The following is a 144,179-nucleotide window of genomic DNA, read 5'->3' on the forward strand; positions in this document are numbered from 1 at the left end:
GATGTTATGCAACACGTATTTTTCTGTTTTGCCTTTCTAGGCATTCCAAAAGCTCTAAAAACTGATAACGCTCCTGCCTACATTTCTAAGGCTTTTAAAGACTTTTGTGAAAAATTTAATATTTCCCATTCTATGGGAATCCCCTATAATCCTCAGGGTCATGCAATAGTGGAAAGAGCCCATCATACTTTAAAAGTTCAAATTACAAATTTACAGCAAGGGGAATTCAAATACACTTCTCCACATCACATCTTCAACACACACTATTTGTATTAAATAATTTGAATACTGATTCACAAGGTAATACTGCCATGATGAGGCATTGGAATCCCGATATTAATAAACCTAAACATAGGGTGAAATGGAAGGATCTGCTCACTCGTCAATGGAAAGGACCTGATATTTTCTAACCAGCGGCTGAGGGTATGCTTGTGTATTTCCACAGGACGCTGACTCGCCGTTGTGGGTGCCTGACCGTCTCATCAGACATGTCGGGCCCTCCGACCCCGCCTTACCACTTCCCAGTCAGGCACAAGGCACCACAGCCGGAGACGTCAGCTAATGAATCACCATCAGCTAAAGAACCGCTGCTGCAGCAGATACAAAAGCTCACCATTGGAGAGAGACCAATTCTTTGTCTTCCGCGTCCGCACCCAAGACCTCGCAAGACACAAGCCATCTCTACAAGAACTTCGAATCCACCAACGTGGGGTCAGAATAAACGCTTGCTGATGACGCCGATAAAGTGGTAACAGACCAGGGAGCTACCTTAACACCTGGAAATCTTTTTGTTGCTATGCTTGCTATATTGGCCTGCCAGGTAACTAGGGGAAATGCTTTGGATAAATCTTATTGGACATATCTCCCTGATCCACTGATTTTACAAACTGTAGCCTGGGATAATGAGGGTATACCAGTGTCTACTACTATGCCCAGGTTAATGGGAGGAGCCATAAGCTCCTATCCATATAATAAATTTAAAACAAATAATAATTTTACATTTCATGGAAAATCAGGGTTCCATACTATATGTTTTATATTTCCATCAATTAATAACTCTGTAGCCTCTCGTAAGGATGGATGTATACCGGTTTTTCTTAAAGGACAGCTTACTGCTTCTCCTTTGAGTCAATCTAATAAGAGACTTCTTTGGTCTTTGATTTACCTAGCACCTGGAGAAGATCCAACTTATAATCAACCTTCCTCTCATCTTTAAAATTTCTTCCTTGTAATCCTCCTTATGGTATCCATACAGAAGTACAATCATCTATATTACAATCTCCGGAAGACCAATTGGATAGTAACTGGGACGCTGTAGATACCAATACCAGATTTCCTACATGGAATTATTGTATATATTCTTCAAGAATTGATATTCCCATAGAGGATACCACAAAAATGTGCATGATTGGAGTAATCCTGATCCATGTAAGGATTAGAGATCTTATTTACAACATCATGCACATTATGATTGGAATAATACACTCATTCCTGCTTCTATGCTTGTTAATAGATGGCACACTGGAGGATGTGTGCCTCCTATACTAACTATGGCTCAAGAGAGTATGTATTATGCACAGACCCAGCTTTGGAAAGCTATTGCTGCACCACCACCAGTTATTCTTCATAGACCTAAAAATATGGGCATTTATTCTATGCAGGCTTGTGTGTCAGCACCTTATGTATTCTTGGTAGCCCCAAAATATGTGGATCTAAATATTTATTATAATACTTCTGATTCTACTTTTTGGACACATTGCTATGATTGTATTTCGACAAGTTGTATAAATCCCTCTATGAATGTACAAGTTTTAATGATTCTTAAACGACCGCCATACATTATGTTGCCTGTAAAATTATCCTCTGCCTCGTATGATGATTATGGCTTACAAGTTCTGCATGAAACTGAACTTTTATTACATTCAAAGAGACTTGTTGCAGCTTTAATTCTAGCAATATCTACATTTATAGCTGTAATAGCATCACTTTCTCTTTCAATAAGTTCCTTAGCTCAACATGTACATACAGCTCAACATGTAAATGAGCTTTCAAAAAATGTATCTTTAGCTTTGGCTACTCAGGAAGTTATAGACAGAAAGTTAGAAGCAAAGGTGGATGCCTTAGAAGAAGCAATTTTACACATAGGGCATGAATTAACAGCGCTCAAAGTAAGATTAGCTTTGAGGTGTCATAAAAAATATAGATGGATTTGTGTTACTCCTCTAAAAGTGAATGAATCATTATATTCTTGGGAATAAATTCGTACTCATATTATGGGAGTTTGGAACCAAACAGATGCTAGTTTAGACCCTACTAAATTACATCAAGAGATTCATGACATAGGAAATACAAACTTAGGTTTATCTCCGGCAGAGTCTGCTCAGAAATTTTTTGAAAGTATTAAGTCATTTGTGTCACATAAAACCTTATTCTCAATGCTCATTAATGGAGGAATCATGGCAGTTGTTGTACTAATTCTGATATTTTTACTTCCAGTCATCATTAGAATAATTATTAAAAGCATCAAACAACTTTCCGTGGAGCTACATACTGCACTTTTAAAAAATAAAAAAGGGGGTGATGTCGGAAGCCATCCTGGAGGCATTGCACCATGACAAAGTCATGAGCAACGGAAGGCACTGCAAGGCAGTGCCGTGTCAGTAAGGTGGACTACAGCTCCGTTGTTATGTTTTATGATAATCACTTTACATACAGGGGCAATTTTGGGGGGATGTTGCTCCAGGTGAAAAAAAATTCCTCTAGGACTCCCCCTCCTGAAACTATCATAGGATGGGAAGTACCCACTAAAGCCCTGTGTAAATGGTAAAGAATTAAGAGCCTGGAGCTAAGGGGATGTTTTTGTGAAAAACACCCTCTAGTATGGAGTTATGGCCATGGGCTGGAGTTCCTGATGATGACATAGGAAATTTATGGTTCTATTATAAAGGAAAATTAATTATAGAAAAACAAATGACTAGAGCAGAATTCGTTGCCCGGATAGGGAGAAAACGCTGTCTCAGTTGAAGGAAACAACGAGAAAGAGCATGCAGGTACATTGTAAATATTTTCCTGGAACCATTGTAAAAGGATGCACATGCAAGAAGAAAAATAGGAACAAGTAGCTCCAAATTTTACAATTGAAATAATCATAGAACTGCTTGGCTTGGTTACTAAGAAACAACCTGTGATTAATGGGAACTTGGGGAAATATTTTAATAGGACATCTAGAAACTAGGGGATGTTTGTTTTAAAAAATCTTTATAGAATATTTTCAGGTTTGATTGTGCTAAGATTGTTTGGCCACGTACCTGGTAATGTAATCAACTACGATATATAAACCTGTGATTGTAAACAATAGAGGAAGAATGAAGAATAAAGACATGAGAAAGAGAAATATGCAATGCTGATACTTTAAGAAGTGTAATAGAATTATTTCCTTTGCCGACGCTATCCATCCCTCGGGTATCCCGAGACTCACTAGAGCTGGACTCTGGCAATATAGGGCCTTTATTATGTTGTGGAATCTTCCTTCGATGTCTACTGTGTGGAGGGTTTTTATCATAACCTGGTGTTGAATTTTTTCAAAAGCTTTCTCTGCTTCTATTGAGATGATCACATGTGTTTTCTCTTTCAATTTTTTAATATGGTGTATCACATTGATTGATTTGCATATATTGAAGAATCCTTTTATTCCTGCAATAAACCCCACTTGATCATGGTGTATTTTCCTTTTAATGTGCTGTTGGCTTCTGTTTGCTACTATTTTGTTGAGGATTTTTGCATCTATATTCATCAGTGATATTGACCTGCAGTTTTCTTTTTTTGTGATATCTTTGTCTGGTTGTGGTATCAGTGATGATGTCTCCATGGAATTAGTTTTGGACTTTTCCTCCCTCTGCCATATTTTGGAAGAGTTTGAGAAAGACAGATGTTAAACTCTTTAAGCCAGAAAGGACTGGCAGGACATCTTAAGTGATGAAGGAGAAAAACCTGCAACTAAGATTAATTTTTTTTGAATATGTGAGATCACACCATGTTTGTTTTTATATGCCTGACTTACTTCTTAAGTACTTCTCACTTCGTCGTACTTCTGCTCAACATCTCTTACTATTAGAGATGTTGACTTAACATAGTGCCCTCAAGGTGCACCCATTTTGTTACAAAAGGCAGCATTTTCCTTCTACTATGCCTGAATATATTTTTATTGTGACACATTTTTTTCCTGCCACACAAAATACTTTTCTGTGCCACATTTTCTTTTTCCATCTATTCCGCCTAAGTGTGTTGTTTTCCTGTTATGGCATTTGAGAATGATGGTGCAGTGTACATGGGATGCAGGTATCTTTATGACTCGGTGATTTTCCTTCCTCTATAAAAATATCCAAAGATTTTTTCTGGATGATTTAGTAGTTCTACTTTTTTAGCTTTTTGAGGAATCTTCCAACTGTTTTCTAGAGCAGCTACACCAATCAGCATTCCCAACAAGAATGTAGGAGGGTTCTCTTTTGTCATGCCTGCTATCGTCTCTTTTTTTTTTATAATAGACAATCTAATAGATATGAGGTGATATTCCACTACAGAGGTTTTGCATTTTCCTAATGTATGTTTGTTATTAGCTGCTTATCTCGTATGTGTTTCTAATATTTTCTGCAATTCTGTAGATTGCCTGTTAATTCTGTTGATTGTTTCCTTTATTATATAGGAATGTTTCAGTTCAATTTCACTTCACTTAACTTTTGATTTTGTTGCCTGCTCTACTGCTGTCATAGCCAAGAAATTATTGCCAAGGCCAATCTTGAGAAGTTTGTTCCTTATCTTTTCTCAATGGATTTGAAACATTTTGGTCTTATCTTTAAAGCAATTTCCCCAACATTTCTGAGATACAATTGACATATAACGTTGGCAGTTTTAAGGTACACAGCATGATGGTTAGATGTACATCTATGCTGTGAAATAATGAGATAATAATGTTAGTTAATACTTCTATCACCTCACATGGTTACCAAATTTGTGTGTGTGCTGTAAGAACATTTAAGATCTACTTTCCCAGTAACTTTTAAACATGCAATAACGTATTGGTAACTAACTCACTATCCTGTAATTTAGATCCCAAGAAGTTACACATTTTATAACATGAAATTTATGCTCTTTGACTATCATCTCCCTATTTCTCCGAACCTCACACCTATTAAATACGTATACACTCTTTTTTTTGAAGACCTCAGACATTTAGATTTCATAAATAAGTGGGATCACACAGTTTGTCTTTATGTCTCTGATTGTTTCACTAAGAATAATGCCTGCAAGTTGATTATATGTGGTCACAAATTGCAGGAATTTCATTATATGACTGTATAATATCCACTGTCATAATATATACATTTCTTAATCCATTTAATCATTGATAAACGGTTAGTGACTATGCCTGGCATATTTTAGATAAATATTTACACAGTGAACATGGGAGTGCAAATATCTCTGTAAGTTAACTGATTTCATTTCTTTCAATTATGTATATTCAGAAATGGAATTGCTAGGTTATATGGTGGTATTATTTTTAGAATTTTGAGGAACATCCATATTATTTTCCATAGTGGTTGTACTAAGTTACATTACCACCAAAAGTCTGTAAGTGTTCCCTGTTTTCTACATGCTTGACTACACTTTTATGTCTTTTCTTTTTCATAATAACCACTATGAAATGCGTGAGTTGCTATCTCATTGTGGTTTTATTTTGCATTTCTCTTACTATTAAAGAGGTTGAGCAAATGTTCATGTGTCAGTTGGTCATTTGTACGTCTCCTATGGGGGGAATATATCTGCTAAGATCTTCAGCCCACCTTTTAATTAGATTATTCAACTTTTCTAAAAAAAACTAAGTCTTTTTTATGTTTCAACATTAGTCCTGTAGCTGGCATGTTGTTGGAAAATATTTTCTCCCATTCCATAGGAGAATTCCTATGCCTCCTGTTCCATTGCCTCTTCACTCTGTTCAAGTTTCTTTTTGTGCAGAGGCTTTTAAATTTGATGTTTTCACACATGTTGAATTTTATTTTTGTTCCTTCTACTTTTGGTATCATATACAAAAGAATCATTGCTGACACAAATGCCTTGGAGATTTTTTTCTGTTTAATTCTAAGGATTTTGTGATTTCTGTTCACGTTGTGTTAATTTTTGAGTCATCTAAGATGGGTGTTCAATTTTATTCTTTTCCATGTGGATATCCAGCTTTTCCAACACTACTTAGTGTAAAGTCTATTTTTACTCCATTGTTTATTCTTGTCTTCTTTGTCATGTATTAGTTGACTGGACATGGCTGAGTTTATTTCTGGGCTCTCAGTCCTATTCTATTGGTATTTTGTCTGTTTTTATTCTAATTTCACATTATTTTGGTTACCGTAACTTTGTATAATAGTTTGAAACCAGAAAGTGAGTTGCACCCAGCTTTGTTTATTTTGCTGAAAATTGCCTTGTCTATTTTCAGTGTCCTTTGTTGTTTCGTACAATTTTTAGGATTATTATTCTATTTCTGGGAAAATTGCCATTGAAATGTTGATTGGGATTCCATTGAAACTATAGATAGCTTGAGGTAGCGTGAACATTTTAACAGTATTCATTCTTTCAATTTAGAAATATGGGATACTTTTCTATTTACATATATCTTCTTCAGTTTTTGTAAATGTTATATTTTTAGGTGTACAGATGGTTTTGTCTCCTTGCTTAAATGTATTCCTAACATTTTATTGTTTTAGGTGCTGTGGTAAATGGAAGTGTTTTTTTTTTTTTTTTTTTTCTGTCAGGTATGTTCTTGTTAGTGTATAGAAATGCAACTAATTTTGTATTCTTATTTCAAATCCAACAAAATTACTGATTTCATGTATTAGTTCTAACAGTTTCATGGGGTTTTGGTGGAGTCTTTAGGATTTCCTGCATACAGAATATGTCATCTTCAAACAGAGACATTTTAAATTCTTCCTTTCCACTTTGGATCCCTTTCATTTCTTTTCCGTGCCTAATGGTTCTGGCTAGGGATTCTACTATTATGTTGAAGAGAAGTGGTGATAGTGAGCATTTTTTATTTGTTCCTGTCTTAGAGGAAAAGTTTTCCGCTTTTCATCTTGAATATGATGTTAGCTGTGGGCTTGATAATATATGATCTTTATTACATTTAAAATGTTTCTTCTCTCCCCAGGTAGTTGAAAGCTTTAATCAAGAAAATTTAGAAAATTCTTTCAAACATTTCTTCTGCATGCTATTCGTGTCGTAAATTAAAATTTTTGATTTAAAAATGTTAACTGCCCTTGCATCACCAGGAATTATTTCACCTTAGCATGTTGAACATTTTAGTGTGTTTTAGAATTTGGTTTGCTAGAATTTTGTTGAGAATTTTTGCATCTATATGTACAAGGATATTAGCTTGTAAGTTCTGTGCTTTTTGTTTTGTTTTGTTTTGTGTTCCCTTCTATTTCCTTATGTGGCTTTGTTAATCAAGAAAATCCTGGTTTTATAAAATGAGTTTGGAAATGTTTCCTCTTTTGTAGTTATTTGGGAGAGTTTGGGAAGGACTGGCAATAAATCTTCATTAAATGTTCAGTAGAATTCACCAGTGAAACTAACTGATCCTGGGGTTCTATTTGTTCGGAGAGTTTTGAATAGTGCTTCAATTTCCTAAGTCATTATTTGTATGATCAAGATATTTTTTGTTTGTTTGTTTTTTGCTTCTTCATGATTGTCTTGCTATGTTTTATATAGGAGTTTTTGGAGATTTATCCATTTTTGTAACCCAGTTTTTTAGCATTCTTTATAACTATTTGTATGCTATGGTGTCAGCTGCAATTTCTCCTCTTTCAGTTAAAGTTTTATTTATTAAGCTCTTTTTTTCTCTTTGTTAGTCTTGCTAAATCTTGTCAATTTTAAGATCCTTTCCAAATTCCAACACTTGGATTCAGTTCTTCCTAATTATCTGATATTTGTTTTATTCATTTCCATTTGAATCTTTCTTATTTTTTTCCTTTTATTCCTGGTGCTTAATTTGTTCATTTTTCCTAGTCCTTCATGTATATGCACAAGTGGTTTATTTTAGATTATTCTTTTCTCTTTTAGAAGAATCTATGATTGCTAAAATTATTTCATCCATTGACTGATTTTTCTATATTCCAAACGTTTTGGTATGTTGTCATTTTCGTTTATCTGAAGGTAGTTTCAGATTACCCTTTTGACTTCTTCCTTGACCCATATATATTTCCAGTGTGTGTTGTATAAGTTTACATATAAGGGATTTTTCTTTTTCTCTTGTTATTGATTTCTAGCTTCATAACATTATGATCAAAAAAGATGCTTAATGTGACTCTGATCTTCTTAAATTTGTTAACGCTTGCTTTATGTTTCAAGACAGTGTCCATTCTGGGAAATGCTCCTTCAGCACTTAAGCAGAATATGAATTTTGGTACTGTTGAATGGAAGTTTTCTATAAGTTTATTAGGTACATTCTGTTTCTTTATTAATTTTCTAAGGTAGAAAGTGGGATAATACAGTCACTTACTATTATTTGTTTTATTGTTGATTTATCCTCTCAGATCTTTTTTTTTTTTTGTGGGGGGGTGTGGGTATACGGGTCTCTCACTGTTGTGGTATCTCCCGCTGCAGAGCACAGGCTCCGGACGTGCAGGCTCAGCGGCCATGGCTCACGGGCCCAGCCGCTCCACGGCATGTGGGTTCTTCCCAGACCGGGGCATGAAGGCATGCCCCCTGCACGGCAGGTGGACTCTCAAGCACTGCGCCACCAGGGAAGCCCTCTATCAGATCTCTTAATAGTTGATTTAAATATATGTTTAATCCCGCAACGTTCAGTACATATATATTTACAATTATTATTTTCTCTTGATAAATTGATCCATTATCATTGTATACTGACCTTATTTATCACTTGTGACCTACTTTGACTGAAAGTCTGTATTACCTGAGATTGGGAGATCAAGTCCTGCACCTGTTTGGAAACTGTTTGGACTATCAATTTCTATTCCCTCACCTTCAGCTTATGTGTGTCCTTAATGATAAAATGGTTCTTTTAGACAGCATATTGTTTTTTTATCATTTATATGGCAATATAATTGTTTTACACTGTTGTGTTAGTTTCTGCTGTATAGTAAAGTGAATCAGCTATAGGTATATTCCCATATCCACTCCCTCTTGCATCTCCCTCCCACCCTCCCTATCCCACCAAGCTAGGTGGTCACAAAGCACTGAACGTATCTCCCTGGGCTATGCAGCTGCTTTCCACTAGCTATCTATTTTACATTTCGTACTGTATATATGTACAGATGACTCTCTAACTTCGTGCCAGCTTACCCTTTCCACTCACTATATTCTCAAGTCAATTCTCTATATCAACATCTTTATTGCTGTCCTACACCTACATTCATCAGAATGTTTTTTTTTAATTCCATATATATATATATATTAGCAAAAAGTTTGTCTTTTGTTTCTTTCTGACTCATTTCACACAGTATGACAGACTCTAAGTCTATCCACCTAACTGCAAATAGCTCAATTTTTATTTCTATTTATGGCTCAGTGATATTCCATTGTATATATATGACACACCTTCTTTATCCATTCTTCTGTCAATTGATACTTAGGTGTTTACCTGTCCTGGCTATTGTAATTACACCTCTAATGAACTTTGTGGTCCATGACCCTTTTTGAATTATGCTTTTCTCAGGGTATATACAAAGAAGCGGGATTGTGGGGTCATATATTAGTTCAAGTTTTAGGTTCTTAATGACCTCCATATTGTTCACCATAGTGGCTGTGACAATTTACATTCCCACTAACAGTGCAAGAGGGTACTGTTTTCCATACACCACTCCAGAATTTAGAGTTTGTAGAATTTTGAAGTTGATGGCTATTCTGACTAGTGTGAGGTGACACCTCATTGTAGTTTGATTTATATTTCTTTAATGATTCATGATATTGAGCAACCTTCTATGTGTTTTATTGCAATCTGTGTATCATCTTTGGAGAAATGTCTATTTAGGTCTTCTGCCCACTTTTGGATTGTTGTTTGTATTTTTTGGTTTAGAGCTGCATGAGCTGCTGGTAAATTTTGAAGATTAATCGTTTGTCAGTTGCTTCATTTGCAAATATTTTCTGATTCTGAGGGTTGTCATTTGGTCTTGTTTGTGGTTCCCTTTGTTGTGAAAAATGTTTTAAGTTTCATTAGTTCCCATTTGTTTAATTTTGTTTTTATTTCCATTTCTTTAGGAAGTGGGTCAAAAAGAATCTTGCCGTGATTTATGTCATAGAGTGTTCTGCCTATGTGTTCCTCTAAGTGTATGATAGTGTGGAAACTTACTTTTAGGACTCTAATCCATTTGTGTTTATTTTTGTGTATGGTGTTAGGGAGTGTTCTGATTTCATTCTTGTACATGTAGCTGTTCATTTTTCCCAGCACAACTTGTTGAATAGGATGTCTTATCTCCATTGTATATTCTTGCCACCTTTATCAAAAAGTAGGTGACCTTATGTTCATGGGTTTACCTCTGGGCTTTCTATCCTGTTCCGTTGATCTATATTTCGGTTTTTGTGCCAGTATCATACTATCTTGATTATTGTAGATTTGTAGTATAGTCTGAAGTCCTGGAGCCTGATTCATCCAGCTGTGTTTTTCTTTCTCAAGAGTTCTTTTGGTATTTAGTGTCTTTTTTTGTTTCCATACACACTGTGTAATTTTTTCTCCTAGTTCCCTGGAATATGCCATTGGTAATTTGATAATGATTGCATTGACTCTGTAGATTGCGTTAGGTCATATAGTCATTTTCACTATGTTGATTCCTACAACCCAAGAACATAATATATCTCTCCATCTCTTTGTATCCTCTTTCATTTATTTCATCAGCATCTTATAGGTTTCTGCATACAGGTCTTCTGTCTACCTTGGTATATTCGTTCCTATTCTATTTGTTGCAATGGTAAATGAGAGTGTTTCCTTAATTTCTCTTTCAGATTTTTCATCATTAGCCTATAGGAATCCCAGAGATTTCTGTGCATTAAAGTTGTATCCTGCTACTTTCCCAAAATCATTGATTAGCGCTAGGCATTTTCTGGTTACATCTTTAGGATTCTCTCTGTGTAGTATCAGGTCATCTGCAAAGAGTGACAACTTTAGAGTACCTCCCAGAACTTCTGCTGGCAGTGTCCTTGTCCATATGGTGAGCCACAACAGCCCCCCGCCTCTGCAGGAGACCCTCCAACATTAGCAGGGAAGTGTGGCCACGGCTGCCTTACCGGAGAGCGGGTCTTCCCTTGCCTTGCGAGCCCTGGGGTGGGGCTCATTTTACACCTGGTGTGGGGTTGGTGTGATCAGCTTCGCAGTCTGGAAGGCTTTAGGAGTTCACAGTATAAAAGACTTTCGAAGTAAAATGCAATCAATATTTCCAGCAATTCCCAAGAACTCTGAATCGGCTGTTGAATGGGAGGAAGCATTGAAATCCAAATGAGGTGAGCATGGTGGGTGAAGTCCAGAATGATTGATACGGGAAAAGCTGACTTTGGAGATGTCACAACAGCAAAGGGACTCGATGGATTTCTCCTCAGGAACACATGCAGATTGTTGAGTGAACCTGTGGGATGGATGGCATTCAGTGTCCTCATAGGAGGCCAACAGTCATTTCTGTGTGCTGTACTTTATTACACCTGATTTGGTTATGTTCATGTGGGGGGGGTGTTGGAGGGAGGGCAACGTTTTCCCAAAGTTAGGAAGACTATTTAAAAATATATGGGTACCTTCTCGATGTGAAGGAAATCCCAGGGGAAATACTTTTATGCCTGTAACAGTTGGAACCAAGTTTTTTACCTGAAAAAAAAATATAACGTATGATTAAAAATCTTTATAAACAGACTCCTAACAGCAGTAGTACCTCTAAGTCTAATTAAATAAGTTTCAGCAGCCTTTCTTGTCCGTATGTGGCTGTCAGAACTCGGAGGACTTGCTCCTGTTAGGCAGACTCCAAAGTGACGGGTTAATGGGTGAATCCTGTCCATCAGGCACTGGGTGTGGCTCTCTTGTCCTGAACACAGTCTTTGATTTGTATATGCCAGTCATTTACCTGACAGCCTCACCTTAGGCCTGTAAATTCTTAGACAAGAAGCCAGTAACAGATTATGATAACTTGAAAGGATAATCATGTGAAAATGATGATATTATGTGTATAAAATGTACTTTTTTGACAAGTTGGTTCTGGGTCCCTAAACACTGACTGACAGTTTATAGCTTTATTTCAGTTGTCAATATAAAAATAGTCCAATTATCACCTATCTTAACAAATATATATATATATATATATATATTTTTTTTTTTTTTTTTTTTTTTTTTTTTTGCTGTATGCGGGCCTCCCACTGTTGTGGCCTTTCCCGTTGCGGAGCACAGGCTCCGGACGCGCAGGCCCAGCGGCCATGGCTCACGGGCCCAGCCACTCCGCGGCATGTGGGATCTTCCCGGACCAGGGCACGAACCCGTGTCCCCTGCATCGGCAGGCGGACTCTCAACCACTGCGCCACCAGGGAAGCCCCTTAACAAATATTTTTAACCAAAAAGATACCTGAGAACTCAGTCTCAGGTAAATTAAATTTTAAGGAAAGTACTTTAACATGTCAGTATGACCAGAAAATTAACGTCTGGTTGAATATCATTGTGTATTTTCTTTATAATTGCTTAGGCTTTAATTAACAATCAGTTTTAAAAAGTACATTGAAATTTATCTGTTAAAATGAAACCCTTTAGTTTTAAGAAAAAAATTTAAATGAGATGTCAAGTGCCTAATGTAACATTTTTCTCTGGACTGTTACCCTATTAAAGCTGCTGTATTGTTAATTAAAAAAATAGTGTGACAACTTTAATTCTTCTTTTCCAATTTTGATTCCTTTTATTTCCTTGTCTTCTCGGATTGCTGTGGCTGAGACATCGAAAACTATGTTGAATAAGAGTTGAGAGGGTGGGCAACCTTGCCTTGTTCCTGATCTTAGTGAAAATAATTTCAGTTGTTCACCATTGAGAACGATGTTTGCTGTGGGTTTGTCATATAAGTCCTTTATTATGTGTAGGAATCTTCCCTCTATGCCTACTATGTGGAGGGTTTTTATCATAAACTGGTGTTGATTTTTTTCGAAAGCTTTCTCTGCATCTATTGAGATGATCATATGTGTTTTCTACTTCAATTTGTTAATATGGTGTATGACATTGGTTGCTTTGCATATATTGGAGAATCCTAGTATTCCTGGAATAAATCCCACTTGATCATGGTGTATTTTCCTTTTAATGTGCTGTTGGATTCCGTTTGCTACTATTTTGTTGAGAATTTTTGTATCTATATTCATCAGTAATATTGGCCTGCAGTTTTATTTATTCATTTATTTTTTTGATATTTTGTCTGCTTTTGGTATTAGTGATGGTGTCTCCATAGAATTAGTTTTTGATTTTTCCTCCCTCTGCTACATTTTGGAAGAGTTTTAGAAGGACAGGTGTTAAACACTCCAAGCCAGGAAGGACTGGCAGGACATCTTAAGTGATGAAGGAGAAAAACCTGCAAAGAAGATATATTTTTTTAAATATGTGAGATCACACCATGTTTGTTTTTATATGTCTGACTTACTTCTTAAGTGCTTCTTTCTTCGTCGTACTTCTTCTCAAAATCTCTTACTATTAGAGATGTTGATTTAACATAGTGCTCTCAAGGTGCAGCCATTTTGTTACAAAAGGCAGCATTTTCCTTCTACTATGCCTGAATATATTTTTATTGTGACACATTTTTTTCCGGCCACACAAAATACTTTTCTGTGCCACATTTTCTTTACCCATCTATTTAGCCTAAGTTTGTTGTTTCCTGTTATGGCATTTGAGAATGATGGTGCAGTGTACATGGGATGCAGGTGTCTTTATGATTTTGTGTGTTTCTTTCCTTTATAAAAATACCCAAAGTGTTTTTTCTGCATGATTTAGTAGTTCTAATTTTTAGCTTTTTGAGGAATCTTCAAACTGGTTTCTAGAGCGGCTATACCATTCAGCATTCCTAACAAGAATGTAGGAGGGTTCCCTTTTGTCATGCCTGCTATCTTCTCTTCTTTGATATTAGACAATCTAATAGATATTAGGTGATAATCCACTACAGAGGTTTAGCACTTTCCTAATATATGTTCGTCGTTAACCACTTATCAGGTACTTGTTTCTAATATTGTATGCTATTCTGTAGATTGCCTCTTAATTCTATTGATTGTTTCCTTTATTATATAGGAATGTTTCAGTTCAATTTCAATTCACTTAACTTTGGTTTTGTTGCCTGCTCTACTGCTGTCATAGCCAAGGAATTATTGCCAAGGCCAATCTCGAGAAGTTTGTTCCTTATCTTTTCTCAATGGATTTGAAACTTTTTGGTCTTATCTTTAAAGCAATTTCCCCTACACTTTTGAGATATAATTGACATATAACGTTGGTAGTTTTATGGTACACAGCATGATGATGAGATTTACATCTATGCTGTGAAATAATATGATAATAATGTTAGTTAATACTTCTATCACCTCACATAGTTACCAATTGTGTGTGTGTGCTGTAAGAAAACTGAAGATATACATTCCCAGTAACTTTTAAACATGCAATAAAGTATTGGTAACTAAGCCACTATCCTTTAACTTAGATCCCAAGAATTTACACATTTTATAACAGGAAATTTGTGCTCTTTGACAATGATCTCCCTGTTTCTCCCCACCTCACACCTATTAAATATATATAAACTCTCTTTGTGATGAACTCACCATTTAGATTTCATAAATAAGTGGGACCACACAGTTTGTCTTAATGTCTGATTGTTTCACTAAGCATAATGCCTGCAAGTTGATTTCATGTGGTCACAAATTGCGGGAATTTCTTTATATGACTGTATAATACCCATTGTGGTAACATATACATTTCTTAAGCCTTTTTATCATTGATAAACAGTTAGTGACAATGCCTTGCACATTTTAGATAAATATTTATACAGTGAACATGGGAGTGCAAATATCTCTGTAAGTTAACTGATTTCATTTCCTTCAAATATGTGTATTCAGAAATGGAATTGCTAGGTTATATGGTGGTATTATTTTTAGTATTTTGAGGAACATCCGTATCATTTTCCATAGTGGTTGTACTAAGATACATTCCCACCAAAAGTCTGTAAGTGTTCCCTGTGTTTTACATGTTTGACTACACTTTTCTCTCTTTTCCTTTTCATAAAAACCACCAGGAAATGTGTGAGTTGATATCTCATTGTGGTTTTATTTTGCATTTCTCTTACTATTACAGATATTGAGCCAATATTCATGTGTTGCTTGGTCATTTGTATGTCTCCTGTGTGGGGAATATATCTGCTAACATCTTCAGTCCGCGTTTTAATTAGATTTTTCGCTTTTTTTTAACTGAGAGTGTTTATGTTTCTACATTCTCCTGTAGCTTGCATGCTGTTGGCAAATATTTTCTCCCATTTCACAGGACAATTCCTATGTCTCCTGTTCAGTGCCTCTTCACTCTGTTCAAGTTTCTTTTAGTGCAGAGGCTTTTAAATTTAATGTTGTCACACATGTTGAATTTTCTTTTAGTTCCTTCTACTTTTGGTATCATACCCAAAAGAATCATTGCTGAGACAAATGTCTTGGAGATTTTTTTTCTGTTTAATTCTAGGGATTCTGTGATTTCTGCTCATGTTGTGTTAATTTTTGAATTGTCTAAGATGCATGTTCAATTTTATTGTTTTCCATGTGGATATCCAGTTTTTCCAACACCACTCACTGTAAAGCCTATTTTTACTCCATTATTTATTCTTGTCATCCTTGTCAAATGTTAGTTGACTGGACATGGCTGAGTTTATTTCTGTGCTCTCAGTCCTATTCTATTTGTCTATTGTCTGTTTTTATGCTAGTCTCACACTATTTTGATTTCTGTAACTTTGTATTATGGTTTGAAACCACGAAGTGAGTTTCATCCAGCTTTGTTTATCTTGCTGAAAATTGCTTTGTCTATTTTCAGGGTCCTTTCTTGTTTTGTACAATTTTTAGGACTCTTATTCTATTCTAGGAAAATTGCCATTGAAAAGTTGATTGGGATTCCATTGAAACTATAGACAGCTTGAGGTAGCATGAACATTTTAACAGTATACATTCTTTCAATTCAGAAACATGGGATAAGTTTCTATTCACTTGTTTCTTCTTCAGTTTTTGTGAATATCATATTTTTAGGTGTACAAATGTTTTTGTCTTCTTGCTTAAATGTATTCCTAAGATTTTATTGTTTTTGGTGCTGCTGTAAATGGAAGTGTTTTCTTTATTTTTCTGTCAGCTATTTTCTAGTTAGTGTATAGAAATGCAGCTAATTTTGTATTTTTATTTCATATCCAACAACATTACTGAATTCATTTATTAGTTCTAACAGTTTCACGGGGTTTTTTGTGGAGTCTTTAGGATTTCCTGCATACGTAATATGTCATCTTCAAACAGAGACATTTCTAATTCTTCCATTCCACTTTTGATCCCTTTTATTTCTTTTGCTTGCCTAAAGGTTCTGACTAGTGTTTCTAGTATTATGTTGAATAAGGGTGGTGAGAGTGGGCATTTTTTATTTGTTCCTGTCTTAGAGGAATGATTTTCAGCTTTACACCATGAATATGATGTTAGCTGGGACCTTGATAATATATGACCTTTATTACATTTAAAATGTTTCTTCTCTCCCCAGGTAGTTGAAAGCTTTAATCAAGAAAATTTAGAAAATTCTTTCAAACATATCTTCTGCATGCTATTCGTGTCATAAATTAAATTTATTGATTTAAAAACATTAACTGCCCTTGCACCCCCAGGAATTATCCCACCTTATCACGTTGAACATTTTATTGTGCTATTGAATTAGGTTTGCTAGAATTTTGTTGAGAATTTTTGCATCTATATATAAAAGGATATTAGCCTGTATGTTCTGTGGTTTTCGCTTGTTTGTTTGTATGTTTGTTTTGTTTTCTTTTGTATTGTGTTTCCCTTGTTATTTCCTTATCTGGCTTTGTTATTCAGGAAAATGTTGGTTATGTAAAATGAGTTTGGAAATGTTTCCTCTTTTGTAGTGATTTGGGAGAGTTTGGGAAGGACGGGCAATAAATCTTCATTAAATGTTCAGTAGAATTCACCAGTGAAACTAACTGATCCTGTGCTTCTCTTTGTTGGGAGAGTTTTGAATACTGCTTCAATTTCCTAAGTCATTATTTGTATGAGCAAGATTTTTTTTGTTTGTTTGTTTGTTTTTTGCTTCTTCATGGTTGTCTTGCTTCATTTTATATAGGAGTTGTTGGAGATTTATCCATTTGTGTGACCCGGTTTTTTATCATCCTTTATAATGATTTGTGTGCTATGATGTCAGTTGCAATTTCTCCTCTTTCAGTTAAAGTTTTATTTATTAAGCTCTTTTTTGCTCTTTGTTAGTCTAGCTAAAGCTTCTCAATTTTATTATCCTTTCCAAATGCCATCACTTGGATTCATTTTCTCCTAATTATCTGATATTCATTTTATTCATTTCCATTTGAATCTTTCTTACTTTTTCCTTTTATTCCTCGTGCTTAATTTGATCATTTTTCCTAATCCTTCAGGCATAAGTTTAAGTTGTTTATTTAAATCATTCCTTTCTCTTAATATAAGAATTTATGATTGCTAAAAATAATTCATTCTTTAGACTGATTTTTCTACGTTCCCAAAGTTTGGTTATATTGTAATTATTGTTTATCTGAAGGTAGTTTCAAGTTTCCCTTTTGAGTTCTTTCCTGACCCATAGGTTTTTCCAGTGTGTGCTGTATAATTCTACATATTAGTTTTTTTTCACTTTTTCTATTGTTATTGATTTCTATCTTCATAACATTATGATCAAAAATGTTGCTTAATGTGCTTTTGATCTTCTTAAATTTGTTAACGCTTGCTTTATATTCCACGACAGCATCTATCCTAGGGAATGCTCTATCTGAACTTAAGAATAATGTGGAATCTGATTCTGTTGGATGGAACTTCTATATAATTTTATTGGGTACATTCAGTGTCTTTATCAATATCCTAAGGTATAAAGTGAGACAATATAGTCCCTTACCATTATTAGTTTTACTGTTGTTTTCTCCTATCAGATCTGTTGATGGGTAATTTATATATTTGTTTAATCCTGCAACGTTCAGTACATATATATTTACAATTATTATAATCTCTTGATAAATTGATCTATTATCATTGTATACTGACCTTCTTTATCAATTGTGAACTATTTTGACTGAAAGTCTGTATTACCTGAGATTGGGGGAGTCAGTCCTGCTCTTGTTTGGAAACTGTTTGGACTATCAGTTTCTATTCCCTCTCCTTCAGCTTATGTGTGTCCTTAAAGTTAAAATTGCTCTTGTAGACAACATATTGTGTTTGTTAATCATTTATATGGTAATTTAATTGTTTTACAATGTTGTGTTAGCTTCTGTTGTATAACAAAATGAATCAGCTATAGGTATACATATATTCCCATAATCACTCCCTCTTGCATCTCCCTCCCACCCTCCCTATCCCACCAAGCTAGGTGGTCACAAAGCACTGAACGTATCTCCCTGTGCTATGCAGCTGCTTTCCACTAGCTATCTATTTTACATTTCGTAGTGTATATATGTACATACCACTCTCTCACTTCGTGCCAGCTTACCCTTTCCACTCCCCATGTTCTCAAGTCGATTCTCTACATCTGCATCTTTTTTCCTGTGCTGCTCCTACCTTCATCAGAAACTTTTTTTTAGATTCCATATATATGTGTTAGCAAAGTGTTTTTTCTTTTTCTCTTTCTGACTTCACACAGTATGACAGACTCTAAGTCTATCCACCTAACTGCAAATAGCTCAATTTAATTTCTCTTTATCTCTGAGTAATATTCCATTGTATATATATGCCACACCTTCTTTATTCATTCATGTGTCGATTGACACTTAGCTTTTTCCCTGTCCTGGCTATTGTAATTACACCTGTAATGAACTTTGTGGTCCATGACTTTTTGAATTATAGTTTTCTCAGGGTATATGCACAGTTGTGGGATTGTGGGGTCATATATTAGTTCTAGTTTTAGTTTCTTAATGACCACCATACTGTTCTCTATAGTGACTGTAACAATTTACATTCCCGTTAACAGTGCTGGAGGGTTTCCTATTCCCTACACTCTCTCAAGAATGTATAGTATATTGATTTTTTGATGACGGCTCCTCTGACTAGTGTGAGGTGATACCTCATTGTAGATTTGATTTATATTTCTATAATGATTCATGCTCAACATGAAAGGTTGAGCCAACTTTCATGTGTTTTATTGCAATCTGGGTATCATCTTTGGAGAAATGTCTATTTAGGTCTTCTGCCCATTTTTGGATGGTTTGTGTTTTTTGGTTTACAGCTGCATGAGCTGTGGGTAAATTTTGGAGATTAATCCTATTTCAGTTGCTTCATTTGCAAATATTTTCTCCCATTCTGAGGGTTGTTGTTTCGTGTTGTTTATAGTTTCCTTTCCTGTGAAAAATTTTTGTTTCACTATGTCCCATTACTTTAATTTTGTTTTTATTTCCATTTTTCTAGGAAGTGGGTCAAAAAGAATCTTGCTCTTATTTATGTCATAGAGTGTTCTGCCTATGTTTTCCTCTAAGTGTTTGATAGTGTCTCACCTTACATTTAGTCCTTTAATCGATTTGTGTTTATTTTTGTGTATGGCGTTAGGGAGCGTTCTAATTTCATTCTTGTACATGTAGCCATACAGTTTTCCCAGCACCACTTGTTGAAGAGGATGTCTTATCTCCATTGTATATTCTTCCCTCCTTTATCAAAAATAAGGTGACCATATATCTGTGGGTTTACCCCTGGGCTTTCTACTGTACTCCATTGATCTATATTTCTGTTTTTGTGCCAGTACCATACTGTCTTGATTACTGTAGCTTTTAGTATAGTCTGAAGTCCAGGAGCCCGATTCATCCAGCTCTGTTTTTCTTTCTCAAGATTGTTTTGGATATTCGGCATGTTTTTTTTTTGTTTTTTGTTTTTTGTGTTTTGTTTTTTTTTCCATACACACTGTGAATTTTTTTCTTCCAGTTCCCTCGAAAATGCCATTGGTATTTTGATAGGTATTGCATTGACTCTGTAGATTGCGTTATGTCATACAGTCATTTTCACTATGTTGATTCTTCAAACCCAAGAACATGGTATATATCTCCATCTCTTTGTATCCTCCTTCATTTCTTTCATCAGCATCTTATAGGTTTCTGCATACAGGTCTTTTGTCTACCTCGGTATGTTTCTTTCTATTCTATTTGTTGCAATGGTGAATGAGAGTGTTTCCTTAATTTCTCTTTCAGATTTTCCATCATTAGCCTGTTGGAATCCCAGAGATTTCTGTGCATTAATTTTGTATTGTGCTACTTTACCAAATTTATCGGTTAGCTCTATTCATCTTCTGGTAGCATCCTTAGGATACTCTATGTGTAGTATCAAGTCATCTGCAAAGAGTGACAGCTTTACTTCTTCTTTTCTGTTTTGGATTCCTTTTATTTCCTTTTCTTCTCTGATTGCTGTGTCTGAAACGCCCATATTTATGTGGAGAAAGAGCTGTGATGGTGGACAACCTTGTCTTGTTCCTGATCTTAATGAAAATACTTTCGGTTTTTCACCATTGAGGATGATGTTTGCTGTGGGTTTGTCATATATGGCCTTTATTATGTTGAGGAAACTCCCCTCTATGCTTACTATGTGGAGGGTTTTTATCATATATTGGGTTTGAATTTTCTCGAAAGTTTCCCTGCATCCATTGAGATGATCATATTGTTTTTCTCCTTCAATTGGTTAATATGAAGTATCACGTTGATTGATTTGCATATATTGAAGAATCCTTGTATTCCTGGAATAAACTCCACTTGATCATGGTGTATTATCCTTTTAATGTGCTGTTGGCTTCTGTTTGCTACCATTTTGTTGAGGATTTTTGCATCTATATTCATCAGTGATATTGGCCTGTAGTTTTCTTTTTTTTATTATATCTTTGCCTGGTTTTGGTATCAGGGTGATTGTGGCGCCATAGAATTAGTTTTGGAGTGTTCCTCCCTCTGCTATATTTTGGAAGAGATTGTGAAGGAGAGTTGTTAAACTCTCCAAGCCAGAAGGGACTGGCAGGATATATTTAAAGTGATGAAGGAGAAATACCTGCAACGAAGATTATTTTTTTTTTCCTATAAGTGAGATTACACCATTTTTGTTTTTATATGTCTGATTTACTTCTTAAGTACTTCTTACTTCTTATTTCATCATACTTCTTCTCAACATCTCTTACTATTAGAGATGTTGACTTAACATAGTGCCATTAAGGTGCACCCATTTTGTTACAAAAAGGCACCATTTCATTTCTAGTATTCCTGAATATATTTTTATTGTGCCACTTTTTTTTCCTGCCACACAAAATAACTTGCTGGGGCACATTTCCTTTATCCATCTATTCAGGCTAAGTGTGTAGTTATCCTGGTATGGCATTTGAGAATGATGGTGCAGTGTACATGGTATTCAGGTGTTTTTTAGAGTTGGCATTTTTCCTTCCATTTTATAAATAACCAAAGATTTTGTTCTTGATGATTTGGTAGTTCTAATTTTTGGTTTTATGAGGAACCTCCAAACTCTTTTCTAGAGTGGCTACACCAATCAGCATTCCCAACAAGAGTGTAAGGTGGTTCCCTTTTGTCATGCCTGCTGTCTTCTCTTTTTTGATAATAGCCAATCTAACAGATATGAGGTGATATCCCACTACTGAGGTTTTGCACTTTCCTTATGTATGTTGGATATTAGCCACTTCTAAGGTACGTATTTGTAAATATTTTATACTATTCTATAGATTGCCGGTTAATTCTGTTGATTGTTTCCTTTATTATGTAGGAATGTTTCAGGTCAATTTCACTTCACTTAACTTTTGATTTTGTTGCCTTCTCTCCTGCTGTCATTGTCAAGAAATTATTGCCAAGGCCAATCTTGAGAAGTTTGTTCCTTATCTTTACTCAAAGTCTTTGAAACATTTAGGTCCTATTTTAATACATTTTCCCCAACATTATTGAGATATAATTGACATATAACCTTGGTAATTATAAGGTACACAGCATGATGATTAGACTTACATCTATGTTGTGAAATAATGTGATAATAATGTTAGTTAATACTTCTATCACCTCACATAGTTACCATTTTTGTGTGTGTGCTGTAAGAACATTTAAGATCTACTTTCCTTGTAACCTTGAAATATGCAATAAAGTGTTGGTAACTAAGTTACTATGCTGTAACTTAGATCCCAAGAATCTACATATTTTATACCAGGACATTTGTACTCTTTGACTCTCATCTCCTTATTTTTCCCAAACCCACACCTATTAAATACATATCAACTCTCTGTTTTGATGACCTCTGCCATTTAGATTTAATAAATAAGTGGGACCACACAGTTTGTCTTTATGTCTCTGATTGTTTCACTAAGCATAATGCCCACAAGTTGATTTCATGTGGTCACAAATTGCAGGATTTTCTTTATATGGCTGTATAATATCCATTGTGGTAATATATACAGTTCTTAATCCGTTTATTCATTGATAAACAGTTAGTGTCTATGCCTTGCATATTTTGGTAAATATTAATACAGTGAACATGGGAGTTCAAATATCTCAGTAAAGTAACTGATTTCATTTCCTTCAAATATGTATATTCAGAAATGGAATTGCTAGGTTATATGGTGGTATTATTTTTAGTACTTTGAGGAACATCCTAATTATTTTATGTAGTGGTTGTACTAAGGTATATTCCCACCAACAGTCTGTAAGTTTTCCCAGTTTTCTACATGCTTGACTACACTTTTCTGTCTTTTCTTTTTCATAATAACCACTAGGAAATGTGTGAGTTGACATCTCTTTGGGGTTTTATTTTGCATTTCTCTTACTATTACAGATGTTGAGCAAATGTTCATGTGTCTCTTGGTCATTTGTAGGTCTCCTATGAAGGTAGTATATCTGCTAAAGTGTTCAGCCCACGTTTTAATTAGATTATTCAGCTTTTTTTTTAATTGAATCCTTTTATGTTTGGACATTAGTCCCGTAGCAGGCATGTTGTTGGCAAATCTTTTCTCCCATTCCATAGGAGAATTCTTATGCCTCCTGTTCAATGTCTCTTCACTCTGTTCAAGTTTCTTTTTGTGCAGAGGCTTTTAAATTTGATGTTGTCACACATGTTGAATTTTCCTTTTGTTCCTTCTACTTTTGGTATCATACCCAAAAGAATCATTGCTGAGACAAATGCCTTGGAGATTATTTTCTGTTTAATTCTAGGCATGTTGTGATTTCTGTTCATGTTGTGTTAATTTTTGAATCGTCTAAGATGGGTGTTCAATTTTATTCTTTTCTGTGTGGATATCCCGTTTTTCCAACACCACTCAGTGTAAAGTCTATTTTTACTCCATTGTTTATTCTTGTCGTCCTTGTCAAATGTTAGTTGACTGGACATGGCTGAGTTTATTTCTGGGCTGTCAGTCCTATTCTATTGGTCTATTGTCTTTTTTTCTGCTAATTTCACACTATTTCGATTACCATAACTTTGTATAATAGTTTGAAACCAGAAAGTGAGTTGCAACCAGCTTTGTTTATCTTGCTGAAAATTGTTTTGGCTATTTTCAGGTTCCTTTGTTGTTTTGTACAATTTTTAGGATTGTTATTCTATTTCTAGGAAAATTGCCATTGAAAATTTATTGGGTTTCAAATGAAACTATAGATGGCTTTAGGTAGCGTGAACATTTGTACAGTATTCATTCTTTCAATTCAGAAGCATGGGATAAGTTTCTATTCACTTGTGTCTTCTTCAGTTTTTGTAAATGTCATATTTTTAGGTGTACAGATGTTTTTGTCTCCTTGCTTAAATGTAGTCCTAACATTTTATTGTTTTTGGTACTGCCGTAAATGGAAGTGTTTTCTTTATTTTTGTGTCTGCTATTTTCTTGTTAGTGTATACACATGCAACTAATTTGGTATTTTTGTTTCACAGCCAACAACATTACTGAATTTGTTTATTAGTTCTAACGATTTCATGCGGTTTTTGGTGGAGACTTTAGGATTTCCTTCATACAGCATATTTTATCTTCCAACAGAAACATTTTTACTTCTTCCTTTCCACTTTTGATCCCTTTCTTTTCTTTTCTTGCTTAATGCTTCTGGCTAGGTATTCTAATATTATGTTGAATAGGAGTGGTGATAGTGGGCATTTTTTATTTGTTCCTGTCTGAGAGGAAAAGTTTTCAGCTCTTCACCATGAATATGATGTTAGCTGTGGGCTTGTTAATATATGACCTTTATTACATTTAAAATGTTTCTTCGCTACACAGTTAGTTGAGAGCTTTAATCAAGAAAGTCTAAAAAATACTTTCAAACATTTCTTCTGCATGCTGTTCCTGTGATTAATTAAAAGTATTGATTTTAATATTTTAACTACCCTTACATCCTTAGGAGTTATCCCACCTTATCATGTTGATCCTTTTAGTGTGCTATTGAATTTGGTTTGCTAGAATTTTCTTGAGAATTTTTCGATCAATATGTACAAGTATATTGGCCTGTAAGTTCTGCGTTTTTTGTTTGTTTTGTTTTGTGATTCCCTTGTTATATCTTTATCTGGCTTTGTTAATCAGATAAATGCTGGTTTTATAAAATGAGTTTGGAAATGTTTCCTCTTTTTTAGTTATTTGGTAGGGTTGGGAAGGCCTGGCAATAAATCTTCATTAAATGTTCAGTAGAATTCACCCATGAAATGATCTGATCCTCGACTTCTCTTTGTTTGGAGAGTTTTGAATACTGAATCAATTTTCTAATTCATCATTTGTATGATCAAGACATACTTTTTTTTTTGTCTTCTTCGTGATGGTCTTGCAACATGGTACATTAGAGTTAGTGGAGATTTATACATTTGTGTGACCCTGTTTTTTAGCTTTCTTTATTATTATTTGTATGCTATGGTGTCAGACACAATTTCTCCTCTTTCAATTAAAGTTTTATTTATTAAGTTCTTTTTTCTCTTCATTAGTCTAGCTAAAGATTTGTCAATTTTTTTATGCTTTACAAATACCAGCTTTTGGATTCAGTTTTTAAATAATTATATGATTATTGTTTATTCATTTCCATTTGAAAATTTCATATTTCTTCCTTTCATTCTTGGAAATTAATTTGTTCCTTTTCCCTAGGCCTTAATGTATAAGGATATGTCGTTTATTTAAGATCATTCTTTTCTCTTAATAAAAGAAGTTATGAATGCTAAAACTTCACTCTTTAGATTGATTATGCTACATCCCCAAAGTTTTGGTATGTTGTCATTTTTGTTTATGTGAAGGTAGTTTCAGATTTCCCTTTTGACTTCTTCCTTGACCCATAGATTTTTCCAGTGTGTGCTGTTTAATTTTACATATTAGGAATTTTTCACTTTTTCTCTTGTTACTGATTTCTAGCTTCATAACGTTATGATAAAACAGGATGCTCAAAGTGGTTTTGATCTTCTTAAATTTGTTAAGGCTTGCTTTATGTACCAAGGCAGTGACTATCAGGGGGAATGTTCCATCAGCACTTAAGAAGCATGTGGATTCTGGTTCTGATGAATGGAAGTTCTCTATAAGTTTATTAGGTACCTTCTGTGTCTTTATTAATTTTCTAAGGTAGAAAGTGGGATAATATAGTTCCTTAGTATTATTATTTTTACTGTTGTTTTCTCCTATCAGATCTCTTAATGGTTGATTTAAATATTTGTTTAATCATGCAACATTCAGTACATATATATTTACAATTATTATAACCTCTTGATAAATTGATCCATTATTATTTTATACTGACCTTATTTACTGTGACTGAAAGTCTGTATTAAATGAGATTGGGAGAGCCAGTCCTGCTCTTGTTTGGAAAGTGTTTGCACTATCAGTTTGTATTCCCACACCTTTAGCTTATGTGTGTCCTTAAAGTTAAAATGGCTCTTATAGACAGCATATTCCTTTTTTTTAACACCTATATCGGAGTATAATTGCTTTACAGTATTGCATTAAGTTCTGCTGTATATCAAAGTGAATCAGCTATAGATATACATATATTACCTTATCCACTCCCTATTGCATTTTCCTCACACCATCCCTATCTCACCCAGCTAGGTGGTCACAAAGCACTGAACTTATCTCCCTGTGTTATGCAGCTGCTTTCCACTAGCTATCCATTTTACATTTGGTAGTGTATGTACGTCTATATGACTATCTCACTTCGTGCCAGCTTATCCTTGCCCCTGCAAGTGTTATCAAGTCGATTCTCTACATCTACATCTTTATTCCTCTCCTGCCCCTACGTTCATCAGAACCTTTTTATTTTCTGATTTCGTACATAAGTCTTAGCAAAGTTTTTTCTTTTTTCTTTCTGATTTACTTCACGAAATATGGCAGACTCTAAGTCCATCCAACTAACCACAAAGAGCTCAAATTCATTTCTATTTATGTGTGAGTAATATTCCATTATATATATATATGCCACACATTCTTTATCCATTCTTCTGTCCATGGACACTTAAGTTGCTTCCATGTCCTGGCTATTGTAAATAGACCTGTAATGAACTTTGTGTTCCATGACTCCTTTAGAATTATGGTTTTCTCAGGGTATAAGCACAGTAGTGGGATTGCTGGGTCATATGCTATTTCTAGTAGTAGTTTCTTATGACCTCCATACTTTTCTCCGTAGTGACTGTAACAATTTACATTCCAAACAACAGTGCCAGAAATTTCCCTTTTCTTCACACCCTCTACAGAATTTATTGTTTGTACCGTTTTTGTTGATGGTCATTCTGACTAATGTGTGGTGATACCTCAGTGTAGATTTGATTTACATTTCTTTAATGATTCATGATATTGGGCAACCTTTCATGTGTTTTATGGCAATCTGTATATCATCCTTGGAGAACTGTATAGTTAGATCTTCTGCTCATTTTTGGATTGTTGTTTGTGTTTTTGGTTTGGAGCTGCATGACCTGTTGGTAAAATTTGGAGATTAATCATTTTTCAGTTGCTTCATTTGCAAATATGTTCTCCTATTCTCAGGGTTGACTTTTGGTCTTGTTTATGGTTTCCTTTGCTGTGCAAAAGCTTTTAAATTTCACTAGGTCCCATTTGTTTATTTTTGTTTTTACTTCCATTTCTCTAGGAGGTGGGTCAAAAAGAATCTTGCTGTGATTTATGTCATAGAGTGTTCTGCCTAAGTTTTCCTCTAATTGTTTGGTCATGTCTGACTTTACATTTAGGACTTTAATCCATTTGTGTTTATTTTTGCGTATGGTGTTAGTGAGTGTTTTAATTTCATTCTTGGACATGTATCCGTCCAGTTTTCCAAGCACCACTTGTTGAAGAGGATGTCTTATCTCCATTGTATATGCTTGCCTGCTTTGTCAAAAATAAGATGACTATATGTGAGTGGGTTTATCTCTGGGCTTTCTATACTGTTACATTGATGTATATTTCTGTTTTTCTGTCAGTACCATACTGTGTTGAGGACTGTAACTTTGTAGTATAGTCTGAAGTGCAGGAGCCTGATTCATCCATATCCGTTTTTCTTTCTCAAGTTTGTTTTCGTTATTCGGTGTCTTTTTATTTCCATACACATTGTGCAATATTTTCTTCTGATTCCCTGGAAAATGCGATTGATAGTTTGATAGGCATTGCATTGAATCTGTAGATTGATTTGGGTAATATAGTCATTTTTGCAATGTTGATTCTTCCAAGCCAAGGACATGACATATCTCTCCATCTGTATCACCTTTCATTTCTTTCATCAGCATCTTATAGTGTTCTGCATACAACTCTTTTCTCTCCCCGGGTATGTTTATTCCTATTCTTTTTGTTGCAATGGTAAATAAGAGTGTTTCATGAGTCAAGAGGAGTTCAAGTTGTCTAAAAGCCTACATGTCATTTGTAGAAAGGATCTAAACTTCAGGTATACCCTGAGGTATGTCTTTGCATCTATGGCCCATGGTGCCATTTAGGGGATGTCTATTCTGGAGGGGACCTATAGAGGTGGTGTTTAGGGACTGAGGGGAGGGATTTGGATGTCTCTTTGGGGGCATATCATTTTGCGCCAGGGCTTAGGAATATTTGGCAGATGGTCATTGGTGGCCATGTTTCGATAGCACATGGTATTTGCAATGTTCTCCAAAGGGAGGTGGATTTGGGTAAAATTGGAGATTTCTAATCAAGGCAGGATTTGAGGAATATTGTTTAAGTAAGGGTCCTAGTACAAGTGTTGGGATCTTGCCAGAATGACTTTTGTGACCCAAGTTCCATTATAGGGTCCTCCAAGCATTTGGTGATCTGTGTCAATAAGATTCGATTCATCGGAAATCACTTTTCTCGTAAAGATAGTCTTCAAGTCAGGCTAAGAAAGGATACTGGAGATAGTCAACTGGGATCTGGAGAGAAACAGGGTACCATTAGGACTTCATTTTCTATAGTTTTACTACCATTCATGAACATATGGCGCCCTTCTTGTCAGGAATGGAGAAAGAACAGTTGTGCTGCTGGGACACAGATATTATCATGCAAAATTACATGCATTGGTTATTCATGAGGGAAAGTATAGTCCCAATTTAGAGAGGCTCTATTTAGGACAGATGCACATCTATCATGAAGAGTATGGCCTTTGCTCATTCATGTACATAAACTATGTATAATTTTCCCTAACGGGTTACAGAGTTGTGAGCCTTGTGTCTAGCGAAGAAGTACATACTTCTGTATATGAGGAAGGGAAAGCCTTCTGGTCCAGTATGTCAGTTACCTGAAAAGTTTCTAAATGAAAAATCCAGCATTGTTCTCTCCCAGCTGTGTGATCACAGGCAATTTCTTTTCAGCATCCATTGGTGGTATGAAGGTGATGATAAGAAGAACAGCAAATACTTACATGGTCTTTACAGTGTGGTGAATGTAAGTCTTTATCAGGTGTCATAATACACCAGGTAATTTAATAGTATTCCAGCTACTAATGTTAATTAGGTAGGATGTACTCTGTGTCACACTCTTTTTTATGCCCTTTATTCATATTTAGTCATTTAAACTCTACCAATGGGGAAAGGTACAATCATTATCCTCATTTTATAGATGGCCCAGAGAAGTGAGGTCCCTGTCTTCAGGTCACACAGCTGATAATCATGGAAAGAATTACTGTAAGGGTCCAACACTTCTCTTGTGCCAACTGCGGGCTGGAACACGAAAGGATCATTGTTTCTTCCTCAGAAAGGACAGCTAATGAGTTATGTCAGAAGATGATAGTGTAAGGCCCTCCAAAAATTCTTTACATTACAAACCTACAAAGTTGTCAGACTCAACTTTTTCAGAACTCTGGAAATTGACAAAATTTCACAGGAACTAGGGAAGTATTTACGTGTTTAAAAATGACTGAATCTTGGTAAGATCAGCAAGCTCTAGAGACTTTAAGTGGTCACAATCCCATCCTCCTTTTTTCCAGCTTAATAATAGTACATATTGAAAGAGTATGCATTCCTTTTGCATCCGAGTAGCCACCAGAAGGAGAAGAACAAAGTGAGAATTCTTTCAGAACCTCATCTCCAAAGATTTATCATTATCTGATGTGACTGAGATGTTCCTTGGAATTCTGCATTTGCAAGACTGTCTATATTTGACATAATTTGGAGGTCACCCAGTGCAAATGTACTTTAACCTGGGGAGTTGTCAAAATAAGTATGGGGGCAGAAAGAACGTTTTAAGAATTAATGCCAAGAAACATCCCAAATTTGATGCAAAACATCATTATACAGATTCGCCCAGCTAAACAAACTCAAAGCAGGTTAAACTCAAAGAGATCCATAGCAACACATATCATAAACTACTGAAAGCCAAAAACCAAGAGAGAATTGTGAAAGCACGGTGTAGCAACCCATGACATGTAAGAGATTCTCAATTAAGCCACAAAAAAAAAAGACTACTCATCAGACAACATGCAGGGCAGAAAACACTTCGATTCATTCATAGTGCTAAAAGAAAAAAAAAAAACAAAAACTGTCAACCAAGAATTTTATATGCAGCAAGACCATCTTTTGAAACTGAGGACAGGATTAGGACAATTCCAGATAATCACAAAACGGAGAGGATGTATTGCTAACTATCTGCCCTACAAGATGAGATAATTCTTGGAGAGAGTCCAAACTAAAATGAAAGACACTTTGATGATAACTCAAATCCAGAGAAAGAAAGAACATCAGTAAAAGTAATTATATAGGTAAATATAGAGGATAATTTAAACGATTTTTTTGTTTTTATGATTGTAGTCTGAATAATAGTCCCCCAATATGCCCACATTTTAATCCCCAGGACATGTATGTTATTTTATGCAGAAAACTTTGCATATATGATTATATTAGAGTCTTCAGATGGGAAATTTTCTTGGGTTACCTTGGGTGGATCTAATCAAAATGCTTCTTATAAGAGGAATGAAGGAGATGTCGGTGACAGAGGACAAGTTAACGTGATGACAGAAGTACATAATGAACTGATGTATTTGAAGGTAGTAGAAGGGGTTACTAGACTAGGAATACTAGCAACCACTAAGCAAAAAAAAAAAAAAAAAAAAAAAAAGGGCAAGGAAATACATTCTCCCAGCAGAGCCTCCAGATGGACCCAATCCTGCCAACATATTGACTTTAGCCCAGTAAAATGGATTTGGGACTTGTAACATGTAGTATTTTAAGAGAACAATTTGTAAAGTTTTAAACAATTTAATTCCTGAAAATGTGTTAAAGCAACAATAGTAAACAAATGCAGTTACTTTTTTCTCTTACCTGATTTAAAGCATTACTCCACAGGAAAAAAAAATTAATTGGTGCTGATGTAAAAAGTGTATAAAGATGTAATTTATGATAAGAACAACACAAGAAAAAGGATAAACTAGATAAAAGAAAAAATTCATATTTTGAAATTAAGTTGGTATTAATGTGAACTTGGTTGTTAGAAACTGTCAGTTTACTTTATAACAACCTAACTCCAGAGCAACCACTAATAAAATGGCTCTAAAATGTATATAGTAAAAGAAATAACAAATAACCATAAAATTGGTACACTAGAAGATGTTCAATTAAAAAGCAGATTGTCAGTATGGATTTTTTAAAAACATGACCACCTATATGTTGTTAAAGAGACAAATCTTAGTGTGAAACAAATAGATTTTAAGTAAAATGTTGCAAAGATAAGTCTCATGCCAAGAAAACTCGAAAGAGAGTTATAGTGACTATACTAACAACAGACAAAACAGATTTTAAATAAAAAAATGAGACAAAGGACAGTATATATTACTGTATTATTATATTAGATTAATAATATATTATTGATAAAAGGGTAAATCTGTTGAAATACACAAGAATTATAAACAAATGCTCACCTAACAAAAAAGTTCCAGATACCTGAATCAAAAACTTACAAAATTTGAGAGAGAGATAAATAGGTTCAACAGCATATCCAAATGAATGACAAAACATATGATCACCAAGGGAAGAGAAGACCTAAACAAAACTATGATATAAACCGAGTGCACTTAACAGACATGTACACAACATTCCTCCCAAGAACAGAAGAATACAATTTCCTTTCACTTGAACTAGGAATGTTCTCCAGGATAGACTTCACGTTAGGCCATAAAACAAGTGTCAATAATTTAAATCACACCAAATTGTTCTCTGACCACAAAGGAAAGAATAATGGGCATCAGTAATAGGAGGAACATGTGAAAACTTGTAAATATGTGGAAATTAAACAATGCATTCCTAAGTAATAAAAGAGTCAAACAGTGTCCAAGAGATATTAGAAAATACTCTGAAGTGAATGAAAATGTAAACACAACGTACCAAAACATGGGATTCGGAAAAAACAGAGCACAGAGGAATATATATATATATATATATATATATATATATATATATATAATACATTATATACATTTGTATAGTTTTCTCCATGTCTCTTCTGCAGTTTATTAAGTATTTATTAAATATGGGTTTATAGTTTGATGAAATTGGGAAAATTTCTGCCCACATGTTTTTTGAAAATATTACTTTCGGAGCTCACTGCCATATCATTATCTCTTTCCAGAACTCCAATTACATGAGTATTAAGGCACTTGACTTGTTTGACTTTCCCCACACACACACACCTTTTGTATTTTGCATAGTTTCTTCTACTTTGTTAAACTTCCTAATTTTTTCTTGTGTGTTAATTTGTTAATCACATCTGTTATGTAAAATCACAGGTCAAGAACATTAAAACATCTATTATAAATATATTTCACATGTCAAAGAAATTCCCAAGAAAGGGGTGGGCCAAAAGAGTTTTTGAAGAAATAATGGACAAAAAATTTACAAATTTAATGAAAACTAAAGCCACAGATGTTGCTGGTAAGTTTCTGGTAAGTGTTGATGGATGGAAGGTAATTGTGAATGTTAGCGTTTTGGAGTTGTGTTTTGTGTTCCTTTAATATTTTTGAGTCTGTTCTAGAGAAATTATGTAGTTGCCATCTGATCCTTTCAGGCCTTACTTCTTTTTCTCTAGAGTGGCATTTAGGCATAGAATACCTGTGTTGTCTGAAGAAATCAGCATTGTGTTTTCGTTTTTGATTTTGTTTTATGATGTACGATACATTATTTTTATTTCTTAATTGAAGTATAGTTGATTTAAAAATTAGTTACTTTTTGCTTTACAGCAAAGTAACTCAGTTATCTATATATACATTCTTTTTCATATTCTATTCCATGATGGTTTATCTCAGGATACTGAATAGATTTCTGTGTGCTCTACAGTAGGACCCTGTTGTTTACCCATTCTATATATAATAGCTTATATCTGTTAACTCCAAACTCCCACTGTATGGGGGAGGGTGTTAGGTGAGGAAGAAGGTGGGAGGTTTTCATATTCCTGTTTTGATAGTGCTGTTGATCTTGGGAGGGAATGAATTGACAGATAACCCTTCATTCTTTTCATCCCCCAGGTCCCTACACCTTTAGTATCTGTGATACCTCCAATTTCTCTGACTACATCTGTGGAGGCATTGTCAGTCAAGTCAAAGTAACTAAGAGGATAAGCTTTGTGACTATGAGCAGGAGGGTGTGTTGTAGGGTTCCAGGCATCTCCACGATTTTACTTTTTTGGTTCTGATATCTTGTTCTTCACAGAAAACCTTGCCTACTTCACAGGCAGAGCCGGACTTTGTGATAACAAATTTTGTCAAGTATTCTCGCCCTCCTCAGCTACAAATTGGCTTCCAGGTCCTGCACCAGTTCCGTGCCCAGCATGGTCAGCCCTCTCGGCCCCACAATGAGGTAGATGGGTGGGCAAGCCAACCAGGTCCTTGAACCAAAGCTGCTCTATGCCTTTTCATCTACTTAGTTTTTCTACCTCTCCCTCTCCCCACAGTGGTGTGATTGTTCTTTTACTCCTTCCAGGAGGATGCAACAGAACTGGTGACCCTAGCACAGGCTTGAATTCTCAAGCTCTGCCAGCAGTGCAGCAAAACAGTCTGGATGAAGACCTCATCCAGAAGCCGGCTTATATGGCCCCTGGGGATCTGGCACCCATCAACTCCTTCACTGGTTGTGTGGCTGCCCAGGAGTTTATGAAGGTCAGCGTGAGTGGAGACGGACAGTGCTGGGCCTGGGCCAGGTTCCTTTCCAGCCCTGCTGCTTGCTTTCCAGCTCTGATTAACCAGCGATCACATTCTCTTTCTAACCGACTCCTCAGGGCTGCTCTGGAAAGTTTATGCCTGTTATACAGTAGCTGTACTTTGATGCCATTGAGTGTCTCCCTGTGGAAAAAGAGGCCTTCACAGAGGACACGTGCCTTCCAGTATGTGATTTGGGCCCATGGAGAAGACATTATTGTGGATCTTTTTAACGTGGCTTTACCCTAACCCTCTCTTCCCTTCACATGACTCAGTGCCAGAACCATTATGATGGGCAGGTGGCTGTATTTGGCTCTGACCTGCAAGAGAAGCTGGGTAAGCAGAGATACTTCTTGGTGAGAGAACCTTGTGGTCAAAAGCTACCTTTAGGTCCCCTAGGCTCTGGCCACCTCTTCTGGAGTCTCCTCGTGGTGTACAAGGGATGGTGTTGGCTTGTACCCTCATCTCATCCCTCTTCCATTTTCTTCGCACCAGGTCCTTTATATCCTGGTCTTGTGCCTCTTTCCTTAGAGGACCATGGATTTTTATGGCACTGTGACTTAAATATGCAGTCATAGATCCTCTTACACTCTCTTGCCATCTGCAGGGGTAGTGAGGACTGAGAAGTGGTTTTGTTACCCAGTGACCCTAACCATCTTGTGTCTCTCTTCTTGGCCACCTCCCAGGTGGGTGCAGGGGCCGTTGGCTGTGAGCTACTCAAGACCTTTGCCATGACTGGGCTAGGCTGTGGGGAGGGTGTGGCAATCACCATTACAGACATGGACACCATAGTAAAATCCAATCTGAATCGACAGTTTCTGTTCCGACCTTGTGATATCAAGGTGAGTGGAATGGATATGGTATGTGGTTCAGCTTTGTTTTTCACTTTTCTCCTGTCTTTTTCTGGTTATCTGTCTTATTGCCTTTGGACGTTTTTTTTCTTTTTTTTTGGTATGCGGGCCTCACACTGTTGTGGCCTCTGCCATTGTGGAGCGCAGGCTCTGGACCTTCAGGACCAGCGGCCATGGATCATGGGCACAGACGCTCCACGGAATGTGGGATCTTCCTGGATGAGGGAACGAACCCATGTCCCCTAAACGGCAGGTGGACTCTCAAGCACTGTGTCACCAGGGAAGCCCACCTTAGGACTTTTTTGTTTGTCTCTTTCCTTCAGTTCTTACCTTATTTCTTTTCTCTACCACTCATTCTTTCTTCCAGGAGATATTTATTGAAAACTTATTACATCTTTCATTTGTGAGTTTAAACCTGTCCCCAGCCATCTTTTTTTTTTTTCTTTGGTTTTTGGTTACGGCTAATGTGGAACTCTGGAAGCTAGATTATAGAGGGATCTATCTGGGGCGTCTCTGTAAAGTTCAGTGTTATTTTGCCTGCCCAGTGTTTATCTTTCCTTTCATTTTATCATGCAAATACTAGGTACTACTTAAGTAGTTAGAACATATAAGACAGCAAATGAAAGGTTTCTGCTTTTTTCTAGTGAGAAGACATAGTAAATGAGAGATTCACTAATGCAGTGGAGGTTGGCAGCACTCTTTCCTCAACTCCAAAAGATCACAACTCTTTTAAGAATACTAAGACATTATGTCCTTTTTATCCTCATTTTATCAGGTGAAAGGGTAATTTTCCACTCTGTTCTAGGAGGCTGTCCATAACCCAAAAACACAGAATTTTCCAAATGACCAGACCAATTCATGATGATACAGAACTGTGCATTAACTAAAGAGCCATTCAAAATACAGAGAAAGACAGTGCGTATTGATGTGGATCAGTATTTTACCTTTCAACTAAACTTTAAAGAAATATCGCTTGTCAAGTTTTGATATATATATAATTTTAAATATCAACAGTCATCTGAAAATGTTATTGATTTTTTTTTTCTGTGAGGCTGGATATCCCTGACATCTTTCAAGCAAAACATGTAATACATTAAAGTCAGTAAATAACGAAAATTCAGCTATCTTCTAAGACATTATATAAGTAAAATTTGTAAAACTGTAAATACAGATTGACTCCTGTCATTAACGCTTTGTATTGGAGTTTCTTTCATAGTGTTTTTGTATATAATGGAATTATTCCATATATATTAATTAATTAATTAATTTATTTTTGGCTGTGTTGGGGCTTCCTTTCTATGTGAGGTCTTTCTCTAGTTGTGATAAGCGGGGACCATGCTTCATCGCAGTGCGCGGGCCTCTCACTAGTGCAGCCTGTCTTTTTGTGGAGCACAGGTTCCAGACGCGCAGGCTCAGTAGTTGTGGCTCTGGCCTAGTTGCTCCGTTGCATGTGGGATCTTCCAAGACCAGGGCTCAAAAACATTTCCTCTGCATTAGCAGGGAGATTCTAAACCACTGTGTCACCAGGGAAGCCCCTCCAATTTTAAATGGAGTAATAATATTTTAAAATGTTCTCAGATTAAATATCAAACGTAGGAAATCCTGATAGCTGTGCATCAGATAAAAAAGAAACCACAAACTTTGTTTTAACTTCATTTTGGACAACTGCTAGAGCAAATAATAAATACAATAGCACTGTATGTGGTTAGAACATAACAAGGTGAAACATACTGTGTAGGGGCAAGAATGAAAATCAAGATATAGAACTGGAAGTGCCATGAGAGGGTGGTTTGCAGTGTGGTAAAGGAAATCCACATTGGAAAGGTGGTATAACCGCAGAGAATTAAAGATGGTATACGAGAACAGGAAGAAATCTCAGGGAAGAGTATGCCAGGTGAAGTTAACAGTGTGAGCAAAACCCTGAGTTTGGAATATGACTGCTATGTTTAAGGAGTAGAGACAGAGATAGATCATGGTAAGAGAGAAGGTTGTCAAAGGAATAGGGACCAGCTCATTTCACCCTTAGTGAAAGTGGGAATCAATAGAGGGCTTTGCGGAGAGGAATGTGATCTGACTTGGACTTTCAGAGGATCCTTTTTGTTTTTGTAAGTTCAGAGGACCTTGGTTTTCTTTGCGTGAATGCATTCCAACTCGGGGTGCTAGTAACGAAAAACAGTGGATGTTCGGTAGACAAAAGAACAGATACTCAACCCATTGTCTCCTATTGTATCACTGTTTTCCTTTTTTATTCACGCCATTCCTCATTTGTCCCAGCCCAAGCTGTGTGGCATTTGTCATAGACCACAGAGCCTCCTGACCTCAGAGCCTAGGTCTTGTGCATCATTACTTAAATCAGTTTTCAGAACAGCTCTGTAAAGTTTTGTTGGGTGATTATGTGAATGACAGTTCTGTTTCTCCATCACTACCCAGAAATTGAAGTCTGATACAGATGCTGCAGCTGTGAACCAGATAAACGCACACATCCGTGTGATGAGCCATCAGAACTGTGTGGGCCCTCACACAGAGCATGTGTATGATTGATAAATTCCTCCAAAACCTGGATGGTGTGGACAATGCCTCGGACAATGTGGATGCCCGTGAGTTTTGGGGATGGGTGAGGACGAGGCGAGAGTAATGTGTGTGTTTTAGGGAGTGTGTGTCACCGTGTCCTATCCTGATGTTATTTTCCCCACCCTCACCTGCTGCAACTTTCTCACAGGCACGTATATGGACTGCTGCTGTGTGTTGTACCGAAAGCCTCTTCTGGAGTCAGGCACACTGGGTACCAAGGGTAATGTGTAAGGGTTTATCCCCTTCCTGACAGAGTCATACAGCTCCAGCCAGGACCCTCCTGACAAGTCCATCCCCAGGTGCACACTGAAGAACTTCCCGAATGTCATCGAGCACACTTTGCAGGTGATCAGCCTTGCAGGGAGAAAGAGGTGGAACAGATATGTACTGGGACAGTGTCTCAGTTGCCAAACTCTTGTTATTCCGATGATGAAGCCTCAGTGTATGTAATATCTGCCCTCTCTTTAACTCTCCTTCACTCACTTTAAACCTAGGAGCCTAACGCTTTTCATAATGATTTCTTTAACTTGAAATTTTTATTTTGCAAGCATACAGGGAAGTATTATTTATACCATGTGAAATACTTTATGTGAGAAGTGTATATCTAAACGGTGAGGATATGTTTCTTTGTGTACAGGATACTATTTTGTCGTTGAACAAAATTAACTTAATATCATCTCTGCTAGTTATTTAGATATCTCTAATATTAAGTCCATATTTAGGAATAATTTTCTAATTGTTTCCCAAAATATGTTTAATAGTTTGTCAGCATAGTTGGGTTTTATAGTACACATACATACAAAAGAGCATAACTCTCATGTACATTGACAAAGTAAAAGCACCCCATTAACTGGTCCTCAGAACTTGGCCCTAATTACAGTCCCCTTTCAAACCACAAATAACCATCCTTTTATCAAAATGATTCTTAACCCAGTCTTTGAGGCTATGTTTAGGAAGTATGGGAACAGGAAGAAAATGAGCAGTAACAGTTCAGTCTGTCACTTTTCCTTCCAGAAGGGATGAGTTTATACTTGTGGAGTCAGTTCAGTATGTGTCTTTCTCCCTTTCCATGCATCCCATGTTGGTGTGTGTGTGTGTGTGTGTGTGTGTAGGTACAGAGAGACGGAGAAGGAGATGTGTTTGTGTGTGTGTGTTCATTTCTATACATATAAATCCTCTACTAGGTTATGGTTCTATTATTGTGTTTCTCTCTACCCAGTATGCAGAAAGGCCAATAAAAAGGATTTTAAAACTAATATACTATGTGCCCTTGGACTTAACCACTTCATGCTTCAGATTCCTTATCTGTAAAATTGGAATGACAGTAGTAACTCTCACAGGAATTCAGAAAAACATGTATACTTAATATGCCCTTGTGACTTTCAAACTAAGCTTTAAATGTGTACATGTTTGCTTATTTCTTATTAACTCCCTGAGGTGTAGTTTTACTGTTACAGTGTTTGTCTTTAAAATGAGGAAACACAAGTAAAGATATACCTGATTGTCACAAGACTGTGGCACAGCTGGCCTTTGAACCTGGATTTCGAGCATCAAGGTGCTCCAGATCACTTCACCAGTGACTATTTATCGACCTCCAAATTCACAGGGGTCAAACCTCTATCTTAATTTCTTCCCAGTCCCCAGAACCTGCATAGGGATCGTTCATGTTTTATTCTTGGTGTGAACTTTTTCTTGAATTGATGCATGACATACCTAGGGTAATGTGTACATCTTAATAAATTCTGCATGAATGTACACTTGTGTGTAAACCTCTTCCCAGATTAAGATCATAGGTTTTTACATTGAAGTGGTGAGGGCTTGACAAGTTTGACCAGACAGATTGGGAGGGTTTTCTTCCTCTGTTCTCCCATAACAGCCATGCTCTTCCTATTTGCTGTATTTCCTGATGGTGGTCCTAAGGCCTACAGAAACTTATTTGTTTCCCATAACCCACGTAGTGTTGATTTGCTCTGTCTGCCGTGGATGAGTTTGAAGGTCTCTTCAAGCAGCCAGCAGAAAACGTCAACCAGTACCTAATGTGAGTAATTCTGTCCAAATCCTCGCTCACCGTGTCTGCTGCCTGTCAGTCAAAGCATTCTGTAACCAGTGTAACACTTAGGACCTGGTCTACTTTTCAAATAATCTAATGATTCCTTGGGCCTTATACATTTGGGAGTCAGCACTGACTTTTCATGCTGTTAAGCTCCCTCTGGGATCACTGTGTAACTCTGAGTTTGTGTCCTCTCTAATTCTTGATAGGGATTCAAAGTTTGTGGAGCAAACACTGCACCTGGCAGGCATCCAAACCCTAGAGGTGCTGCAGGCTGTGCAGCTCAGCCTGGTGCTTCAGCGGCCACATACATGGGCTGACTGTGTGACGTGGGCTTACTAGCACTGGCACAACCAGTGCTCCAACAACATCAGACAGCTGCTGCACAGCTTTCCTCCGAACCAGGTATTACACTCTTCTGGGCTCCACTTGTCAGAATAGGCTTACTGGAAGCAGTTTGTTACACGCTTTTGACATGGTTCATTGCAGTTCATCCATTTGTGGCAAGACCACCAAGTCCCAGAGATCTCATTAAATGATTAAGTGAGTGATTTTTGAAGTCAAAGACCTGTTCCTCCCAACCTCTCTCCTCTACCTGCCCAGCCCTGTTCTCTCAAGCAACATACTTGGTACCTATTTCCCTTAGATATGACATGAGTCATTCCAGATTCCCTGTCAGGGCTATAGAGATTGTAGAAGAGAAATTTTGGTGTTAAGAGCACAGGACCTAGGTGGCTTCAAGTCTCAACTGCATTTGATATTGGGACTAATCATGTATTTTCTCTCTGTGCCTTAGTAGCCTCATGTAGGAAGTTGGAATAATGGTGACCTAATTTCATGAGAGTTCTATGAGGGTTGATTTATATTTACTAAGTTAATAAGTTAAATATGTTACTACACGACTGGCAATCCATAAAAGTTTCATAAATAGCTCTGTGTCTGGCACAAAGGGAGTGCCCAGCGATATACTAATTTGGGACTTCCGGGCTTGAAAATGAGGAGTCACAATTATGAGAAAGACCTCTCCTCTCAGGTCCCACTCTCCCACATCTTTCTGTTTTCCTAGCTTACAAGCTCAGGAGCCCCTTTCTGGTCTGTGCACAGCCGCTCATCTTTGATGTCAGCAATGAAGTCTCCTCCCTCAGGTCTCCTACAGTCGGGTCAAATGTGGGTACGTGGATGGGAAGGAGGCTGCAGCTCCTTAGGTAAGTACTGATATGCTTACCCCTCCATACCTTGCCTTCTCTTAGCCCCTGCATCTGGACTAGGTGATAGCTGCTGCCAACCTGTTTGACCAGGCCTATGGGCTGAGGGGCTCTCAGGACCGAGCTTCTGTGATGATACTCATTCAGTCTGTGCAGGTCCTTGAGTTCACCCCGAAGTCTGGTGTCAAGATCCATGTTTCTGACCAGGAGCTGCAGACCACTTCGTGTGTTGGTGAGGATGTTTATCTAGTTGGCCTAGAGCTAGCATCCTACTTATCACCTACCTATGCAAGCCTCCCCTGTACTTGTGTTTTGCCACTGGCTCTGCTCTGAGATCTCAGGCCTGAGATTAATCCACACTGTCCTTTGGTCCTTGCTTCTTCCAATTTAAAATAAGGTTGGTTGGTTGAGGCAAGTTCTCTGATGCCCTACTACTTTGTTCTTCCCACTGTTTCTCCCTCAGGTGCACCAGTTGTCCAGCTCTTTTCTGTGTGTATGTTTGCTTTGTTTTGTTCTTTCTCTGTTTCTTTTTGTGTCCATATGCAGGGACAAATGGATATGATCTTTACCAGTAGGCTCTCTGCCTTGATTTCTTCCTTGATTCATTTCATTATAGATCTCCTCATCCACCTCCCCCCTTCTTTGGTATGCCTGTTTACCCTATTGTTATTTATTTATTTACTGATTTATTTATTTATTTAGGCTGTGTTGGGTCTTCATTTCTGTGTGAGGGCTTTCACTTCTTGTGGCTCACGGGCCTACTTGCTCTGTCGCATGTGGGATCTTCCCAGACCAGGGCTCGAACCCGTGTCCCCTGCCCTGGCAGGCATATTTTCAACCACTGGGCCACCAGGGAAGGCCTAACCTATTTTTAACCTCCATATATCTTTCCTCATCTCCCTCTCTAGATAGCCCTCCTCATCTCTCCATCTCTAACTACCCCCCAACTCAAATTTCCCCCCCCTCTACCGTATTCTGTCTCATGCTCTGTAAGTCTTCCTCTACATTTCATCTTCTTTGGATATATCCTTCAATTTCTTCCTCTGTATATCTCTCCCCTCCTGATGTATCCCCCGCATTTCCCTTCCGAAATAACTACTCTCTCATGCTCCTCTTTGTATATTTTCTTTATTTATCTCCCTACGTGTCTCCCTTTCAGGTGTTTTGAACTTTCCCATTCTCTGAACGTTCTCATAATCTTCACATTTATCCTCCTTGGTCTCCCTCTTCAGATTTTTTTCACGTCTCTCCCATTTCATATTACTCTCTTCTTTGCTGTCTGTACACTTTCCCCCTATGTTCCTTTCTGTATCTCTTATCCCTCTGTCTCTTGTTTTCCCTCGTATCTTCCTTCATGTCTCCCCATCTCTCTCTATGTCTTTCTCTTGAAGTATGTTCTCATTGACTCCTTTTTTTTTTTTTTAATTGTGGTAAGAAACACAAAGGATTTACCATCTTTAAATATAGTAGACTTCCAGTTTGGAAGGCTTACTATTTAATGGAATGGATTTTAAGGCTTAATATTTCATTGGATGGATAGATCACATTTTTCTGTCCACTCATTCAGCAGTGAACAACTTCTGTGCTTTCACCTCTTATCTGTCATGATTAATGCTGCTGTCTATATCCTTTCTTAGTGGCTTTACCTGTTGCCCTCAGTGTCTCTACAGATCTCCATGTCCCACACACCTGTCTACCTTTTTCTTTTCTGACATGTTTTCTGCCCTATCTTTCCCCCTTCTTTTCTCTTTCCCATGATGTCTCTCCTTTTCAAATCCTTTATCTGCCTGAACATCTCTGCCCCACCCTGGATTCCTGCTGGCACCTCAGACCGTGAACAGGGATTTAACATGTATCTAAGGACTAACGTGTACTTCCTCCCTTTCCGCAGTGGATAATCACCTGCAGGAGCTCAAGCCATGCTGACCAACCAGAGAGCCTCCCTGGGTTCAAGATCTACCCCATCAACTTTCAGAAGGTGCTGTGATGGGGACCTCAACCGTGTATGAGAAATGGCTGAGCCACCCTAAGCTTTATTGGGGATTACAGGCCTGACTGTAATTATGTTGTTGTTGTTGTTTTCGGTACGTGGCTTTCTCTCTCTTGTGGGCTCTCCCATTACTGAGCACAGGCGCCGGATGGGAAGGCTCAGCAAACATGGCTCCTGTGCCCAGCCGCTCCCTGGCATGTGGGATCTTCCCCGACTGGTGCACGGACCCGTTTCTCCTGCATCGGATGACCCAAGTATCTTTTGTGGTCTGGGCTAGTATTTGGCTGGTCTGGCAGGTAATTGAGGTGAATATACCTCAGTTCCCAGTATCCAGGAAAACGTTTTCTCCTTAACTCTGTCTCTCCTGTTCTTCCTCTGTCTCCACTCACAACAGGATGATGACAGCAACTTTCATATGCATTTCATTGTGGCTGTATCGAGTCTCCGGGCAGAGAGCTATAACATTCCCCCTGCTGACCGGCATAAGATTACAATAGTCTATACCTAACCCTGCATCCTTTTCCAAGTTTAACTCTGCCACATTTGAAGTCTTCTCTAGACCTTGAACGTCTCTAACAACTACGTCTTCTCATCACCTTCTGTATTACAGATCAAGCTGATTGCAGGGAAGATCATTCCAGCCATAGCAGCTATAGTTGGCCTTGCAGGTCTGGAGCTGTACAAGGTAGTTCAGGGACACCAACAGCTTGAGTCCTATAAGAACAGCTTCATCAACTTGGCCCTTCCTTTTTTTTCCGTTTCTCTGAGCCCCTTGCCCCACACCATCACCAGGTAAGGGCTTGCTTTTATAGAATCCTTTGGTGTTGCCCATCAGTGATTGATGCTATGTGTGTGTGTGCATGCGTAGAAGTTGTGTGTATCTTATTTCGGTAGAACTGGCTCTAGTTTTCATCATACCTGGTGAGAGGATTTTTTAATTTTGTGTATCCTTTGTTCATTGTTTGAACCTGTGCAAAGTAGGAATGGAACTGGCATGTTTGTGAAATGAAGAGGAGCGTATGATTAGGGCTTGCTCCCATTTTACTCTTTGTGCTTTACTCTGTGCTTTGTCCCATAATACTACAACCAGCAGTGGTCACTGTGGGATTGCTTTGAGGTACAGTGGCTGCAGCCTAATGGTGAAGAGATGCCCCTCAAGCAGTTCCTTGACTATTTTAAGGTAAGACCCTTTCACTCACTGCACCTGTGGTGGTGGTTGCCCAGGTTACTGGTACTGTCCATCCCAGTGACCCTGTTGCCCCTCCTCGTTTCCACCCTCTTCAGACAGAGTACAAGTTAGAGATCATCATGCTGTTCCAGGGTGTATCTATGTTCTACTCCTTTATCAAGACAGCAAGTAAGATCAAAGATCAACTCAGGCTTGAGTTGGGTCAGTGTGCAAACAGAAACAGGTCCTGCCTGGGTTGGGAAACATCAGCTAGCTATGCAACTCATCTTCACTGTTCTCTTAACTTTGTCTCTGTAAGTCTTTCCTCTCTGTTTACTTCACAGACTCTCTTTCTCCTCACCCCAGGATGTCAGCAATAGTGAAACGAGTATCAAAGCAAAAGCTGGGACACCACATTCAAGCACTGTTTCTTGAGCTGTGCTGCAACTAGAGCGGCAATGATTTGGATGTCCCCTATGTACGATACACCATTCGCTATTCCCTCTACACCCATCTACCTCATTCTCAGTCAAATCAATCTATTTCCCTTTCTCTTATAGTTGTCGCAAATGCTGAGCCTTAAGTTCTTCTGAGGACTTTTTGTTGTTGCTGCTGCTTTCTACTGTTTGGAGTTGGAATTCTTAATAAAGAGTTATTAATCCAAGTGTGTCATATCCTTCTTTTGTCAAACGCCCGTACCCTGTTGTCTGTGGGAAAGACCAGCCTTTCTTTAGCTCTGCAGGTTCAGGTGATAGTATGAAAGGCTCAGCCCCTCCCACCAGCATGGAATTTGCCTCACATCCAAGCTTATGAGAAAAGATTAAATCCACCTGTTCTGGTAAACCATTGGTTTGCTATTTTTTCCTTTGTCCTCTCTGTTTAAAAAGAAATAGAGGGGGAGTTCAGTAAGATGGCAGAAGAGTAAGTCACGGAGATCACCTTCCTCCCCACAGATACATCAGAAATACATCTACACGTGGAGCAACTCCTACAGAATACCTACTGAACGCTGGCAGAAGGCCTCAGGCCTCTCAAAAGGCCAGAAACTCCCCACATACCTGTGTAGGGCAAAAGAAAAAAAAGGAAAAACAAAGACAAAAGAATAGGGATGGGACCTGCACCAGTGGGAGGGAGCTGTGAAGGAGGAAAGGCTTCCATACACTAGGAGCCCCTTTGTGGGCGGAGACTGCTGGTGGTTGAGGGGTGTAGCTTTGCAACCACATAGGAGAGCACAGCAACGGGTGCGGAGGGCAAAGCAGAGAGGTTCCCACACAGAGTATCGGTGATGACTGGCACTCACCAGCCCAAGAGGCTGGTCTGCTCAATGGCCGGGGCATGCAGGAGCTGGGAGCTGAGACTCGGGCTTGGGTCAGAGCGCAAGGAGAGGACTGGAGTTGGCGGTGTGAACACAGCTTGAATGGGTTAGTGCAGCACGGCTAGCCGGGAGGGAGTCCGGGAAGAAGTCTGGAGCTTCCAGAGAGGCAAGAGACATTTTCTTCCCTCTTTGATTCCTGGTGCGCGAGGAGAGCGCTACTTAAAGGAGCTCCAGAGAAGGGTGCGAGTTGTGGCTATCAGCGTGACCCCAGAGATGGGCATGAGATGCTAAGGCTGCTGCTGCCACCACCTAGAATCCTGTGTGGAAGCACAGGTCCCTCCTCATGCTTCCGTGAACAGGAAGCAGAGCAGCCCGCCAGTGTCAGGGTCCCGAGATCCAGGGACAACTTCCCCAGGAGAATTAATTGTGCACCTCAGGCTGCTGCAAAGTCACGCCAGGTTTGGACACCACAGGCCAGACCTGCATCCATATGCCTCCATCCCCACGGCCTGAGAGAGGCAGAGCCACTGAATCAGTGGCTCCTTTAACCCTGTCCTGTCTGAGCGAAGAACAGACACCCTCAGGCAAGCTACATGCAGAGGCAGGGCCAAATTCATAGCGGAAACACAGGAGCTGTGCGAGCAAAGAAGAGAAAGGGGGGCTTCTCTGGTGGCACAATCATTGAGAATCCGCCTGCTAATGCAGGTAACACGGGTTAGAGCCCTGGTCTGGGAAGATCACACATGCCACGTGGAGCAACTAGGCCCGTGAGCCACAACTACTGACCCTGCACGTCTGGAGCCTATGATCCACAACAAGAGAGGCCACGACAGTGAGAGGCCTGCACACTGTAATGAAGAGTGGCCACTGCTTGCCAAAACTAGATAAAGCCCTCACACAGAAATGAAAACCCAGTACAGTTAAAAATAAATAAATAAATGAAAGTACACTTAATTAAAAAAATATATTTTTAAAAGATATTTCACACCAGGGTCAAAAACAAAAACAAACAACAAAACACAGACAACAAAAACAAAAAAAGATAAAGGGAGATCTCTCCCAGCAGCCTCAGGAGCAGCGGACTAATTCTCCACAATCAACTTCATGTACCCTGCATCAGTGGAATACCTGAATAGACAATGGTTCATCCCATATTGACGGGTGGACTTTGTGAGCAAGATATATTATTTATTCCTCTTTTCCTCTTTTTGTGAGTGTGTATGTGTATGCTTCTGTGTGAGATTTTGTTTGTATAGCTTTGCTTTCACAATTTGTCCTATGGTTCTGTCTGTCAATTTTTTTTTACTTATAAAATATTTCTTTCCTTAATATTTATTTTCTATTTTTGTTTTAATAACTTTTTAAATTTTATCTATCTTTTCTTTTTTCTTGCTTTCTTTCCTTCCTTCCTTCTTTCTTTCCTTCTTTCTACTTTTTCTCCCTTTTATTCTGAGCCATGTGGATGAAAGGCTCTTGGTGCTCCAGCCAGGAGTCTGTGCTGTGCCTCTGAGGTGGGGAAGCCAAATTCAGGACACTGGCCCACAAGAGACCTCCCAGCTGCACATAATATCAAATGGTGAAAATCTCCCAGAGATCTCCGTCTCAATGTCAAGACCCAGCTTCACTCAACAACCAACAAGCTATGGTGCTGGACACCATATGCCAAACAACTAGCAAGACAGGAACACAACACCACCCATTAGCAGAGAGGCTGCCTGAAATCATAATAAGGCCACAGACACCCTAGAACACAACACTAGACCTGGAAATTTTCACCAGAAAGACAAGATCCAACTGCATCCACCAGAACACAGGCACCAGAGTCCCCTCCACCAGGAAGCCTACACAACCCATTGAATGAACTTTAGCCACTGGAGACAGACACCAAAAACAATGGGAACTACGGACCTGCAGCCTGCAAAAAGGAGACCCCAAACACAGAAAGATGAGCAAAATGAGAAGACAGAAAAACACACAGCAGATGACGGAGCAAGGTAAAAACCCACCAGACCTAATAAATGAAGAGCAAATAGGCAGTCTACCTGAAAAAGAATTCAGAATAATGATAGTGAAGATGATCCAAAATCTGTGAAATAGAATAGAGAAAATGCAAGAAACATTTCACAAGACCTAGAACAAGTAAAGAAGAAACAAGTAATGATGAACAGCACAATAAATGAAACTAAAAATACTGTAGAATGGATCAGTAGCAGAATAACTGAGGCAGAAAAAATGGATAAGTGACCTGGAAGTAAAATAATGGAAATAAAACTGCAGAGCAGAATAAGGAGAAAAGAATGAAAAGAACTGCAGACAGTCTCACAGACCTCTTGGACAATATTAAATGCACCACATTCGAATCATATGTGTCCCAGAAGAAGAAGAGAAAACGAAAGGGACTGAGAAAATATTTGAAGAGATTATAGTTCAAAATATCCGTAATATGGGAAAGGAAAAATTTAATCAAATCCAGGAAGCACAGAGTCCCATGCAGGATAAATCCAAGGAGAAACACGCCAAGACACATATTAATCAAACTATCAAAAATTAAATACAAAGAAAACATATTAAAAGCAGCAGGGGAAAACAAACAAACAAACAAACAACACAAAAGAGATTCCCCATAAGGTTAACAGTGGATCTTTCAGCAGAAACCCTGCAAGCCAGAAGGGAGTGGCAGGACATATTTAAAGTGATGAAGGAGAAAAATCTACAACCCAGATTACACTACCCAACAAGGATCTCATTCACATTTGATGGGGAAATTAAAAACTTTAACGACAAGCAAAAGCTGAGAGACTTCAGCACCACCAAACTAACTTTACAGCAAATGCTAAAGGAACTTTTCTAGGCAAGAAACACAAGAGAAGAAAAAGATCTACAAAAACAAATACAAAATAGTTAAGAAGTGGGAAGGGGAACATACATATTGATAATTACTTTAAAGGTAAATGGGTTAAATGCTCCGACCAAAAGACACAGACAAGCTGAATGGATACAAATCCAAGACCCATATATATGCTGTGTACAAGAGACCCACTTCAGACCGAGGGACACATACAGAATGAAAGTGAGGGGATGGAAATTGGTATTCCATGCAAATGGAATTCAAAAGAAAGCTGGGGTAGCAATTCTCATATCAGAAAAAAATAGAATTTAAAATAAAGACTATTACAAGAGACAAAGAAGGACGCTACATAATGATCAAGGGATCGATCCAAGAGGAAGATATGACAATTGTAAATATTTATGCACCCAACATAGGGGCACCTCAGTACATAAAACAAATACTAACAGCCATAAAAGGGGAAATCGACAATAACGTATTCATAGTAGGGGACTTTAACACCCCACTTTCACCAATGGACAGATCATCCAAAATGAAAATAAATAAGGAAACACAAGCTTTATGTGATACATTAAAAAAGGTGGACCTAATTGATATTTATAGGGCATTCCATCCAAAAACAACAGAATACACATTTTTCTCAAATGCACATGGAACGTTCTCCAAGATAGATCATATCTTGGGTCACAAATCAAGCCTTGGTAAATTTAAGAAAATTGAAACTCTATCAAGTATCTTTTCCGACCACAATGCTATGAGACTAGATAGCAATTTCAGGAAAAGATCTGTAAAAAAATACAAACGCATGGAGGCTAAACAATACACTACTTAATAGCGAAGTGATCACTGAAGAAATCAAAGAGGAAATCATAAAATACCTAGCAACACATGACAATGGAGACATGACGACCAAAAACCTATGGGATGTAGCAAAAGCAGTTCTAAGAGGGAAGTTTATAGCAATACAATCCTACCTTAAGGAACAGGAAACATCTCAAATAAACAACCTAACCTTGCACCTAAAGCAATAAGAGAAAGAAGAACAAAAAACCCCCAAGGTTCGCAGAAGGAAAGAAAGCAAAAACATCAGATGAGTAATAAATGAAAAAGAAATGAAGGAAACAACAGCAAATATCAAGAAAACCAAAAGCTGGTTCTTTGGGAAGATAAACAAAATTGATAAACCATTAGCCAGATTCATCAAGAAAAAAAGGGAGAAGACTCAAATCAATAGAATTAGAAATGAAAAAGGAGAAGTAACAACTGACACTGCAGAAATACAAAAGATCATGAGAGATTGCTACAAGCAACTCTATGCCAATAAATTGGACAATCTGGAAGAAATGGAAAACTTCTTAGAAATGCACAACCTGCCAAGACTGAATCAGGAAGAAATAGAAAATATGAACAGACCAATCACAAGCACTGAAATCGAAACTGTGATTAAACATCTTCCAACAAACAAAGCCCAAGACGAGACGGCTTCACAGGCGAACTCTATCAAACAACTAGTGAAGAGCTAACACCTATTGTTTTCAAAGTCTTCCAAAATATAGCAGAGGGAGGAACACTCCCAAACACATTTTAGGAGGCCAACATCACCGTGATACCAAAACCAGACAAGGATGTCACAAAGAAAGAAAACTACAGGCCAATGTCACTGATGAACATAGATGCAAAAATCCTCCGCAAAATACTAGCAAAGAGAATGCAACAGCACATTAAAAGGATTCATTTAACCATTGATAAACAATGACATAGTTAATGACTATGCCTTGCATATTTTAGGTAAATATTAATACAGTGAACAAGGGAGTGCAAATATCTCAGTAAAGTAACTAATTTCATTTCCTTCAAATATGTATATTCAGAAATGGAATTGCTAGGTTATATGGTGGTACTGTTTTTACTATTTTGAGGAACATCCGAATTATTTTCCATAGTGGTTGTACTAAGTTACATTCCCACCAACAGTCTGTAAGTGTTCTCTTTTTTTCTACATGCTTGACTACACTTTTATGTCTTGTCTTTTTCATAATGACCACTATAAAATGTGAGTCGATATCTTTTTGTGGTTTTATGTTGCATTTCTCTTACTAGTACAGAACTTGAGCAAATTTTCATGTGTCTGTTGGTCATTCATAGGTCTCCTATGAGAGGAATATATCTGCTAAAGTGTTCAGCCCACTTTTTAATTAGATTATTCAGCTTTTGTTTTAATTGTGTCCTTTTATGTTTGGACATTAGTCCCTTAGCTGTCATGTAGTTGGCAAATCTTTTCTCCCATTCCATAGAATTCCTATGCTTCCTGTTCCATTGCCTCTTTACTCTGTTCAAATATATGCACACACACACACATATATACACATATACAGAAAAAAAAAACTATAACCCCCACCTAACCATAACATTGTGGACAGTTCCCAACTACCGGGATCTATTTACATCTGGCGCTGAAACTCTGCCCCAGAGAGGTGGGTGTAATTCCAACATCGCTAGGTCCACAGGATGTGTCTCTAGACCCCTAACTACCTTAGATTGCTAGGTAAGGAGTACTCCAATCAAGGCACTTATGTTACTAAGAATGGAACCCACAAAGTCTGGCTCCTGTGACCAAGGGGTTTACTGGTGGGATAAGGGGATTATGATGCAAAGGGCGGGGCTCCAATCAGTCCCCATCTGGCATGCAGTCCTCCTGGCTTGCTTCCTGGGGAAGGGAGCATCTGACCGTGCTGCTGTCTGGAGCTCTGATGTCACAGCCTCAAGCCCAGAAACAACCACGTCTGGGTGCTCTGGAGTGCCTTCCTGTCCTGTGTCCCTACGTGACAAAGGTCTGAGCACTGCCTGGGAAAACTCTTCTACGTGGGTACCAGAGGAATGTGACAGGAAAAGCAGTAACAACCCCAAAGTCCATCAGAGTAGAACGGGCTAACTGGGGTGTGTTCCTAAAATGGAATACTACCCTCCACCCAAAAAGAGTGGATAACGGCTAGTCATCTCAGAAATATAAGGATGATGGGGAGAAAAGTCAGCTCCAGAATACCCATTGTATATAACACATAAACTTCAAAATTAAGTAAGTATAATTTGGGGGTGTGCAGTGAAACTTTATACAAACTACAGAATTCAGAATTCGGGTTACAACTAGGTGGAAGGGGGTGGTGGGGCGGAGTGTCTGGAAGAAACATGGAGTGACCTTTCCAGGTGTCAGCAGTGCCGTTACTTACGATGGGGTGTGGGGTACACGAGTGTCTATTTTATTATGTCTTTCCTTTTACATCACTTATATACACTCTGATGTGTATGACTTATTTCACAAAAGTTTTAAGAGCCAGGTCTGTGCCAATCAGTGGTCTGAGAATCACTGTGGACATACACCATTCCCAGGTCACATATTTGTTTTTTAACTTGCTTGGGATGCCAACCTTAATTCACGCAGGAAGATAAAAACTTCCCTTAGTGGCTGCTTTCTAACTTTGTAAAGACTGAAAATTAAATCTGAGATGATGTAGTAAATTAAAACGATAGTGATGTTTTTAGATCAAATTGTATGTGTTAAAGTGTATTTGATGGCTCGTTTTTAACATTGAAGAGAATTTGGCATATTCATCTCAGATTAGTTTTGTTATTTCAATTAGAAACCTACTAAATAACTCAGTTTAGGATTAAATGGAAAATTTAAGAACATTGTATTAAATGATATTTATTTGTTTTATTATTATTATTTTTTGATGTGAGGAAAAGAAACCTCAGGTTTTCTGGTTTCTTTTTTTATATTGTGAATTTTATTTTACTTTTTTATACAGCAGGTTCTTATTAGTTATCCATTTTATACATATTAGTGTACGTATGTAAATGGTATTTTTAAAAGAACTAGAGATTCACCGTGTTTATGAGTTTATTAGATTCACTAGATCAGGTTAAATACTAGAAGAGGTGGCAATTAAAGGGCTTAAAAAGAAAATTAGGGAACAGTTCTCAGAGCTTTCTGAGATGCTCTTCCTGGGTTAGAATCCTCAAATTCGGCTCAAATAAAATTTTCCAATTTTTTCTTTAAAAAAGTTTAATTTAAAAAAATAAAAGATTTAATTTATAAATGCACTTAAAAAAAACAGTGATGCCCTTATGCCTTTTTATGGCAGTAGACTATAAAAAAAAGATCAGAATTAACTATTTCAGATACTTGCAATGACCAGGGTGGGTATTTGGTAAAGGAAGCAGCAGCAAATTTTGTAGTTTTCTGGAGGACCAGGAAAAGAGGCCCGTGTGAGCGGGGACTGTGGGAAAATCCTCATAGAAAACCCATCCCTCTGACCAGAGAAACCCAAATAAGATGTCCCTGTGACCTGAATGGTGGCAGTGTGGTTTTTGTTTTGTGTTTTTTAAAATAATTTTTATGGGAGTATAGTTGATTTTAAATGTTTAGTTTTTGCTGTACAGCAAAACAAATCAGTTATACATCCACATTTATCCATTCTTTTTTAGATTCTTTTCCCATAGAGGCCGTTACAGACTAACAAGAAGCGTTCCCTGTGCTATACAGAAGGTCCTTACTAGTTACCTATTTTATACATAGTAGTGTGTACATGTCAATCCCAATCTCCCAATTTATCCCTCCTCCTCCCCTTCCCACCGGTAACCATGTTTGTTTTCTACATCTATGACTCTATTTCTGTTTTGTAAATAAGTTCATTGGTACCATTTTTTTAGATTCCACATATAAGTGACATCATATGATATTTGTCTCTGACTTACTTCACTCAGTATGACCATCTCTAGGTCCACGCATGTTGCTGCAAATGGCATTATTTTGTTCTTTTTTATGGCCGAGTAATATCCCATTGTATATATGTACCACATCTTCTTTATCCATTCCTCTGGGGATGGACATTTAGGTTGCTTGGCTATCGTAAATAGTGCTGCAATAAACATCAGGGTGCACGTATCTTTTCAAATTATGGTTTTCTCTGGATATATTCCCAGACCTCCTTCCCCAGCCCCACTCTGCAGCCCTTGGGAATCTCCTTCTGAACAAAAGCAGAGATGGCCAGATGGTTTTTGGTGGTGGGCCTCGCCCCACTCAGGGCCCGTGGGGGGACCATTACTGAGGAAGGCAGACGTGACCCCGATGGGCCCCAAGGCTGCTCCCCCTCCCTCCTGAACCCTTAGGAGCCAGGCCGCAAGGCTGGCCACTCGACGGAAACACCTGAGAGTGAGTTTAAGCTTAAGTTTAAAAAAGGAAAAGGCGACAAGTACTTGCCCCCAGACCCATGAAATCAGGAATTCTACAGTAGGGCCCGGGAGTGGGAATTTTTCTGAAGTTCCCCCAGGTGACTCCAAAGTGCACCTCCCAGGCTGAAAACTACTAACAATTTGATTTGCAGCAAGACTCCTTAGACCAAAGGCAACAGTGTCCACCAGCACGGCTGGGCCCAAGCTCTAACGAAGAGAGCACAAAGGCAGCTCCTGTGGTTCCGAGCACCTTCCAACTGCAGACACCATTTATGCCATTTGACTTGGCAAATGCCTTCTGTACAGCAGGACAGGGTGACGATAACTCAGGTCCTTTCAGAGTTATGGAGGGACCCCCTGTGTACAGAACCAGCCTTCACGGTGCTGCAGAACATTGGGAATTCTATTTAAGCTGAAGCTAAATTTTAGTTTCCTCCCTGAATTATTTATTCCTCAAAAAATAAATGGTGAACCCCAGGAGATGGTGGTGACAGTGCGTGTTGCTCAGGAGGGACTTTAAAAATCACTGCTCCAGCTGCTGCAGTAACAAATTCCACAAATAAAATGGCCATCGCAGAGCGCTCACCTCCCATCAGGTCACTTGGCAAGCTGATCTCGCCCCAGAACACGTATGTCACTTTACGCTCGTGGGTGGTTGGTGCCTCCATCCGGAATGAGTGGGAGGCACAGCGAAGCTGATGGTGCCCATGTCCTGGCGGAGCACAGCACATCTGACTGCACCCCCTGAAGCCACTGCTTTTATAACACGAGTTGTACTTTTGTAACCAGCAGTGGTGACCCCCAACTTGGCCATCTATTCCCTGCGCCCCCATTGGCGCCCCGGGAGCTCCTTTCGTGGGTCACTGTTCATCCATCCCTCCTCTCTCACCCGCTCCCCAATCTTAGCCTGGAGGTGAGCGTGCGTTTCTGGACCAAACGTCAACGTGTAACTGACACCACAACTAGCCACAGTGCACCCTGCAACCTTACGGGTAAGATTCCAAGAACAGCTGAGAAGCAAGGAGAGCTGGGGTTGTGGACTGGATGAGAAACCTGAATAAAACAAATCCCCACCAGATAATTGTGGCATAAAATAAATCTAATGGCAGACTAAATGGAGTATCTGGGAAGTACCTTGAACCTTCATTCAAAAACACATAACTCCTAAACCACGTCAGTTTTCTTGTTTCCACTTTTAATTCTGCCATTTTCCCTTAATGTTCAGGTTTTAACAAAGACAACAGGGCTATTGCTTGCCAAATCCCAGCTAGGAATTCAGAGCATAGAACAAATCAAAACTACAGCAAAAAAATTATCAATCTGTACAACTAACTTTAGAAAATAGTTTAGTACAATTTTGTTGTAAAACTCATTTACAGGAGGTTAATCACATGTACTTATCAAATTTCCTCCTGATAATACATGAAAACAGAAACTCAATAAACTATGCATAGTAAATCCAAAGCAAATTATATGCAAAGAAGCAAAATAAATTTTTAAGTACAATATATGCATGTTCAAAGAACTAAGACTGAAAGAAGGCCACTTTCTTTAACGCCAGGGCAAGGACGAAACTAACAGCTGCATTTTTCACCTGCAGTAAGGTTAACCACCAATCAACAACACTGCACTGACAGCCACATCAGGAAAGGCCACACTGTACATATGAAATGCTTCATGCAAATACATACATCAACAGGAACCACCAATCGATTCCAATGCAATGTCAGGTATGACTGTTTCCTGCTGGGAGAGGCTGTCAGGACACAGGCTTGCTCATTACCAGAGATGATGCACTAATTCTCACGTTGCCAGACCAGGTGGAAGGTGGACCAAAAGTGAACACAACGTGTGAGAACAGGCACCAAACTTAACTGGAAATAACATCGTTTGGGTGGGGGAGCAAAGTACGTACGGTGGGGAGCACTTACTTCACGTGTTGTGTGAGCGGAGTGGGAGAAGTTCCTGACCCCAGCTCTTTCCAGCATGCCTCTTCTCTAAGCTTACAGGTTTTAGATTCTCTACATTGTCACTACAAGTGTCTGCTAAATGAAGCATTTTACCAAGATAGCAGGAAAGTAAACTTAAAGAAACAATGAGCTTTCTTGCCAAAGGCCAGGCAGGAAGCTTACGAAGCCCCTACCCAGAGTGGGGCTCAGCCCGCCTCTGTCAACAGGGAGCAGGGGCTAACTGTGGGGACAGAGCACGTGCTCCCCGAGTGACAGGACTGTTCAATCCCATCAGCAGAGGTCTGGAAACCAGAGGGAGGGACAAGGGTAACAAAGAAGTAGCATGCTTAAACCTTTGGCAACCAAATGTTTTTTTTTGAAAGCTCTTAATAACCTGCTTCAGTAGAATTCCTGATGAACACAAAGCCCTTTTTGCTTAAAAAGCAGATGACTGAAAAAGTTTCAAATGGTGCACATTCGTCTTCAGGAATGCATGCTTTCTCCCCCAAATTAACTAGGGCTGCAAAGCATTCACTACAAACCGCTAGTTCAAACAATGGTCAACTGTTACTAACACAGATTCTCAGTCTGTGATACCTCAACATCAGTGTGTGTGCGCTTGGAAAACTGGACTTTGACATTAGGCAGCCCTGCCCTCCATCAAGTCTCTCAAATCACCACCCACCATGGCCACCTCCTTTCACAGAAGCACAACCCCTCTAACCAGATCTTCCACCACAGCGGTGTATTTGCGTCACTTACGATGGTTTCCAAAGATGACAGGCAATCTGTCAACTCTCTCCCTGTTCTCAACTCCCAAGCATTTGCACTCCTCTCCCATCCTTCGCTTTTTAGAGGATGTTTCTCTCCTGCCTAAAATATTGTATCTGGTCTGCCCTAACTGGTTCTCAAGCTGCCTGGTGACCAGTATCCCTTGGGAAGATGTTAAACATCCAGATTTTCATGAGTTGGATTCTCTTGGTGATCCCCAGGCTTCCACAAGCCACCCCAGCACTGCTCCAATACTTGGCAACCACTGGATTTGTAACCCACCAGTTGCAGGAAATTCACAATATGCTGGGGGGATCTGAATGACATTTCAAGAATTATTCTTTCATTTCACATTCTTCTATCTCACGAAGAATGAGAATTTTAGCTAGAGAACTACGTGCTGACTACAATGGGCAGACAAACTCATCACAGAAATGTAACATCCTGTGCCAAGGTGCCTCGTCTAAAAAGGTGCAGGAGTGGAACTTCACCTAACAGAGCTCTGCTTCCCAGGGTCTTGCCCAGGACACTCCAGTTGGTTTAACAGGACTCTGACCCAACGCATTGACTCACTTCTCTCAGGCCACCTGGGCTGTTAAAAACATCTGTTTGCTACAACAATCTCTGAAAGGAACTGCCCTGCTCCCATCTTTTTTTTTTTTAAATATAAGGTTGGTTCCGTTGAAAATGATTAACATTTTAAGCAGGGGAAAGAAAAGCTGTCTACCAGATTAAATTTTAAGAGGATTCTGTTATTTGCTATACAAATATACATTCCAACTTTTACAGCATCCTCTTAAAATCCTCCAGTCTGACCTTTCCTACAGAAGAACAAGAGATCAACATTTTAAATCTTCGACTTCGAGGACATTATTACTGATACACAAATGCCTTGTGAAAGCTTTTGCAACTGACAAAATGTACTGAAGATGACCAAGAGGCCCATGTGTTAGGATACATTTTCTGTTTTCCAACAGCACACAAACTCCTTTAAGGAAAAAAAAAATAATCTTATCTGGACAGTCCTACTAGCTGGTCATCTGAAATGTGCAGTAATGCTTGTGGCTGACAGTCTCATTTGGCTCCACTACAAAAGCTTCCTCTTCTTCAAGCTACTGTCCTCCTCCTCCAGTCCCCTCTCGTCCCAGCCTGAGTTCCTCTTTGTGTGGTGGCTCAGAGAGCCACGCCTCTCCTGATCCCCCTTGGTGAAGGCCCTGGTCTCCCTCCTGTGGCTGAGTGCCTCCCCTTCCTGGGCACATCTTCTCTCACTCGTGGAAGTATTGGTACTAGCAGCTGGAGGATCACACTGCATATGAGGTCTGTGGTTGTTCACAGCAGCTCCCTTGGCGGGGGCCTGCTGCCTGATACTGGTCAGATCCTGGTGACTTCCGGGGGAGCCTGGCTCTCCAGAGGGAGGCGTTGCTCCAGGATACCGGGGGCTCGAGGGCTGCAGCTCACAGAGGCACTTCCCTTTGGCTTCACAGCCCAAGCCCATCCTCCTAAGCAGTCGTGGGTCCCGAAGCCAGTCCTGAAGGGGTGGCCTTTCAGGGTCCTTTGCAGTAACAGTGACAGTGGCTTCTTTGGACTCAGAGGGTGAGGGGTACAGGGAAGAAGCAAGAGACATCTTGGCAAATTCACTGTCTACCTTGTTGCTGGGCACTCTGCCCTGGGGTCTGGACACCTCTGGGGTGATAGCAGGAGGGTGAGTCAGACTTCTCTGCAGTACGGGCCTGCGTTTCAGAATCTTCATTGCATCGTGTCTATAGTTTTTGTTGCAAGTCTTAATAATGGCACCACGCTTCTGCGCATCCTGAATCAGGTGGTTCCAATGCTGGTTTTCCTTGAAACAAAGAGAAGGAAGAAAATTACATCCCAAAGAAACACTCATATGCTTGGGAAGCAGAGGTTCCAGCTTTCACTTCTGAACAAATAGTAAGTATACTTTCGTGAACAGATTCTCAAGAATCCATTACTTTTCAGACAAGGCTGAAAGGAAAAATAAGGTCGAATACAAAACTATAAAGCCATGCTGCTAGAACAGAACACAGGGAACCACCTCTAAGAAAGTACTTCCCTCATTTTACCACTGATACTCAGGCCACGTGGTGAATTAGCTGTCATGCAAATCTGTACCAACTGCCAGTAGCCTCATGTAGCTCTTTAATCTTCAATTAAATAAAATTAAAAATTCATTTCCTCAGTTGCACCAGCCACATTTCAAGTGCTCAGCAGACACATGTGACTAGGGTTAGTATCCTGGACAACACAGACACAGAAGGGCTCCGTCATCCCACCAAGTTCCCTTTGACACTGCTGACCCTAGAGTCTTGCCTGTCTCCGGCCAAGGCTAACATTCTGGAACAGGAAGGCTTGGTTTCAGAAAGCTCTAACTCTTGAGTGCATGCTGACTGTTCTAGAAAGAGGACCACAGCTTGCATCAAATTCCCAAAGGCTTCCCAAACTCCCAAGGGCTAAACCATCTTAATCTGCTGAGATAACTATTCCAAAGATGTCGTCTCACTTGTGTCTCTTTTCTAGAAGAGCTTAAATTATGAAAAGCACATCTAAACGGAAAAACAAAACAAAAACCCAACTCACGCATCTCTCCTCTCTTCCTTTTAGAGTTTCCTCAGCAATAAATTGCTTCTTTACAACCATCAGAACTTGGGCCTCTTTAGACAGAAGAAAGAGAGAGTATGAGGGAGGAAAAAAAGACAGAGACTGAAGGAAAGAGAAGGAAAGGATAGCTCCCCTCATGGGGGCTCCTGCACTATTCATGAAGGTGGGTAAGGGTATAGCAGTGAAGCTGCATACATAGTACTGACCTGCTGTGTGACCTTGGTCAAATCACTTGACCTCTCTGAGCCTGTTTCCTCACTGTAAGGTATGAATAGTATTTTATTTAAATGACTCTAAAATGTGCGTTGAAATAAAATAAAATAAATAAAATGCACTTTATTTTCACATTTTACCATTTCTGACTTTAGGGTGACTCTAGGCCAGACAGCAGTTTCCATGTATGTAATCCTGGAGGAATTCATGGCTGGGCGACTACAACCGCTTGACTTTTAGTCAACAAACCACTTCTACAAAGAATGAGTCCTGGCTCTTGCCTGAAAAATCTTTCCACAGACATCCTCTGATAAGACAAGAAAGTACCAGCACTACAACTTGGAGAATGGAGATCAGAAGTTGGAAAAAACCCCGGGACCACAGTGGGGCCCTCTCATGACATGCCTCTGACTGCACAGGGAATGGTTCGAGCATCAGCAAGGGTACATGGGATGGTGAATGGGGACGACCAGAGTGTTAGTCTGAGAGTGAGATACTTTCAGGGGTATCTTAGTCTACCTATTTTGCTGTTTTTCCTAGGTATGAACAAGAGTGATATGACACTGGGTTGGCCAAAAAGTTCATTCAGATGCTACAGAAAAGAAACAAATGAACCTTCTGGCCAACCCAATAAAAATCTGTCTAAAGTCTAAAAGAGTTCTTTCAGTCACTATAAGACAAAAATTCTAAGTGAAAATAAAGTGTCACAGTTCAATAGTGGAGCATAAAATAATGACGCACATTATATAACTATTGGCTTCTTGGATTTGATAAACTATGGTGGCAATGCAGACCTCACAGGGCCTTTTAAAGTAAGTCACGTAAATCAAGTGCACGGTACGGTGACCGCATGCATCAGGAAGGTGCATGTAAGCAGTACCAGGCTCAGATCTCCCTGACTCAGGAGAGCTCTTGAGAGTCCTACCCTGTGGCTGGAAAGCAGATGTAAAGCAGATGGCCTTGCTGCTATTTCTGCCAATTCTACTGCACCTAAACTTGCTGTTTAATCCAATCCCTAGATCACAAAAACAGTTCTGAGAAGGGGCTATTAGTCTTGATTTCTCAGAGGAAACCGAGTGCCTTAATCACTGATTCTATCTCCATAAGGGAAACTTGGCTGAAAAACCAAAAAAAAAAAAAAAGAGGCTAGGGAAGGGGGAAGCCCAAGGACAAATACGCAAGTTGGATTGCGAAGTCCAAATGATAAACTGGAAGTTTTTCTACTCTGTTCTGTCGGTCTCTTTTTGCCACACTGGCTTCCCAGAGTGAAGATAATAACGTCTATACTGCAGCTAGACGTCAGTGGTCTTCAAATCTGCGTGACGGTGACTCTGGGGCTCACAGAGACTTACTCGGGGGGATGTGAGCACGTTTTCTGGGAATCAATTTCCAAACCTCAGCTTCCAAACCCCAGTTCTCTATGTCCTCCTGGGGCTTTTCTGCCCTTCCACTCCATCCTTCACAACCACAAGTCTCACCTGTCCCAAATCTGACCACAGGGCACACAGCTAGGGGAGGTAAACATGCCTGGGTGTCAAATAGAGGGGGTGGTAAACAGAGGGGTGCCCATGAAGGCTCCTGCAATCAGGGCATCTAAGAGACACAACTCTATAAACATTTTACTTTTCGGGTTTGAACATTATCAAAATTCAACTGTGTGAAAAGAGTAATTGTTAATATGTTACTCAACTGACAAGATATCATTTGTTAATACTCAGATCCTTATGGTCACAGGAAAAATATACTTTTTTAAAAAACTCTTCGAGGTAACTATACATTCATAGGAAGTTACCAAAACAGTCCAGAGGTTCCACACACCCTTCACACAGTTTCCCCAAATCGTTATGAAAACCAATTCTTTAAATTTTCAAATTTACATGTAAAGTTTTTGTGGCAGAAAAGCCTAATAGTCATATTAACAGAAAGCCTTTTAATTATGAAAATATATAAACTACCCCCACTGAATTTTATCCTAAACAGTATAAATGGCAATTCAATTTTAAAGAGCAGAAAGAATAGCACTGCTCTCTATTCCACTGGATATATTTAAGAGTGGCATAATGGATTTATTTTTAATAGCTTTCTTTTAAAATGTCAAATATTTACAATACATTAGAAACAAAGTCTTTATCAACACTTAACGATGAAACATTTTCAATATAAACTTAAAAGCGGAGGATACACAGCTTTTAAACATTCTTTCAAGGGGGTACACAAACAACAAAGGTTGAAGACCACAAATCTAGGTAAGAGCTGAATGAGAAAGACTGTATTTGGGCGCCCTCTGGTGGAACTAACCAAAACAGGGGAAAATCCTACTGAGTTGGCACCTCTCCTGAGATAAAACAATGACTCTGTTAAATACAGAAATTAGAGAAACTGAGTTATTACACCTAATGAGGCAGGCAAATACATGCTTTATCTAGCTGTGGTTCACCAAATTAAGCTGTACTATTACTATTTGTCGACTACACATGTAAACTTGCCCCTCCTTCTACAGGAGTATCTGTACGCATGGATGAGCTCTGATGCCACTCACCCCTCAAGGGAAACAGCAAGCAGTGCTGCTCTAAGTGCCAAGACAGAAATGAAGATCCAAGCACTTTCCTGCAAATTCCCCCTCTCTCTGGCATTAAGCTAGGCTAATAGCCACATTTACTGAGTGTTTACTAAGTGCTAACCCATCTTCTAGCACTTTACATATATGGGTTTACATGTCTTCTTAACAATTCTACGATGTAGATACAATTTTTTTAAAGCTCATCTTGAGAGTACACTACGGATACCTGGGTCTTGGGCTAAGAAAGGGTGAGCGGTTTAGGCATTATAAAAGCTCCCAGGAAGAAGCTGCTGGAGGACAAAACAACCAGTGGGAAGAGGCTCATTATTGTTTGTAGCCTCAAAATCATTTCCACTTTGATGAAAAATAAAAACAAAACCTCAACCCGGTATCAGTCATCATGAGCAAACTCTGGAGTTCCCCGGTCCTCTAGAATGTACCTACCATCAGGGTCCTCAAATGTCCCAGGATGAAGAGGCTGTACTTGGCTCGTGTGATGGTGACATTCAATCTCTGCAAACTTGCCAGAAACCTAAGCAATAGAAGGAAAAAAAAAGAGTTACTTCTTTCTTCAGAAAGACTCGGCATGTCAGTGTAGGTGAGACACAGGCATTTCAGACAGCTTTTCTTGGGCTCCTGCTTTAAGCTCGTGGTGCAGGACCCGACACAGAAGCAATTCCCATTAAGGACAGCAAACAAACAAGAGGCCCAGTGCTTTCCTTCAAAGTGATGCATCTGTCTGTCGATTTCCTATTTTGACTTGGATGAGATATTGGAAATTTTAATGGTATGATTTTTAAGCCTTCAAAGATCCTAAAAATATGATAGTAGATCAATTATGACACATACCATGGAGAGGAGCATGCCCCTGCAAAATATACTGGATTCAATAATCTGTTTCACTCTTATCAAGTGAAACAACAGATTCACACTGTGACATGGGTTAATACACAAGGTACCAAGAGAAGCAGACCTAACAGTGGATCAACTTCACAACTTAAAAAAGAAACCTTCATGATATTACTCAATTTTTTATATAAGAAAATAGAGCAAATGATGGTATTCTCTAACAGTGATTAAAAAGATCTAACTCTGGATCATAAACAAGCAAAGAATCAATGATGACAGTTACCCACCCAATTGAGCCTTGCATGGCATTTGCTCTGACACATGTAACAATAATACAGTCTTTCTCACGACCCTGGAAGGCATCCACGGTATCTACTTCTGCTGGCCTATTTACGAAGAGAGAAACATATTTGCTGAAAAAAGATAATTATTAAATATACATATTTATACAGTAGTATTTCTTACTTTTGTAGTGCTATCTTTTAAAACTGGAGTAGAATTCACATAACACAGAATTCACCATTTTAAAGCACACCATTTGGTGGTGTTGAGTCCATTCACTACAGTGTGCAGGTGTGCAGTCATCACCGCTATCTAATTTCATAGCATGTCCATCACCCAGGAGAGAAGCCCTGTGCCTATCAGCCATCAGTCTCTATCTCCCCCTCCCCAGGCCCTGGCAACCACTAATCTACTGTCTGTCTCTATGGACTTTTCTACATGGGAAATTTCATATAAATGGAATCATAAAATATGGGACCTTTTGTGTTGGGCTTCCTTCACCTAGCATAATGTTTTCAAGGTTCATCTGTGTCGTAGACTGGTAACAGTACTTCATTCCTTCCACGACTGACTATTCGCTTGTACAGATACACAATTTACTTCTTACCTATGTACCATTTTGGGACATTTGGGTTGTTTCCACTTTTTGACTATCATGAATAATCTGCTACGAACATTCATGTACAAGCTTTTGTGTGAACCCTTTCTCAATTCTTTCAGGTATGTACCTAGGAGTGGAATTGCTGGGTCACGTGGTAATTCTATGTTCAACTTTAGGAGGAACTGCCAAACTGTTTTCTGCAGTTTCTCATCAGCAATGTGTAAGTATTCTAATTTCTCCACATCCCTTCCAAAACTTGTTATTTTTTTTTTTTGTAATGATAGTCATCTTGGTGGGTGTGAAATGATATCTCCTCACTGTGGTTTTGATCTGCATTTCCCTCATGACAAATGATGTGGAGCAGCTTTTCATGTGCCTGTTGGATTTCTGTTTATCTTCTTTTGAGAAATGCTCTTCACATCCCTTGCCCGCTTAAAAAGTTAGATTATCATTTTATTAAGTTGTATGAGTTCTTTATATATGCTGGATATGACTTGTCAGATAAATATTTTGCAAGTATTTTCTCCCACTCTGTGTGTTGTCTTTTCACTCTTTTGATAGTGTGTCCTTTGAAACACGTAAGTTTTTAATTTTTATGAAGGCCGATTTACTTCTCCTTTGGTTACTGGCGCCTGGGTATCATATCTAAGAATCTGTTGCCTAATCTGAGGTCATATAAATTTACCTTTGTTTCCTTGTAAGTTTTATAGTTTTGTCTCTTAGACTCAGAGCACTCATTCATTTTGAGTTAATTACTCTATACAGTGTGAGACGGGGGTCTAAATTCATTCTTTTGCGGGTGGATATCCAGTTATTCCAGCACCATTTGTTGAAAAACTATTATTTCCCCAATGAGTAGGCTTGGCACCCTTGTTGAGTATCAACTGGCCATGAATGTATGGACTGATTTCTGGAATCTCACTTCTATTCTATTGGTCTATATATGTCTACCCTTATGACAGTACCAGTGTTGATAGCTTTGTAGTAAATTTTGAAAGAGGGAAGTGTGAGCCCTCCAACACTGTTCTCTGTCAAGCTATTTAGGGTCTCTTGCACTTCCATGTGAATTTTAGAATAAGCTTGTCCATTTCTGTAAAAGAAGGTAGCTGGAATTTTGACAGAGGTAACAATGAATCTGTAGATCAACCTGGGGAATGGTGCCATCTTAACAATATTAAGTCTTCCGATCCATGGACATGAAATGTCTTTACATTTATCTAGTACTTTAAATTCTTTCAACAACGTTTTGTCCTTCTGTGTATGAGCTCACACTTCTTTGGTTACATTTACTCCGAAGTATTTTGTTCTTTATGATGCTAGTGTAAATGGAATTTTAAGAAATTTTCCTTTTCAGACTTCTCTGGAGTGTAAAGAAATACAACTGATTTTTGTATACTGATCTTGTACCTTACAACTCTGCTGAACTTGTTTATAAGGACCAGTAGTTTGCATAGATTTTTTTAGGTTTTTCTAGATGTAAGAGTATGCCGTTTGTTTTTTGTTGTTGTTGGTGTTAGCTTTTTGCGTGTGTTTTTTTGTTTGTTTGTTTGTTTTTGGATTTTTTGTGGCCACACAGCATGCAGGATCTTAGTTCCCTGACCAGGGATCAAACCCATGCCCCCTGCGGTGGAAGCATGGTGTCTTAACCACTGGACCACCAGGCAAGTCCCAGATTATGCCATTTGTTAAGAGACACTTACTTCTTCTTTTCCAAAATGGATGCCATTTATTTCCTTTTCTTGCTTAATTGCTCTGCATAGAACTTCTAATACAGTGCTGCACAGAAGTAGTGCAAGTAGAGAGAGTAGACAGTGGCATCCTTCCTCATCATAGGGGGAAAGCTTTCAATCTTAGCATCAAGTATGATGTGTTAGCTGTGGGTTTTTCATAGATGCTCTTTATTAGGTTGAGGAAGTTCCCTTCTCTTCCTAGTTTGTTGAGTATCTTTATCATGAAAGGTTACTGCATTCAGTCACATGTCTTTTCCACATTTATTCAGATGATCACCATCATGTGGGGTTTCCCCCTTTAATACGGTATATCACACTGACTGATTTTCATATGTTGAACCAACCTTGCATTCCTGAGATAAATTCCACTTGGCTGTGGTAAATAATCCTTTTAATATGCTGTTGAGTTCAGCTGCCATTATTTTGTTAAGAACTTCTGCATCCATATTCATAAAGGATATTGGTCCATAGTTTTCTTTTCTGGTGATGTCTCCATGGCTTTGGTATCAGGGTAATAATGGCCCCATAAAATGAGTTAGAAAGTGTTCCCTTCTATTTTTTGGAAGCATTTGCATAGGACTGGTGCTAATTCTTAATGTTGGACAGAATTCACCTGTGAAGCCTGATCCTCTGTTTTTCTCTATTGCAAAGTGATTACTAACTCACTCTTTTTACATTTAATAGGTCTATCCAAAGTTTCTGGCTTTTCCTAGAGTCAATTTTGGTACTTTGTGTGTTTCTAGGTGCAGAAACTTTTGAGTTAATGGATTTCTAATATTTAATTTTTTTATTTTACTGTTGAGGCATAAAGGAGACAAAAACATGATCTTCACCCAATACATGAAGGCACTAAAAGTGTTAAATAATTTATTGTAAGTGAAAATGTGAATACATGATTCTCAGTAGAGTTAGAATTCAGATAACAAGTCATCCAACTAAAGGTAAAGGCCTGAAGAATGTCTCAGTCACTTCCATTGTCAAGTGTAACAGTGATGACATTTGAACTGGCAGGAGGCACTCCATCTGCAGGGGCTACACGTGTAACCACACTCCCTCCCAGCACAAGTCTATGGAGCCAGGGTCCTAGTCTCCTTGTTCTATACTACCAGGGTCTAAGACCACTCCCTAGAGTTAAGTTTCCTTTGCTTCTTTCCTTCTATCCCCTCTTTCTTCTTTTTAATTCAACAGAAAAACTCAAAATATCTGTAAAAATAGAGATGCCTCACCCTTTTCTATCAAACTCTTTGTCCAAATCCTTCTGAATCATCGTCTTCTGAGCCTTGTAATGGGTTATTATGCCAATGTTTCGGAAAGTAACATCCCTTCTTCTGTCTTTCATAAGTTTAATTATTTCCATTACCAGTTTTATTTCTTGAACATTTACATATGAGCTAAATAAGATGAAAACAAAAAAATACAACACATCAAAACTAATAGCAGTCCAATTGCTAAGTTAAGTTCCACTTGGTTTTCCACTACAGTAAAGGGTACATAGGTAGGTTTCATCTTTATTCAGTCAGCAGTGATTCAAAGAGGCTGTTATAATGACCATTAATATTGTACATATGAATAAATATAAAAATAACTGCCCAGTGAAACACAAAGTTGTAGGAGAGAAAAGTGGTTCGAGTTACGTGATGTTAAGGCACCAGTTTCTTCACTTATTAAAACAGGGATAGCCACAGTGAGAACCAAAGTATTCATAATAATAATGAAGATATGACTAATGAATAGCTAACATTAAGGATTGACTATCTTCCCAACACTGAGAAAAGTGCTTCAGATGTACTACCTTCCTGCATTCCCCACCACAGGTCATGCAGATCATGCACCACATGACCGAGAGGATGGCAGCCACACGGACTAAATGTGACCCGGCTCCCAGAGATGAACAAACACGGGGCCCTACAGCAGGATCACGTCCTCTGTCCTTGCTGGCCTCATCCTGCACTCCCAACTCATCTCCTGAACTACAATGCGTTCCCTCATCACCATACCAAATGCAACATGTGTGCACACTGGGGGATGCCCTGCACGCGCAACTTTATTCCCGAGGCTACCTTATCTGTCTCACTTTAAAGCCTTAAATATTCACTATTCTAATTTCAAGACTTACTATACGGACAAGCCAGTCAGCTAGCTTTCTTTTCCATACCTGAAAGCTTTATTTGGTCACCTCTCAGGCCAACTCTCTTCCCGTGAACATCCATCTCCATAATACTTATGCGGTAAACTCTCAATCCCCTGCTCCATTCCAACAGACCCCACTACAACTTCCACAGTCCCTCTGGAATAGCAAACCCCCAGCCAACTGCTCCGTATTTCTAACTTCTTCACTGAGGGGCCCCTCCTTCCACCACTATTAACTAATATCTTATTCTCATGGAGGACACCACTTGCTTTGCAGCTCTCTCTTGACACAGAGGTGGAATTTCTATTTCTTCATACGTCATGATGCAGGGGTGGCATTTCTATCTGTGCTAACAAATGCAGCCTCCGGGCTCCTCCTCCTTTATTCTCTCACAAGAAGCCCCGGCTCCTCTGAGGTGCTTGCTAATTAGCAACCACTGCTCCTTTTGTGCTGTCATTCACAAACCACCTGATTCACAATCCAACATGCTGGAAGTATTGTCCACCCTCTGCCTCACACCTTGATTCAACTGTATCTGTACTTATCCGTCACAATACTTAACCCAACTGGAACCATTAATCACCACGGTGATGGCCTGGTTAATGTCTGTCTCGCCTGTTGGACCACAGCAGCCTTGCACTGGGGCCACGTCTGTTTTACTCACAGCTGGGATCTCAGCATGGATCTACTGAAGTGCTGACCGCATTTTAGGTAACATAACCCCCATTACCCAGTTAAGAAAAAAAAAATCAAGACTGAAATATATAAAGACATCAGTAATTTATGATTGAAAAGGTGAAGTTATCAACCCAGCTAAAAGAAAATGATTGTGCACTGGCACTAGGCAGAGAGATTTATATGGAAAGTATTTTGAATTTAAATATGAACAGAAACAATACAAAAATTCTGGGACCATCAGTGGGGACTGAAGAAAAAGGAGAACTTACTCATTATCCCGCTTTTCTGAACCATCTTCAACATCAAACACGAGGTAGGGTTGAAATGGCCAGTCAGATGAACACCGAATGGTCTCTGTCATTCTACAAAAGAGCAGCCACCATTTAGAATGCAAGTCAAATTACAAGAGAAAATGTTTTAGAATTATTATTACTATTTGTTCTTTCTGTGGAAGAGAGCAAGGGAAAGTTAAGAGGACAAGAAGGACCTTCTTTTTAAATAAAATTCAATACTTGTAAATAACATATTTTAGTGAGAGGTAGCAGGTGAATTTCATTTCTATTCTAGTACTAGGGAGAATGACCCATGTAAATTAAAATATAACAATCATGATTGGAAAGTTACTCATAATACAGTAAGTGAAAAAAGCATGCTACAGTATACTATGTAGAGCATGGTGTGCTTTTTTCCTCCAAAAAAAGGAGAAAAAGTAAAAAAAAAAAGATGTGCATAGTACAAGGACTGGAAGTAGATATAACAAAATGTTACCAGTGATTACTTCTGGGTAGTATCAATAGGGGTTGGGTTTATCCCTTTCTTTTCATTTATCTGCATTTGCTACAATCAATAGGACTTTTGTAATTAAAATTATTAAACCTTTGTGTTTTTAATAACAAGACCTAAAAGCACAACAAAAGAGCTATTCTTCCTAAGCAGCCAAACCTACAAATAAAACAGGTGAACATGCAATGAACAGAGCTCACCTATTTGTTTTCAAGTTCCTGTTATAAATGTAATTAGAAGGGAAGAGACATATGTCTGGGTGCATCCTGTACTGAATGGTGAGCTGTAAGACAGGCAGCCTGCCAATCACGTTGTGCTCCACGTTCTCTTCCAGAAGGTTGTAGAAGCGGGCCATCATCGACTGGTCATAGCCATACTCCTGGGCCTTCTGAAAGGAGGAAAACAAAACAATAATCTGCAAGAATTCATGTGTACTTTTCCCACTATTAAAAAAAAAACAAAACAATCACTGAGCTCTCAAATGTACAAGGTATTACCAACAACCAAAGATTCAGAGAGAGAAGATATTTCCGACTCCAGCCCTAGAAAAGCCATGTAGCTTGACTACAAAAGTTAAGGTATTTTCCCCTTATTTAGAAAACCCACATACTGCTTATGAACGAGATGTGATCTTGTGAATGACCACAACTCTCGCTATTTTATAGGTGCTAACAGGGGTCCCCTGAAAGAATCAATGATAAAAGCAGCAAAGAACTGTAACCCAGATTTTAACAATTATTTCTGGGCTATGCTATCACAACTAGAAATAATGAATGCCATTGTAAATAAGCCTCTGAAAGACCACTTTCTTCATCCATCCATCATATACCAAGCAGCTAAAATTTGGGGTGCTGACAGTCTACAGTGAAGATCAAATGTCACAGAGCTTACATTCTAGTGGAGGACACAGGCAACTAAGTTGATTTCATAAATCCAAGAAAGGGTTACAAACCTGTGATCTGAAACACAGTGACTTAATTGACAAACGAAGAAAACTGTCTTAATGTTATCACGGTCGTGCCTTGGGATATACTTTTCAATGGTAGCATCATATCAAGATTCAAAAAGTATTACGTCTTAAATAATCTAGAAGCAAAAAATGTGCTCTGGAAAACCCACTAGGATGATGTAATCTTTATGAGTGACGTTGACAATATGAGCGTTGAAGATGTATGTGCAAAGTTTTAATAAACCTGTTTCACAAACTATCAGAGTGGAGAAAACAGGGGTTACTTCTTATTTATATTAGTTATATATGTGATTATTTACATATGTGATATTAAATAGGTTTCTATAATTAAAGAGAATATTTTTAGTAGACATTTGGCAATTTCATCTATACCCCCCAAAGTTTATCTATTCAAGTTAGCTAAAAAACCTCACTTATTTCACTCTGTGAAAAAGAAAGAGGTTTATATGAGGTAACACATCTACTTCCAGAAAAAAAAACTGAGTCCATCCTACAAAATGATGGAGATTTTTATGTTTTGACATGAACATATATCCCTGATCTATTTACTGACTGGAAAAAAAGGTAATTTGGTACAGACTGATTCTTCCACCTTTACACAAGGTCAAAACCTACATACAGGGCTTCCCTGGTGGCACAGTGGTTGAGAGTCTGCCTGCCAATGCAGGACCCAAGGGTTCGAGCCCTGGTCTGGGAAGATCCCACATGCCACGGAGCAGCTGGCCCCATGAGCCACAATTACTGAGCCTGCGCGTCTGGAGCCTGTGCTCCGCAACAAGAGAGGCCGCGATAGTGAAAGGCCCGCGCACCGTGATGTGGAGTGGCCCACACTTGCCACAACTAGAGAAAGCCCTCACACAGAAACGAAGATCCAACACAGCCATAAATTAAAAAAAAAAACCTACATACATATACACAAATTTATACATTCCCTATAGCCATCTGACATTCTGAATCTAGTAACTTATTTACTGTCTGTTACCCACTAGAATGTCAGCTTCATGAGGGCGAGGATTTTTTTTCTGTTTGTGGTATGCGGGCCTCTCACTGTTGTGGCCTCTCCCGCTGCGGAGCACAGGCCCCGGACACGCAGCCTCAGCAGTCATGGCTCAGCCGCTCCGTGGCTTGTGGGATCTTCCCGGACTGGGACACGAACCCATGTCCCCTGCATCGGCAGGCGGACTCTCAACCACTGTGCCACCAGGGAAGCCAGAGGTCAGGGATTTTTGTCAATTTTCGTCACTGTCATGACGCCAGAACTTAAAAACAGTGCTTGAATTAGCCTGGCACTCAATGAACACAGACTGAAAAAAAGTCAACACACACATGCCCACAAACTGTTCAAATACTCACTAAACTGTTCATAGTACTTATCCCTAGGGTTAGAAAGGCATGCTGAGAAAATTAACTTTGTAATTATTTTCTGAATCTTCTCAATAAGCCTCTATTATTTTTGCAACAATAAGAAAAGCCCAAATGGATTTTTCTCATTTCTGCTGTTTTTAATCAATCACCAAAGGAGACAGTGAAGTTGAGGCCTATCGACAACCCTTTTCACTAACCACGTGCTAAGGCCCTTCAGGAAGTTAAATCAGTAGGTTTCTGAAATACTGCAACTATTCAAGGAATGCAGGGCAGAGCTGGCTCCTCCTAGGTCTCCACAAGCAGAACCCCCCACAGCAGCTCTGTCCTATGGACAAGGTTTTCACTCAGGGACATGGGCGCTCCTAGGCTACTCCCTTGAACAGTCACGCACGAGTGTCCAGACGTCAAAGAACTGCACTATCATTTTGATGATTCCAAAGTCAAAAACAATACTAACCAAAAAACCCTGCTTTCTTTCCATAACGTAACAGAAATGCTGTGAAAATGGTCTGTTCTCTGGGACAGTTTATGCAGCCACTACTCTATATTTGTACAAATAATCTATGTATCAGTAAAATGCTCAAATTTCATTAAACTTCAAAACCGTCATCTAGACCTATGAAGATTACCCAAAACATCTGAATCCTGATTCTGCTGTGCATTTCTAGGAGCCATCTTTAGTGAGATTTAAGAAACGAAGTGAAGGGAACCACAACTTTGGTGCTCATCTTCCCACAAGCACAGCCCACAACCTCTTTCCTTTCACCACCTTCCCTTTCAGAGGATGTGAGGGACACCGGCATTTTCCTGTGCTATAGGATACAGAATCCTAAAATTGAAAACGTTACTGTAAGAATAATTTCTCTTTATACTGTTTTCCTCAAATTTGCACATATTGAAAGATAAATCAGGAGGTTGGATTCTATTCCCTGCTTTTAAAGTTTTTCTTTTATTATTGTTTTGGTGTTTATGTTACTAAAATAAATCAGATACAGCCCTTAGAACAGCTGCACACTGCCTTTCCCAAAGGAACAGCCCACTGCACATGGGACATGCTCCTCCTAAACTTCTGGTCTGTGACACTCACACTGCTCCTGTCACACACACATAAGCACATTATGAACAAAGGAACATTTCCGGAGACTTTCACTATGAAGGCTCTCAACAGTGGTTCTCTTTTCTCAGCCATTCCCTATTTATCCTTGCAAATAAGAGATGATGATCCAAGAAAGACCGCCCCGCCGCCCAAAACAAACAAAAAAAAAACCCAAACAAGCCCCTACCACTTTAAAGCAACACGAATGTGAAAAAACATACCATAGAAATGACTGTGGGAGGGAGCTGCTTAGGATCTCCTACAAGGATGAGCTTGTTGCAACGATGTATGAGTGGAGTAAGAGTTTCAACTTCACAAGACTGTCCGGCCTTGGTAAGAGAGTACAGAATGGAGACATAATCAGAATTATCTCTATTATTTATTTATCCATATACAGTCTATCCAATTCACAAGTGTCCTAACCATTCAGAAACATACACTTTCTCCTTCTGCACCAAAGATCAAAAATAAGAACTTCCTTTGGTTAGAAAACAAAACAACAAAAACATTCTAAATGCCGAAGCGGGGGAAAAAGACCCACACACGTTTTGAAGTCAGCCACCACTCAGGTGCCACTACCACCTGGGAAGCAGCCCATAAGCAAGAAGGGCCATGTCATGTCCCCAGTTTGTCTTCTTTGTCCCTGCTGGGCACATGCCTGGGGGGACTGTGTGTCTGTGTGCCCCACCCCCTCTCTCTTCCTTGCTCCTCAGTAGGCCGCTTCAGTTGCAAGACTCAAGCTTCTTTTCAATTCAATGGCATTTCCTTCAATTATTTCATCACTTCCATCTTTTCTATTCCTTCGTTTTGGTGAATACTGGATCTTGGATCTCATGGATGGGTTCTCTGTACCTCATTTTCCATCTCTTTTGTCTTCTGGCTCTACATTCTGGCAAACAGTAGGTACCCAATAAATGTTTGCTCAATGAATGAAGTAGAAATAAAGATGTTAGCTGAAAATACGGTGGCTCAGAGCTGTCCAGAGTTATATTAAAAATGCTTCAAAAGGTCACCAGAGGGCTTCCCTGGTGGCGCAGTGGTTGAGAGTCCGCCTGCTGATGCAGGGGACACGGGCTCGTGCCCCGGTCCGGGAAGATCCCACATGCCGCGGAGCAGCTGGGCCCATGAGCCATGGCCGCTGAGCCTGTGCGTCCAGAGACTGTGCACCACAACGGGAGAGGACACAACAGTGAGAGGGCCACGTACCGCAAAAAAAAAAAAAAAAAAAAAAGGTAACCAGAGATATCCCAAGCAGGAGCTAGAATAATCCTTGGGAGGGATTTTATGAAGAACAATCAGGAATCTCTAAGACTACAGTCCCGATACTGAAAAAGCAATTTTCATCGTGGTGGGTCATTAGCAGCGTATTTCAACATAAGAGAATACATATGTAATGGCAGGTCAAAATCAGATGCAAAGACCACTTTGTCAACATCTCGGCAGCCACTCTTCATCTAAGACTTACTCCTTACTCCTAGCAAAGCTGTATGGCCGACTGCTTACTGACCTCATCAACAATGACACAACTAAAGGGGACACCCCCTTGCCCATGGAAAGCAGCCTCGAGCAGCAAACCACCACTCGTGCTCAGTGTGCAGCAGATGATGTGGGACTCTAAGATGATGATGTTCTGTGTCTTTTGTGGGCATCCTTGAACCTAAGAGAATAAAAATTCATCAACATTCAGTTGTATATAAATTCTTAACTACACTTATTATGTGGCAGAATAATGTCTAGTAAATGTTAGGTAGGAACCTCAAGCCTAGAAAAGAGAAGAAACATTCAAGATAATCAGAAGCCACCAGAAAGAACACTTTGCAGTGGAGTCTAATCTCAGAACATGAGTTAATAATAAGCACATTAAGAAAAATTTATTCAGGTTTAATTTGGTCGAAGTGGATTACAATTCTTACAGCCTGACGTATGAGGGAAGGTATCAGAATAAGCAAAGATTAAGTAATTCTACTGAGTTGTGAAGCAATTATCTGAGTAAAACCAGGATCAGAACTAAGCCTGAACATACACTTTGCTGTTAGTTTTTAAGTATGTAATATTGTTCTTTTATAAGGGATAGTACCAACAAAAACGCCTGTGAAACTGACAAGCATTCTAGTTCCACAGTGGAATCCAACAACCTTGGTCCAGACTATAATGGAATAAACTGTGATGGAGACTAACAGTATGAATGACACCTCACAATGCATATCATTCAGTGTTCAAATTAATAAACTAGTACTCTCATCATAGATTCAGGTAGCCTATCTCCCCTCCTGAAAAAGCTGTCGTGAATCATCCCTGAACATGTGATAGATTCAACCATGGAGGCCAAGGCATGTATGTGAAGAGAGGGTGGCAACTGTGGCCTTCTGGTGCTCACATGTTAACTGTCACATACCTCTCCTCTCAGCTATCTAATGAGTAAAACTGCCAAGGACAATTAATTTAATGGCCCACAGAACAATGTGATCAGCGGCAAAAACCATAATACAGGTAAACATGGACTTCATCCTTAAATGTGGGAAGATTAATTTTGGGCTCAGCTTAAAGTTTTAATAAAAAGCTTTCCACATAACTTTTGATTTAAATAAACAAACTGCTAGTGGAAATACACATTAAGTTCAATTATATTTATTTAGCCACACAGAGAAGGTCAATAATACATTCAAGAGGAAAACCACAGCTCAAAAATACAAATACCATTACCGGTTGAGTATTACCCTCTCTTTCCCTGACCGCCAATTCATTTCATTAAGGGCTGCATGCTGGTGATGGGGTACACACCTGGCTCATTCTAGCTTTGACCAATATAAATGTTAGTTGATATTTTTATATCCAAAGAAAACTGGGAAAAGTTATACATGTTATAGAAGGATTTTTTGTGATCAGAAACAAGGAAAAGGAGTGTATGCTTTCAGCCAAAAACTGAGAAAAAAGGTGCTTATATTTCTTGGGCCACATCCCAGCCACTGTCACTCTACCTGAATTCAGATGTGTATTTTTTTTTCCTGTATCTTCAAATTGTTACTTATTTATTTATTTATTTGGCTACGCTGGGTCTTAGTTGTGGCATGTGGGATCTTCCCGGCAGCGTGTGGGATCTTTTAGTTGCAGCATGAGGGATCTTTTAGTTGTAGCATGCGGGCTCTTAGTTGCAGCACATGGGATCTAGTTCCCTGACCAGGAATCACACCCACACCTCCTGCAATGGAAGCAGAGTCCTAACCACTGGACAGCCAGGGAATTCCCCCAAATTTTTAAATGTAATTGAGAAAAGACCACAGGTTGTCTGAACTATTTCATAATTTTAAAAAAGAAAAAGTAATACCAGTAAAGTGCTACAGGTGAACTACTTACCTCTTTAATTTTAGAAGAAAGCTCCTGCCTTTCTTGTGAAACTTTGGCCATTTTTTCATCTAATTCTTGCCTCTGGAAAAAATCAGAATGCCATCATTAAAATTAAATTAAGCATTTTAAAATGATTTCCAATGGACTGCCTCACATTTCAAAAGGGTGAGCCAGTACTTTACCAATGAAAAACTGATTCACCCAGTGTGTTTTCTCTATACCAGTCTTTCTGTATTGCTGTGTGTCAGAGTTTAGCTAAGCTACTCCATGGTACTGATGCCCTGGCATCCATTTTGTTTGGCCAAGCAGCCTGCAGAGACCCCAAACTAACACTAGGCCCCTTCACACACATGCACGCCCTAGATGGCAGCCCATGGAGTCACCGGCCCACCAGCCAACATAAGCTCTTGTGATCAACAGTCTCCTCTGCCATCCAGTGCCTTCCCCTTATATGCCCTTTAGATAAGAGACCCTCTAAGCTACTTACCAAAACCCTGCTCTTTCAGTTAAAATTGGCCAATCCAGCCCTAGCCTGGGAACCCCAAAGTACTCCACGCATGGACTCTGATAATGACATGTGCGCCAGGGCCTGCCTCTCTCTGTCTGCACTCTCCCTTGACCTGCCTGTCATGCCCCACGAGACATGCCTTATACCTTCCTCAAGACCTGTGAAAATAAACTTCTCTATTTCGCTTTCTCTTGTGGTCTGTTTTTAAACATCAGCTCATTGTCCAGCAACCCGACAACCAGCACCCCATGCTTCAATCAGTAGGTGCTAATTTGATAAATTCTTTTATTTTTTGTGGCCACCCTGTGCAGCATGAGGGATGCTCATGAGGAACTAGGGTTCCCTGAGCAGGGATCGAACCTGAGCTCCCTTCAGTGTAAGTGCAGATTCTTAACCACTGGACCACCAGGGAAGTCCAATAAATTCTTAATAGTGTGTATGATTCATTTCTGTTCAGAGTACTGCAGGTACGCTTTCTGCTTAAGCAGGCCAACCCTTGGGGCATCACTTACGTGTTATCTACTCTGCCTTCATGCTATTAACAGTGGCGTTCAGTGGCTAAAACAGACTGCACGTGGCCTGCAAAGTCTGAAATACTTACTATCTTGTTCTTTTAAAAAAAGGTTAACCCCGAATGTAAGGCATACCATCTCTGTGTACATTTTTGTACACAAATTATGCTATTCCACAATGAAAGAATGGCATCAAATACTCACCAACTAGTTTATCTATGAGCTTTTAAAAAACACTGATCAAGACATGTTTAGATACCTGTAGTTCCCTTCCACCTCGGCATAAAGCACGCTGGCGAGAAAGTTCATCTAGTTGATGATCTAGAAATTCCTTTCTTCTGTGAATCTCATGAATATGAGAAGGTAAGTCTTTTTCTTTAAAAAAAAGATAAAAAGCTGTTCATTCTAACAAATACACACATATGCATACAAATGAGAAGAAAAACTAGCTTTCAAAACTAGACTACTTCTAGGGTCTCCAAATTACCTTTAATGCCCATGCCATTTTCTACCATACAAAAAGAAACAGAAATCAATTTATATATACCTTTATTCAGTACTTACTCATTCTGTGGTTAACTTGGCTCTCCAAACTGAATTTTAGGACCTCAGTATTAATACACTTTTCTGGACCTAGACGTACTAAATTTATATCTCCACAGTTTCCTGTTGATAGAAGTCACACTTAGAGGTTAATAAGAATGCTGTCAATTTCTGTACATAATAATTATTTCTAAGCAAATATATTAACAATCAGAGAAAGGAGCTAACATGAACTATTAATCAACCAAATACCTGGAACTGTGCTAGAGGTTCCACACACATTCTTTTAGATTTGCTTCATAAGAATCCTATAAGGCAAGGATTTATTTCCACCTAATAAAAGCTACTGAGGTTGCACAAGCAGTACACTGCAGAGTTGAGATTCTATTACACTAATGCTTCTCAAACTATGTTCTATACATCACTCCATGGTAAAATGTATTTGGGAAATGGCGAGTGAAAATAAAACAAATTTCTTGACCATAGGATATTTCGAAGATGAAGACTTTTCTCTATTAATGCAGGTCTGAATTCCCCAAACAGAATCTTACAGGACCATCAAATGCTTTTCTGCAGAATACTGAGAACCACGGTTTTGAAACACTGTTCCACATCACAATGCCACTCCAGGATCTAAGGGACACAAGATGCTGGAAATTCTGGAATATGGTAATTCCAAAAACTGTCAGCATCATTTAACTGGTTTATTAACCACATTTTAATTTTAGGTTAGCACATTTCAGATATTATTTAATCTAAAAGTCTCCCACTGCTTCACTGAACTACTAAACTATAGCAATCATGCAGCGTTTATTAGCACTTATCCCAATCTGACACATCACATACTTGTTTGCTATCTCCTTCCACTGAATCCAAGTCCCATAAGAACCAGGTTTTGTTTTGGTCACAGCCTAGAAGCGCAGCTGGCACGTAAGTACAATAAACATACACTGAATGAATAAATGAACTCATTATACAGCTGTTCACACATATTTTTGTTCCTAGTTCAGCTCATTCTTCTAAAATTTGAAGCCATCTTCTCTGACCAACATTTACTTGAAGGTGTCAAAATTGCTAACTTGTGTTTCTACCAGAAAGGTGGATGAGATTTATAGCCACTATAAGCATCTAAAAATGCTCCAGAAATTAAAACAGACATCCTTTAAATTGCAGGGTGAGCTCAGAAGGATGTAAGAGAAATTCCTAGGGGCCAAAAACAAAGAGAAAGGTGAAAAACAGAGGTGAAAGCCCCTGAGCTGCTGTGGCTTCCCTGGAGGGAACAGGGTGAGGGCTGGTCACTCTCTAGATGCTTAGGTGTTTGTTTTTTCATTTACATACAATCAAATGCAGAGATTTAAAAATCCTTAGTTCTACAGAGTTTGACAAATATCTACATCAGCAAAACTACCATTCCAATCAACATATAGAAATTTTACAATGGGGGCTTGGATTTTAACGTCCACTAGAAAGCAAGAGGGCATGGAAGAGGTGGAGGGATGAAAACGACATGAATCTATCTTGGCCTGGGCTTAGCTGGGAAAAAAAACTCTCTTCTAGGACTTTCCAACTATAGGCCCATGCCACATGTGGACTTAGAGCCTAAACACATAATACAGAGAATGACAAAGGTGACCCAACCAAAATACAGTTGAGATTTTAAAAATGAGAATACAGTGAACAATGTTATACCAATATATTTGAAAACCTAAGGTGAAGTGGAGATTTTTCTTGAATAATATGAATTAGCAAAACTCACTCAAATGTAGAAAACTTGAATAAACCAACAATTAAAGACATTCAGCACACAGAAACTTACCCATCTGTCAAAAAACAGACAAAAAACAAACAAACAAGAAGCCCCCCAAAAAACAACACTAAAAACAAATTAACCTTCAAGTAACAGGTAATTCCCTGTCATATATGAAACATCCCAAATAAATGTCTGTATAAATTCTTTTTTTTTTTTTTTTTTTTTTTTTTTTGTGGTTCACGGGCCTCTTACTGCTCTGGCCTCTCCCATTGTGGAGCACAGGCTCCAGACGCACAGGCTCAGCGGCCATGGCTTATGGGCCCAGCCTCTCTGTGGCACGTGGGATCCTCCCGGACCAGGGCACGAACACATGTCCTCTGCATCGGCAGGCAGACTCTCAACCACTACGGCACCAGGGAAGCCCTGTATAACTTCATTTTTAAAGTCTGTATAACTTCAATACTAAAACCAAAGATATGACAAAGAAAAATTATAGGCTGCCGTCAGTTAAAAAAATCAATAGCAATCCAGCAATGTGGTAAAAAAATCATAGTACACAACCAAGCAGACCTTATTCTAGGAATCAAAGATATTTTCAAATTAGTAAAGCATTGTAGGGAATTCCCTGGCAGTCCAGTGGTTAGGACTCGGCACTTTCACTGCCATGGGCCTGGTTTCAAACCCTGGTCGGGGAACTCAGATCCCTTAAGCCTCGGGGTATGGAAAGAAAGAAGAAAAGAAAGAAAAGAAAAGGGGCTTCCCTGGTTGCGCAGTGGTTGAGAGTCTGCCTGCCGATGCAGGGGACAGAGGTTCGTGCCCCAGTCCGGGATGATCCCATATGCCGTGGAGCGGCTAGGCCCGGGAGCCATGGCCACTGAGCCTGCACGTCCAGACCCTGTGCTCCACAACGGGAGAGGCCACAACAGTGAGAGGCCAGCGTACCACACAAAAAAAAAAAAAAAAGGAAAGGAAAAGAAAGAAAAGAAAGAATGAAAGAAAGAAAGAAAAGAAAAGCAGAATTCCCTGGTTAGGACTCTGTGCTTGCACTGCCATATGGTGAGGGGGAGGGGTATATGAATGAAAAAAAACTGCATGCAGTAAAATTCAACACCCATTCATTAAAAAACTCTAATTAGGTGGGGACTTTTTTAACCTGATAAAAGCGTATATACCAAACCCCAGGAACAAACATCACACTTAATGGTGAGATGTCCAAGGTATTTCTGTAAAGGACACCCAGGACCACTGGACATAGTGAAAAGAAGCAAAAATGAAAGTACTGAATAAGAAGAAAAAAGCCGTCTTTACTGACAAGAGATGTCATTTTCTCTCTAACAAAAATATTAAAAATCCAACCTAGACACTACACTTGTGCCACCTTCGTCCCAGCCTTCTCGTGTTGTCAGCCCACACCTGAAAAAGGGCTTATTACCCTCCCTCAGGGAAAGGAAAGTGAAAACCACGCGGGAACTGTTCTCGGTTGTATAATTTGATACAACTACTTTGGAGCAGAACCGGGCACTATCTAGAATCAGCACAAATCCTTCAACCCAGCATTCTCATTTCTAGGTATATATACACTAGACCAGTGTTTTTATAAACTCTTTTGACCGTGATCTATAGTATGAGGTACACTTCACATTGAAAGCCAGTACACTCATACCTCACCAATAAAACAGGTTTCACAAAACAATACTTTACCCCTCACTACCTACACTCTAATCTTTTCTGTTCTCTTCTGTTCTATCTTATCTTGTGTAAGTATGCTGGTTCTGATCTCCCTAAACTGATTTCACAATCCACTAACTGGTCACAAGCCACAGTGTGAAAGCACTGCCCTAGCAGCCTGTATGAATACTCAGGAGACGTGAGTAAGAACACAGTACTCCAGTGTACTCCCTTCAGCTGCTGTACAGTACAACACAATACAACTCAGTCACTGCAGTAAACGTTTTCATCCTGCACTGGAGAAACAGGCACAAGTACAGAAATTAAGTTTGAAATAACAAAAAAAAAAGGGAAAGAACTTACATTTCTATCAATGGATAACGAATGAACTGTGCACTCATAGATGAGACACCCTATAGCAGTTAACATGAATGACCGTATCCATATACAGCGATACATAAAGTCATAGTTCTCACAAACATAATGGTGAGTAGAAAAGTTGCCGTTCACAATGCATTTTCAGTTTTAAAAGCAAATGACCTCTAGATGTAGCTAATACATGTGCAATAAAAGGGGAAATATGTGTGATCCCTGCGAAGACAGACGACACATCCTGGCTGCTCCTGCAGCTGGTGTGGCCACGGGACTAAGTTCTGGCCAAAAGGAAATAAGCAGAGGTGCTACTGGCAGCGTCTCAGAACTTTCCTTAAAGCACAGCTAGTATATCTGTCCCTTTTTCCTTGCACTTGCTAGATGGGACTACTGGTGCTGGAGCAGCTGTTTCTGACCATGAGGTGCACTAAGGAGTGGGGGGGTCCCACGTAGTGCAGCAACAAGGTAGAAAGACCCTAGGTCTCTGAAGACTCGGAAGTAGAGTCATCACGCCAGTATCATCCCTCAGCTGCCCATCTCTGGGCTTCTGAGTAAGAAGGAAATAAACTTCTATCATAGTTAAGCCACTGTAGTTGGAGTGTCTATTATTTGAAGCCTAATTGAATCTTAACTGATTTAGGTCACTGCCAGGTAACATCAAGGAAAATAAAATTTGCTTAGGGAAGACGAGATACATGTGCTTAGAAGAGCAGCCCGACCCAGAGCCATAACCACGCCACTCAGGATGGCTGGTGTGAGAGGAGGTGTTAAGGTTAAGTGCACAGAAATGACTTTACACATTCGCTCAAGCATTCCGAATCCTCGGTGGCAATGCTCTTCAATCTGTCAACTGTACTGAAAAGACTTGTCCCTGTGGTATACTTTACATCTCAACTCCTCAGCTTCTCCGCCTATAAAATGTAGATAGGTTATTTATTGCATGGCTCAGAGGATTACTCTGAGTACTGACACATAGTGAGCACTCGGTAACCATAAGTGATGACTGCTCTAGCTTTTGTGTCACTAAACATCTACTAAGTCCCAACTGAGTGCCAGGCACTGTTCCAGGCACGGGGGTTACTACAATGAACACATTTTTAAAAGCCCTTGCCTTGGTGGACCTCGTTATATTCTAGCTAGACTGAACCATCCACGGTTCTCTGGCTTCTGGTCCTTTTTATGTACAGTAAGTTCCACCAGAGTCCTCTCCCCACTTCACTTCCTCATTGCTCTTCCACGTTTCATCTTAGATATCATTTCCTCTAAAAGTCTTCCCTAACCCCTACACAACTGAATCAAGGGCTGCTCTAAGGTGTTTCAAACGGCACAGGGCCTGGCACAGAATAAATGCTCCAAAATATTCAGTAAACAAAGCAGTAAGTACACATGGGCCACAGCCTCAAGTAGAAAAAATGACCAGAACTGGCTTGCTCTTTGTCATTCAAAGTTACCACACTAAACACTGAAAACAAAAACAAATGAAAAGCCCACATAAGTATCATACCTAAAGGATTCTTCTTGTCTTTACACTTCTCGTTGAATTCAAGCATAATTTTTTTCGTAAGTTCATCAACAGCTGTATTGGAAGGTGCACACACAAGGACACGGTTTTGTTTGATTTTGGCATTGGAGTTCTCATCTGAATGCCCCCTCCTCTGGTTCGACAATTTGCAACAAATAAACAAACAAACAAAAAAACAAACAATACTGATAAGCTCTATTGTGCAGTGTTATAGTTCTTCTCTACTGTCACATATATTTGAAAGTTCCCCTAATAAATAGTTAAAAGTAAATAAAAGCACCTACATCTTACACTGATGTTAAAAAATTACTCTGGCTGGGAATTCCCTGGCCAACGAGTGGTTAGGACGCAGTGCTCTTACTGCCAAGGGCCCAGGTTTGATCCCTGGTCGGGGAACTAAGATCCCACATGCCGCATGGTGTGCCCGAAAAAATAAATTACTCTGGCATAAAATCTAACTTCTCTGAGCCTTACCTTACTATCCACTTATTTTATTCAATGTTCAATCCAAAATGTAACCCAGGAATACATTCAAGATTGTCTCCTGGGATTAGCCGTGACCTATAATAAAGCCCGAAGACCACTATTCTAGCCCTTAGAATTAGTTTCACACAAGATAACATTTTCTGTTCCTTTTAGTTCTTATAACCTTCTCTACCTCTGCTAACGCTTTATCTGATATAGTTCCACACAGTATCAAAAAGATACACAGAAGTGAAGGGAAAAACACACTTTAGTACTTATTTACACGTTAAAATAAAACAACATACTCAATTAAGGGCACAGATGCCCTCGTGCACACTCTACCTCTGTCAGTAGGCGGTACAGGAGGCCCACAATGGTTTTTGATTTTCCTGTCCCGGGTGGTCCATGAATCAGACAGATCTTGGCAACTGCTGGGGAGTGTTTCACCATGGCATATGCAGTTTCTATCGCTTTCTTTTGGTCTTCATTGAAATCTTTTAGGTAGGCAATCTATACAAAAGACACTAGTGAGAACGAGCGGTTCTTCCTGGGATGGCACAGGAGAGCGAGAGAGTGGAAGACATCTGTTTGAACTGCTGCTGACCTTTGTCAGACAGAAGCTTTGGTGGTGATCAGGCAAAACCCCAAAATGACCCTTAATCTAAGAACCACTTTCGCTACTGGAAAGAGCTACTGATGAGTCTACAGGCCTCAGTCCACCTACAACCACAACAACTATATTTTTATTTGTGATTCTTATAAAGATGATCACAATAAACTGTTTTGTACTTTTCTTCTTTTTATTCCGTGGTTCTTCCCATTTTAGTCAATCCTCTCTTTAGACAGTAAAAACATTCCAAGACTTCCTTTCCTAACACAAGTGATACAGTCAAAACAACAGGGATTTGGGGTCAGATCTGAGTCTACACCTCAGTTTCACTCAAACGCTAGGTCTCTAAACTCCTAACCTCTCTGGGCTTCAGGCTTTGACAATCATTAAATCTGGGATTCCTTAGAGGGTGGGAACTGACTGAGAAAATGCATATGAAAGTCCTAACACAAGACAGGGGTTCAAATAACATTCCTTTCCTTCCGCCTGTCTCTGTGTTAATTTCCTGGAACTTACACCCAACTCTTACAACAATGAGAAATATGTGTTCACACAAAAATCACAACTTCGTCGTCACACTGACAACAGTACCAGTCAATGCTCCACTGATCATTCAAATGCAAAAGTCATTCCATTAAACCTCCTCTTACTCCTGTATTTAATTACCTAACAAACACTTAAGTAGGATGTTCACCTCACATTTTAATGCTGCTCTGCAAGCATGTTTTCAATTCCTTTTTGGACTCTACCTTTTTTCCTGAGGTAAGCTGACTAACTTAACACAAAGAACTACTTTGCAATATTAAAGAAAACTAAGCACTAAAAATGTCACTGGGCACACATGGTGACTATGTCTTTGTTGTAGACAACAGGGAATGTGTGACAGATAAAAATAACATGCTTTAACATCTTGACATGAAATGTTCTGACTTTCCCTGTTATCAAATGACTGTCACTCACAATTCTCTCAGATGCTGTAGTTAGTAAATCTTTTGTACAGAAGTCCATGGGGTTTGGATTCAGAACGGCTCTGGCCAGTTGGTTCCGACCACTCAGCAAAGACATGGCTTTCAACTTCCTCTGTGTAGTCACCAGAGAGCTGATTACAAGACATTTCACGAATTCATTTAAATTGACTGGTAAATTATGTTGAGTCTGGATGGAAAGGGAACACTCAGATTTCCCATTACGCACTATTATCAAGAAGGAGAAAAAGCAATTTCAGTTACCAGTGAATAACAGTGTCCAGTTAAAAAGGTTATTCAGAACAAGGTGTTTTGTAACTTTTTTTTTTGTGGTATGCAGCCCTCTCTCAATGTTGTGGCCTCTCCCGTTGCAGAGCACAGGCTCCGGACACGCAGGCTCAGCGGCCATGGCTCACGGGCCTAGCCACTCTGTGGCATGTGGGGTCTTCTCAGACCGGGGCACGAACCCATGTCCCCTGCATCGGCAGGCGGACTCTCAACCGCTGCGCCACCAGGGAAACCCTGTAACATGTTTTTTATACATCATTTAAATAATTTTCTCAGTAAGTATCTACTGACTGCCTCCTAAGAACCAGGCAACATTCCTGTCCTCTGGAGGCTTATTTTTTAGAAGGAGGGGGCAGATAAGCAAATAAACATGTCAGGTGATGGTAAGTGCTAGGAAGAAAGCTGAGAAGGGGGATGAGGAAGTGATGAGGGTTGTGAGGGAGTGTTGTGGTAGACAGGAGAGTCAGGGGAGGTTTTCCTGATATGATATTTGAGCAGAGCCATGGCATTAAGTGAGTGAGCCATGCCCGTAACCGGGGAAAGTGGGTTACAGGCAGAGAATCAGCAACTGCAAAGACAATGGGGCAGCGAGGTGCCTGGATTATTTTCACAACAGGGAGAAGGCCAGAATGGCTAGAAGGAAAAGCAGGGAGAAGCGAGATAGAAGACCAAGACGGTAAATGCAGCTACACTTCAGAGGGCTCTGCAGTTAACCACTCTGAACATGACTCTGAGTCAGGTCAAGAGCACAGGACAGCTCCGCGCAGGTAAGTGACACACGCTAAGTCACACATTAAAAGAATCACTTATCGCGAATGAAGAATAAACTGCAATGGAAAAAGCACAAGAAGACAACTTAAGAGGCTAAAATCTAGGTAAAAGTGAATGGTCACGTGGGCCAGGAGGCAGCAGGAGAGGTGGCACTTAGATGTAGGATATATGGCCAAGGAAGATCCGACAGGACTTCCTGATGCATTAGATGGAGCGTGCGAGGGAAAGCAGGACTCAAGGATGACTCTGAGGTTTTGGGCTGAGCAACTGGAAGAATGGGATGGAGGTCCCACATACTGAGTTGGGAAAAAACGGAGCAACAGCAGATGTCAGGCAGTAAATCAATTGCTTCCTTTTGGAGTAGGTTTGAAATGTCTAATAATCTCCAAATGGAGACGTCAGGTAGTTGGATGCATGAGGAGTTCCGGGAAGGAGACAGAAACCATTGCTAAATCTTAGAAACAGAACTTTGGCAAATGTAACCACTTGTAAGAGTTGAAAGCACAGATGAAGCTAGATATCCCTGGTGCTCAATGCATCTTGCACAAAGAACTGAGCTCTGACCACACAATAGTGGACATGGCACACCAGTTATGATGCGGCACGATGTTAAACTCTAAGAGCTTTGTTGCTATTTTTAAGATATGATACAAAAAGGGGAAGGAATAATGATCACATATTCGCTTCCCGTAACAGAGACTAAGAGAGCAGCAATGTCAAAAAGGCAGCTTGGCATATATCAAGCATGTGGACTTCGTAGTCAAACAAAATTAGGTTTCAATTCTGGACCGAGTGTTTAATAGTAAGGATGCCTTTGGATATGTTACTTAACATCCCTGAACTCTGATTTCCCAATGAGCAGGGAACAAACCATTCTGCTTTGCAGGGCTCTGGGAAAAGATGATAAATGTGTACAGGAAGGACAGGGCACACTGGCTGGCACACAGTCAGTAGTCCTTAAATTCAAGCTAACATTATTTTTGTTATGCTACCTTAGGGAGAGAAGTCCCTACACCACAGTGGATGGGAGTGATGAAACAGTAAACCCCTCCAGTTGCCTTACAATTAGTTCTGTGTTTGGTCTGCTCATCAATAATTAGCCCCCAAACCAAGGCTGGAATGTGATTTAACAAACAGATGGTTTGCAAACTGTCTGTTTTATAACAAACACACTGACAGATGAAGGAATTTACTAGAAGGAGAAGACATTACAAAAGAAAGCTTTAAAATCCTAAGTCTAAAGCAGTACGTGCTGGGCCTTTTCCAGCTGAGTCTAGAAAAACTAAAAGAGGACTCTGAATGGTAAGTAATCACCCTAGCAAATACAGTCTGGTAAACATAGAGCAAACATACATCTGGTAAATGGACAGCAAATAGAGGGCTGGTAAATGTATAGCAAATACATGGCTAGTAAAGCCTAATTTAGAGGGAGATGAAAAGATGAGCTGCTGACAGATTTCTCTTCCATGTCTCATTAGGTACTTACTGACTGAAGTGCAGCGGAACGTATGAACATAGCCACAGTAATGTTCACGGGGAACTTGCAGGCGATGTCTCTCTATATCCTTCTTCTCTCCATTTAGTCTTTCAGGAACCAAAAACACCAAATCATTTTCCTTTGGATGAAGCTGTTTAGCTAGTTCACATTCCTCAAGATAAACTATAACACAAGAAGAAGCCAGCATTTATTCTAACAGAATTATTTTACATGAGATTAAAGGATATTAAACGCTTGTACTAAGTTCAAGCAAGTATACAGCACTAGCGGACTTTGTACATACTTCAAAATGATAGTCTAAGCTAGTCAGCATTGACAAATATTGATCACACAGCATTATAAAATTCTTCTTAAAACCTGCTACAAAGCCAAAATAGATGAAGTCATAATATTCAAAAGTAGCTAATACATTTCTTTTCCTTGAAGTTTACCTTAGTTTTTAATCAAGGAATTTTCACTTTTGTGCCCTGCTTTCAAAATCCCGAGAGAAAATCTGGAAACAGATCCATGTACACGTAAGAATTTTGAGCCTACTAGTGGCATTTCAAACAAGGGGGAAAGGACAGTAGTAAAATAAATGGGGCTGGGAAAACAGAGCAAGCTCTAAAATTAAAAAAAGTTCAGTACCAACTGCCAAATCCAGCAGCAACATACTGAACCAAAGCACGAAGTACTAGGATTAAGTAGACTGAACTACTAAGTCTAAAAAGAATTTTAAAAATGCATCATGTAAGAAATGTCTATTTGAAGGCATCAGAGAGCAAATACAACAATGAAGAATCACTCTGTTGAGATCCAGAACAAGGTGGAGATCCGTAAGGGTCAGCCCAGTATTTTCCCTAGAAACATCTGAACTCTTCAGGGAGTGGCAGCCAGGAATTTGAGCAGTACCTGGGATAGCCTTGTACAAAAAAAAGAGACAAAAACTGGAGTCCAGGGCCTGCATAGATAAAGTAGGCATCCTGGTAGCCCTCAAGCTTCAGTTAGGGACCATGAAGGACTACACCCAACAATGAAGGCAGCTTCAATTCACCCGAGTACTTCAGGAAAGCTCAATCCTTTAAGCCGGATTAAGATGATCCCACATTGCTAGTACTCCCAGAATCCTGGCAGAAGCAAAGAAAAATCCTCTCTGGAAGAGGACATCCTATCATCCTAGGCCCCTGATTATTTTTTAAATAGCTTTCCAAAGACAATGACCAACATATTAGAAATAAGCAAAGCACCAGGAGAGAATACATGAACTACTAGAATCAACAAACAAACAAAAAAGGGCTGCACAAGGCACTACACAGAGTACAGTCCTTGAATTGGTTCTAGGACTCCCGCAGGCACCAAAATCCTCAGATGCTCATGTCCCTTATGTAAAATGGCATAGTATTTGCATATAACCCACGCACATCCTCCAGTACACATTAAATCATCTCTAGATTACTTATAATACCTAATACAATGCAAACGCTATGGACATAGTTGTAAATCCAACATAAGTGGTATGTAAATAGGTGCTGGTGCATAGCAAACATGTTTTTCTGGAATTTTTTTTCCCTGAATATTTTCAATCCACGCTTGAATCCGATGACGCAAATCCCGCAAATACAGAGGACCAACTGTATGTATAACACAGTTTAAAATATAGAGTTAAAATACGTAACAATAATAATATACAAAGTGGAACAGATAAACAGGGTTAAAGTTTTTTAAGATTTTGCCTTATCTATGGAGACACTTAAAGTATCGATGAAATCTGTAAACTTTGAATCATGTACGCTCTAAGTGTTCACCTAAACTACTAAATGGCAAAAGAGGTACAAGTTGACGTATAATTTCCAAACTAAAAGAAAAGAAAAAATGAATGGTTCAAAGGTCTCACATATATGTAAAGAGTACACTCTAGTTCTATCAGTTTTTTCTTTATATATTTTATTAGGTATTCAAAATGGTCCTATCTTCTGTTCACTGAACTTGCTATCATTGTGAAATACTCGCTTTTAATCTCAAATAATGCTCTTCTGCCGTAAAGTCTATTTAGTCTGGTATTAACAGAGCAAAACAAGTTTCTTTTAGTTGGGTTTGCATGAGTAGCTTTCTCCAATCTTCCTCTTCTAACCTTTCTGTATCCTTATGTTTACATGTATTACTTGTAAACAGCATGTAACATGCCAATACTGATCTTGAAATAACTTTTTCTACCCAAAGATACTACGGCTACTTAGAAAATTGAAAGCTCACATACAGGATAAAACATATAGATGGTATCGGTTACATCAGGTAGCAAGAAAGCTCTCAAAGACTAGCCTGTCTAAAGGGCTCAGGAGCCAACTTGAAGAAACCAATTACAAAGACTTGAAACAAGTGTATTTAAGTCCATGTGTTCATAACGAAAAAACATTTTTTTAAAGTTCACTGGTCAACCCAGCACTTGCAGAGAATTAAGTCATTATTTTGAAAACTGGTCAGGAGCCAAGTATCAATACTTATTCTACCCTTCTTTATAAAGTATACTACTGAGTAATCAAATAAAATAGAGCACTTTTTCTTTACAGAACTACAATAGCAAATAAATGAAGAAATGATCAAATAAAAATATCACCATTTTGTATCCTTTAGTAAAATAATTAATCTAGGCATTAAGGATCAACGGTTATAAGTATTACAAAAAGAGAAATTAGAGATCAAGCACCTCCTGATAAAGGAACACACCAACCTCAGCTATGAACTAGTTTTGCCAAAAATATTAGGTCCAATGAAACTGATCAAGCCTCTAGATCCAACTATCAATTTACAAAAAGTACAAAGGACTGAAAAACATACTAAACACCACCAGGGGGATGCTATCAGCAAGACACAGACACAGACCCTGTAATTCTACAGGGTCAACAACACAATTTCTTCAAAAAATAAATTACAAAGCGGGAGGGATCCATGAAGGAGACAATTGTAATTGAAGAAGACATATTAACAATGTCAGTGAGTGGACCTAACTTGGATCTTAATTCAAGCAGGCTGAAATAAATTGTTCTTTATGAGGAAACGGAAAACTTGAACACTGTCTAGCTATCTAATATTAAGAAATCATGGTTCATACTTTAGCAACAAAATAATGAATTATCAGCAAAAATACTATGAATTTTTAGGTCCATCTCTATTAGAGATAGTCACTTAAATAATTATGACACCAAAAGAAAAAAAATCTAACCAATGATGATCTGCAAAACCTCTCCCTAGAAAACTGTAAAACATTACTGAAAGTAAACCTAAATAACTGACAGTATGTATCGTTTTCAAATCAGTATTAGAAAGATGTCAATTCTTAACAAATGTCCACATCTTTTTTTTCTCTAAAACTTACATGGTAACGTGAAGGGACAAGAATAGCCAACGTACTCTTAAGGCCAAACAAGGTAAGCAGACTTGCTCATTAATGTTTATAATAAAGCTTAATTAAGTAAAATTAAGCAATGTGATATGGGCAGAAAGGTAGGCAAATGATCCAACAAAGAAGAAAGGAGTCCAGAAAAAGGCGAGTGCATTAAATGGACATTAGATTTGTAACAAATATGACACTGCAGACCATGGAGAAAGGATAATCTTTTCAATAAACACTACTGGGGTAATTACATCTCCATTAGGGAAAAAAAAATGAAACATGGCCCCTACATCTTACTCGTGTACAAAATCCATTCCAGGTCGGCAAAACAGCGAAGCCTCTAGAAAAGGGATTGGCAAACTTTCTGTAAAGAGCCAGATTTCTCTTTGCAGGCTACACATGGTGTCTGTTGCATATCCATCATCATGTTTTCTTCAAAAGCTTAAAAAAATGTAAGAACCTTACTCTTGGGCAGTATAAAAACAGGATACAGGGTAGATCTGCAAGCTGTGGTTTGCTGACACCTGTTCTAGATGTTAAGATAATATATTTATGACCTGCAGCAGGGAAAGGTTTCTTAAACCTTTGGCACAGACCATTAACCATAAAAAATACACAGATGCATTTGTTATGTTAAAAAATAAAGTCTAAACAAGAATAAAATAAGAATTTTAAAGACATCACTAAGAGAGACATAATGCAAGCCAAAGTGGGAGGATGGTTTATATCCAGATTGCATAAAGAACTTGCTACAAATCAGTAAGGAAAAGACAACTAACAGAAAATGAACAAGAGTCTTTAATAGGTGCTTCCCTAGAGAGGTTACTTGAGCATCTACTAAATATATGAGAAGGTGCTCAATCTCACTGATAGCCAGGATATTACAAAATAAAACCACAAATGGCCATCAATACACACACACTACAATGGCTAAAATGAACAGCACAATCAACACAAATGTGTTGGCAGAGACATGGAGCAACGTGACGTCCATACGCTGGTGGGGTGTGTCATTCTGCACGACTAGCTTGGCATTATCTACTCATGTTAAGCTCATGCATAATACCCTGAGACTCTGAGACCCACTTCAGGAGACAGACTCCACAAAAATGCCCTCGCATAACACGAAGAGACACATGAATGACCATAATAGCATTATTCATAAAATGCTGTGTGTAGAAGAAGGCCTGAGGCTGCTATCATTAGAAAGGCCTGCTTACAAGGTTGGCCCCCTTGGAATCTGGGAACTTGGTTTTCCAGACAGCTCTCATCATTTGCTGATGACAATGGCTCACTGTACCTTACCTGTTTGCCAAATTTTTTCTCTACAGCTTATGTCAAACACCCACTTTACTTGTGAAAGTCATGAATGTGGGCTAGGCAGAGGGTGTTTTAGGCACTGGGTCTCTAAGCTTCCCTGGTAGATAATGTGTCACATGGGTTGTCGCAGCCCACTACTGGGAAAATTAAGTGTGTCCTGTGTGACTTCGCTGGGAAATGACTCTTGGAAACTTGCTCCTGGTTTCCTTTTTCCCTTTGCTGATTTTGCTTTGTATCCTTTTGCCATAGTAAGTCACAGCCATGAGCATGAATATAATTCCTGTGAGTCTTCCTAGCGAATCACTGAACTTGGGCATGGACTTGGAGAGCCCTGACACACAGGCCTAAACTGCTGAAAAAATGTCCATTAACGGGAGTTCTCTGGCGATCCAGTGGTTAGGACTCGGCGCTTTCACTGCTGTGGCCCGGGTTCAATCCCTGGTCGGGGAACTAAGATCCCACAAGCTGCATGGCACTGACAAAAAAAACTTCTTTAAAATAATAATCATAAAAATGTCCATCAACAGTAAAATTGTGACACAGTCACATATTGAAATACCACCACAGCAATGAAAAAAATACCAAAGATGCACACAAAATTGATGAATTACGAAGACATGTTACGTGAAAGAAGTCAGACACAAGAGTAAATGCTATGTGATTCTATCATACCATCAAGATAAATGGATGATAAATCAGTGATTTAAATATTAGAAAGAAATATAAAACTACTACAAGAAAATATGGAAGTATTTATCTGATTTCTAAAACCAACTGAACAGTAAAGAAATAAATACGGTATTTTTGAACATGTGAAGATAAAAATTGTCTGCCTCAAAAACTGCATGTGAAACTGAACAGCAAATAATGAAATTGAAAAAAATTAACAATGCATACAAGTAAGAAAATAACCTCCCTAAGAGAAAAAAAAAAGGACAAAAGGCATGAACAGACAATTATCCGCCCCCCCCCCAAGAATATAAAAGACCAATAAAGATTTGAGGACAAAAACTACAACTTCAAATGAGATACATGTTCCATATAAAACTGGGGGATAAGTTTAAACTAGCAAATGAGAAGAGATACATTCTTACATTCTTATGTCAGAAGTGAAAATGGTATTCTTTTTGGTAGACAGAGGCAATATGAACCGAAAGTCTTAAAATGCACACACTGTTTGATCTAGCAAAGGGATTTATTCAGTGTAACAGTAAAAAATCATAAGTAATGTACATGTCTAACTAGAAATTACTGGTTAAAGAGAACTATGGAATACACTTACAATGGAATAACTACAAACACTGAACATGCTATTATTATTTATCTCTGAAAAGACATTTATAATAGACTAAATGAAAATAAGTCAAATGTAAGCTTCACGAAGGTGGAATTTTATGTTTTCATCACAGCTACATACCTAGCATCTAGAATCATACACTATCAGGTAGTATAAAGTCAGTAAATATTTGCTGAATAAATACATGAAAAAAGTCACTTAGGTAAAATAACCCTACCCACCCACCCTTCACTCAGATGAATAGGAAGTCTAGCAGTAAGATATACAATACTATGTTCATAAGATGATCTCTGAATGATGGGAACTGTGAGTGATGTTTATTTTACTATTGGCTAATATTATCTGAATAATCTACAGTGAACATATAATACCTTCCCCCCCAAATATATGTACATGCTTTTTTTCTTAAGTGAATCTATGGAGTGGGATGGACTGCAAGGGCGAAGGAGACAGACGGAGAATTTATACTTTTTATTTTAAAGGGTTCTAAATGCTTGGTTTATTTATAACTAAGACATAACTGTGACACCTGCTCCAGACAACTCATGAAGTGAGAGCAGAGACGGCAGAGAGATTTACTCAGAATCTGTACGCACGATCATGTCAACACCCCCTCTGCCCCCGCCAATCAAACTCCCTCGCTCACCTTCTCTCTCCCTTGCCCAGCATCTAGGGACACTTTGGCCTGTGGTATTCTGCTAGCACAATGGTTAAAACCATGAATTTTATAACTGTCCCAGTAATTATCCTCATTAAGTAAAGACTTTAAACATACTCTTTGTAAGAGCTTACAAATTCACCTCAGGAAACCTATATCCCAGAAAATTCAAGCAATTATTATGTTCCCTCAAATAGCAATCTCCAATTATTATATGATAGAGCCCAAGTTACATAAGAAAGAACTTACCCACAAACTCCCAGTATTTTTTATAATCAGCAGGAAATTTTCGTAAATGCAACTGATGGAATTTCTCTTTGTTTGGAGAGCTGTTCCATTCCTGTGCCACCTACGCAAAGCAAAAAAACCAACTTAAGAAAGCAAAAACATCTGAAAAGCCAATGTTAAACGGCAAAATTTTCCAAAGTAAGCAACCATAAAATCCAGAACCTAGAACTCCTGTGTGACACAAACATTAAAAATTAATTTGGGACTTCTGGTTTCCAGCTTGGCATGTAAGGAACTTAGAAGTCGCCACTCCATCCTAACAAGTAAAAAGAGACAAAAAGGTGGATACAGACAATCACAACTTGCCAGCGCAGAAAACTCTTAAGTAGAAACCTCCATGCCAGGAGGAAATCCTGAACTGGATGCGACAAACTGTTGGAGGCTCAGCATGACCTCTCTTAAAAACTCTAGGGGGACCCAGTCATAAAAGGGACTCCACACTTTGGTGAGTCTTACCTCTAGGAGCTCGAACAGGCCCTCACAGTGAACACTGGAGAAAATTCCCTGTGTGCTTCCAGCGGGGGTGGGGGGTTGGTGGGGACTGGGGTAAAGGAACCATTGTGTAATACACCAGAGCATTCTTGACCTTCTTAACAAGGCCTGATCTATGAGATGCTATTTTACCGGAGTCAAAGTTGCTGGGATTTTATCAGAGCTTAAACTACTTGAGGGAAGAAAACCAGCTCCAGCCCATTCTAACCATCCTGTCTCACCCAAGGAGGTGGGGGGAAACTAAGAAGCATGTGGTGTAAAGTTCTTAGTCCAGAGGCAAAGGCTCACTAAAAGAGTGACACCTTATCATAGGACTATGGAATGGTCTTCCTTCCCCCATACCTCATTTCTATATCACTAAAGGCCTATTTACTGCCGTTCCTTTTATTTAGTAGATTACGTCTGCCTTGCAACAAAAAATTACAAGGCATACTCAAAGGCAAAAAACACAGTTTGCACAGAATAAAGAAGCACTAAAACCTGTCAGATATGGCAGGAATACTGGAATTATCAGACCAGGATTTTTTTTTTTAAACTATAGTTAATATACTAAGAGTTTAATGAAAAAAGGAGGCCATGAAATAATAGATGGGTAATGTAATGAATGAGATGTAAAGTAGAAAGAATCAAAAGGTAATGCCAGAGATCAAAAACACTGTAACAGAAATGAAGGTTGCCTCTGATGGCCTCATTACTACACTGGACATTGCTGAGGAAACAATCTCTGAGCTTGAGACTACAGCAATAGAAGCTACCAAAGCTGAAAAGCAAGGAGAAAAAAATGGGTAAAAAAAAAAACACACCCCAGAATATCCAAGACTGTGAGATAATGACAAAAGATGCAGCATACACATAATGGAGATACGAGAAGAAGAGAGAGCGAAAAAGAAGCAGTATTTGAGGTATAATGACTCAGAGTTTTCCAAAATTAACATCAGACACCAAGCCACAGATCCAGGAAGCTCCAAGATCAAGCAGAATAAATGCCAGAAACTACACCTAGGCATATCATATTCAACCTTCAGGAATATGAAATATCAAAGATAAAGGGAAAAAAAATCATGAAAGAAGCCTGTGGGTATAAACACCTTATTTATAGAGGAGGAAGGATAAGAATTACATCTAACTTCTCCTCAGAAACCATGCGAGCAAGGAGAGAGTAGTGAAATATTTAGACTGTTGAAAGAAAAAATCCTACCAATCTAGAATTCGGAATCCTGAAAAATTATCCTTTAAAAGTGAAGGAGAAGGGCTTCTCTGGTGGCACAGTGGTTAAGAATCTGCCTGCCAACACAGGGGACACAGGTTCGATCCCTGGTCCAGGAAGATCTCACATGCCACAGAGCAACTAAGCCCGTGAGCCACAACTACTGAGCCCGCATGCCACAACCACTGAAGCCCACATGCCTAGAGCCCGTGCTCCATAACAAGAGAAGCCACTGCAATGAGAAGCCCGCACACCGCAAAGAGTAGCCCCTGCTCGCTGCAACTAGAGGAAGCCTGTGCACAGCAATGAAGACCCAATGCAGCCAAAAATAAATAAACTAAATTTATTTAAAAAAGAAAAAAATAACTCAACAGTAAGAAAACAGACAACCTGATGAAAAAGATGTGCAAAAGGCCTGGACGGACACCTCACCAAAGTAGATATACAGACCGTAAATTAGTATATGAAAAAATGCTCCATATCTTATGTCATCAAAGGAATGCAAATTAAAACAACAAGATACTATTACACACGTATTAGAATGGCCAAAATCTGGAGCACTGACAGGACCAAATGCTGACGGGGATGTGGAACAGTAGGAACTCTCATTTATTGCTCGTGGGAATGTAAAATAGCACCATTACCTTTTTTTTCTTTTTTTTTGCTGAGCCACGTGGCTTGTGGGATTTAGTTCCCTGACCGGGGATCGAACCTGTGCCCCCTGCAAGTGGAAGTGCAGAGTCCTAACCACTGGACCACCAGGAAATTCCCAAGATGGTACCACCACTTTGGAAGACTGTTCGGTGGTTTCCTATGAAACTAAACATATTCTTACTGTAGGATCCAGCAATAGTGCCCTCACTATTGATCCAAATGAACTGAAAACTTATATTTACGTTAAAAACCTGCACATGGATATTTATAGCAGCTTTATTCATAACTGCCTAAACTTGGAAGCAACCAAGATGCCCTTCAGTGGGTGAACGGATAAACCAACTATGGTACAACCAGACAATGGAATATTATTTAGTGCTAAAAAGAAATGAGCTATGAAGCCATGAAAAGACACAGAAGGACCTGAAATGCACATTACTAAGTGAAAGAAGCCAATCTGGAAAGGCTACATACTGTGTGATTCCAACTATTTGACATGCTGGAGAAAGCAAACTATGGAGACAGTAAAAGGATGAGTGATTGCCAGGGTTGAGACTGTGGAGGGGTGAACAGGCAGAGCAGAGAGGATTTTTAGGGCAGTGAAAGTACGCTGATATTAGAGGACTGCTACATGTCATTATACGTTTGTCCAAACCCTTAGAATATACAAATCAAGAGTGAACCCTAATGAAAACTATGGACTCTGGGTGGTAATGACGTGTCAATGTAGGTTCATCAGTTGTACAAATGTACTACATTGGTAGGGGATGTTGATAATGGGGGATGCTATGCAGAGTTTCTCTAGCTCGCTGCAACTAGAGAAAGCCTGTGTGCATCAACCAAGACCCAACCCAGCCAAAAATGAATCACATAAATTTCTATATATATTTAAAAAAGATAAGTACTGAGTACTATCTCCAAAATTTACACCCAATGAATTCACTTCTCTTTATTTCCATAGCTACCACCTAGATCAAGCTACCATCATCTTTCTCCTGGGCTATTATAATAGCCCCCGACAGGTCTACTGCATCTATGCTTACCTTTCTACAGTTATTCTCTAATGAGCAACTAAGAATGTTTTCTTTAAAACAAAAAAGTAAACTATTACATATTGCTACTCCCCCAGCCTAAACACCAACCAACTAAAAATCCTCCAACATCTTCTCACTGTACTGAGAATGAAACCCCAACCTGCACTTACAGGGTTGTATACCATCCAGCTCTTGACTGATTTCTGCAATTTTACTTCATTTCCCTTTACCTCTAAGTTACCTCACTCCAGTCACATCAGCCTAATCTCTTTGCTCACATATGCTCAGTTAGGCCTACTTCAAAGCATTATAGTCTTGACCCTCCCCCCTCCTCTGCACAAAACCCTCCTCTCCTGGCTCTCAGCCCGATCTCAAAAGCAGCCTCCCAATGTCGCTCATCATATCAACCTGTTTTGTTTCCTTCACAGAACAAATTATAACAGGAAATTAGCTAAAAATGGTGCACTCTCCCTATAAGGGGTGTGGGCACTAAGAATCACAGCTGGTACTCCAGAAGGGCCCCCTTTCTGCCTGCTCCTTGTCTACACAACCTAAAAAGCAGCTGCCAATTACACTCTGCATACACGTGCATGCACACACAGGTAACCGAAGGGGACTGCAGACAGAGCCAGCAAACCAAAACTTTAAGAAAATAGAGTATTTGCCAAAACTGACCAAAAAAATTGGTCCCTGTCAAAATAGTGCACATTTATCTAATATTTTTGTGTGTTAAACGTAAGGATTAAAAACTAATATATCTTCTATCAGTTACATCAGTACACAAAAGACTCATATTTCTTTTTTTCCCCCCACACACTGTATTTTATTTTTACAAGAGATAAATAAACTGACACCAAGCATTGCAAATGGATGACCACAACAAAAGCAACAATGATTGCAATTACCAAACACGAAACAGACTCACACTATGTCATAATATTGACATTCAGTCCAGGAATCCTCCACTGTAACAGCTCCTTTACTTTGCTGTGAAAATTGACTTGTATACTTTTTGCCTCTGAGTCCTGTGGGATTTTTTTTTTTATTCAAGAGACTCATATTTCTAAAAGTTGAATTTGCTCGTTTGCCCTTTGGGGCAAGGGATAATTCTACGCAATGTCATTGCATTCCACCTGCAATAAGACATAAGAACTGGATAACCAAACACTGCGTTTCATGTCCTAAATAGGATACCAACCACATTTCTGTCAAAGGACTCTAAACACACTTCAGCATTCCATTAACAAACAATATTATGAAGTCAAATTACATCCAAATGAGGATAAGAAGCCTTGGCCCAAGACTGTGGTTGATGCCACAGTCTCTGGCTTATAAGAAAGAATAAACATTAAAAGTAATCAAGGTATCTGAGAATTCTCTGGCAGTTCAGTTGTTAGTGCTTTCACTGCTGAGGGCCCAGGTTCAATCCCTGGTCAGGCAACTAAGATCCCACAAGCCACACGTTACAGTGGGAAAAAAAAAAAAAAAGGAATCAAGGTATATTAATAATACCATTAATAAATGTTGGCCTATATAAACTAGAAATGCTAAAACAATGCTGTTTCACTACATGGTTAAAGAAAAAGAACAAGATTGCAAAAATAAGAAAAAAAGAACAAGATAAAACTTCATGGTAAAGATGACAGATTGAACACAGGCATTTCCTTTCATTCCCCTGAAACCCCACTAAAACACCCAAGGGATTTTTCACAACAGGATTAATTCATTAGGATGAAGAGAACAGAAGACGAGGCAAGAGTATCAAAATCTGGGAAGCTGGTAAGCAGATGGATGAATGGTTAACTAACTCAGCAAGTCCAAGAAGCTGAACTCTAAGAAGGAAGTGTCTGACATACACCTCTAGGAGGAGGAGGGCTGAAGGGAGACTGCCCATCCCTGTTCCTAGCAAAAAGCTAGAGTGGTTTCACTTCTATAAAGTGTGACCGTCTCTGCCTGTGGGGCAGCAGATAGAGAGGGGATACTGTACTTAAAAAAAAAAAAAAAGGTGAGGGGGGCGTCCCTGGTGGTACAGTGGTTAGGCATCTGCCTGCCAATGCAGGGGCCACGGGTTCTATCCCTGGTCCGGGAAGATCTCACGTGCCATGGAGCAACTAAGCCCGTGTGCTACAACTACTGAGCCTGCGCTCTGGAGTCTTTGAGCCACAACTACTGAAGCCCTCGCCACAACTAGGGAAAAGCCCACGTGCAGCAACGAAGACCCAACACGGCCAAAAATAAATAAAATAATTTTAAAAATAAAATAAAATAATTTTTAAACAGGGAATTAAGCAAATATTTAGATACTGAATGCCTGGACCTTTCCCTCTGCCCCCACCCTCACCCCACAGTCAGCTCCCCATCAAGCCTATGCTTTCCAGGCAATCGATCTGAAGATTCTTCTTGGGGAAATCTGACCTCACTAAGAGGGGAAAAGAAAAGACTAAAAACAGTGACATGAGGGTGGGGATGAGGCTTCCCAATAAAATGCCAAATGGTCAACAAGCCTATCCCTTTCACTCAGAGCTTCTAATCTGTTTTAAAATCTTACATGTAACAAAATATAGATTATAACTATACCTAAGCATGTAATCTTAATATAAAGAATGAAACTAATTTGGATTTCACCATGTGATGGTGTCCTTCAGATCACATTTGACTTCCACAGTGCAAATAATAAAGGACCATTTTAGTAAAAGTATCTCTTTTCCTAAGCATCTCTTTTGACCTGTCATTATTTAAATGTATCCTCTTTTCTTATAGCATTAAAAAGTTGAGATATAGTTCACAATATAAAATTCACCACTTTAAAGTGCGCACACTACAGTGTGTTTTTAGTACATTCACTATTTTGTGTAACCATCACCATTATCTAATTCCAGAACATTCCCACCATCCCAAAACAAGCCTTATACCTATTAGCAGTCAGTCCTAATTCCCACACCCCTCCCTCACCCATCCCCTGGCGACTACTAATCCACTTTCTGTCTCTACGGATGTGCCTATTCTGGAAAATTCATATAAATGGAATTACACAATGTGTGGCCTTCTGTACCTGGCTTCTTTCACTTAGCATAATATTTTCCAGGCTCATCAAAGAACAGGTAAAAGTACATAGAACGGGTCATTCCTTTTAATAGTAGACTAATATTCCATTGTAGGCATATACCATGTTTTGTTTACCCATTCATCTCCTGATGGACATCTCGGCTGTTTACAACTTTTGGCTATTATGAACAATGCTCCAATCTGCTTGTTAGTATCCTGTTCTTAAATGTGAGTAAACCAACAAAAATCATTAGACATGTGAAGAAAGGAGTTAACATGAAAGGTCTGTAGACACTAAAATGAATAGGAAAAAAGCAACTGGGAAAACAGGGACAATGAAAAGAGAAGAAAACTTTCAACTAACTTTAAACTTATCATTAATTAACTTCAGGTAGTAAAAAATACTGTGCACATGAAGAAAGCACACAATCCTATAAAAAGGAATAATGAGAGGACAAGAGTACTGTGAAACTGAAAATATGCTCAAAAATTTTTTCAATAGACTTGGACGCTGAGAAAGTCTCCAAGGAAGGAGAATGACGATGACAACAACAAAGACAGAGATGGCAAAATAGAAAGAAATTTTAAGACATGCAAAGTTTCAAAATTTATCTCCTACGCATTCTTTTCTCAGGAAGCTTGAAGGATGTGCCTTACTAAAATGAGAGGGTGACAAAAACAGACAACCCTGGGTACAGGAGACAAAGATCCAACACAGGAAAGAAGGAAATGCAAGCCCTAGGATGAGGATGGTGAGCATTTCAGGTTAACCATCCTAAACCAAGAAGATGAAATTTATCAACTATCTGATGTGCCTGATCATACTGAGAGACCTAAACATCCAGGAGACAGCCTGAAGCTAAATTAGTAATAAGTACATAGAAAATTAAGTAAACAATAAATCCAGAGAAAGCAAAGAGTCGGAAACGAAAAGTAGTTACAACTACCACATGACTTAGTCGCGGACACTTTTGTTTTTAATTCAAAGACCTTATTCTCTTTTGTTTAAATTAATTTATTTTTGCTGTGTTGGGTCTTCGTTTCTGTGCGAGGGCTTTCTCTAGTTGCGGCAAGCGGGGGCTACTCTTCATCGCAGTGCGTGGGCCTCTCACTATCGCAGCCTCTCTAGTTGGGGAGCACAGGCTCCAGACACGCGGGCTCAGTACTTGTGGCTCACGGGCATAGCTGCTCCACGGCACGTGGGATCCTCCAAGACCAGGGCTCGAACCTGTGACCCCTGCATTAGCAGGCAGATTCTCAACCACTGCGCCACCAGGGAAGCCCAGTGGACACCTTTTATATCGTCAAAATAATAACAAATACTGACCTAAAAATTACAAGACTACTCCATAGTGAGGATGGGAAAACAGGAGAGGTGTGTGTGAACACAGGGCTGGGAAGAGAGGGTACTTCCTGTAGTGGGTAATTACAGAAAATGTCTAGTACTGAAAACTTAACAAGTCAAAATAGTGGCATGTTATTTAGAAATATGGAAGTAAATAACAAAAGCATCCCTCAAGGATCAAAAATAATTACTTGGGGAGGTGAGAGTGGCTGATTTTTTTTTTTTTTAATAATGGGCCTTCCACAAGTATTTGACTATCTTAAACTTTGTGTATATACAAACGGAACTTGTGCTCATTCTGTTTTGAAAAGGTTCTGGCTACAGAAATGTCCTGAAGGAAGAAATCTTAAAGATAAACATATAAATACTTCTGAACTAAGGGAAAAATAAAATCACAAATGTGTCCTAAATTTAAGGGCTATGAATGGCCTCTAAGCAATTTAGTGTTTTCTGGAAAGGATAAACGTTCAAGAAAAAAAATAAGCTCCAAGATGAAGAAAATCTCTGTATATTCCCCAGCTTATTTAACTGTATACACTGTTCACTGAACTAACGATTTTGTAAGGTAAGAAAATCATTCTTGTAATACTATTTCACATTGTTCTTAAGGAGAGAGACTGAAGAGCCTTTATCAGTTAGTTGTTTCTAATGGTTCTGAAACACTAGTAAAATAATTCTTACGACAATGGCTGAAATTTAGGGCATAAATTGACACCAACTTGCCTCTTTGTGCAGTACATCTCCTTTGCCTTTAACAATTCTAAGCTGGATCTTTGCAGTCTCTCTGCCTGCGATATACTTCCTATGGCCAACTCCTTCTGCTCACTCTGGTCTCGGTGTGAATACCATCGCTCACAGAGGCCGTCTCACCTTTCAGTCTCAAGTGCCTGCTCCCTTTTGTTCTAGATCATTCTAGAGCACTCTAGAGCCTTTTGTCCCGATCTGAAATGATCATTCCCAGAAGGCAGAGGCCTTGTCTGTCGTGTTCACCACTTTACCCCCGCCAGGTCTGTGATAGTACTGGGCAAGTATCAGGCACCCGAGGATCTGCTGACTGAATACGTGGGTATTTACCTCAGTGCTCTTGGTTTTGAAGAGTCTTGTTGCACACTCACCTTTTGGGTTTTTGTTTTTTAACCAATTTGAAAAAAAGGAAAAATCGACCTGCTGTGAGAACACCAAAAACATCCTTCAAAGTGCAGGTGGATGTTTACACTAAAGAATTACTGTTTTTCTGAGGTTCAAATTTAACTGGGAATCCTATATTTTTCTTGGCAATCCCAGTCAGGCAGTAAGAAAGAGAGAAGAACCAGAATGGGATGTGTTGGGGTAGGGGGCAGCTAAAGGCTGCTATGAGGCCTAAGAAGTTGGGAAGACAGATGAGAAATTTGGGATTTACTGCTTTGTGCTGACCAGTGTAACTTGCCCTTTGCTACCTCCTCAAGAAAACTTCAGTAAAGGTTTACACTACTTTTCAAAAAAATAAACGCAGATGAGAGACTATGTCCTCTGAGAAGTCTTCCCTTATTTTACACCGAAAAACGTTTCCTCCTCCTGTGCCACCTCTGGACTTGGTAAACTAGCACTCTGAATTGTGTCTGTAAGCTCCAGAAGGGCAGAGTTTAAGGGTTTCCTCTGTATCACCGGCATCTAGAACAGTGTGGGGCACAATGTCTGTTCAACATGAAATCTACAAGCTACATCTAAATCAAAATGCGATCAGTTATTTTAGCCGTACTCAGCATGGTAAAGAAATGTAATTTCAAAGTCTGAAGGTATACGATTAGAACATATACTTACAGTTTCAAAAGTATTCAGGATCATCAAAGGGAAAAACACATTAAAATAATCTCTACCATCTTGAAATCTCACAGGCACAGGTCTTGTGATGGACTGACAAAGAGTTGAAGGGGGTCCGCACTGATCAAAGTCCACAAACATTGCGTATTTCCATTTTAAGACCTCTTTAACGAAGGTGTCAGAGATGGACTGTGCTGACAATAAAACGTTTACCGGAGAGGAAGGTGAAAAAGATCCGTTTTCACAAAATGGAACTTTGTAGCCTTGCCTGTTGGAATTATTTGGAGTATGAGACTGGAGAACGTTGCACAAACCCTTCATTTCAGCCACTGGCTTCTGAGACACCACAGAGACTGGCTGTGGTACTTTCAAAGCAGATTGTACCCCACTTGACTTATTTTGCAGAGTTGGTAAGAGCGCTGACGTATTTACCAAAGACTTGTAAAGACCAGCAATTCGTGAAGTACTACTGGAGGTAAATATCTTAGCAGTGGGAGGTCTCGAAGGTTTAGATGAAGAGAGAGGCAAGCCAGGTCTACGAAATGTATCTTCATCTGTTGCTTTAGCTTCAGAGTGTTTGGAACAGTATTCACCGTGGTTTTCCAGTGTTTCCACACAATCTTTGTATTTACATTTTGTGCTACTCCAAGATTCCAACTGAGGCCGACTCACAGAATCTTCTTCTACCTGGACTCTATCTTTTCCATGAACTACTTCAATGAGTTCATCATTCTCTTTCTCCATTTGTGAACATAAATCCATATCTTCTGGATCACATTGTGTTAAAAATATATTATCCTCCTCTATTTCACTGTTGCATTCAGATTCTCCCTCCTTCAAAGCTGCCTCTGCTGCTTTTTTAATGACCTCTTCAGGTACATAAGCTGGACCATAACCCCAATCATCTGTGATATCCTCTACATGAGTCAAGCACGAATTCTCTTCATTCTCTTGAACTGAATTCTTGTTGTCTGGTCTCTGATCTTGCCGAACTGAAAACACTTCACATGGACTTTCAAACTCAAAAAAATGAGAATCCGATTCCTCAAACCGCAAAAGGGACCTTGTATTTTCTTCCTTTATTACATTCTGTTCCACATTTGTCTTAGCTATTGAAGTATGATGCTCTGGACATCCTATCTCAATGCATGTCTTACCCTGTTTAATGTGTTTCTTAAAACCCACAATTCTTTCATCATCATCATTATCTTCATCAGATTCTGAAATAATAATGACGTGTCCAGAGCAGGTTTCCCTGACACTATTTTGGTTGGCTGTCAAACATCTTCTATCATCTTTAACTTTTCTTTGTAGCTGGGATAAACTTCTTTGGGTTGAACCTGATGGGAACTTAATAACACTGGCTTGAGCTATTAAAGATAGTATGTGGAGGTCTCTCTCTATCTGAGAATCTGTTAAAGGGTCAGACTTAGGACTGATGCTAAGGACCTGTTCTCTTAAATCAGAAGAAAACTCAACAGTACTCTTGCTAATTCCCATATCTCTTGATTCAAGTCCAGTCACAGGATCTTTAAAGGGAGGTGTTTTCTCCACAAAAATATTGGTCATTTCTGTGAATGAGACCAAATCTTTATTACCAACATGACATTCTAGTATTTGACAACTGATATCAGGGGTGGAGAAAATGCCCAACTCTTCTTCCTGTACTTGTTTCTTTTTCAGCAGTAAACTGTTTTCAGGTTTTTGTTGTCCATTTTTATCATCCAGAACACCACTAGGGCCTAAAGAGAGATTGTGTATGAAGCCATCTCCTTTCTGAGCTCCTGTATCTTTCTTTGAACAGAAACTTTCAATGCTAGATACAGTCAGGTTTTCCTCTAAAGTGGTACTTTTCCTGTCTTGCATTTTCATTACATGCAATAACTTAGCACAGATTTCATCTTTATGTGCCTTAGTGTTTGCTTTTGAGGTTTTGCCAAGAGCATCATCCTTTAAAGAGAAATCCTCATCTGATGTGGACACTTTTTCCAGAGAGTCATTGCTAGAATCAGTCAACAAACCTGTTGATGTGATTATTCCTCTGTCAAATACCTTTTCTGGACCATTTCTTGAAGTACAATTCTGTGGGGTATATGAGGAATTCTCTTTTACAGACTTATGCTTCCCTGTACTTACTTTAACTTGGCCTCGAGCTCTTTCATTCACAAGCCTTTTACTACTCGGCTTCAAGCACAACTCAGCTGAGAGATGGTCTTTGAGTTTCAAATCTTTTAGATAAGTTTGCTCATTATCCTCTTCTATGGCATTATGTGCCTTGCTGAAAATACTCTCTTTCACTTGACATGCATCAGCTTTCATCGGTTCTTTAGAGAATGTTGGGCTGGAGTTTTCCAGACAGTGCCTTTGTTTTTTAGACTTCTTCCCTGTTTGTTCACTTTCTTCTTTATTGTAAGATGCAGGAGGTGTTTTACATGGAGGAGTCAGATCCACAGAAGTGCTACACTGAGGCACTTTGAATTTTATGTTTCTAATAATTTGCTTTAAACAAGTTTGTAACTCATGGGTTTCCTGACTAGTCAACTGCCAACCTAAAGATATATTTCCTCGTAGGTATAAGTTGAGCTTATCCCAGAATCGCTTACAAAGAGTCTGCTGCCCAAGCTGATAGCCTTCTTTAAGGAGACTTCTGATCAGCTGCACACAAGCAAGTTGTACAGAGTTAGATGGCACTGAATGCAGTGACAGAGATATCATTGTTGTGCCTTTGGAGCAGTTTCCAGATGACTTCTCAGAACTCCGAGCAAACGCGGTGGTGGGAAGCTTGGCACATTTTACGATGGCTTCCACCCACTGCTGGGAACTAACCCACAGCAAATGCAAACACTTTTTATTTCTATGCAGTTCAATCACTGACACCAAAATCAGAAGGAAAAACTCAGTGACTGTGTCACACACGGCGTCCGTCTGGTTGAGGACGTCTTTGACTTCAGAATGCAGATGATGAATAACCTCCACTATATAAGCCACACCCAGATCCTTAAGATCCATGAGGGACTGCACAAAGGGGATGAACCACAGAAACGTGCTGTTATGAACACGCATGTCTTGACCGATATCTGACTGAAGCACATTAGCTAATGTTTCCATTTCTTCATACATGTTAGGACAATAATCTGGGCAAATGGCTGATCTCCAACCTGAATCCTAAAATGAAAGAGATACTGACATTCAGATAAACAAGCACCATTCATGACAGGTTTAACACAAAAGTTGCCAACAAGAAAATACACTGCTCAACTTTCCTGTGTTGATGTACATATATGGACCCCCAAGAAATTGAAAACAGTCCAATTTTGAGGTGAAGCTTTCATGAAAAGGTTAAATTTACAAAACCTCCATGTACTCTGGACCTCTTTCCTTCAGTTGGTTTTGATTTCTAGTCATGTGATTTATCTCCCTCATGCCATAAATGTTCTACCCTTCCAAAATGTACTTAAAAATTAATCTCCCAAACTGTGCATGCTCTCATTACAGACCATTTTTCCTCATGAGCTACTGTTCAATCAGAAACTGTTTTATGCAACAGTTGATTCAGAATAGCTACATATCATAAAATCAGCAATGCAACTAACCACATAAAACACTGACTATACAATATAAAGGCAATACAATATCATCTGAATTTTCAAAATGTTTTATACCTTTTTGGTCTTTTCAGGGTTATAATTGTATACCATCTGGCTGCAAGTCACCATATCATCTAAATATGACTCCGGTTCTGACTTGGTCCTTAAATATTAAGAACAAATAGAAATTACTGAAATGAAGGGTAAAAAGAAGAGAAAAATCCTACTGTTAAAGTCAATTATAGTAGACTTCCTCATACAGATTGTTGGAAATCCTGACACAGGAACTGAACGAACCTCACAGAGCTGTTCCGTATGTTCTGGATCTCTTTCCTGTAGCTCACATTGTTGATAATGGTTTGAAATGCCTCAATAGGATCAATCAGTTGACCCCAGACCTTAGATCCAAGACGATCCAGAATCACCATGAAACAGTGTAACGCTGGCCAGAAAGGATCCACACTATCATCTGAAACACAATGGAGTAATTTGCCAAATTACAACACAATTAGAGAAAGGGACTAAAATATATTGAGAATTAAGCATTCTTTACCTGGGTAGCAACAAAACTGAAAGCAAAGCAGGAAGTAATTTAAAGTAAAGTGTTGTCAACTACAGGTTTTAGAAACCTGGCAAACTTTTAAATAATGTCTGCATTTTTTTTTTTAAAGCAATACACCTCTGTTAAGAAATCTTGTTGTGTGGAACAAACTGAGATAGTCCAGATAAACTCAACTTTCTCACCCTATTTGCCAACCTGAAAGAATCGTTCCTCCTCTGCTTCTTCCAGACCTTTATACTCCCATCCTTCAATAAATAACAGAGGTAAAGTAGAAAAAAAAAGGGAGAGAAAGAAAAACTTGGTATTTTCAGATCTAAACAAAGTCCATGATATGAGAAATCCTGAATTGTGTGTGTCATTCGGTTGGAATAAAGGACTGAACCCCTCATCCACTGGATAAGCAGAGATACATACTCTTTATCCATCCATTCTCAACATGGCTTTGTTGTTATCTCCATTCCATCCAACTGGCAGGAATTCCCATTACTCACACACTCTTATGCCCGGTCCTTCCCCTCTTCTCTACATGCAGGGGCAAAACACTGCCCTGCTCAAAGACCTTCACTTGCTCCTTAATGTCTTCTAAGGAAATTAGAAGCCCTCAGTCAAGCATCTGTAAGATCTTACTCTATTCTTTCTTTCCAGATGTATTTTTGACACTCACATAAAGATACACCACCTACAGAAAAAAACAGATAGCTGGCTTTTTCCAAGTGAGAACCAGAATGGCTTCACTGTTAGCACCACCTGTCATCTTCCGCAGTATTCTTAGGAGGCAAGTGCTCTAACTCACCCAATTACTGTCAACCTTAGAACTTTCTGCTTTATTTCCCTCAGGGCTCTTAGAGTCTACTTTTTTTTTTATCATAGTCGTTCGTGTAGAACTGCTCATATACTTTTTTATCCTCTACTGAAGCTGTCTTATGTCTAGGAAGCTCTCAAATAAGGAAGAAAGTCATTAGTTAGGTGAAGACAATTATGGAATGTTTCTTAAAGAGGGGACTTCCCTGGTGGTGAAGTGGTAAAGAATCCGCCTGCCACAACATAGGCAGAACACTCTATGACATAAAAGACCCTTTTTGACCCACCGCCTAGAGACATGGAAATAAAAACAAACAAATGGGACCTAATGAAACTTCAAAGCTTTTGCACAGCAATGGAAAATATAAACAAGATGAAAAGACAACCCTCAGAATGGGAGAAAATATTTGCAAATGAAGCAACAGACAAATGATTAATCTCCAAAATTTCCAAGCAGCTCATGCAGCTCAATATCAAAAAAATAAACAACCCCATCCAAAAATGGGCAGAAGCCCTAAACAGACATTTCTCCAAAGAAGATATACAGTTTGCCAACAAACACATGAAAGGATGCTCAACACCACTAATCATTAGAGCAGTGCAAATCAAAACTACAATGAGGTGTCACCTCACACCAGTCAGAATGGCCATCATCAAAAAATCTACAAACAACAAATGCTGGCGACGGTGTGGAGAAAAGGGAGCCCTCGGGCCTCCCTGGTGGCGCAGTGGTTGAGAGTCCGCCTGCCGATGCAGGGGATACGGGTTCGTGCCCCAGTCTGGGAGGATCCCATATGCCGCGGAGCGGCTGGGCCCGTGAGCCATGGCCGCTGGGCCTGCGCGTCCGGAGCCTGTGCTCCGCAACGGGAGAGGCCACAACAGTGAGAGGCCCGCGTACCACAAAAAAAAAAAAAAAAAGGGAGCCCTCTTGCACTATTGGTAGGAATGTAAATTGATACAGCCACTATGGAGAGCAGTATGGAGGTTCCTTAAGAAACTAAAAATAGAACTACCATACGACCCAGAAATTCCACTCCTGGGCATATACCCTGAGAAAACCATAATCCAAAAACAGTCATGTACCACAATGTTCAGAGCAGCTTTATTTACAAGAGCCAGGACATGGAATCAACCCAAGTGTCCATCGACAGATGAATAGATAAAGATGTGGCTATACATACAATGGAATATTACTCAGCCATAAAAAAGAAACTAAATCGAGTTATTTGTAGTGAGGTAGGTGGACCTAGAGTCTGTGGTACAGAGTGAAGTAAGTCAGAAAGAGAAAAACAAATACTGTACGCTAACACTTACATATGGAATCTAAAAAAAAAGGTTCTGAAGAACCTAGGGGCAGGACAGGAATAAAGATGCAGACATAGAGAATGGACGTGAGGACACGGGGAGAGGGAAGGGTAAGCTGGGACGAAGTGAGAGAGTGGCATGGACTACCACATGTAAAATAGCTAGTGGGAAGAAGCCACAGAGCACAGGGAGATCCGCTTGGTGCTCTGTGACCACCTAGATGGGTGGGATGGGGGTGTGGAAGGGAGACGCAAGAGGGAGGGGACATGGGGATATATGTATATGTGTAGCTGATTCACTTTGTTATACAGCAGAAACTAGCACACCATTGTAAAGAAATTATACTCCAATAAAGATGTTAAAGAAGGAATCTGTAGACCCCACTCGCTGCAACTAGAGAAAGCCCATGCACAGCAACAAAGACACAACACAGCCAAAAATTAATTAATTAATTTTTTCAAAAGTAAGTTAACTTCCTTGGGCTTCAGTTTCTTCTTTTATGAAAGTAACGTGCTGAGTTAAACTCTGAAGGTCCTTTCCAATTAAAAATTCTGACTCTGTGACCAAAACCATAAAATGGTCATTCTTTCTTTCCTACACATCATACACCCAAGTTCTTACCGTGACACTAGTATTTTCAAAGTGCACCATCATCACAATAGTCAGCAAATAAAGTTTATTACCATCTGATTGCCTCTCCATGGCATGAAGTATTGATTGCATAAAATCATTCTCTTTGTTTGAGCCCAACAACAGTGAATCCATGGTTTGCTCCTCAAGAATGGTCAGCAACATGCAGATACCTGTAAGATCACGTATAGTTTTCTTGAATTGATTAAATAAAACTGTTCTAATGTCTTCTCCAGTTTAGTTGGCAAAAAGAATAACAAGACAGTAAGATGAAACCAAACAGTATCCAGTGCCTCAGACATTGAAGTCTGAGATATTCATATACAACTCCTCCTCCTAAGAACAGAACTTTAGACTGAATAAAAAGGGAAACTGGCACGAACCTGGTTAGAAAACCATTTCCGAAATGACTACCACACAATTTGCATCTCATAATATCAAAGACCCCTTAAATTTTAAGAGCACTATATTTCAAGTACCAGTCACTGCCAAATATACACATGACTGTAAGACTCTGAATCAATGAAGTAGGACAGAACTACTTTAAGTCAATATACAACTTGATGAAAACCAAAGTTAGTATCGCTTTCTCCCAGGAAATATTTTACAGATGGGAAAAGAGGTATTAAACCTCTGTTTCAAGAGATCAAAACCCTATTAAGTTCAGCTGCTGTGCTAATACGGTAACATCTAATACTGCCTTAAATAAAAGATCTATTTGCCATACTTGAAAATGTACCTCTTACACAGATGATTTCTAGGATAAGAAATGTTTAAAGACAAGATGTTGTAATAGTCAATTTAATGACAGAACAAGAATTGTGAACTATGAAATCCTTTATTTAGCACTTTTGATCAGATTACCAGAAGAGATCCCTTCCCTTGCAGGATAATCATAAGAAATATTGGAAAATACTAATTATATGTGTGTAGGAACAATACTCACCTAACCAATAGTTTTTGTAGTTGGCAGTATCATACATGTGTGAAGGCAGAAGAATCAGTTTACCCTTCTCAAGGACAGAAGAAGTATCAATGTCTGGACTTTCGAAAAGCCCCAACTCAATAACTTTAAAAAGGCAAGTCAAAACCTCCTGTAAGTCATAATAATCATCTCTGTTCACTTTCCCCAAGTTTCTTGCTGTCAGGATAGCCCAACGTGAAACCTAAAAGTGTAACACATTCATTACTTCATTTAACACACAATTGTCTACAGAAAGAATACAGTTAAAATAAGATTCTCTACAGATTACAGAGGACACAAGATACATCAAATACTTTAAAAAAATCATTGCACCGTATATCTTAAACTTATACAGTGCTGTATGTCAATTATACCTCAATAAAACTGGAAGAAAAAAACTATCATATAGAATAAAGTACTTTAGGAAAAATACATGATTTTCAGACATTTAAAGGAAATAAACCAAAAGGTCCATGATGACAGAAAAAAAAAAAGACGGAAGATACTAATTACAATTGAACTTTGAACAACACACAAGGGTTAGGGGCACCTACCCTCTGCGTAGTTGAATACACTAATATAATTCGAATATAACATAGTTGGCAGCCCTCCATATCCTGGTTCTGCATCATGGATTCAACTAACCTCGAACTGTGTAGTACTATACTACATGCTATTAAAAAGAATCTGTGTATAAGAGGACCCATGCAGTTCAAACCCCTGTTGCTCAAGGGTCAACTGGAATGCGACATGTGAACCTTACTTGATCCTGATTTGATCTAACCCTGATAAAGCATTTTTGAGAGAGTAACTTCCACTCAAATACTGACTAGAAATATATTATTATTATTATTATAAGTGTGTCGATGTAATTGTTCTTTTTAAAGAGCACTTACCTTTTTGATACACGAACTAAAGTATTTTATGGATGAAATGCTCTGATGTCTAAGATTTGTGGTAACTAAACAGGAGTAGAATATTGACCACATATTGATAACAGATGAAGCACAGTGATGGATATATGGGGGTTCACTACACCAATCTATTTTTGTATGTTTGTAATGTTCCATAATAGAAAGTTAAAAAAGGAAAAATGAAAAGAGAAACCTCAGAAGAAATCAAAGGTCACCTCTACATGGCGATATAGCATAGGGAAGTGATTTTAAATTTATTCTGCACTACAAACTGAATTTAGTGATCACAACCAACCTTAAAAACTAAATAAAATTAAAAAAAAAATCAGTGGGCTTCCTTCATAATAACAGTAAGTTCTGTTTTGTGAAATGTTTAGGTCACGTATGTCTATATATGTGTGTGAACTCGATGAAGAACATTTTTACTTAGGTTATGGGCAGAAAAGTTTGCAAAACATAGAACTAGTGGACAAAAGAATGGGCTCTATGCCAACATAATTAAGTAATGGATTTTAAGCTATCGAAAAAAAAATACAAAGGAATCAATGAGTCTATAACTTATGATAAACAGATGAATAAATGAAGAGCAGGGAAAATGGCTCTTGATTATAGTATAATCAATGTCAAGTGCTGACTGGTAAACGTGTAAAGTGCTGGGGTTGAAACTATTTTGCAATCTTAGAAAAACTGGCTCAGGGAAGAACCATCAGGTAATGCTAAATTTAGGAGAACATTTTGGTGAGGAGTAAGGTATTTATGTGATCTTAGAGTACTTAAGAAATAGACATTGTACAGTGAAGAAACTGGAGAACACCTCAACTAGATGATCAAAATTAACATCACCATGAGAGACCGGATGATATGGCATGCCGTATATCTGACAGCCTGAGAAGGACATAGCATCCTTCACTTATGTAGTATTCCAGTTGGAACGTATAACCGAAGCCTAACCATGCGCAAGCATCAGACAAACCCAAAATGAAAAGCATTCTATTTTTTGTAAATGGGAGGGAGGCAGAAATGACTATTCTTCAGAAATGTAATTGTCATAAAAGACAAAGATAGGCTGCGGAAATGTTACAGATTAAGGGAGACTAATGTAACACAACTACATGTAAATCCTGATCCTGGTCTGGATACTGGAGTACAGGGGGAAAATGCTACAAAGTACACTGGATCACACGACACAACTGGTAAACAGACCTTACTGTGTCAATGTTAAGTCACTGAAGTTTATAATATTGTGAGAATATACTTATTCTTAGGAAATATACACTGAAGTATTTAGGGGCAAAAGGCTATGATACATGCAACCTACTCTCAAATGGTCAGAAAACAAACAGCTTTGTAGTTAACTGAAAGCAAATGATAGAACAAATGGAGTGAAATATTAGTAATTGGTCAATACAGCTAAAGAATATACAGATGTTTTCTACTTTTTTTTTATTTTTGAGAATTTTCTGAAAATTTTAAAGTATTTTCAAATAAAAACTTTAAAAAAAGCATTAGGGCTCTGGATCAGGCTGCCTATATACAAATCCCAGTCACCATACTAGCCTGTGTAACTGTGGTTAAGTCTCCTGACTCAGTTTCCTCACCTACAAAAACACATATATAATGAAGAATACAGTCATTCCTGGCCCTGCAGACCCAGTCACCCAGTCTGCAAGTGCTTGGCCCAGGTCCTGGTTGCTCAGCTGGACCTGCTTCCTCTACTGCTTTGCAGCTTTAAGAAGCCAGTCCCAGAGAGCAGCTGGCTGTACTTTCTGTCAGTCTTCTTTCACAGGCAGGAAAGCCCCACCCTTATTTTAAGCACAGGCCACGACTCTGGTTCTACCCTTGCCTGGAGTAGACTTGTAATTCTTATTATCATGCACAAACTCAGTCCCCTGCTACCTACAGCCACCCAGGCCGACATACAGGTTTCCACCATGTATCACTTTGTATTTCTGTTCCATTACTGGTCCAAAGAAACATTTACCCTTTAAAAAGTGTGACTATACCTTTTAGAATTCCACTTTTTGAATTCTTTTCTATCATTGTTTGGGTTTGGCACAAAGGAGACAGAAATTCACCACCATTCTGACTGGAAACCCCATTACCGTGTTCTTTCTTCGCCACTTAAAAAAAAAAGCCTCTTTACTATCCTTCTATTGGCAGAGCAACCCTTCGTGGCTATTGTCTTAACGTTGTAACTCAGTTCTAGAGGCCAATGTGCACAGGTCCTACTGCACACGCTGCCTCGCCACATGATGTTAAGTCCTCAAACTCGAGCAATCAGCTCAAAGTCAGGTTCCAAGCCTCTGGTGTTGCTCTCTGCTTCTGTCTACCTACTGTTCTGATTCTCATGTTCCTCTTCCTGTCTGGCACCTAAGAACTGAATCTCCTTGTTCTCCCCTCTACCCCATCACCTGTTAAAAATCTCATCTATTAGCAAAATAATTATTTCAAGTGTTTTAACTGGTATTTCCATGTGCTTGGAGCGGGGCAGGCAAGCAAGAAAAGCAAGAGAGAACTCTCCTTCTTCGTTAGTTCAGGTCAACACACTGAAAGTTCAGATTATTCCCTCATTTGTCTTTTAAACTGAAGCATCACCTGTCAGAACTGTTTCCCTACTCTTTTAACCCTCTTCTTTGAGCCCCCCCAGTACCCCCTCCTGAACTGTCGTAATGTTACAACAACAAGAGAATAACTTTGGCAAATATTTTAAACAAAGTACACATCAAAAACCTCTATTATAGTTATCTATACTATAGGTGCAAAAATAAAATATCCCCTCTTCCACTGCCTAACACTCACACTCACCATTTCATTGGGATGGACCAAAAACAAATAGATCCCTGGATGTTTGTCAAAAACCTGAAAGGAGCAGTTAGCTTGTTCCATCCGGCAAAGTGCTTCAACGCATAATTCATCTAAATAGAAAAAATAAGGCAGTAAACATAAGACATAAATCTTATCAACGTATCAAGATTCCCTAAATTTGGCTCCTTCAGTTGCTCTGTAAGTAAATGAAAAGTTGCTCCTTTTTTTTTTAAACTGAGGCATAAAAATGCTGTAAATGTAGGAATGATATTTAGCTGCTGGAAGACCGGTAGGTTGATCATAGTGTGTGCCTATGAATTGCTCTGACTTTCCTAGTACAAACATCTTTTTTCACACTGGGCATAATTATCTCCAGAGGGCACCTTCTTAGAAGTATGGCTATAGGTCCAATTCCATTAGCATTTTACATTTTGATCCATGAGGACTTTATCTTGTACCACGGGGATAAAATCAGCTTTGCCCCACAAATGGCTATTTTGTCCTACTCTCAGTTACTGAGTAATCTATTTTCTCCACTGGTTTCAAATGCTATCATCAGCAAAGAGTAAATTCCCCAAATATATTCGGTTTACTTCTGGAGTCTCTACACTGCTCCATGAGTCCATCTGTACCAGCACTATCTTAATCCCTGTTGCTTCATGGAAATTTCTTCATCACTCTTTCAAAAGTATACTGAATAGACTCATACGTTTACCATATCAGATGAATCAACTTTATTTTGTCAAGCTTCAAAGAATATTGTAGTGACAGTGGTTAGCTTTGGGAAGGAGGGACAATGACTGGAAAAGTAAGAGGGGAGCTTCTGGTGTGTTGATGATGATTTGTTTCTGACCTGGGTGCCAGCTACACAAGTATGTTTAGTTTATGAAAAATCAAGCTTATATAGTTTTCTGGATATGGTACTCTTTAATAAATGTTTGAAAAATGACTTGTTCGAATTTAAAAATCTAGTTATTTTGAATTTATTTAGAAAGAACTGATTTATCTAATAAATCTTTAGATATACTTTTCAATTTACTGAAAATACAGAGGATAGAGAAACAAGTCAAATAACATGACAAGGAAGAAATCAGAAAAGTCCAGGAAGCAAATTATTCTTTAGGGCAACCATCTGGTCTCAGCAAGTCAAAGTTATGACAAAAAAATCTATCTATCTATCCATCTATCTATTTATCTAACTATATCTATACCTGTGCACACATACGTAAAAGTAAACTATTCTGGATTAAAAGAGATGTAAGAAATATGGAACCAAATGGAACCAAATGCACAGTCCCTGATTGGACTCTAATTTAAATAAATCATCCAAAAAACACATTTTGCAACTACTGGGAAAATCTGAATGTGGACTAGATACAGTAGTGGGTGCCTTAAAGGTACTGTTATTTCGTTAGATTTGACAGATCAGGAAAATGTCTTCAAGAGATTCATATTAAGAAATGCAAATATAAATGGCCAAAATCTAGGCAGACATAATATGCTATGCCATTGTGATTACTGAAAACTACTACCGACCAGTGGTTCTCAACCTGGCGATTTTGTCCCCCACTGGCCCTGACCCCCAACTCCCAAGGGACGTTTGGCAATATCTGGAGACAATTTTGCTTGTCACAACTAGGGTAATGGGGAGAGCAAGTCACTACCAGCATCTAGTGGAGAGAGGCCAGGGATGCTGCTAAACATCCTACAATAAACAGCATGTCCCTCAGGAACCAAGATTTATCCAGTCCAAAATGTCAACAGTGCCAAGTATGAAAAACCCTGCTACAGACAAATTCCAAGAATGAAAATTAATTGAATGGATAGATGAATAAATATGTGATAAAGCAAATACAGCAAGATATCAGCAGCTGTACAATCTATGTGGTGTGTATATGGTATTCACTGTGTAATTCACTTTTCTAGGTTTGGAAATGCTCAAAATAAAATGTTTGGAAAAAAAAGTATCCTAAGTATATGTTTAAGAAACAGATTTTCAATATAGATAAACCCAAATTCTTACAATTCTTAAAATATAAAAATGATACAACTGTGAAACACCCAAGATACTCACTAACACGCTCATGTAAAAGCAAATAAGGATATTTCAGTATTTCAAGAAGAGCAACTCGAAGCTTATTTTTAAAGTCTTCGCCAGTAAGGTCAAACAGCTGTGCCTCTCCATTGTTGTCTACTATATATAACTCGTCATCGTCTCCAATTTCTCCCTTCATGGCCTTTTCAAAGTGATTTATGAGACGTGAGGTTTCTAATTCCCATAAAACCTACAGGAAAAGAAAAACGGGCAGTGTGCTTTATATCTTATTAGCAACAAAATATACTGGATGTGACGATCCTTCTAGAAAGCCTTTTCCTAAGCATAAAAATTCAGAAGTTTAAAGAAGTACCAGGGCTTCCCTGGTGGCACAGCGGTTGAGAGTCCGCTTGCCGATGCAGGGGACACGGGTTCGTGCCCCGGTCCGGGAAGATGCCACATGCCGCAAAGCTGCTGGGCCCGTGAGCCGTGTCTGCTGAGCCTGCGCGTCCGGAGCCTGTGCTCAGCAACGGGAGAGGCCACAACAGTGAGAGGCCTGCGTACCAAAAAAACAAACAAACAAACAAAAAAAACGACTAAACCTCTTATATTAGATTTAAAGAAAACAGTCACTGAACATAAAAGTGGCTTTTATGATACATGAACATGAGTACATAGAGCATGAGATGTTTACAACATTGCTCTTGAAGAGTTTTGTTATCAACAGCACTGTCAACTATACTCTATTGAAAAGGAAATGAGAAGTTGGAGCTTCTTTACACAAGCTGGGCCTTCTCTGACTTCCCTCCTACGTTCCAGCCATAGGTAATTACCTTGAAACATCAGCTTTAGCATAAAGGCATTGGTTAGCTTCATCGCTAGGCAACTTTGTAAACGTAAAGTTTTCCTCAAAAGGTTCATAACTTATCATCCCCTCCTCTCTTCTATATTATTATACGTAACTCTATGGTCTGTATTCCATTTCTCACCAGATAAATATAATAAACCAATATTCAAAGCCACATATTTAAAATTATATGTTTCACTTTGGTTCCTGTGAATGAAAAAAATGTTTGTCTTTATTGATTTATAGCACTTAACATTAAAAAATGAAGAGAGGGGAAAAAAAGAACTATTAGCCAATAAAAGAATAACCCAAGCCATTCAGATACCTGGCTGTTAAGAAAGTCAAACACAACGACATTAAAACATGAACCCAAAAAAAACCCATACGTCACTTCATTTCATGAAACTGTTTCACATCAAAATGTCTAAAAGTGGAGGATTATAAAATTCTGCTTTAGATTTCAATTCAATTCCGTCAATCAATAAGCATTTATTCAGCACCTACTATCTACCAGGCTATGAGTTACAAACTACACGTATATTAGCATTCACAGTTTAAATCACGTTTTCAGTTCCCTGAATGCTTCCAACAGAGTTTAAATTTATTCTCTTCCTAGTTATCAAGCTCTGAAAAATACTGCCCAATTAATGTAAAGTACCTTATGTAAGAATGGCAATTCATCCCTTGCTTTGTGGTATTCCGCCACACATTCTAAGCAGTAGCAGAGGTCTTCATCAGCTGTTTGAAATTCACTGGAGTGGGTCTTGGATGCATAGCGTTGCAGGAAGTCAATGGTGGAAATACCACCTGGTGTACATCAACAACATGTGCTCATTCTGTACCTGTATCCAGAAAAGAAGACATGGAAAGACTAAAGAAAAAAAAAACACACAACACTTCAGGCCTATTCTGGTGGAGAATGGGTACATTTCCTACTAATGATCATGTCTTCAACTTACAATGTGCCTCGACCACATCCAGAACATTCTGCTGGCCAGCTTATCAATCACTGGCTAAACTCAATCTGGGCTTACTCGTAAAAACTTTACCTGTGACACATGAAAAATAATGAAATGAAAGCAGTTAGTAATAAACATCATAAGGCAACATACAGCTGTGTTATAAAGCCGGCTCAAAACTATACAGTACTGATGGGAAATTATACACAGAGACATAGAATTATCAATGTTTTCAAAGTACAGATTTTGGAGTGTTCTAATCATGTACTGGAGTCAAGTGAAAAGCTCAGGAAACCTTTCACATTCCCTGAGGCCCTGCTCCAGAAATCCCTGAAAACCTTAGAAATCCCCAAATATTAGTCCATACCAATAACAAAAACTCATATAGAGAAGAATTTTCTCTTGGTTTGGAAGTATATATACACATGAATTTGCACATGTGTGTATGAACTGCTGCCCATAACTCACTGCTCGTCAAGGCAGTATAAACTGTAATGGCTGCAAATATAATAGCTACAAACCTATTCCTACTAAGTTTGAAACTTACAGTTTTCAACTGTCTCCAATTTGGGGTTTTATACTACCATCAGAGCCTCCACCATCCAAACTCAAGTAAAAAGGGTTAAATGAAATTAATTTCAGAGATTGGTTCAAGATGGCGGAGTACAGGATGTGCACTCACTCCCTCTTGCGAGAGCACCGGAACCACAACTAACTGCTGAACAATCATCAACCGGAAGACACTAGAACTCACCAAAAAAGATACCCCACATCCAAAGACAAAGGAGAAGCTGCAATGACGAGGGGCGCAATCACAATAAAATCAAATACCATAATTGCTGGGCTGGTGACTCACAAACTGGAGAACACTTATACCACAAAGTCCACCCACTAGAGTGAAGGTTCTGAGCCCAATGTCAGGCTTCCCAACCTGGGGGTCCGGCAACGGGAGGAAGAATTCCTGAAGAATCAGACTTTGAAGGCTAGCAGGATTTGATTGCAGGAATTTGACAGGACTGGGGGAAACAGAGACTCCACTCTTGCAGGGCATACACAAAGTAGTGTGAGCACTGGGACCCAGGGGAAGGAGCAGAGACCCCATAGGAGACTGAACCAGACCTGCCTGCTAGTGTTGGAGGGTCTCCTGCAGAGGCAGGAGGGGAGGTGGCTGTGGCTCACCGTGGGGACAAGGACGCTGGTGGCAGAAGTTCTGGGAAGCACTCCTCGGTGGGAGCCCTTCCAGAGTCCGCCATTAGCCCCACCAAAGAGCCAGGTAGGCTCCAGTGCTAGGTCGCCTAAGGCCAAACAACCAGCAGGGAGGGAACGCAACCCCACCCATCAGCAGATAAGCAGATTAAAGTTTGACTGAGCTCTGCCCACCAGAGCAACACCCAGCTCTACCCACCACCTGTCCCTCCCATCAGGAAGCCTGCACAAGACTCTTAGGTAGCCTCAGCCACCAGAGGGCAGACAGCAGAAGCAAGGAGAACTACAATTCTGCAGCCTGGGGAAGGAAAACCCTATTCACAGAAAGACAGACAAAATGAAAAGGCAGAGAGTGCTTTGTACCAGATGAAGGAACAAAATAAAACCCCAGAAAAACAACTAAATGAAGTGCAGATAGGCAACCTTCCAGAAAAAGAATTCAGGAAAATGACAGTGAAGATGACCCAGGACCTTGGAAAAAGAATGGAGGCAAAGATCGAGAAGATGCAAGGAAGGTTTAACAAAGCCCTACAAGAATTAAAAGAAAAAACACCTAGAAGAATTAAAGAACAAACAGAGATGAACAATACAATAACTGAAATGAAAAATACACTAGAAGGAATCAACAGCAGAGTAACTGAGTCAGAAGAACGGATAGGTGATCTGGAAGACAGAACGGTAGAATTCACCTGCTGTGGAACAGAATAAAGAAAAAAAGAATGAAAAGAAATGATGACAGCCTAAGAGACCTCTGGGACAACATTAAACGCAACACCATTCACATTATAGGGGTCCCAGAAGGAGAAGAGAGAGAGAAAGGACCCAAGGAAATATTTGAAGAGATGATGGACGAAAACTTCCCTAACATGGGAAAGGAAATAGCCACCCAAGTCCAGGAAGCGCAGAGAATCCCAGGCAGGATAAACCCAAGGACAAACACGCCAAGACACACAGTACTCAAATTGACAAAAAATTAAAGACAAAGAAACATTACTGAAAACAACAAGGGAAAAACGACACGTAACATACAAGGGAAGTCCCATAAGGTTAACAGCTGATTTCTCAGCAGAAACTCTACAAGCCAGAAGGGAGTGGCACGATATATTTAAAGTGATGAAAGGGAAGAACCTACAACCAAGATTACTCTACCTGGCAAGGAGCTCATTCACATTCAACGGAGAAATCAAAAGCTTTACATACAAGCAAAAGCAAAGAGAATTCAGCACCACCAAACCAGCTCTACAACAAATGCTAAAGAAACTTCTCTAAGTGGGAAACACAAAGGAAAACGACCTACAAAAACAAACCCATACCCATTAAGAAAATGGTAATAGGAACATACATATCAATAATTACCTTGAACATGAATGGATTAAATGCTCCAACCAAAAGACACAGGCTCGCTGAATGCATACAAAAACAAGACCCATATATATGCTGCCTACAAGAGACCCACTTCAGACCTAGGAACAGTTACAGACTGAAAGTGAGGGGATGGAAAAAGATATTCCAGGCAAATGGAAATCAAAAGAAAGCTGGAGTACCAATACTAATATCAGATAAAATAGACTTTAAAATAAAGAATGTTACAAGAGACAAGGAAGGATGCTACACAATGATCAAGGGATCAACCCAAGAAGAAGATATAACAATTATAAATATATATGCACCCAAAATAGGAGCACCTCAATATGTAAGGCAACTGCTAACAGCTATAAAAGCGGAAATCAACAGTAACACAATAATAGTGGGGGACTTTTTTTAATGTTAATTTATTTATTTTTGGCTGTGTTGGGTCTTCGTTGCTGTGTGCTGGCTTTCTCCAGCTGCAGCAAGCAGAGGCCACTCTTTGTTGTGGCGTGTGGGCTTCTCATTGCGGTGGCCTCTCTCGTGGAGTACGGGCTCTAGGTGCGTGGGCCTCAGTAGTTGTGGCATGCGGTCTCAGTAGTTGTGGCTCTCAGGCTCTAGAGCACAGGCTCAGTAGTTGTGGCCTGCAGGCTCTGTAGCGCAGGCTCAGTAGTTGTGGCGCACAGGCCCAGTTGCTCCACAGCATGTGGGATCTTCCAGGACCAGGGCTCGAACCCGTGTCCCCTGCACTGGCAGGCAGACTCTCAACCACTGAGCCACCAGGGAAGCCCGGAACAGAAACAACGTGCACAAAACACAAAAGGATGGGGGCATGTCAAAGGGACATAATAGACACCAACCTGAAGAGCTCCCAGCGGCCAAAGCTGAAACAATCTGAGTAACAAAATAATGTAATATTGGATTATAACCCACAGTATAAATATACATGAATCCATACTGATACAAATGAATGAATAAACAAATGTGGGGGAAGGAACAAACTTTCCTTATGGAAGAATTGCAAATAATATATACAGATACTCCCCATTCCAGGAAGTGGAGCTTAATCCCACCCTATCTTGAGCGAGGGCTGGACTTGGTGAAACACTTCCAAATAAGAAAGGATGCAAAGTGAAAATCACACTTATGGTGGAGACACCTGGCAAACACAACCTCAAACCAAGTGATCAAGGTTAACATCACCAGTGGTTAAGTCGTGTTGGTAACCCCTGACACAATGTGATGAGGCAGGAACTTCAACTCTGCAGTATGCTTCCCCAAACCCACAACCCCAGTCTATTCATGCGAGAAACATCAGACAAACTCAATGTATTAGCCAAACAGCAATTAGCCAGTCTTTGACAAAAATGGAGAAAACCACACCCAAGGGAAATCAAACCAAGTGTTCTATCGTATGGAAACATTTTATTGGGAATTGGGCCAGGAAATTACCCAACAAAACCGGTCTTGAAAACTTGACCTTCATTATCTAATGAATGTATATCAGCCTGATGGGAAAAAAGTTACAAACCCAACTGTAAGCCCAATGAAGTTCATTGCCTAACTGGATGATCCTAATCCATGCATTCTCATCAGGAGTGACATCATCCTCAAGGAGATGAAAACTGGTTAGTGGAACACATCCTACTCTTTTTACATATAAAGCACAGGTATATGGACATTACGTAAAGAAGTATATAATACATATTGGTGGGATTAAAATTCATGGGAAATTCATAGGAAAGAAACGTCTTAAACGTTTCCTTTCAGAGAGGGAGAAGGGACAATAAAAGGTTAAGAAACATGACCCAAGTCATTGAATACTTGGGTACAGAAACTTGACAATGTTACATTTTTGAATGCATTACCACCCAAAAATTCAGAGTGCATAATAAGCTCTGCTAATGGGAAACTGATCACATCTTGACAGTATTTATAGTTTCTGTACAATCAAAAACATGGATTTGTCTTGTGAACTGATTTTTAAAATTTATTAAATATTAACTGTATACTTTCTTCAGGCTTCTGAAAAGAATGCAGGGCAGCTTTCAACATTAAAGTATAAAGAAAAAGACATTTTAGAAGGCAATTTAGAAAGGGAGAGAAATCAAAACTTATGTACAAGAAATTTAATTTCAATAAGGCCTAATTTAGGAGCTTCCTGAAAAGTAGAGCAGAAAAATAGCATGAGTTACACAGTCCTTGTGTGAAAAATTAAAAAAGTAATATGCTAGTTCAGCTGGAGAGACCTGCCCTTTCCTAACACTAATTCTAATTCAATTACATTTTTTAAGGGTGCTGCAAACTAGGGAATATGAAGTAACAGAATAGACACTATGTTTCTGCAGAATATAAATTTCACTCAAAGAACTTCTCATACTTGAAAAACCAGTAATATAATACCAGGAAGTTAAAAGTCTGCAGAAGCTGTGTTTTTCCAGTGATGTAATCTAATTCAACAAGTTTCACCCTTCTAGACAATGCAAGGACAGAAAATGAAACTCAGGGAAGATTTCTCAAACATCAGTTGTTTCAAGCTTGACTTGAGCAGGAAACAAGACTGCAGTCAACTGCAACTTTGAAAAAATCAAGGTACTGAAGTACAAATAAAATGTTGTATACATTTTTTTTTTTTTTTTGCGGTACACGGGCCTCTCACTGCTGTGGCCTCTCTCGTCGCAGAGCACAGGCTCCGGACGCGCAGGCTCAGCGGCCATGGCTCACGGGCCTAGCCGCTCCGTGCAGCATGTGGGATCTTCCAGGACTGGGGCACGAACCAGTGTCCCCTGCGTCGGCAGGTGGACTCTCAACCACTGCGCCTCCGGGGAAGCCCAAAATGTTGTATACTTTAAAATAATTATTAACAGAGAAGTTAGTTAGCAAAATAAACTTTCTAGTAAAAAAAAAAAATTATGGAGGCTGCTTTTTATTTCACTCACTCAGAGAGCTGGCTTACTTCCACATTCCAGAAAGCAAACTAAATGTTCTCCAAGTAGATAGGAGGTACTGCCATATAACAGATAAGTGCCATGGAATTTAGAAAACAGAGAGAACAGTGCTACAGCAAATCAACAATAGAAACATGTTTCCATACTTCCTCTCAAAGGCCATAAGTGGGTGTGGTTATGTTCCTAAAGCTAAAATCATCATTGGCCTGATAGCTAAGCCCAAAAAAATCTCAACAGGGTAAACTGAAATTTTTCTTTTAAGGGAAAACTGCTGGTAGATGACTATGAATCTTGCAAATTTTTGTACAATTCAGTTCTTCTGGAGGACAGTTTTGTTAAGTTCATCAGTGTTTTTACTGCTTGGAATCATTACTGAACCACAAATGGGGGAGTCCAGGGAATCCTCAAGCTGCATGACAGAAGTAAGAGTGGCTCCTGTGCATCAGAGAGACAGTATTTTTGCCAATAATATAGGATGCTTCACCAGAGGTATAACTGTAATTTTCTATTGACTTATCCAGGGGATATCATTTATCAATAATAGCTGGCCAGAAACTTCAAATAACAATCACTTTCTTCTATCCTTCCTAGCTAAACTTTTTGAAAATTTATTTATTTTAAACTTCTTCACAATTGCTTTTATTTATTTTTTTCCTCGGCCATGCTGAGCGGCTCGAGGGATCTTAGTTTAGATCCCTGACAAGGGATTGAACCCGGGCCACGGCTGTGAAAGCGCCGAGTCCTAACCACTGGACCACCAGGGAACTCCCCTTGAAAAAATAATTTAGATTCACTTCTTTAGCTCCTTTGCACTCTGGCTTCTACCTTATGTTTCACTGAATGTTTTCACAAAAGTCCCTAATAATCTCTTTAATACCAAATCCAGTAGGTTCTTTAATGGACTCCTCTAAAGCATATGAAACTGCTAAGCATGTATTCCTTAGCTACGACAACACACCATTCTTCTCTCACTTCCTCTACCCAGCCCCCATAATCATCTGTTCCTTTTCCCCCTGCTTCATATCAACATTTCCAAAGGTTTGTCCTCAGGACTCGAACCCTTCATTCAATATCCTCTTTGTGGGTGACAATTCAACCTATTTCTTCAACTACTATTTATAATGAAGCTTCCCCAAAGACTGAGAACGTAGGTAAAACTCAATGCCATGTTTGTGTTTCAGCTACTCAATAAATGATAACCTAGCCTAGAATTCCACAAAGATATACAGCTGCCCTTCAGTTTCTGCAGGGGATTGGTTCCAGGAGTACCCCCCATGCATACCAAAATCTGCAGATGCTCAAGTCCCTTCCATAAAATAGTGGAGTACAGGGAACACAGTTGGCCCTCTATATCCACACATGGGAAACCCAAAGATATGGAAGGCTGACCGTACTCAATATCCAACTGTACAGTGAATCTATACTCACTTGACAGTTGCCTCAAAGAAAACAGGACCAGAACAGAACAAAGTCCTTCCCGTCAATGTGTTATCTGTCCTGTATTCTCTGTATCCACGGTATTACCATGACTTCACTTTTCAAACCAGTAACCTGTGAATTCTCCTATGCTATCCTCCCTTAGCCCCCATCTCTACAAGTTCTATAGAGTCTACCACCTTGATTACCTCTGTACTTTACTCTCAGTGAGACTGCCATTTCCTTAGTTCAATACATTTTCATTATTTGTCTGGATTACAGAAGAAACCTAAATGATCTGCCTCTTGTTTGATCCACCATCAATTCTTCCTCCAAAGTGCTGCCAAAGGCCAAAGCCAAAACCAGACTCTAAAAGCACAAATGACTCCTCTACCTTTGGCCGATAAAATTAAAATTTCTGACCTCACCACACAAGGCTCTCCATGACCTGGCTTCAGCATCATCTCTTGACATTCCCCCTCACTTGCACTTCCTAAAATGCTTCCTGGTGTTTGGCATTACCTGCCTTTATGGAAGCTCTTCCATCTGCCTTGGACACCTACTCTTCATACCTTTGCCTGCTTCTTAACCCTGGATGTGCCTCAGACTCACCAAAGGAACTTGGCAAAAAAAATTAGCAAAGGCACATGGTGAGATACCACTGAGAAAATTCAGATGCGTTCTAAAAAAGACTCCACCAGTACGTCTGATAAGAAGCCAGATTTGGGGGACATCCCTGGTGGTCCAGGGGGTAAGACTCTGCACTCCCAATGCAGTGGGCCGGGGTTCGAGCCCTGGACTGGGAACTAGATCCCACATGCATGCCGCCACTGAGAGTTCGCAAGCCACAGCTAAGACCCAGCACAGCCAAAATAAATAAATAAGTAAATATTTCGGGGGCGGGGGTGGGAGGAGCCAGATTTGAGAACTACCTCTGAGCATCATCATGCCTGGAGGCTTGTCTGACTCATTCCCTCCCTTCCAATCTGTCTTTGATGACTTTTTTCTCTATCCCCTCAGGACTTTGTACATGGTCTCTATCACTGCATTTACCATGTTAGGCTGAGCTGTTTACTTATCTGTCTCCCACCTACAAGCTCCATCCTCAGCAATTCTGCGTGTGTTAGGGGGCAAGGATCCGTTCTGTATTTTTTTTTTCTTTTGTCTTACTTCTCAGTGCTTGGCACATATTAAGTGCCTGAAAAAAAAAGTCTTAAATGTCTATTTAACAAATAACTGCCGACACTTCCCTAGTGGCACACTGGTTAAGACTCCGCGCTGCCAATGCAGGGGGCCCAGGTTCGATCCCTGGGTCTGGGAACTAGATCCAACATGCATGCCACAACTAAGAGTTCGCATGCCACAACTAAGGAGCCCGCCTGCTGCAACTAAGACCCAATGCAACCAAATAAATAATAAAACATGTAAACATTTAAAATTAAAAAAAAAAACAAATAATTACCTGGGGTAATGGCCTACAGCGAAGCCATCCTTTCAGTCGAGATTCCTGGGTTTATTTGAGAATGGGTGAGGATCTGCATTCATATATAACCAGACTCTGGCCCCCAACATTTCTGAAAAAGCAAAACAAAACAAAACTGAGGAAGTGGTTTTTAGACTCGCTCTCTCACCTGGGCTTCACATCAATCCTTATAAAGAACCACCAAATATTACCATTTGATGACAGGGCTCAAGCTCCCAGAGGTTAGACAACATGCCTGTGGATCTAACAAGGAATGAAGAAACAGTGCAACTGCCATTCTGACTCCACAGGGGGAGTGGCTCCACGGGGGACCTCGTCCCCACGCTGGGGACAGTGAGGCACTTTGTCATTAAGTCCCGCAATTAGCAGGTGAGTTCAGCCCTACGATCGTCAGTAGCTAACACCTCTGCCGCTTTGACTGACCAGCCAAGGGTTCTTCTTCCTTCGAGCCTCGGGCCCGATTCCTTCTGGGCCACACAGGTCTTGGCACATCGTCGCTCCTGGAAGGTGGGGAGGACGGCAAAGGGCCCTCTGGCTGGCTGTCAGCGCTCCATCGCCTTCAGGTGGGGCAGGGAGGGCTCAGGTGGCCACTCGGGAGGGGCACACTCTCTAAAGGCACGAACCCCAGCAGGAGAAAGCAGGGGGCGCCGAGCGGACAGAGACTTTCTGTAGTGAGACACCCCACTCACTCCCACAGAAACTACGCAGCGCCCAGACTCAGAAGAGCTCACATGGGACGGCACTGCAGACGACGTGAAGGGAGAGGACCGGAGGGCGCCCCAATGGGCGCCGCAACTGTCCTGAGGGACGCGGCCGAGCTCACGCCGCCCCTACCCCACCCGCCCGGGCCTCACACGCTGCGACGGTTACACCGTGCGCACTCCCACGCTCACCGGGCCAGCAGCCGTGAGTTCAACGCTCTCCTCACCCGTCTCGGCCTCCCCACGGCCTCTAACCAGCCTCCGCCTCCGTGCCTCAACTCAACAGTCCGCCAAGAACGGAAGTGCGGGCCTGCGATCAGTCGCCAACATCCGTAACCGACCACCCAACCGAAGAAGCCCCGAGCGCAGGACCCGCCCTCTGCGTGGCGTCGGCCGTCCGCAGGCCCCGCCCCGGCCGCCGCTTTCTTGTTTTGGTGCCCCGAGGGGCGGGGCGTGGGAAGAGATACGCCCGGGCTCCGCCTGGAGGCCGGGAAGCCCGGCGTGGCGTCACTTCCGGGCTCCCAGGGCCGCCCCATCAGGAGCGTCCGTGAGGGGCGGGGTCTGGGGGAAAGCTTGAGGCCGAGGTTCCACCGCGGCCTTCACCCGGATTTCTCCGGTAGCGGCCGCCCACCGATGCGCCCACCCAGGGCGACCTGGACGCTTACCCTGCTGTCTTTTCCGCCCAGTCCTTTTTCTTCCCTTTTAGACGCCTCAGGAGTTTCAGCAGGGGTGTTACGGGTTGCGAAGGAATTGTTTTTCTCTTTCGATTTCCTTTAGAGACCTAAAATATAATATGTAATCAACACGTACTTTGGGGGAAGTATATACTTTGTATCATAGAAAAGGGATACATTAAGTATTGGAAAGAGGAAAAACAGTACAGAATATAACAGTAAAACCCCCTGGGAAGCCTACCCATTTTTTTTTTCTTTTAACGCTTACTGCTGACTTCGACGATGAGGCGTCACCACTAGCTTATACTCTAATAGAGGAGACAGAAAAACAAATAATTACTAGTTCTGATCAAGGCTCTAAAGGAAAGCAGAGGCTGAGTTAGGCCCGATCCAGACCGGTCAGCCAGCGACGATCTTACTGAGCAGAAAACCCTAACCAAAGAATGAGAAGGGGTGAGCCAGGGAAGAAGTGGGCAGGGTCCTGCTGAAGAACATTCCAGAAAGAGGGCGTGGCTTATCGGAAAGCCCCGATGCCTGTTATGGAAATTTAACAATCCCAGCGGGAGGCAAAGACTGTTATTCTCGTTTCTAGATTTTTCTCTGTCAGGCGGACTGTGTTGGCCAAATTCAAATCCAGTGTTTAAATACGAAAGTTACAAAACTGTGCGGAACTATATTGCACTATAAATTGCGTAGGTATCCTTTTTAAAATAATATTAATACTTTTGTAAAATAGGGATCTGGCTGGCTATTAAAAAAAAAAAAAACTTTTTCTGAAAGAGAAGATGGAAAAAAAATCACCAGAATCTCTATTTCCCTGAGATAACCATTTTAATGTGTATCCTTGAAGAATGTATTACATACGTTTTTATTAAAGTAGCCATGAAAGGATATTTATAAAATGCTAAGCTACTCACCACAGTGTAAGAAACGGAATATTACCGTGAATCCTGAACAGAGGGGCTCCTCCATTTTACAGGGTAGCTTGGGCTAGGGACACACAGAAATGTTTTAACTTCTTATAAAATCAGAAAAACAAGTGGAATATTACGTTGAAGAAAATCTTTTAATATTTACCATTTATTTGTCTTTATACCAGTACAGTCATAAAATATAAATTTTGGTATTTTTAAGGAGAGTGCCCCTGAAGGCAAAAAGTGCCTAGGGCCACTGAAGCCGTAATTTCATCCTGCTTTGGAGCCCGCTGTGGGTCTTTCCTTATAATATTACCACGTTTGTCTTTAATCTGGAAATATTTGAAGCTTAGCGTGTTTTTGAGCTTTATCAAATTAGACTGAATGCATTTTTCCGTGAATTGCTTTTTATACTCAGAGATTCATTGACCCAAGGTATGCTCAGGAGTTGTAGAGCCCAAAGTTTACACAACTTGAGGGGTGTCTTTAATATTTATTTGAAATGAATAGCACAAATTACAAATTTTTTAAATGGACAAACCCCACAAATACTAAAAATTCAGAAAAAAAAATATTTAAGCTGCAAACACAACTCTATAAAAGTTATATATTTGGGCTTCATACACATTTATCTCAGCAATGAGGTTGAAGATCATTTTCTATACAAGGAACACAAATGTAATTCAGTCTCTTTTCTAGTAAGATTGATGAAATTTTATTGTGTTTATGAACATTTCAAATTAATACTTCGTTTGATAATATGCACATTTTAGGATTGTCAAGTTTAAAAAATTTGGATCAAGCCTTTTTTCACAGATAAGCTGTAAGAATTCAGAACACATAAAGTTTCTGGTGTAATGATTGAACCTAAGTACTTGGAATTGATAACACATTACTACTAGGTTGACATAGATTTTCTCATTTTTAGATACAGATTGCGAGTTTTATATGTCAGTATTTTATGTCAAAATTTCAGTACTTTTTCCATTTTGATCATTTGACTCATTACTCATCATTATTTGGATCATCAACAATCCAAGAACATGTTACACATTATTTCTATTTGAAATGGATCTGTTCTTAATGAATTACTAAATTATTTGTTATATTATAATTTCTATTGACTTCATCATCATTAACCTTCATTGTAGCCTCTTAGTCCATTATTCTGTCAACTTTATATAATTTATAGACAATTATACACAATAAGTACACATTTTAGGTGTATGGTTGAGAGATTTTAACAACTCCATAATTTCATGTAACCATCTCTAATCATGATATAAAACATTTTCTTCCTGCCAGAAAAGTGCCCTTGGGACACTTGGCAGAAAATCTTCTCCCCATTCACCCAATGGAAACATTGATTTGACTTCTATCAACATATCTATCATCATAGATTAATTTAGACTATTCTAGAACTCTATCAATGGAATTATACACTATGTATTCTTTTGACCATCTGCTTTTGTTCAACAGGAAGTGTATGAAGTCCACAGATGTTACTGTATGTATCAGCAATTCATTTTTATTGCAGAGAATGGTATCATTCAATGAATACACCACAATTGGGTTTTTTTCTTTTAGTCCTCTACTGATGAATATTGGGTGGTTTCAAGTTTTCCACTGTTAATAGATAAAGCTGTTGTGAACACTACTGTACAAGTCTTTTTATGCTCATATGTTTTCATTTAACATGGATAAATATGCAGGAGTGGAATTGCTGGGTTACAGGGTAGGTGTGCCTTTAACATTACAAGAATTTACAAGCCATTTCCAAAGTGATTTTACCATCTTCAATTACCATAAACAAAGTATAAGACTGCCATTTGCTCCACATCCTTGTCAATACTACCCCTATTGTAAGTATTTTAAATTTCAGTCATCCCAATGGGTTAAAATGGTGACTCATTTGTATTTCCCTAATGAATAATGATGTAGAACATCTTTTCTTTTCTTTTCTTTTGTGGAATGCGGGCCTCTCACTGTTGCGGCCTCTCCTGTTGCGGAGCACAGGCTCCGGAAGCACAGGCTCAGCGGCCATGGCTCACGGGCCCAGCTGGTCCGCAGCATGTGGGATATTCCAGGACTGGGGCACGAACCCGTGTCCCCTGAATCAGCAGAAGGACTCTCAACCACTGCGCCACCGGGGAAGCCCTAGAACATCTATTCATGTGCAGATTGAGAATTAGTGTATCTCCTTTGTGAACTGACTGAGCTTTCAGGCAGAGCACAGAGGATTTTTAGGGCAGTGAAAGTACTCTGATATTAAAGGACTGATACAGGTCAGTATACATTTGTCCAAATCCATAGAATGTACATATCAAGAGTGAACCCTAATGAAAACTATGGACTCTGGGTGATAATGACGTGTCACCGCAGGTTCCTCAGTCGTAACAAATGTACTACACTGGTAGGGAATGTTGGTAATGGGGGATACTATGCATATGGCGGGGGGCAGCAGCGGGTATATCAGAAATCTCTGTAGCTTCCTCTGAATTTTGCTGTGAACCTAAAACTGCTCTGAGAAACTAAAGTCCTTTTTAACCTTATGGTCAAACAGCTCAGACGTTTGAATGGAAATGGCAGGTAGGTAGATTAATATTTTAGCCTGGAGTTTGGGGGAGAATCTGACCTATAACTACACATTTGGGAGCCATCAGCACATAGATGTTATTTCGAGGCACCGGGAGAATGTGAAGAGTCCAAAAAGTCTCGAGGAACATGAGCATTTAGAAGTTGGGGGCAGTTGGGGGAGTGTAGCAGAAAGTGGTAATTGATTCTACCTGTATAGAATCAAAGATAGCTAATACTGGGCTTCCCTGGTGGCACAGTGGTTGGGGGTCCGCTTGCCAGTGCAGGGGGTGTGGGTCCGTGCCCCCGTCCGGGAGGATCCCGCATGCCGCGGAGCACCTGGGCCCGTGGGCCATGGCCGCTGGGCCTGCGCGTCCGCAGCCTGTGCTCTGCGGCGGGAGGGTCCGCAGCGTTGAGGGGCCCACGTACCGCAAAAAAAAAAATAAAAAATAAAAAAAGATAGCTAACACCATGGCTTGTTTGTATGGTGATAACAATGCAGAATAGAGATGACAATTGGGAACAATTGTCCACAGGGGTATTTACCCTTTCAGCCATTTAAGGCAGGCTGAGCTAAATCCGAGCTCCAGACATGAGACCAGATGGGTTGAAGACCATCCTATTTTTTGTGGCTACAGTGATGGCTCAGAGTTGGGCACAAGCTCTAATTTGGGCACTGGGAACGAAACCCAGGACTTAAGCAAGAGCTATTGTTCTCTTCTCTGAATGGCATCCTCTATTTAAGTAATAATAAGGATGCGATAACATGGGGCTCTATGAAGGCACCCCTCAGGACCAAGGGGCCCCTTGTGTGGATTGAAGATGAAGTGGACTCTGGAGAAGGGAGAGCTGAGAATCAGCAAGAAAACACATTTTGGGGACTCCGAGTAGCTGGATCCATCCTCTCCCTCTGGATTTTCAGTCTGAGAGTCCCCAGATTCCTTTGAGCTATCTGAGTCTCATTTTCTGGCACTTGCAAGTCAAGAGTTCTAACCTATAAACTCACAATCCCACTCCCCGGAGAGAACCACTGTCAACACTTTGGGTTTAATTCCTCCGTTACTCTGTAATGCATCTCTATTTACACATTTTTTTTTTCTTTTTTGGCTGCACCACGCGGCATGTGGGATATTAGTTCCCCCAACAGGGATCGAACCTGTGCCCCCTGAATTGGAAGCAAGGTGTCTTAACCACTGGACCACCAGGAAGTCCCTATTTTTTTTTTACTGTTACAAAATTAAGAAGTTAATATGTACACTTCTGAATGAAAAACAGTATATATTTTAGTTGATGATACTGTTTACCTTGTATGTTAAACAAATCTATCACTATCATTATTTTTTTTTAATTTATCTATTTATTCATGGCTGTGTTGGGTCTTTGTTGTCATGCGTGGGCTTTCTCTAGCTGCTGCGAGCAGAGGCTGCTCTTTGTTGTGGTGCGTGGGCTTCTCATTGCAGTGGCTTCTCTTGTTGTGGAGCACGGGCTCTAGGAGCGTGGGCTTCGGTAGTTGTGACACACAGGCTCAGTAGTTGTGGCCTGCGGGCTCTAGAGCGCAGGCTCAGTAGTTGTGGTGCATGGGCTTAGTTGCTCTGTGGCATGTGGGATCTTCCCAGACCGGGGATTGAACCCATGTCCCCTGCATTGGCAGGCAGATTCTTAACCACTGCATCACCCGGGAAGTCCCTCATTATCATTCTTTAATTACTGCCTAATATTCCATTCTAGGAATACACCATCATATATAGTAAATTTCCTATGAAAGAACATTCATTTTTCTAGTTTCCATATTATAAATGTGCCATTCTTTTACACTAGTTCTATTATTTCTTTAGGTCCTAGAAGTGAAATTGCTGGACCTCAGAATATGTACATTCTTAAGGCTTTGATGTATTCTACCGGATTGTCCTCCAAAAGGAACATGTAATTTATATTCCCATCAGCCTGAAGATTGGTATGTTTGACAGATAGAAGGAGGTGACTAAAGGCAAGATGCTTATTAAAAAGAAAATATTCATTTGTTCTGGGACTTCCCTGGTGGCGCAGTGGTTAAGAGTCCGCCTGCCAATGCAGGGGACATGGGTTCACCTCCTGGTCCAGGAAGATCCCACATGCTGCGGAGCAGCTAAGCCTGTGCACCACAACTAATGAGCCCATGGGCCACAACTACTGAAGCCCACATACCTATAGCCCGTGCTCCACAACAAGAGAAGCAACCAGAGTGAGAAGCCCGTGCACTGCAATGAAGAGTAGCCCCTGCTCTCCGCAACCAGAGAAAGCCTCTGCAGCAACGGAGACCCAACACAGCCAAAAATAAAGTAATTAATTAACTTTTAAAAAGAAAATACTCATTTGTGCCCTGAATATTTATCGAGTGTCTATTATTTGCACAACACCATGATAGGTGCTGTGGATATACTGGTGAATGAGGACTCCTAAACTTGTTTCTCTCTATTCTTCCTTCTCTGATGACGGCAAGCTTGGAAACATGTCTAGCTTTGTGGATGAATTAACCAACATCACACAGCATGATGCTACACTCAGGAGACAAGGGTGCTGCACCTTGGCCCAGAGGGTGGCCTCACTGTATGGGATATTGCTCACCCACACCTTCCTTTCTATGTTCTCCCCTGTACAGATGAGGCTAGAAGCCTGGGCACTTTATTCCCCTTGCCAGCAAGGGAAGTCTAACAGAGGCAGTTTTTCCAGAAGCAATGGAAGAGACTGCTGGATTCTTTGTTTTTTCCAGTTAAACACCAGAAGAATTCTGTGACTGGCTTTGAGAGGGCATCTTGTATGAAAAATACTTATCTTTAAACACTAGAATCACACTCGGGAAGATGAGATACGCACACCATGACAGGCACATGGGAACCGAAACCAGCTTCCAGGAACACAAACGTCCCTGTACCACTTACCTAATACGCACACACACTAAAATATACATCTAAACAACTGAAACACAGAAAAAAATGGCATGCATTATTAAAATTGTTAACATTCTCTGTTTTGCTGAATGCACGTATAGTTGAATCCACACCATGAAAATGTTCATTGGGGAATTCCCTGGCGGTCCAGGGGTTAGGACTCTGCGTTTTCACTGCCGAGGGCCTGGGTTCAATCCCCGGTGGGGAACTAAGATCCCATAAGCTATGTGGCACAGCCATAAAAAAAAAAAAAAAAAAAAAAGAAAATGTTCCTTGGACATGACTACCCTCTGCTGCCATTAGAGGGACTTGGGATCCTGTTGTTGTATGAAAACCATTAGTTGTAAGTATTTTCAATATGATAATTTTCAATATAATAGCACAGAAAATATTAAATCAACTCATGTACTCGCCTTTCTTTTCACATTCAGACAAACTTGAATATGAAATGTGAATCAATTTTTAATGTTCCACGGTATGTTATTATTTTCATACCCTTCCTTTGGCTGTTGCACCTTCTTCAGTAAAATCAATAGTGGAAATAGCATTATTGACACGTACATAAACACAACCAGACCTAGAAAAATGGACAAGAGAGTATCAGCCGCTTAACATTGTTCATCTCCGTCTTCTCCCTCACTGTCATCGTCACAACAACAGATGTCTCGAAACAGGAAGACTGGCTTGGGGGTTGCCAGAGTCTGGATCTCAGTCCCGTTTTTCTCCATCTTCTTCTCTAATTTTTCTTTAAGCAACGGTAGACTAGTCTCATGAAGGTAGTCTATAATCTCTAAAGAAAAGAAACTGAATCTTGAGATGATCTGACAAAGCCTCTTCCCAAGGTCAAAGGACGGACGGCACAGATGATGACAATGCATTGTTACTGGCACTACTGTGTGCAAGACCTGGCTCTAACTGCTTTATTCATAGTCACTCATTCAATCCTCTCAAAAATGCTGTGAGGTAGGCACTATTGTTCACCCGTGTTTCAAATGAGGCATAAAGACATGAAGCTCATCCAAAGTCATAGAGTCAGGAGGGCGAAGCCAGGATTCAAACCCAGGAAGTGCTGTCCGCTGAAAGCAAGGAGCATTTTGTCACACACTGCAGGGTGCAGTGTTACCCGAACCAGTGGTTCCCAAACAATGATGCTGGGCAGGCCACTGGCGACTCATCTGTGAGCTTGTTAGAGAAAAATCTAGCCTCTGGACCCAGACTAGAGACTAGGATCGACTGGGTCTGGGATGAGACCCAGGTATGTATCTTTTTTCCCAAGTTCCCCACCTGACTCCGATAGTCCAGGTTTGGGAATTACATATGTAAACCACCTACAAATGGCTGCAGAGAAGAAACTGTACCTCCAGTTTTTTGTGCATCAGTGTGTGTGCAGGCATGTGGTGTGAGCATGTGTGCTGTGCAATCCAGAAGCACTCGCAGCTCCTCACCCAGTGCTTGCTAAACGCCCGGCGGCCTGGTGACCACACTTCTCAAGCTCATTATCTCATTTAGTACTTTTGAAAGTCCTGTCAGGTAGGGGTTATAATTTGCCAATTTTTACCATTTTCCATTTGAAGAATCTGAGGTTCCCAAAAGTCACTACCCAAGGTCACACTACCAGCGTGTGTCCCCATATGCTGCGTTTTTAACTATTCAGATATCGAAAATACTGACCTGGAAAAGTCTTCTTCTGCCAAAACGGAACACAGGAAGCTTTCAGCTTATAAAACTTACTTTGGACATAAGATGGAGGAACACCCCTTTAGAAAGGAAAAGGTGTCAAAAAGTTAGTGGCAGTTTAAAAATTAATCATTTCAGTCCTGTGTACTAAGTGCATTGATTGAGGGGTGGTCTACAGACCTAAGCAGCTTTCTTAATCCTCATGTCTACACATGTGAGAAAAATAAGACACGTATGAAAAGCTATTGTTCATCTGGTTAAACACACACACACAAAAGGAAGAAAAACAGAAGTACAACAACACGGATTCTGTCTAAACTAGAATAATCTAAACTACCAGTTGAGAAGACAAGGTGTAACACTAGCTCACAGGGGCTGATGCTAACATTGTCTTCAGCCCCACCCTGAGGGCTCTCCGCAGAGCAACAAATAACCCTCACGACCACTCTGTGAGGGGCCTCCTATGCTTATCCCTCGTTTTGGAGATGGGGAACCCAAGAGAAGATGCCCAAGATCTTACAGTGAATAGGGGGGAAGGGCTGGGATTTCAATTGGGTCCACTCCAAATTCTACTTTTTTCTTTCTTTTTTTTTTTGATATCAGTGTTTTTTTAATGGAAGTATAGTTAATTTATAACGCTGTGTTACTTTCAAGGGTACAGCAGAAAGATTCAGTTGTACATATATATATATATATATATATATATATATATATATATATAATTTTTTCAGATTTTTTTTCCATTATAGATTATTACAAGATATTGAGTATAGTTCCCTGTGCTATACAGTAGGTCCTTATTGTTTATGTATTTTACATACTGTAGTGTGTATATGTTAATCCAAGCCTCCTAAGTTATCCCCCTACCTCCCGCCCGCTAACCCTTTGGTAACCATAAGTCTGTTCTCTATGTCTGTGAGTCTATTTGTGTTTTGTAAGTAAGTTCATTTGTATCAGTTTTTTAAAGATTCCACATATAATTGATATCCTATGCTATTTGTCTTTCTCTGTGTGGCTTATTTCACTTAGTATGATCATCTCTAGGTCCATCCGTGTTGCTGCCAATGGCAACATTTCACAAATCCTACACTCTTAACCACTACCTTCAGGCTAACTATATATTTGTCACAATGCAAAGGCAGGGGTCTGGATTTTTTACTTTACAAAGCTAAATAAAGTGGATGCTTACGATATTCTGGTGAGTCAAATCCACTTTTCATTTACAATAAGTAGGACAGAAACAACCACATCTTAAATATTTTTTTAAAGTGAAAAACACTAACTTCACTTCCTGGGCACTCACTTCCTAAGCCACGAAAGCGTGGCATATTTGTTTCAGTAATTAATTAATCTAGTTGTTATATGATTAGTGGGAATAACTGGATCTGCTAGGTATGTGGAAGTACAAGATGGCTGGGCTCTCTCTGCCTCTTCATGGCAGCAGCTGCCCGCCGCGTGTGCATGGCATGACACGCACTGTCTCCTTGCTGTCGTCGTCATCACGGTGCTGTTACAACGCTGCACAGATGAGGAAACCGTTACGCAGAGGCAAGTGAGGGAATGACCTGCCCAAGGCTGGCTAAATTATGAGCAGAGTCCCAGGACTTGACGCCCGGTCCACCTGACTGCAAAGCCCAAGATCTAGGGCATCTATGCCTTCCCTCTTCCCACAGCGCCCCGCACCCAGGTTGTTCTGCAGATCAAAGCTCAGGCTTCAAGAAGTAACAATAACTGACCTGGACATTTTCAAACGAAGTAGGTGTTACATCTCATTAGGTGGAGATGCTTTGTTTAAAATCCTGCCTAAACAATTCACAAGGGAGGCTTAAAGAACATGAAGAGACCGAACTTCTAATTTAATTATTTTCACTGTTTTAATTCGTTATTAAAACTTTGAGGATGTACTATTTCCAATGGTATTTGACTGGATGCCATGATGTCTGTTTTACAGTTTTGAGATTTCTAAACCTTAACCAGAACAATCAATATTTAAGTATATAATTCTACTTAAAATCATTAAAAACCCATTTTAATTTAAGAAATGTGATCTGTGGCAATGTCATAAGATACACAAACATTTATTGGAAAAGTCAGATTTTTCAAAAGGGGTTTGATATTACAAAGGGAGGGACCTGTCGACATGAATACTTCTTAGGATGGGAGTTGGTGGGGTACACAGCAGGACAGCCTTCCTTCAAAGCCCCTAACACCCTCCCCTCTCAGGGACCCACACCCAAGAGCTGGTGCCCCACCCCTGAGACGAGCTAGAAGAGGAAAGGGTTTGGAACCATGGGCATGTGTCTGTGACTCCCAACAGGGCCTGCCACGAAAAGATTCCAATTCTCCAAGTTAAAAAAAAAGGACTGATTGTTCTTTGTCCATAATCCCAAGGTGTAAATAACTAACCAGCAGAACCAGTTTACACCCTTCCTAATGGATCAGTGACAACCTCACGCCCGCAGCCACGTTTCTGAAAGGCAGCCAGGTTGTGGCAGCCCTGTTCCCCTCAGCACCCTTCCCGAACTAAAGGCCAGACAGTCCCTCAACATCCCCACCTCCCAAAGCCCACCAACCCCTGAGCCCTGTGATGCTCAACAGTTTGCATTGCTTAGAGGGACTGTGCTTTGCCAGCCAGCTCTCTGTTGCTTGGCCAGCAGTGAACTCAGGTCTTCAGAGTGATGGCCTCTCCTCCAGTGGCAGGAACTGATTGAAAATGCAAGGACCATAGCAATGAAGACAGACAGTGACAACCGATGAAATCTCACTCCTCGGAGGAGAAATGCAAAGGAACAGCACACCGAAACCACTGAGGCAAATCCGAAGAGGAACAGGAGCTTGATGTGGTCTCAAAATATCTCCCCGTGGCCGTTTCTTTTCACCAAGAGAAAAACTTACTTTTCCACAGTGGGGCAGTGTGGCAGAGGCCGCCAGAGCCAGGGGATCAAAATCAGAACCACATGCCTCATGATGGGATGTGACCTGGTGACACAAACACAGCCTCCCCCGTGACTGATTCCCGTGTAAAATACAAAACCCGAATCTAACCGTGAGGAAGCGTCTGACAAACTCCCCAGCTGAGGCAAGTTCTCCACAGTGACTAGCCTGTATTTTCCCACAATTTCAACATCGTAGAAGACAAAGGCATTAACAGATACACACTACTGTATATAGAATAGATAAACAACAAGGACCTAGTGCATAGCACAGGGGACTATATTCAATGTCTTGTAATAACCTATAACGGAGGGACTTCCCTGGTGGTGCAGTGGCTAAGAATCTGCCTGCCACTGCAGGGGACATGGGTTCGAGCCCTGGTCCAGGAAGATCCCACATGCCGCAGAGCAACTAAGCCTGTGCACCACAACTACTGAGCCTGTGCTCTAGAGCCCACGAGCCACAACTACTGAGCCCACGCGCCTAGAACCCGTGCTCCTCAACAAGAGAAGCCACCGTAATGAAAAGCCCGCGAGCCGCAATGAAGAGTAGCCCCTGCTCGCCCCAACTAGAGAAAGCCCACGCGCAGCAATCAAGACCCATCACAGCCAAAATTAAATAAATAAGATAATAAATATATTTTAAAAAATCTATAACAGAAATCATTTTGCTGTACACCTGAAACATTGTAAATCAACTATACTCCAATAATTAAAAAAAAAGAAAAGAAAAGGCAGAACAACTCTGCTGTTTAGAAGACTCTAAGGAGACAGATCCTGGACTGGATCTTAAATCAGGGGGAAAGTGTTATAAAGGACAGGACTGGGACGCTGGGTGAAATTTGCATGGGGGCTGTGTTTTAGACAATAGTAGTGCATCAGTGTCAGGTGCCCTCAGTACGATCACTGTGCTGATGCAGAATAACAGCCTTGCTGAGGACATGGCGTCCACCACTAACACTGAAACGGTTAAGGGAAAGAATTCTATTCCCTTGTAGAAGGGAGCGGGAAAGGGAGGGATGATAAAGTCAATGTGGCAAATGGTAAAAGGCTAATTATGGGCAAAGGGACCATGGGTTCTTCATCCCAGTCATAGCTGGTGTGCTCCATGAAGCTTTTAAGAGACTCTGCACACATTTCATTCACTCTTCTCAGGTGTCTTGGGGTGGAGGTGGTGGTTGGAGCGGAGGGAGGACTGGTCTGATTTACCTGGTCTGGTACGTAGACAGGGTGTTCCCAATACATATATACAAATATACAATTTATAGATGAGTTCCATAAGCAGCAGGAATCTCAGTCCTGTTCTTCAAATCTGAGAGGCATTTATTAGAACTCCTCTCTGATTTTTTCATTAGATTAATATTAAACAAATGGCCTTACCCTATGGTGCTAGCAAGATCTTCCCAGTCTATTTCATTAACATCTTCCACATTTATTTCATTCAACCTATGAGAAAAAATAAAAATTAAGTTTTCAAGCCAAAAATCAACAGGATCCACATCTTCATGGGCTCACAGAATATTAAGAGCTGGAAGGCCTCAGCGTGTTCACCCCTGCTCCAGCTCCCCTGTTACACAGGCCCAGTGTCACTGGCATGCTAACCCAAGGTCAGCCCAAGGTCTTGGGGTGAGCTACAGACCAAAAAATCACCCTTCCTCCTCCTGAGCCCTTTGCATCTCCCACCAAGCCTAGTAAAAAACACAACTTCACAAGGAACTATATTAAATATGCTGTGATAAACCATAATAGAAAAGAATGAAATATGAAAAAGAATATATATATGCATAACTGAGTCACTTTGCTGTATAGCAAAGGTTAAACACAACATTGTAAATCAACTATACTTCAATTAAAAAAAAAAAAAAACACAGGGACTTCCCTGGTGGCACAGTGGTTAAGACTCCACACTCCCAATGCAGGGCGCACGGGTTCGATCCCTGGTCAGGGAACTAGATCCCACATGTATGCCACAACTAAGAGTCTGCATGCCACAACTAATGAACCTGCCTGCTGCAACTAAGACATGGCACAACCAAATAAATAAATACAATATTAAAAACCAACCAACCAAACAAACCAAAACACAACTTCACCATTCAATGTAGACACACAAGAGTAGTATACATGTGTACTCAGCACTTACTAAGTGACAAACACTGGGTTAAGACCTTGATACCCACTAATCCATTTACCCTCAACACCACCTGATGAAGCTAGGGGATTATGTCCTTTCCACAGGCCAGGAATCAGGTTTGAGAGCTTGGGTCATTGGCTCAAGGTTTCATGACTCATAGGTGGTACCCACATTGGAACCCAGGCCTGCCTGACGTGAGATGCCCTCCTTGGCTCTGCTAGTCTCTGCTGTCTCTGGTAGAGGAGAAAAACCCCAGCCAGGCCAGCGTGGAGAACGAGGAAGCCCACCAATGAAGGAGAAGCAGGCTTCCTGACAGAGCGCAAGAATAATGAAGCTGGACAGGGAGGCCAGAATCCAAAGGTTTCTTCTGCTCTTTGCTGTTCCTCATTGGACATGAGGCCAGGTCCACTAGACTCGCAGTCTTTGTAAAACAGTTCTGTGTCTCCCTGTCGATCAGGGGAGGGAGGACTCTGCACGGACCAGGAACTCAAAGACAAAAGTAAAGACCAAGCAGCAGTGACGCCAACTAATGCATGCTAGAGAGCAGTAGGGCTCGGCCTGAAGTATTTACCTCCATTTTCCAATGGACAGAAGTAAGCAATGTCTATGTGAAAGCCTTAAAGACTCAAAGAGCTATGTTTATTGAGTGCATGCTACGTTTTGCATGCATTATTTCATTTCTTCGGCCAATAACACTAAGAGGCAGGTACTGTTATTATCATCCTCATTTAACATGAACAAACCAAGAACTAGAAAGGCAGGAAACACATCCAAGGTCATGCACGTAGAAAGTGCTGGAACAGGAATATGAACCGTGGTAATCTTACTGCAGATTCTGCTGTTTAACAATTACTCTTTGGCTAGAGAGGAAAACGGGTAAAATATCGTCACTTTCTATTTCTGTACCTTTCAATGAGGTTGATCTTGGCCTGTAGGGCATTAAGTCCCCGGTATACGTCCCGACCATTTGTCCTCTTCTTGGTTAGAATTTCCGTCCTACATTGAAAGAAAGAAAAACAGTTTATTTTCGGGGTAAAGTTTCCATTAAAATGTCCTTTGTTTTCCTCATTTAAATTGTCCTTATTCAGAACCACTTTATAACTTTTGCAACTCATCACAGCTAAGATTTACCACCATCAAGAATATACCTTTTTAAAAGTTTTTTTTAAAGTGGGAGAGGGTAAATAAAGAGATAGGAAGTTGATGGTTATTGAAAATGAGTGATGGATACAAGGAGTTCTAAGTTGGTGTGTGTTACACAATTTCCATAATAAACAGTATAATAAAAGGGAGGAAAAAAAAAGAATAAGCCTGCTTGCAGGTGCTAAAGGATGCTGTGTAGACTCAATTTATTTTTGCTTGTTTATCAAACAGAGAGATATTGCTCTTATTACCATTATAGCTGCTGAAACACCAAACTACACAGATTTACTAAAGTGATCAATGACTCCATGATTCCTCTAAGGCCCCAAGTTCAAGGCTGAGGGAAAGGGTTCCCTGAAGTTCCTAATGAGAGAAGCAGCCCAATTAAAAATATTTAAAAAGTGCTTCTCTTGAAGAGTGAAATCTGTCACAATCTGATGGACAGATCATGAGCTGTGACATTTACTTTCTTGAGCAGGGAGGTACATGAGGCACACACAGAGAAACTGAGAGTTTTTACTAATAGCCGCCCATGTTCACTGGTTTGAAATGTACCCGCTGATGCCATTTCAATGTTTCATGAAGTAAACCTATGCTCAGCATTCAAGTTTCCTACTTTTTTCTTCAAATTAAAAAAGAACCCTTGCATGTTATTTAATTATGCTGATTCTGAAGCACGGCTCCCCTTCATCATTTCCTTTTTAAGACACTGACATATCATCTTCCAACCGAGGCTTTATAACCCACTCCTTTTTTAAAAGTAATTAATTAATTAATTAATTATTTTTGGCTGTGTTGGGTCTTCATTGCTGAACGTGGGCTTTCTTTAGTTGTGGCGAGCAGGGGCTACTCTTCATTGCGGTGCATGGACTTCTCATTGCAGTGGCCTCTCTTGTCGCAGAGCACGGGCTCTAGGCAGGTGGGCTTCAGTAGTTGTGGCACACAGGCTCAGTAGTTATGGCTCACAGGCTCTAGAGTGCAGGCTCAGTAGATGTGGCACACGGGCTTAGTTGCTCCACGGCATGTGGGATCTTACCAGGCCAGGGATCGAACCCATGTCCCCTCCATTGGCAGGCGGATTCTTAACCACTGCACCACCAGGGAAGCCCCCCCACATTTTTTTTTTTTTTTCTGTACGCAGGCTTCTCACTGTTGTGGCCTCTCCCGTTGCAGAGCACAGGTTCTGGATGCACAGGCTCAGCAGCCATGGCTCACAGGCCTAGCCGCTCCGCGGCATGTGGGATCTTCCTGGACCAGGGCACGAACCCATGTCCCCTGCATCGGCAGGCAAACTCTCAACCACTGCACCACCAGAGAAGTCCCCACTCCTTTTTTTAAGCCTAAGATATAGGGGTAGAAAGGGCTCTGGTTCCTCCATATTACACACTTCCCCCCCAAAACATTATCTGTCCTTATTTCCTGAGGGTAGTCTTCTAGTAAGATAAATATTCTACAGCAGAACTGTAAGGTATATAAACAATACTCAGTATAATCTAGCAGTTTGCTTTTAACGTACAACATGCCCACTCTGGATTTCATTCTTCTTTAATGGTCAAGATGACGGAGCACCCTTTATGCAGGATGATGGAGCCCCGTTTATACAGGAGACCTGGGTCGTGGGCTGTAGAACCACTGCTTCAAGCTGTCATGTTGCAGCTGAAAGTTAGCTCGGAATCCCTCCAGGGCTGGGAAAAGCTACGTTGGGCAAAGAACATGCAGCAACATCTGGACCGAAACTACTTCTTCATGATGGATGT

General features: G+C 39.8%; 1 protein-coding gene and 2 pseudogenes across 3 annotated transcripts in view; 1 reads left to right on the plus strand and 2 right to left on the minus strand.

Annotated features, from left to right (window-relative positions):
- The first annotated feature begins 488 nt into the window (after positions 1 to 488).
- On the plus strand, positions 489 to 45,057 carry LOC308609675 (ubiquitin-like modifier-activating enzyme 1; annotated as a pseudogene). The gene is made up of 19 exons: positions 489 to 711; positions 33,114 to 33,211; positions 33,298 to 33,444; positions 33,568 to 33,743; positions 33,863 to 33,967; positions 34,058 to 34,138; positions 34,469 to 34,624; positions 37,064 to 37,230; positions 37,353 to 37,549; positions 39,178 to 39,242; positions 39,464 to 39,659; positions 40,321 to 40,382; positions 40,505 to 40,691; positions 42,351 to 42,437; positions 42,844 to 42,936; positions 43,060 to 43,241; positions 43,528 to 43,629; positions 43,734 to 43,806; positions 44,921 to 45,057. The product of its transcript is annotated as a ubiquitin-like modifier-activating enzyme 1 (transcript).
- Positions 45,058 to 56,576: 11,519 nt separating this feature from the next.
- On the minus strand, positions 56,577 to 118,221 carry LOC308609676 (putative helicase senataxin; annotated as a pseudogene). Its single transcript has 24 exons — positions 118,045 to 118,221; positions 116,579 to 116,789; positions 114,505 to 114,614; positions 110,768 to 110,987; positions 109,875 to 109,994; positions 106,821 to 106,992; positions 106,599 to 106,686; positions 102,937 to 106,101; positions 93,321 to 93,420; positions 86,415 to 86,588; positions 83,865 to 84,097; positions 82,637 to 82,804; positions 81,812 to 81,962; positions 76,539 to 76,640; positions 76,234 to 76,349; positions 74,964 to 75,035; positions 73,117 to 73,266; positions 71,831 to 71,938; positions 68,379 to 68,566; positions 67,665 to 67,757; positions 65,813 to 65,977; positions 62,261 to 62,359; positions 61,569 to 61,656; positions 56,577 to 57,572 (listed from the first exon to the last, which is right to left on the minus strand). The product of its transcript is annotated as a putative helicase senataxin (transcript).
- A 22,228-nt stretch (positions 118,222 to 140,449) lies between these two features.
- The window catches only part of LOC308609677 (transcription termination factor 1-like), a gene marked incomplete at its 5' end in the record, with an annotated part of 13,144 nt that continues 9,414 nt past the window's right edge, over positions 140,450 to 144,179 (minus strand). The window contains 2 exons of the mRNA XM_081223391.1: positions 140,450 to 140,591; positions 142,186 to 142,275. Coding sequence (XP_081079517.1) covers positions 140,522 to 140,591; positions 142,186 to 142,275 — 160 coding nt within the window. The 3' untranslated portion in view covers positions 140,450 to 140,521. The remainder of the gene's footprint in view (positions 140,592 to 142,185; positions 142,276 to 144,179) is intronic.

Source organism: Mesoplodon bidens (genome assembly GCF_964165515.1).
Source record: "Mesoplodon bidens genome assembly, chromosome: Y".
Lineage (NCBI taxonomy): Eukaryota > Metazoa > Chordata > Mammalia > Artiodactyla > Ziphiidae > Mesoplodon > Mesoplodon bidens.